The 144,179-nt window shown below is 42.8% G+C and overlaps 1 protein-coding gene across 3 annotated transcripts; it reads left to right on the top strand.

Annotated features, from left to right (window-relative positions):
* The first annotated feature begins 25,488 nt into the window (after window positions 1–25,488).
* On the top strand, window positions 25,489–131,673 carry NKD1 (NKD inhibitor of Wnt signaling pathway 1). 3 transcript variants are annotated; one of them, XM_088471956.1, is made up of 11 exons: window positions 25,489–25,750; window positions 25,968–26,000; window positions 28,422–28,528; window positions 76,142–76,196; window positions 100,562–100,665; window positions 115,431–115,526; window positions 119,118–119,207; window positions 120,223–120,370; window positions 124,115–124,196; window positions 127,552–127,682; window positions 129,568–131,673. In XM_088471956.1, exons 1-11 carry the CDS (start codon window positions 25,726–25,728, stop codon window positions 130,146–130,148), a joined length of 1,452 nt encoding a protein of 483 aa, XP_088328082.1. In that variant the 5' UTR covers window positions 25,489–25,725; the 3' UTR covers window positions 130,149–131,673. The 3 variants fall into 3 exon arrangements, with proteins under 3 accessions (XP_088328082.1, XP_088328083.1, XP_088328084.1); XM_088471957.1 differs by lacking the exon at window positions 28,422–28,528; XM_088471958.1 differs by lacking the exon at window positions 119,118–119,207.
* The last annotated feature ends 12,506 nt before the right edge of the window (window positions 131,674–144,179 follow it).

Here is a 144,179-nt window from a genome sequence, read left to right as displayed (position 1 = left end):
TCGAACTTGCCACACGTGAAGTCAGTTCAGACACTGCCAGCTTGAGTTAGTCATTCCCCTCAACAGGCTTTTGCAGAAGCAGCTGGAGAAAGTGAAGGAGGAGCTAAGACGGAGCGATTCCGCTCGGCATGTGGGACTTGTGGATGAAGCCCTTCATTCGCTTTGCCAGGATTCCAGGGTGGTCAATCTGTTGAAATCAGACCACTACATTTTGGCCACCATGCTCGATCCTAGGTTTAAAGCCTATGTGGTGTCTCTCTTTCCGGCCGACAAAAGCCTGCAGAGGTGCAAAGACCTGCTGGTGAAAACACTGTCAGCTGAAGTGGAACATGACACGTCAACAGCTCCTTCTTCATTTTCTCCCGCAACTGGGGCTGCCAGGAAAAAACTTAGGTATCCTAAGCAACCCGCTGGCGGTGATGCAGGGCAGGCAGGACCAAGTTTGGACATCTGGTCCGGACTGAAGGACCTGGCAACAATTTCTGACATGTCTACTGTCACTGCATATGATACTGTCACCATTGACAGAATGGTGGAGGATTACATTGGTGACAGCATCCAAGTAGGCATGTCAGACAGTCCGTATCTGTACTGGCAGGAAAAAGATGCAATTTGGAGGCCCCTGTACAAACTGGCTCTATTTTACCTGAGTTGCCCCCCCTCCAGTGTGTACTCTGAAAGAGTGTTTAGTGCAGCCGGGAACCTTGTCAGCGAAAGGCGTAGGAGGTTGCTTCCACAAAATGTGGAGAAGATGAATTATCAACTCTTCCAGGGAGACCAGCCTCCAGAACGTACAGAGGGACCTGTGGTGGTGGATTCCAGCGGGGATGAATTAATACTCTGTGAAGATGAGGATGTACACAACACTGAAGAGGGTGCGGAATCGGTGGATGAGGAGGATAAGGACGACATCTTGCCTCCATAGAGCCTGTTTGTGCAGGGACAAATTAATTGCCAGCTTGTTTTGTGGGGTCCCAAACGAACCAATCATTTCAGCCACAGTCGTGTGGCAGACCCTGGCGCTGAAATGATTGGTTTGTTAAAGTGTGCATGTCCAGTTTATACAACATAAGGGTGGGTGGGAGGGCCCAAGGACAATTCCATCTTGCACCTCTTTTTTTTCTTTGCATTATGTACTGTTTGGGGCCTAGTTTTTCAAACTGCCATCCTGTCTGCCACTGCAGTGCCACTCCTAGATGGGCCACGTGTTTGTGCCGCCCACTCGTGTCGCTTAGCATAGCCTTTTGGACATAAAAACACTATTGTGAGGCGTGAGGTGTTCAGAATAGACTGCAAATGAGTGGAAATTAAGGTTATTGAGGTTAATAATAGCATAGGAGCAGAAAAACCAACACATTCTGTGATTTTAGCTGTTTTTATTCTTTTTTTAAAAATAAATACAGATCCAAAACACAAAACCCAAAACACCGAAGGGTGGTTTTGGCAAAACCAATCCAGATCCTAAACACGAAGAAAGATCCAGATCCAAAACCAAAACACAAAACATGAAAAGTGGCCGGTGCACACCCTTAATGCACAGTTTAACAAACCAATTATTTCAGTGACAGGGACTGACAACTGTGGATGAAGCGATTGGTTTGGTTGGGCCCCCACAAAACAAGCTACCAATGGGCAGCTGACATTGCTGGCAATGATCTCTCCATGCACAAACTGGCTTTAACAGAGGCAAGATGATGTAGCCATCATCATCCGATTCCTCACCCTCATCAGTGTGTACATCATCTTCTACCCAGTGGAAACTCAGCATGTAACCCAACACTCAGAGAGAGGAACCTCAGAACAACAACCACTATCGATGGTTGTACAGATAGTATGAGGAGAAGAGAGACTTGGAGACAGGTAGGAGCTGTGATGCTGATATGGGCAATGGCTTCACTTCGCTGTAATACAGTCCAAAGTGTAAACAGGAATGTTCCACTTAAACCTGCAATGAGAAGGCGAGTTGAACTTAAAAGGCTTGGCACTTGAAGCACTGTAATAGTCTCTAGAATAAACAGACTACTGCACAGGCTGGAGCAAGAATGTAGCAAACAGGCTGATCTGGAATGTAAGACACAGGCAATAGATATACAGGTTGGGACAGGAGCTTGTACCAGACTGGGACCAGAGATGAACAGCAGCTTGAACCGGACATGGAGCCTGATTCATTTTGGATCGCAGCTGCTATTATGCATGCAGGCCTGCTGTGAAAATATGCTAATGAATGCAATCGCAAAGCAGTTGCCCAGCCAGCATACAGACAGCCACTACTGCAATCTCACATCCGTAACACCTTGCAGTCCTGCATATACATCGGGAACATTGAGTAACATTGGCTCTCATGCACAATTACAACAGGTCTGACCTTACTCAGAAATTGCTAACCTCGTTGCAGGCAGTAAGTACTCAAGCTGCATATGCCGTCGCAAAGGCTAATTTATGCACGCCCTTGCAATATCGTTCAAATGGACAGGCACACCTGCATTTCTTCTACCACTCCCCCGTCACCACCCCCAAAACGCTGAAGTCTTGTCCCTTGATCTGCGATGGCTTTGTGTCTGTGTAAGTAATCACAGTACGATTGCAATGCTAACTCACGCATGCGCTTGGCGGTACGCACCATCAGCCGATTTGTGTACTCTGTTGCAGTTGCGATCCGTGATGAATCAGAAATGCTCTTGAACCAGCCCTGAACAGTAACTTGATCCGGACTGGGACAGGAGCTTGAACCAGAATGGAATCAGATGAGAACAGTAAGTTGATCTGGACAGGACCCAGAGACTGTGCTCAACTGGACGAGAAGCAGCAACTTGAACATAGGCTGAGAGGTGCTGACTGGCTACAGATAACAGTGCAATGTTGCAAGGTAACTGAAGCAGAGTCAGCAGCAGTGGCTTGCAGGAGACCAGCTTACAGGAGCACAACATCGCCGGACTGGGTATGTACTGTATGACTAAGTCCCAGTTAGTCATACAGTAGATGCTGGGGACTGGGTACTAGATCTATATCCCTCTTTGAGTGTGTAGGCTCCAAGCATCCATCTCTGGTAGTTGGTTTGTACTACGATCAGCGGATTCCAGACGGGCTATTGATTTGCTGTATTACTCACTGCTCTGTACTAGCTCCTATCCCAAGTTAAAGGTTAAAGTGTGAAAGTCTGAAACTAGCTATCCATGGTATGATGTCTAAGCTGCACTATACTTCTCAGAAGGTGAATAAGGACACATCTGTACTAGAGATGTGTGTGGTACACCATGTTTTGGCTTTAGCAAAACCACCCTCAAAGGTATTGATTTGGGATTTCTTTAAAAACTGATAAAAACAGCTAAAATCATGTAACTTGGACCTGTTTTTGTTCCTATAGTATTATTAACATCAATAACATTTATTTCCAGTCAATTTTAACAAGCTCACAGCACCTGAAATCCAGTTTTTAGATTTGAGTTCCGAACTTGGCGAGAAGATCCAAGTCAGGACTCTGGCCCTCATTCAGAGTCGATTGCAAGAAGCGATCGCTCACTCTGAATGAGGGCGGGCACTTCTTGTTTTGAAGTGCTGCCTCCAGGTTACTACCCACAGCTTAGCTTGCGATCAGGGTGATGGTCGTGATGGTCATAACCATCGCGACCATCGGGGCTTACGACCAGACCCTAAGGTTGGGTCTGGGCTCTCGTAAGCCCCAGGGAACTTCCTGCTCTGTTTGAGCAGGCAGTTCCCCACTGACATCATCAACTATGTCAGTGGGACCGCCCCCAAACGGCAAGCGTTCCGACTGGAACGCCTCCGTTTGGCCAGGCCCGCCCCCGGCCCGCCCCCGGCCCGCCCAGCAAATGGGGCGAGCTGTCATTCAACATCGATAGCTCTCCCCGTCTGCTACGAGACCCCTAGCGACGCAGTGCCCGTCGCTAGCCGGGTCTCGCGTATGTGCACGATGGAGCTCCCTCCGTCGTGCGCATGCTTTGTGGGGACCATCGACCCGGTTGCGAGCGCATCGGCGCTTGCGACCGGGTCTGAATGAGACCCTCTTTTCTTCTCAAAACCCTCAATATAAAATACAACATATAAAGTGATAAAATAATGTAAACATTAAAAGATGATAATAATAATCATGAAAAGTCTCTTGTGTGTGCACACATCACTAATGTTGCAATATTGTATTAGATATTTCTAAAGTTGTGATGATTGATTCTGTTCAGAATTTCCACAATGATATCCAAATGGACAGGTTAATTGACAAGCTGATATGTCACAAGGAAATGTATCCAAAGTACTTGCGGTTTATCTGTTTGACAAGTGTAACTTTACACTAATGCAGCGAGTGATAGACCTGGCTTCTCATGTCTCCAAGGCAGTCGCCGGAGCTGGGTTGACGCTGCATCAGCAATTCCTCCATCTCCCGTGCTCACCAGCTGGGCATGCCGTGTATTTCAAACCAGAGCCTAATGAAGAGCCAGCAGGTTGTTTTACAGTACTCACATAGGTGTTGCTGCTTGTTAAATTGTATACCCTCAGGAAGGCTTGTCACAATTGGTTGTGCTAACAATCAGGGGGTCCACTGACGCGTTTTGCCCCTATAGAATGGGGGCTTTTTCAAAGAAAAATAGTCAACTTATTGTGGTAGTAGTCAGATATAAATTTGGCTTGATCATCACTAGCTAGCATGAGCTAAATGTGTGGCTTAAAAAGCCCTCTCATCGCCAGAAGAATAACGACATCCAGACCGTTTATAATGGAGCCAATGTCTGTGACCCAGATATGTGATATAAACTGTTCAAGTGGGTCCTAGAGAGATAGCAAAGTCCTTAGCATGCAAGGGAATAATGCATTGCTGACAGGTGAAAGATGTCTGATCTAGCAATCCACAGAGGTCCGATATTAGGAGGAGTTGCAACAGCTCTAGGTACTCGAGCTCTGAGTGCTGGTGGTATCTGTGAGACTACATTCCGGTGGCGGCAGGGTTCAAGGTGCGCATGCATGGAAACTCTGGAAGAAAATGTCAGCTGATGTGATCCTCAACCCAACGGAATGATAATTTCATGAGAGGTGGACACAGACTCACTGACAGGACGGACAGAAACTCAAGCAGGACTGAAGGATGAGGCATCTATGGACTCCCCTAAGGAGAGTACCCGTCTACCAGAGCAGTGTGCTTGATACCTCCAGAAGACATACTGTACAGGAGACAGTCAGGTCTATTCTAGACTAGTCCCACCTCTCCATCTAGAATTAGTCCCACCCCACCGCTTTCCCAACAGCCTTTGCCCTGCAGTTCCCCAATCTAGAAAACCTCTAAAAAGACATACAATAATTTGTTTTATAACTTTCTGCAGAAATTAACATAGAAAACTAAATTCTATAGAGAGCCTATAACTCTACAAATATTAAAACACATAATAATATAAAAATACATTGTGAGTATGTTACATTTGGAATTGTAGACTTAAATATATTTTTGGATGCCAATAAAGGGGTTCTATAACAAAGCAAAGTAAGGGCCTGAGGGCCTGATTCAGAGTCGGACGCTCTGACCAAAAATGGAGCGGCCTCTTGGATGCTCGCATAGCTGTGGGTTACCACCCACAGCTTATGCGAGCGTCCATGATGATGGTCGCGATGGTCTTGACATCGGGCTTGCGACGAGACCCTGCGGTAGGGTCTCGGTGACCGCAAGCCCTGGAGTGATATTGGCTCTATCAGAGCCAAAATCACTCCCACTGACATCACTAGTGATGTCAGTGGGGCCAGACCCAGACAGTAGGCGTTCCCATGGGAACGCCTCCGTCTGGCAGCCACGCCCCCGGCACGCCCACCAAAGGGGGCGTGCTGTCAATCAACATCGACAGCACGCCCCCTTTGGTGCGAGACCTGGAGCGACGGCTTCCCCGTCGCTCCCCGGGTCTCGCGCATGCGCACGACGGAGCTCCCTCCGTCGTGCGCATGCGCACTAGGGCACCATCGACCCGAGCACTCAGCACTCGCGAGCGGGGCTGAATCAGGCCCACAGTATGGTTTAAATGCATGCGCAATGGCAAACAATCGCTTGATCTGCATCCATAGCTGCACTTGCGATCGGTACTGAATCAGGCCCTAAGATAGCTATCTAATGCAAGTAGGGGCATGCAATAAAATAAATGGAATTGTTTTAAGATATTCTGAAAGTCTTACATACAGTACTTCCATATTCACAGTGGAAAATAAATAACCAAGACTTTAATATCTTACTCAAACGCTCAAAGGGCCTGATTCAGCAAGGAACGCAATTGCTAATATGCACGCAATCAGCCGACTGTTGCGTTCAGTGCATGCGTATGCATTGCAGTGCATGTTGGCGAACTAGACATTGCAATCTAGACTGCGATCGCAGCAGCTATGCAGACCCATCGCAGAGTGATTGACAGGAAGTGCCGTTTGTGGGTGATGAAGGGGAAGTGGTTGGGGAAACTAAGGCATGCCAGTGCGTTTCAACGCCATTGCAGGGGCGTGCATAAATTATCCACTGCAATTCCCTATGCAGCCTGAGGACTCACTGCGTGCGTGGAAGTTAGCAATTATTGTGTAAGGTCAGTGCGTAAGGCTGCGATGGCACTCGATTGTACCGATGGTTTCGCAATCTTGCTAAACATTACGGATGTGTGTAAGGTAAAGTGAGCGTCCTTATGTAGTGCAGTGGTGGCATAGCGATCGCAGTGGATTATCATACTATCGCAGTTGGACTGCTTTCCTTGCTAAATCAGGCCCCAAGTTCGCATTCACTGCTATGTTTTAAAGTTTTTGCAATGTCTAACGACTGAATTATGTGACATGTGGACATACTGTATGCTGCAGGTGTTTATAAGTTTGGTTAGCGAAGATACATTTTGGCGCCCCCCTGGCAGACTTTGCACACGCCGAAGGTGTGTGCACCCGACAAAGGAAAGGGGTGTGGTCTCATGGGAAAAGCCATAATCACGAGCGCCGCCCGGTAATTCCAAACATGCTGGGTACATGTTCAGTGCTCTAGGTGCTGCTGGGAACACCCCCTGTCCCTTTCTGCAGTCAACAGATGCCGCATGCATGCACATGGCATCTATTCACCATTACCCCCCACCCCCATCTGGGACACTTTCTCGCCAAAATGGGGATGATTGGGAGGTATGCTAAAGGTGATTTCTCAAAAGAAAAGGGCGTGGTCACACAATAGTATCCCCAATTCAAACTACACCACACAGTAGCACAATCTGATTCACATTACACCGCACAAGGGGTCTGATTCAGAGCCGCTCTTAAGCGGCCGCTCGTTCGCTCTGAGCGATGTTTGCACAACTGCACATGCGTATGGGTTGTAATGCGCATGCGCAAACCAGTCATTGCGGTCGGAAATCGTGCGCTTGCAAAACAGCGAGGGGCTGCTAATTTGATTGACAGAATGTACCGTTTGTGGGTGGTAACAGGGGAAGGTGCTTGAAAACGGGGGAGTGGAGATCCGAATGCAGGCATGCCTAACGGTCAAAAGGGCATTTAATGGGAGTGCATAATTAGTAAAGGAGCGTCATCGACCACGTCACTTGGTTCTCTTTTAGCCTGAACTGCTCGCAGTGATTGCGGTAGGAAAATCCTACCACAAGCACTGCGAGCAGTTCAGATGCCTTTCGATGTACCCGATTAATCTAATAAATACCGGAGATGATGTGTAGTGCGAACAGCAAAGGGCATCTTTACAAAATAGTGAGCGCATTTTTCGTTCGCTCGCTCAGACATAGTGGCGTCAACAAACCGCCAAGAGCGAGCGCTCAATTTAAATAGCCAGCCCCTTTTTTGGAACGACCGTCCGCAAAGAGCGTCCGGCTCTGAATCAGGCCCTGTTTCCCTGATTCACATTGCACGATACAGTAGTGTCCCTTATTCATGTTCTGACACACAGTAGTGCCCCTTTTACACAATGCCCACATTAGTGCCCCTTATACATAATGCCCACAGTAGTAGTGCCCCTAATACAATGCCCACAGTAGTAGTGCCCTTAATACAATGCCCACAGTAGTAGTGCACTTTATTCAATGCCTAAATCAGTAGTGCCCCTTGCACATAATGCCCACAGCAGTGGTACCCCTTATGGAGTGCCCCCAGTAGTGGTACCCCTTCTGCAATGCCCCCATTAGTAGTGGCCCCTGTAGTAATGCACCCTGTAGTAGTGCCCCTTGCAGTAGTGCCCCCAGTGGAAGTGCCACTGTAATAGTGCCCCCAAAAGTAATGCTCCCTGTATTAGTGCCCCCAGAAGTAGTGCCCTCTGTAGTAAGCCCCCAGTAGTAGTGCCCCCAATAGTAAGGCCCCTGTAATAGTGCCCCCAGTAGTAATGCCCCCTGTAACAGTGCCCCCAGTAGTAATGTCCCTGTAATAATACCCCCAGTAGTAGTGCCCCCAATAGCAATGCCCCTGTAATAATTCCCCCCAGTAGTAGTGCCCCCAGTAGTAATGCCCCCTGTAAAAGTGCCCCCAGTAGTAAGGCCCTTGTAATAGTGCCCCCTGTAAGAGTGCCACACACATACAAAAAAAACCCCACGATACTTACCTTAAGTCCCGATACTGCGTCTGCTGCTCCTTGGAACTATGGGAGAGACATCATGACGTCTCTCCCACAGTGCCCGTGGGGGGTAGCCGGAAGCCGGAGCTCAGGAGTGAGCTCTGGCTGCCGCTGTGGGGAAAGAGCTGGGCACCCGCTGGCTAACAAAATCTCAGCAGGCGCCTGGCAAATGGAGCCTCCCTGTGGCGGCCGGGGGGAAGGAGTGTGGCGGCGCTAGGGACTGAATTGTGGGCCGGTGGTTAATCACAGTGCACTCTGCTGGCTGGCGCTCTACGAGCCTGCGTAGTCGGCTTAACGGGCGGGCGAGCCCTTAGTACCTGCATGGATTCATTTTCTGTTTGTTGTACCTGGGACATTGTAAGAATGCTATATGCAGTATAGTAACTGCTGACGATGGGCCTGATTCAGAGATGGACGCAATGCCGATGTTTACGCAGTTCAGTGACTATCAGTAATTCTGCGCATGCGTCTGAGATACATTGCGCATGCGTCGAGTTGCATTACTGTTGACGGTCGCAGTGAGTATTTATTAGCAAGTGACTGACAGGCAGGGACCCTTTGGGGGAAATAACGGGAGTGGTGATAAAACTGCAGGCGTGCTGCGACTGTTCATGGGGCGTGTCGCAGACTGTGACTATGATCCCATACACATATAATATGGCTCAGGTGTCTCTGGTCCCGTTGCCATTGTGCGCTACCATAAGCTGTGTTTAACTGACAGGGATTGCGTTAAGAGCGGGTCAGAGTACTCACTATTATCTCAACATACCATATATCTATATAAGCTGGACAATATACACTTTAGGGGTATCACATTCCTCCCCGTTAGAATGATGCATGTCCCCATGCATCGGGTTTTCTAACAAATCTGAATCACTATTAGACAAACTCTACCATTGTTTCTTTTGCAACAACATTGGCAACTATAACTCTTAACACAGTATTTACACCTGTAACAATTTAGTCTGATACTTTTAAGCAGCTACTGAGCATACTATTGCCTGCATCTAATGGGTAGAGTTTCCTTTGCGTCTCTTCCCTGACTTGTTGCATGCCTTTTTCAGAATTGCTACCTCTTGGGAACTTATCGTGATGTACTCGCAGTCTGCGCGATGCCACTCTGGGAAGAGATATGTCACTTCTTCTTTAGCTGTGCTTGGAGTGTTGGTAGGGACGTCGGATTCAGATTTCAATATGACTGAGTCCGGGCAATGAAGTTTAGGAGGTTCCAATTCTTTTGCTGTGGCCATGTGGTTCACCCTTTTACTGCCTGTTTCTGGTTCAGCGGCCTTTGAATGTCCCTGATTACAGCAATTTTCCCGAGAATGGATGTCCTCCGCTCTAAATTCGCTCTCGAGTTCTGGAGAAGGTGGTGGCCCAATTACGTTCTGCCGACTCTGAAACACTGCATCACATTTTATCTCTTCGGGCTCTTTTCCATCTTCATGATATCGGTCATTTTGCTGGTAATTACGTGGAGGACATCTTTGATGTGACTGATGCCAATAATGCTTGCAATCGGCTGCATATCTACTACCTTGAACTGGAACACCACCAGGGCCAGTTACATTAGCTGCTCGTAGACCTTTCCTCCCATTCACGACCTCAAACTGAACTATCTCTCCATCTCGCAAACTTCGTTGGTACTTTCTTGGGTTGTTCTTTTTTATAGCAGTGTAATGGACAAACACGTCTTCCCTGGTGTCATCCCGGTTGATGAATCCATAGCCGCGTCGCACATGGAACCATACAACCTTTCCGGACATTCTTCTTGCAATGGCTGATGTAGCGTTTTCTGCAGGTGGAGGGCGCACCAATTTGATTTGGTTCTGTAATATTGAGCCTGGATTCAAATCTCTGGGTTGCCCTTTCCACCATGGACCTATTCCATCCGTCTCTCCTGAGGGCTGGTCCTCGACCCCAGGACTTCTAAGTTTAACGACTCTCTCCAGTTGCAATATCGCTCAATGTGGCCGCTCTGGTTACATCCTCGACAGATGGGTCGTCCTTGTGAATCAAATTTTTCTGTGACTCTCTTCCTATTCCTTTTCGGAGGTTCCCACCAATCATCACTGGCATGCCTTCGATCCGAGTTTCCTCTCCATCCAGAGGAGTCATTAGATCTGTGACAAGAGAATTTATGTATCTCTTTGTGCAGTTCTGTTATTTCCACCGCTAATCTTTCTAGCTGACCTTGTAAAATTTGTATCGAATTAAGGTTGGCCATGGCTGGACGAATGTTGGACTAGTCTCCCGCAGCTTATTCGTCGTCGGATGATAGGACTTGCTCGAATCCTGTTCGTATGATGCCAAAATGTAACACCCCGCTAAGGGTGTTCTATTCTACTAGTGATGTGTTAGGGTGCTTCCTTACCAAATACTCTGTCTCTGGATCACCTTGGAATCTTGCGGAAGGTAATGATTTAGATACAGGCAATAGTGGCAATAGGATGTGATATTTATTCAAACAAGATCAGTTCAAATTAGTGACAACTTTTACATTAGCATTTCAGAAGAACAACTCGATTTTTTTCAGCACACTTTTAAGCAAATAAATTTACACTTGGATCCGCAAATTTTATTGTAACCGGAACACTTGACTTGCGATCCAACTGCAGAGAAGAAGGTTAAAAGCGAACATATATATTACATCACACATATGTATAACAGAACAAATAAAGCATGTTCTACCACATCTACCTGGTGCACCAGGAAAAACACAGAATGCAATAGTCTCGAAGTTTATCACTGCATGCAAATGATTAGCTAGCTACGAGACAGTTTTTATAAACGTTGCCCGGGTTGAAGAAGAATGTTGGGGAATAAGTTGAAATGTACTCTATCTATGCAAGATCCTGCACTGAGGCTTTTTAAACAGGTTACTTGTCTCTGGTAGTAGCGTGCACAATACAACTCTCTATTTCCCTTACTGCACAGTATTAACAACTGGCTTGGATGCAGTGTGTAATATAACAATATTTCCTTACTGAAAGCTGTATGGTAGCTGACTGGGCTCTGTTAAAGTTAGATGTAGAAGAGTTACTTGTACTTCCTCCTGGTTTTGCTCCCTGCGGCTTAGCTGAGAGTATGGCTGCTCCCTTACTTACACAGTGTCTGTTATCTCCTGTCAGCAAATTTAAGAGCTTTAGGGTCCAGAGAATGTACCGATGGGAGTTACCTGACAGCAATGTCTACATCCAAATAGTAAAAGTGTATGCTATATTCTCCCTGCAGGATGGGGAACTCTCACTGTATAGGATACTGCCTTTTACTGCATTCAATACATTTGTCCCATAGGGTTTGCACTAAAGTCACTAGGGGTCCAAGTTGCTTATAGACTGAAAGAACCTCTTCCTCAGCTGGTATGCACTAACTAATACTGGGGCTGTGTTTAACTGACAGGGATTGCGTTAAGAGCGGGTCAGAGTACTCACTGCTCCACCTGTCACCAGCTCTGGTCTGTCCCATCCAGTGGAAGCCGCGCCTCAGCACTTGATACTCTCTGGCCCCAGCCATCAGTCACAAGAAGGGGGAGGATGCAGGGCGGCTCCATTGCTGAAAACCCCTTTCTCCTCTCTGAGTCCCGGCAGCAGCCTCTCAGCTCCCCAGCTGTCAGTCACCTAGAAGGGGCAGGCTTGGAGACATCCCCCTGCTGACGCTGCTTCCTCTCAGGACCCGGCAGACTGGCAGCTTTCTCTCAGCTGAGCTATGATCCAAGCTCTCTCTCTGCCAGCGGCTCCTGCCGACAGTCTCCTCAGGACTCCCAGGTGAGTGCGCAGACTCTGCACCGCTCACCGCTGCCTCAGTACTCCCTTTCGCAGGTAAGCGCAGTGCTTCCCCCGCTGCTCGCTTACCTCAGGCCAACCCCCAGCAGCCCCCGCGGGAAAACTGTTATATTCCAGCGGTCGCGTGCGGGTCCGCTTCCCGCCGACCGCGCGCGCCGCTTCTCTCTACTCAGGTCTCCATAGAGCTCCTTCTCCCCTCTGCGGCGGCGGCATTAACCTGCTCCATGCCGCGCGCCCATCAGTGCACAATAGTTCAGGGAAGGCAGGCTGCTCCAATGTCCTCTCTAGGGAGGGGGGGCGCTGACACATCAAACAACATTTCCTTACTATTTAACGCTGTGTAAATACACAGACTGACAGTCTTTTTAGCTTATTTACTGAGCACCTACAGTACATCAATCAGCACCCTTCTACCACATAATGCAGTGTAAATATATGAATTATTATCTCAACATACCATATATCTATATAAGCTGGACAATATACACTTTAGGGGTATCACATTAGTGTACATCTCTGATTCAAGCCCAAGTGTTACGTTCTGGGTTATTTGTGGACCCGGGGTGGTAGCAGGAGCGATCACAGAAGCAGATTTGTAAATAAAACTAGGATTTTTAATAAGTGCTCGAGTGGACATATAATGTGGCAGTAAATAAAAGTCCAGGAAAATATAAATGTGCACAAGAGTTCTATGGTGGGAGCAAAAGGGTTAATGTCCAGGTAGAAACAATTAGAGCAGTCCAGGTGTGCAGGTAGTGAAACTGAAAATAAACAAGCCAGGTTTTCAGATAGTGAACTGAAGTGCAGGATGTCAGCAGGCTCAGGCACTCAGGTATGGGCAAGGGTGATGGAGGTAGCGGGGTAGTCCAGTGGGAACTAGGAGCTGACAGGCAGACTGGCAGACAGCGGATTCACAGGAACAGGAAAGCACAGAGAACTCCCTCTCAGCTAGGCTGAGATACACGTTGCACTGGCAAAGAAGGAAGGCACTGACCCTTCCTAAATACCCCATGCCGTGCTGTTACTGGCTGGAGGGAACATGTGACTCACCAGGATTGGCCAGCCGCATCACATGGCCAGAAGGCAAGATGGAAGCGCCCATGCCAAACGGAATGGAGACGCCGCCAGGCCTTACCAGCGCAGAGTGACAACAGGCCCGCACAACAACACGTGCAGCCAAAGCCCCCCGCCAGACACCAGCTCTGCCACCAGACAGCCCGTGCCACAATGACCTCACAGGTAACACTCGCCTAGCGTCATGCTGAAATACCCTGGCCGTGACAGTACCCCCCCCCTTTTGGGGTGGCCTCAGGACACTCACCAGGCTTCTCCGGATGGGCAGAATGGAATCTCCTGATGAGCGTGGGAGCGTGGACATCACGAGCATCGGTCCAGCAACGTTCCTCTGGACCGTAACCTTTCCAGTCCAGCAAATACTGTAGATGACCTCTGCGTAGACGAGAGTCCAAGATCTGGGCGACCTCAAACTCAACTCCTCTCTCCGTCTGGACTCGAGGAGAAGCAGGTAGAGCACTATGGAATTTATTCAGGACCAGGGGCTTCAATAAGGAAATATGGAAGGAATTAGGGATTTTTAGGTATGGGGGTAACTGTAGACGATAGGCCACTGGATTAATGACTTCTGTTATGGAGAAGGGACCGATGAAGCGTGGTGCAAATTTCATAGAAGGAACCCTCAGACGAAGATTCCGGGTGGATAACCAGACCTGGTTTCCAACTTGCATGAGTGGAACTATTCTACGCTTCTTATCGGCCTGGGTCTTATAGAGAGAGGATGCCTTCAACAAATCAGACCGTACTTGAGTCCAGATGGCAGCAAAATTCCGCACCATGTCCTCCACGGCCGGAACATCGAAAACAGGCAGGCTTCGGAATTCGGGAACACGAGGATGAAGGCCATATACAACCTGAAATGGCGTTTGGTTAGTTGACGAGTGGTAGGAAGCATTATGTGCAAACTCAGCCCACGGCAGCAAGGCAGCCCAATTGTCCTGGGAAGATGACATAAAAATTCTTAAGAAAGTCTCTAGATCTTGATTAACTCTCTCGGTGGAGCCGTTGCTTTGCGGATGGTAGGCCGTGGAAAAGTTTAACTTCACTTGAAGAACAGAACACAAAGCCCTCCAGAATTTTGCAGTAAACTGCACACCACGGTCAGAGACAATTTCAGCAGGAAGGCCGTGTAGACGAAATATGTGTTGGACAAACAACTGTGCCAGGTCAGGGGCAGAAGGTAACTGCTTCAACGGTATATAGTGGACCATCTTAGAAAATCGGTCTATTACAACCCAGATAGTGTTGAAACCTTGAGAGACTGGCAGGTCTGTGACGAAATCCATGGAGAGATGCGTCCATGGACGTGATGGAGTAGGTAATGGAAGCAATTCCCCAGCTGGAGCTTGTCGTGATGATTTATGCTGGGCACAGGAGGAGCAGGAAGAGATAAACTCCATTATGTCTGCCTTCATAGAAGGCCACCAATAGTGTCTTTTCAGGAACTCCAAGGTCTTCCGAGTGCCTGAGTGCCCTGCGAAGCGAGAGGAATGTGCCCAAGTGAGAAGCTGCTTCCTTAATTCCGGGGCCACAAATGATTTTCCCGTAGGAGGCTGAAGTTGTAATGCGGCGAAAACTCTTGATTCCAAGACAGGGGTATTGCTTTGATTTTCAGATTGATCATCACAGAGGAGAGATCTCGATAGGGCATCAGCCTTCTGATTAAGTGCTCCAGACCGAAAGGTCAGGGTGAACTGAAACCTGGCAAAGAATATTGCCCAGCGGGCCAAACGAGGACTCACACATTGGAGGTTTTTTAGAAATAGGAGATTTCTATGGTCCGTAAATACAGTAAATGGAAACTTGGCGCCTTCTAGCAAATATCTCCATTCTTTCAACGCCAACTTTACAGCTAGTAGTTCTTGCTCACCTATGGCGTAGTTCCTTTCGGCAGGAGAGAATTTTTTAGAAAAGAACCCACACGGATGGACTCGGTTGTCCTCATAACGTTGAGACAAGACTGCTCCCACAGCTTCAGATGATGCATCTACTTCCAACAAAAAAGGCCTGTCCAGATCTGGTTGTCGAAGGACTGGTGCTGAGATGAAGGCCTGTTTTAGAAGATGAAAGGCAGACTCTGCCTCAGGTGACCATTGGGCAGGATTAGCTCCTTTGCGGGTCAAGGCTGTAATGGGAGCCAGCAGTGTAGAAAATCCCTTAATGAAGCGTCTATAATAATTGGCGAAGCCCAACAATCTCTGGATGGCCTTCAGTGTCTGAGGTCGGGTCCAATCCAGAATTGCTTGTACCTTCTTGGGGTCCATTTCTAAACTGGAGCCAGATATTACATAGCCGAGAAAAGGTACACTGGGCACTCCAAAGACGCACTTCTCCAGTTTGCAGTAAAGGTGGTTTTCTCTCAAACGGGTCAGGACCTCCTTAACATGTTCTTGATGTTTAGCCACAGAGGGTGAAAAAATCAGTATGTCATCCAGATAGACAACAACCGAAACATATAACAGATCCCGGAAAATCTCATTAACAAAACTTTGAAAGACAGCAGGGGCGTTACATAATCCAAAAGGCATTACCAAATACTCGAAATGTCCATCTCTGGTATTAAAAGCGGTCTTCCATTCATCGCCAGCTCGGATACGAATGAGGTTGTAAGCCCCTCTTAGATCTAATTTAGAAAAAATGACAGAGCCCTTGACCCTATCAAACAACTCAGTAATCAGGGGAAGAGGGTATCGATTTTTTACAGTAATGTCATTAAGGCCTCGATAATCGATACATGGTCTTAGACCACCGTCCTTCTTGCCAACGAAGAAAAACCCAGCTCCGGCAGGTGAAGTAGAGGGGCGGATGAACCCCTTTGCCAGGTTGTCCCGGATGTACTCGGTCATGGCTTGAGTCTCAGGCAAGGACAGCGGATAGGTACGACCATGAGGTGGCATCTTATCAGGTATCAATTCAATTGGACAGTCCCACTCCCTATGAGGGGGTAAGATATTTGCTTGTTGTTCAGAAAAAACGTCGGCAAACATCTGATATTCCTTGGGAATGGCAGAAGAAACTAATGAAACTGTCTTTCTCACAGGTCGAATTTTTGGAAGACAGGATTTCTGACAGTCCATACCCCATGACAGAATCTGCATAGAACTCCAATCAATCCTGGGATTATGTTTACGTAACCAGGGTAGACCAAGAACAATTTCTTGAGAGGCCTCTGATATCACCAGGAATTTTAAGGACTCAAAATGAAGTGCCCCAATTCGGACCAATACAGGTTGAGTCTCTTTGGTGACTATCCCGTTAGTCAGAGGGCGTCCGTCTATCGAGGTCAGAGAGATAGCATGGTTGAGAGTCAAACAAGGTATCTGAAATTTATCAATGAAACTAGACGTTATGAAATTTCCGGCTGCTCCTGAGTCTATTAGAGCAGTAGCAAAGACAGGTTTGGGTTTAAGATCCAAGGCTAGGGTAATCGTGAAATCTGTAATTTTTGGAGACGGGTTCATAACTCCTAACTTGATGTCTCCAGGGTCAGTTAGGATTTGGCATTTCCCGGTTTACGGGGACAGGAGATCAGCAGGTGACCAGACTCTCCGCAGTACAGACAGAGGTTCTTTTGCATTCTTCTCTGCCGTTCTTCTTTGGAGAGGTGTGTATGATTCACCTGCATAGGCTCCTCTTCAGTGGGAGAAGGAATGGGACGGGTAGAAATGGAGGGGGTAAATGACCTTTGCCGGTCAGTTCTGTTTTTTTCAGCCTGACGTTCCCTGAAGCGTAGGTCAACTTTGATACACAATGAAATCATGTCGTTCAGATTAGTAGGAAGCTCTCGAGTGACTAGATCATCCTTTAGTCGGTCTGACAACCCATGCCAGAAGGCCGAGGTGAGGGCTTCCTCATTCCATTTGAGCTCTGATGCTAAAATTTGAAATTGCACGGCATATTGACTGACAGGACGGACCCCTTGCCTCAGTGTCATGATGTTTGATGATGCTGATACAGTACGCCCAGGTTCATCGAAAATCCTCCTGAAGGATGACACAAAGCCTGCGTAATTATCCAGCAGTGGATCTGAGCGCTCCCAGAGTGGGGAAGCCCATTCCAAGGCCTGGCCGGATAACAGAGAGACTATATAAGCCACTTTAGTTCTTGCAGTTGGAAAGTTGTCAGGCTGCAGGGTAAAATGTATGTCACACTGATTTAGGAATCCTCGGCAGAGTTTAGGATTGCCGTCAAATTTATTTGGTAAAGGAAGACGTAAGCGGGGAGATGATCTGCCTCCTGTATTCCCAGACGCTGATGCGGATGTAGTTGCTGGTATTTCAGGGGAAGAAAAGGAAGTTTGCAAACTATCCTGTCGCTTGGACATCTCTTGCAGAAATTTAGCCATCTGATGCTGCATGTTTTCCAGATTTTCTAATCGACCAGAAATGCACCTGAACAAATCCACTCCTGACTCCTGATCCGTGGCCGGCTCCATGTGGCCAGTGCAAACTGTTACGTTCTGGGTTATTTGTGGACCCGGGGTGGTCTCAGGAGCGATCACAGAAGCAGATTTGTAAATAAAACTAGGATTTTTAATAAGTGCTCGAGTGGACATATAATGTGGCAGTAAATAAAAGTCCAGGAAAATATAAATGTGCACAAGAGTTCTGTGGTGGGAGCAAAAGGGTTAATGTCCAGGTAGAAACAATTAGAGCAGTCCAGGTGTGCAGGTAGTGAAACTGAAAATAAACAAGCCAGGTTTTCAGATAGTGAACTGAAGTGCAGGATGTCAGCAGGCTCAGGCACTCAGGTATGGGCAAGGGTGATGGAGGTAGCGGGGTAGTCCAGTGGGAACTAGGAGCTGACAGGCAGACTGGCAGACAGCGGATTCACAGGAACAGGAAAGCACAGAGAACTCCCTCTCAGCTAGGCTGAGATACACGTTGCACTGGCAAAGAAGGAAGGCACTGACCCTTCCTAAATACCCCATGCCGTGCTGTTACTGGCTGGAGGGAACATGTGACTCACCAGGATTGGCCAGCCGCATCACATGGCCAGAAGGCAAGATGGCAGCGCCCATGCCAAACGGAATGGAGACGCCGCCAGGCCTTACCAGCGCAGAGTGACAACAGGCCCGCACAACAACGCGTGCAGCCAAAGCCCCCCGCCAGACACCAGCTCCGCCACCAGACAGCCCACGCCACAATGACCTCACAGGTAACACTCGCCTAGCGTCATGCTGAAATACCCTGGCCGTGACACCAAGGTGTCAATTCTGCAAAATGTGATGATTATTTGGATCATGAAATAAAATGAAAAGATTGTGGCTGATAGAGGGCCTGATTCACTATGGATCGCTATTCTGCTTATACGCACACAACGCAGTTGCTAATATCAGCGGTGATATGTAAATGTTTGCATTCGCATTGTGATCACAGCCTAACATAAGGATGCCCACTTCCCCTTACTCACATCCGTATACTTTGGCCAACATAGCGAAACAATCGTTAACCACGGACCCATACGCACAGTTAAGGCAGGTCAGATCTCACTCAGGAACTGCTAACTACAGCGCACGCTATGAGGCCTCAGGCCGTGTCTGGTATCGCAGTGGCTGATTTATGCAAGCCCATGCAATGCCGTTGAAACGCACTGGCACGCCACCTGTGTTCACCCGGCCACTCCCCCATCACAACCCGCAAACGGCACTTCCTATCAGTCACTCTGCGATAGCTCTGCGTGGTCACTGCGATCGTAGACCCGATCGCAGCATCTGGTTCGCGCACGCACACTGCGATGCGTATGCATGCGCAGTGCAAAATAGTCATCCGATAACGTGCGTATAAACAACTGCGATCCTTGCTGAATCAGGCCCTGACTGCACAGGCGGCATCTGGTATCGCAGTGGATAATTTATGTACAACCCTGCAACAACGTTGAGACACAATGGCACGCCTGCGTTCGACCGCCCTCCCCCCCCCCCCCCCCGTCACCACCCACAAAGAAATTCTAGAAAATCCGCTCCGACCATTCCCAAGCCGATGGAAATGGGGCAAATCCAAGTATTTTGAATATGATCAACTTTCTGATGGGGATTTCTCCTCAACTTTATCTCCTACTTCTGGGGGTTCCTCATCTCAAAACAAGCTAATTTGTCATATTATCTCGGCCACTTGTCAACTGGTGAACAACTATAGGAGGCCTTTTGCTCAATCGTTACATATAGTCCCCAACATGATCTGGTGCATCTACAAAATGTAATTCATGTCTAGCATCCTTCATAATTATTCTTCAAATTTTTCAAGGTGTGCATTTCATTTTGAAGTCCAGTCATTATTTGCCTCATGTCTCACTTTTTCCCTCTCCAACAGACTTCAATGTGAGCGCGATTGGACCATCTCTTTTTCCCTCCCTGATTCCATATCCCTTTCTTTCCATGACTTTCTCTTTATGACCTGCAGATCACCACTCCATTTCTGCTTCCTCCAAATTTTGCTCACATACCAAAAAGGATCAATAAGTCCCATTATACTTTTCTCTAGCAGGGGAGTCCAAATGCATAACCAGACAGACAACAAACAGACAGATTAATGAACTGGGATGAACTGGGGCTGTAGATCAGCCCTGGCAGTCCACCCTGTGCACACGCCTTAGGCGCGGGCGCTGGGGGCGTGGTTAAGTTTCAAGGGGGCGTGCCATGAGTCACAGGGACCTGGCCTTGCGGCATGACCCCGTCTCTTCCCGGCCGAGCAGAGCACACCGGCCCATTACAGCCTCCACCGCTTCCCTCCCCCTGAACTAATATCATGTATATGGCGACGTGGGGTGGAGAGCGGGGGCATTTCCAACCTCCTCAAGCCGACCCTGAGGCGATCGGCCCTTCTGGCATTTGCCAGAAGTGCCAAATGGGCAATCCGGCCCTGCCAATTAATATCTCTCTAGCTGGGGAGGCTATTATTCTCAGCAAGCTTTGTAAGCCTAATGTTTTGTGTATTTTATCCTCTCTTTCAATAAAGTTTAAAAATAAACACATAAAAAAACATAACTGTGGTCACTGGCTGATTGAATTTACTAATATCATTTCCGAAAATCCTCTAGATTTCAGTGATATTTTGACTAACCTATCTGATGATCTTTCCTGTCCCACGGTAGTGATGGTAGTGCAATTTAATTGATAGAAACCAATTTGTCCAACTTGATTGCTCTATGCATGACTGGGAGTAGAAAACTATATGCACCTTGGCAGACATCAGATTGATTATCATAAAACTCAAATTACTCTACAAACTACAATTATCACTGAGTTTTAAAACAAATACCTGTTGGTGCTAACATAACATTTGAAACCAGTTTTATGAGACATCTGAGTTTACCAATACAGATCTATACTTTAAATGCAAATGAGGACATTTACTAGGTTTGAGAAAAGTATTTTTTATGTAACTTCATAAAATAATAAATCTGTAGAAAGTCTTTGTTAGTGGACTTGGATTTTCTGGTGCAAAATAAATACAGCATGTCTAATTTAAATCCATAATTTAGGTTCATTATTAGCTGCCTTTTTATTCTGCTATTGTAGGTCTAATGTTCTGCATCAAAGGAACTTTTTATTTTGTCCCCGCCGTGTGTTAGCCACAGTTTACACAACTGAGCGTAGTTTAACAGTTCCCTCTCTATTCCTGTTCTCCCTCCTTGCGTTGATCGCCTGCGAGCATTGTTTTAGATGCAGACATACACAACTTATTAGATCCCAACATCAAAGACGATGTCCCACAGTCTGGCTGTCAAAGGCCCCATTGTGTTTCTGTGCGGAAAACGCTGCTGGAAAAAGAAAATAATTCTGTTCAAAGACGCATCCAGAGGCGGCAGGAAGAGGGACTGGTAAGGGGACAGCCGCTGTTAGTATGAGAAAGCATGTACCCCTAAAGTTTTCTGTTACCATGAAGTATGCCTGAGGTGGGGTGTCTCATTTAATATGAGAGAGCATGTACCCCTAAAGTGTTCTATGCTACCATAAAGTATGCATGAGGTGGGGTGCCTCTGTTAGTATGAGAGAACATTTATCCCTAAAGTTTTATGCTACCATGAAGTATGCATAAGGCGGGGTCCCTCTGATAGTATGAGAGAGCATGTACCCTTAAAGATTTCTGTTACCATGAAGTATGCCTGAAGTGGGGTCCCTCTATTAGTATGAGAGAGAATGTACCCCTAAAGTTTTCTGTCACCATGAAGTATGCCTGAGGAGAGGTGCCTTGGTTAGTATGTGGGAGCATGTACCCCTAAAGTATTCTATGCTACCATATAGTATGTCTAAGATGAGGTGACTCTTTTAGTTTGAGGTAGCATGTACCCCTAAAGTGTTCTATGCTACCATGAAGTATGCATGAGATGGGGTGCCTGTTAGTATGATGGAACAGGTACCCCCTAAAGTGTTCTATGCTACAATGAACTATGCATGAGGTGGGGTGCCTCTTTTAGTATAAGGGAGCATGTATGCCTAAAGTGTTCTATGCTACCTCTAAAGTGTTCTATGCTACCATGAAGTATGCATGAGGTGGGGTGTCTCATTTAGTATGAGGGAGCATGGACCCCTAACATAGTATATGCTATCATTAAGTATGCATGAGGTGGGATGCCTGTGTTAGTATGAGGGAGCATGTACCCCTAACATAGTATATGCTATCATTAAGCATGCATGAGGTGGGATGCCTCTGTTAGTATGAGGGAACATGTATCCATAAAGTATTATATGCTATCATAAAGTATGCCTGAGGTGGGGTGTCTCATTTTGTATTAGAGAGCATGTACCCCTAAAGTATTCTCTGTTACCATAAAGTAAGAATGAGGTGGGGTATCTCTTTTAGTATTAGTTAGCATGTACCCATAAAGTGTACTATGCTACCATGAAGTATGCCTGAGGTGGGATGCCTCTTTTAGTATAAGGGAGCATGTACCCCTAAAATATTATATGCCATCATTAAGTATGCATGAGGTGGGGTGTCTCATTTAGTATGAGGGAGCATGTACCCCTAAAGTATTCTATGTTACCATAAAGTATACCTGAGGTAGGGTGTCTCATTTAGTATGAGGAAGCATGTACCCCTAATGTATTCTATGCTACCATGAAGTATGCCTGAGATGATATGACTCATTTAGTATAAGGGAGTATGTACCCCTAAAGTGTTCTATGTTACCATGAAGTATGTCTGAGGTGGGGTGCCTCTTTTAGTATAAAGGGGCATGTACCCCTAACATAGTATATGCTATCATTTAATATGCATGAGGTGGGTTTCTCATTTAGTATGAGGGAGCGTGTACCCCAAAAGTGTTCTATGCTAGCATGAAGTATGCCTGAGGTGGGGTGCCTCTGTTAGTATGTGGGAGCATGTACCCCTAAAAAATGCTATGCTATCATCAAGTATGCATGAGGTGGGGTGTCTCAATTAGTATGAAGGAGCATATACCCCTTAAGTTTTCTATGCTACCATGAAGTATGCATGAGGTGGGGTGCCTCTGTTAGTATGATGGAACAGGTACCCCTAAAGTGTCCTATGCTACCATGAACCATGCATGAGGTGGGATGCCTCTGTTAGTATGAGGGAACATGTATCCATAAAGTATTATATGCTACCATAAAGTATGCCTGAGGAGTGGTGTCTCATTTAGTATGAGGGAGCATGTACCCCTAAAGTATTCTATGTTACCATGAAGTATGAATGAGGTGGGGTGTCTCTTTTAGTATTAGGTAACATGTACCCCTAAAGTGTTCTATGCTACCATGAAGTATGCCTGAGGTGGGTGCCTCATTTAGTATAAGGGAGCATGTACCCCTAAAATATTATATGCTATCATTAAGTATGCATGAGGTGGGTTTATCATGTAGTATGAGGGAGCATGTACCACTAAAGTGTATTAATCTACTATGAAATATACATGAGATGGGGTGTCTAATTTAGTATGACGTAGCATGTACCCCTAAAGTGTTCTATGCTACAATACAGTATACCTGAGATGAGGTGACTCATTTAGTATGAGGGGGCATGTACCCCAAAAGTGTTCTATGCTACCATGAAGTGTGGGGTGCCTCTGTTAGTATTAGGGAGTGTGCACCCTAAATTATTCTGTTACCATGAAGTATGCATGAGGTGCGGTACACCTGTTAGTATGAGGGAGCATATACTGCTTAAGTATTCTATGAAACCTTGAAATTGAAAACATGTTCACAACCTAGCTTTAGAACGCACGGAGACATTTTATTTACACAAGTTGTAAACCAAGACCCGGATTATTAATACTGCTTACAGGACCAGTACTGATCCTCTAGTATGTCTTTATGATTTTATTTGTATGTACCATTTTCTGTTACATATAGCACAGTTTTTTATAAACTGACAATATTTTACCACAAAGTGTATGTAATACAGGGGTCTATTTAATAAACACAAATATGGCTTTTCTCCAACATTTTAGATTTAATACTTTTGTTTTCTCTTAATTTATTTACATGAAAAGTGCCGAGAAATCAATGATTTCTCCACTTTTTAATTTCTCCTGTCACATTCCTGCAGCCCCCATTGTATATAATGGGGGCTATATAGGAACGGTATTTATATAGATGGGAGATGGCGTTATGTGTCTTTTTCATAATTGCAGACCTTTTGGCTGCATCCTCTGGGAGGAGGCAGCCAGGTCAGTAGTGCGGGGGTCGGAGCTCGGCAGGTTAGGGACCCTTTACGACAGGGATGGGGAACCTCAGGCCCGGGGGCCGTATAAGGCCCCCCGAAATCATTTGGTCTGGCCCTCTGAGCATTTTTCATCTAGCCTCACCTGGCTAGCAGGGTGCCTAGAATAGCACCCTGCAGCCAGAATCTATGCAGCAGTGCCGTCTGGAGCATCTTTAGGACCCTTCAGATGGTCACACCGCTGCGCTTACAGCTTCCCGGAGCATCCACAGGATACTCTGGGCATTGCTGTAATCACCGGTGATTGTGACCCGCCCCCGTGGGATGTCACATGGAGGGGGCGTGGCCTCTACCGGGCCCGCAAATAATGTTATCTACATAAAAATGGCCCTCGGCAGAAAAAAGGTTCCCCACCCCTGCATTACAGCAAGGGCTGTCCGGCTCAAAGGAATATAAGGGGAAACGAGACATAACCCCCTCAGCACTCACTAAAGAGGTTATGTTCTCCTTTCAGCATTTAACAAACAGCAGTAAGCTTGTCACTGTACCACTTACACAATCTATAGATGGCGTTGGCGATACAGTCTTCATTGCAGGCAATAGGGACCCAGCTTCAGTGGATGAAAGAGTAATGTGCAGACTGTCCGTTGTGCATGTGCATGGTTGCTGTTAAATCGTTGTTGAATGAGGCCTTAAATATGGAGATAAACCAAAGATATTTTTTGTGTCACTTTGTTTTTTAATTAGACCCCATAGGGGTCTATTCACTAAGCAGTGTTAGGAGACAGAGTGAAAAGTGATCAAAAAGTGATAAGGTGCCAGCCAATCAGCTCCCAACTGTCATTTTTCAAACACAGCCAGTGAGATGACAGTTGGGAGCTGATTGGCTGGCACCTTATCACTTTTCACTCTGTCTCCTAGTCCTAACACTGCTTAGTAAATAGAGTAGACCCCATAGTCTTTGTAACCTTTTCCTTTGAATACAGTAAGTATAATTGGTTACAAAACTTTAACCAAAAGCCTTCCTTAGTGCAGTATAAGTATTGAGGAAGGGACAATTGTGTCAATGTATTTTTTACATTGCTAAATATTTCTTAAACAGCCACCTATTTAATCGAATTATATTTAATGCATATATTTATTTATGTAGTTTCGTGTCATTTATAAACATATATGTCCTAAACTAAGGATAAGGTAAATGATGTAAACTTAAATGCTTTATTTCCAGACATTAGTTAGCTGCACTACCACCATGTCCTGTACAAGCTCCCCAATTCCTTCCTCATCTGGTCACTCTCTCTCCCTCCTTCCAGCACCCCTCAGTTGTTTTTCTCGACCCCACAGCTCCCCTCCCTTCCCACCTCCCCCTTCATTCTCCCCCTCCCCTCTCTGTGTTCTCCCCCCTTCCAGCAGCCCCATAGCTCCTCCTAGCTCTGTGCAGGCTGCCGTGTGTGTCTGCAGAGACTGGGCTGCAGCCGCTGCATCTCTCAGCACAGGATCTGCGCAAATGAGGTGTCACTGCTCCTAGGGGTCTCTGCAAACTGACTCTAGCTTCTGGATTTGGGGGTCTGCACCTATAAACGAAAGAGGGGGATTGGCATTCCTTGTGGGAGCGCACATGGATTGTAACTGCACTGGATTGTACTCTGTATTTGATGTTTAGGATCTGGGAATCTCCTGCTGAGAGATGGGGAAACTTTACTCCAAACACGGTGAGCGATCAGGATTCCTTACTCTATCCATCTAATCAATCTATCTATCTATCTATCTATCTATCTATCTATCTATCTATCTATCTATCTATCTATCTATCTATCTATCTAAACTGTTGCTTCTAGAGTTCTCTTGCAGCCATCTAATCACCTGTTTTTTTTTCCTTTTTTGTTTCCTTCTTCTGCACTTTATGTTGTTGCCCCTTCTGACTGTCAGCTGCAGTGTGCAAGCCCAGAGAGAGCCCTGAAGGTAGGAAATGAAATGCCCCCCGACAGACTTTCTGACTGTGAGCTAGTGGTTTGCCTGCTGCAGTCTCCTGGCCAGCGGTTGTCAGCTGTGTGCTAGAAGTTTGGTGACTGATGTGCCGCGTGTGCTTTTAAGTTGTGGTCCTGGTTGCTCCCAGTATTACAAAACTCCTGGTCATGTAAGGTAATGCATAGTGCAGCCTAGACTGTCTTCCACTTCACTAATCCTTCTCATCATCCATATAAGCATGCAATGAGTAGTTGATTTCAATAGACTGGTTTGGACTGTTTTTGTTTTTTATGAGTAAAGAAAAAATAAAATGTTTCCAGATTGACTCTTAGATGAGAATGATCAATTCTTAGAAAAAGTTTAACCACTTACTGTAGGTCCACAATGGACGAACTTCTGTCTTCATTTTTGTAATCCCACTTTTATGAAGGGAGACAATCTATTGAGGTATTTGCGAGTGGTTTTTGTGTTAGCTATCAGTGCTGAGAAAAGTTTTTGTTGCATGTTATTAAATTTTCCCCATGAGTACTGGTAGTATTGTTACACATTGTCCATGAGATTGGTTGTCCAGGTTTGATGTTCATTTGAACTTTGGTTTGGGAGGTTTGGTTATTGATAACTATTATAATCACACTTTATTCTGTTTTTGCAATAAATAGTTTTGTGTTATGTTTGTGTAAAAGGCTGATCAGGAGCTTTAAAGTGTAAGTTATTATATGGGTTTCAATTTATGGATGTGCTTTAAGTTTGTAGTCTTGTATTGCCCCATGAAAGTTACAAAGCCTTATATCAACTTTGTCCATGACTTTAAAGTGATGGTCTTACATCATAAACTTGGAAAGAAGTTCTGCTCTCAAATTGCCCCCTGTTGTTTAGACATATGCCTGTATTATCAGGGCTTGGCATACAAGCTATGCTCTTTGCTCTTATTTGATGATATGGCCATAGATTGTGTCTTTATGAAGCACAGGTCATAAATTGTTCTCTGGAGATTACCATACTTTAAGATCCCGTCTTGTCACCATTGTGTGTCATAAAACACAGGTTACAGTTTTTTCTGCTCTGCTTCAAGTGTTAAGCTTTGATCACAGATGGTCACTTCCCTGTTTTCAGATCTTTTCACAAATCTTCATCCCATGTTTCTTCCAAAGCTTGGAACAAACATTACCACCCCTGTGTTTTATGAAGCTCTTGTCCCGTATTGTTCAGTATGCAGGATACAGTCTCTGTTTCTAAATCTGTGCCTGTGTTGCAGACTCTTGTGTGAAGACCTTATAGTTTGGTTGCCCCCTGAATTCTTTAATGCATTGGTCCCATACAGAACCGCTGACTCTTTATGACCCTAATAGTTGGGGAATCATGGTCTCACCTTGCCCACATACCTGGACACTGAGTTCTCAAGCTGAGGAATAGGCTGTCTTCATAGCTTGGTGCAATTGTCTTATATATTCAAACTGTGTGTCTGTCGTTGCCAGAAAAACCTAATTTTTATGTAATCTACATTTTATAAGCTCATGGGTCCATTATGTATTGAAATAAGGAGTCAGTGAAGGTCCAGTTTGGTCTTGTTTGTCTTTAAGACCATTTTCATTGGATTATTTCTGAGTTTAGAGTTTACTGCTGAGTTTAGTGGATATGGATCCCATTTACTTTGTTCCTGTATTAGAAACAGAATCTGCATGATGGACTTGTGTTTGCCTGGGTGTGTTTGATCTGCGACTCTGTTCCTTGTCTAATCCCTTCATGTGTCAGTGAACCTGTAAACTGTTTTTTGCCAATGCTTATAGTTTATCTTTGAAATGCAAGCATCCTGTGATCTAGTCTAATGCTCTGGAATGTCTTAGATCACTGATATGGTCAAAGTGTTTTTCCTCAACTCAAAAGAAATTTCTAATTTAATTTTAATTGCATTGTACATGATAAGTCGTACTTGATGACATGCTCGGAGTAGTTTTCAGTGAAGTGCCAGCATAGAAGAGTGTACACTGGGTCACAATGACCTTCAGCAGTGATCCCTTGATGTGATGGTGATTTATGTAGAGCCATATTTTCCTTTTACATTATATTAGAATGTTTGTCGTGTGAATGAACCTGTTGAGTACGCCAGTTTTTGCACATTGATTTCCTTAATTAGCGGGGAACAAAATTATGTACAATTTAGAAACAAGTCAGTCTTATCTAGGAGCCAGGGTGCATTCAGTGACCTCAACAGAAATGACTACCCAGATTTTGGCTACTAGGCTCCGGCTGGGATATGTAGAGTTGTAACCATACTATAGACGTTCCTTGTGAGTGATATGTAAACTGAGGGAAGGACAGTGCTGGACCGTACTGATATAGGGGCTGATAGCTGAGAGTCAGTTGCAGTAGTCTTTGTCTTCTGAAACCTCAGAGCTGTTATGTCTTTTCTTGAAGGTGACAGCTTTGCAGTAAATGCCTGTTTGGCTCGGAAAGGCATTGAGGACTGGATTGCCAAGCAGAAGTCCTCAACTGGCCCCAATCACAAACTTGGGTGCAAAAGGGTAAGTCATCAGCTTACATTTTCATCACATTACATAGAAAATAGAACTGAGAATGGGTCTGTTGCTTATGTTTTTGTACCTTGGTATACATTTTTGTAATGCTGTTCTGCTTAGTGACTGCACACTGGAAAAAGGTTTGAAATACATGGAAACTGATGTGCACAGTAGATGCATTTTAGTGATGCAGTTTTAAGGAGTTTTCATTAGTTGCGTTTCCATCAATACAATCCATCATTCTGGTAGAGCTCTTTAGCGCATGAGACGTAGGTCATGTGCACTCTAAAATCTTATTAAAAACATCCTTATCATATTAAAATGCAATTGTGAGCCTGCACCTATAGGAAACCATTCATCCTATTCTATGTGTTTTTCAGGTGTTAGTACCTGAAAAGTGCATTAACAGCAGATATGTTTGAACAAATGGAAGTATGTGTTTATTTTGCCACATTTAGATTTTACGCTTTTTTTAAAGGTTAATGCTGTATACACACGGTACGGCTTGAACAACCATAGATATCGTTGATAGATTTCCCTCCAACTTTCTGTAGTGCAGGGCAAACGATTTTGGTTGTACACACTGATAGATATCTATGATAGATATTTCAGTGAAGCTATCTTTATACAGGCAAATCTTTACAAAATCGTCCAAGTTGGCCTACATGCATGAAAGACCATAGATATCGTTATCATTCATTCAGGAACGCGCATCGTTGGTTGTTGGTTGATCGTTCACTTCATAATAATGAACGATATGAACGATTTATCGTTGAACGATATATCGTTATCGTTCATATCGTTCAGTTTTATTGTTGCGTGTGTACGCACCTTAACGTTTAGGCTGATTAAGGTTATTGTTTGTTGTTGTAATCAGAAAATTCTGACCATATATGCCCATTAAGTTTCTAAGTGCATTGCCTGAAGTGCTGATTCATTCTGGTGCATTTAATCTGGAATTAAATGGGTTGTATCACATAGATCCACATTTAAAGCACAGTGGCACATTGCCCCATCTTTGTATTCATTGTGAGAGTATGGCTGAGAAGATATCACAGGAGCGCTGGAAATGTCCTTACAGTCAAAGCTCTTGTGGGATGGTTCCATTTAATTTGAAAATGAAAGTTAGTAACAAATGCTTTTTCCAAAATAGCACCTGAAAAGGTAAACACCTGTCTGATGTCAAGGGTCATCTTTTTCACCCATGTCAAATCATTATCCTTTATCATTACCCATGCAAATTAATATTGGTAGGAATATGTTGCACAATGTCTATCTTTATATTACAGCTGAGATTGAGTTTAATCATTTGGTGGTTCCTGCAAGTGATGCCCTGTGATTCCTGCTAGTGATGCCCGTTTGCCCGGGAAGTGATATTTCTCATTTGTGTTAGCAATGTTTGGAGACTGCCGACCTCACAAGATGTGGGTTTTGGCATCATTTCTAAATTTCTGGCTGTACTGCATCTCGCATTAACCTCTTTGCAACCAGTCTGGTCTGCAAAAGTTAGCAGGGCAATGCTCTCCGTGCCTGTATATAAGCAAAGCTTTTTACACAGATGTTTATCACATACTCACTTTCCACAATTTTTCTTTTTTAGAAAGATTTAATCCTGTTTTACCACTTTGTATATGTCTTTCAATACAACTATGTGTCACTCTTCTGCGGGAACCCTCATTTCAGCACACAAGCTTCCTCCATTTATCTGTTTGATTAATGGCAGTTTTTTGAGCTCTTCTGAAACTGGAGAAAGCAGTTTATCTGAGGGCTGCAAAATAGATCAACCCAACAACAAAAGAATTTGCAGGGAGATCATAGAGGTAGGGAAGCTGTTTAAAAATACTTGGTCTTTTTTCCTTTTTGAGTAAAAAACAAAAAGGTGTCAACAGCACCATGACAAGATAAGTATGATTGTTCCACATGGCCAGAGATGAGCACGAAATGCAGCCATCTTGTATATATATATATATATATATATATATATTATATATTATTTTTTCCCGTCTGGTAAAGTAATACTCACACCAATTCCAGATAACTCCCAGGTGCTTCCGATGTGACCCAGCTGCCCAGATTCACTCCTAGCATAGGCCAAAGAACTAGGAAATGACTAGAGCATTTTAACTTGTGTTATTCATACAATAACATCAAAGTCTCTGTGTAGTCAACGCACGTCATTGTCACGCCACGCCTTTTTATTGTCTTGTTAACACACCACTGTAAACGTGCTGAATTTATAACAAGAGGCTTTTCCCTAAGCAACATCCCTATCTGATTGTATTAGGCCTGTTTGCACTAGTGCTAATTGTATGCATTTTACTAGTGTTTTTAACAATAATACAACACGTGTCTATAATTCAAGTTTTTATTCGCTTTTGTTCTTTTCCGAACACATCTTGTTCTATTCACTTCAGTTTACAGCATATAAATGCATTGGAGAAGCTTACAGTGATCTGCAGTGACCTCAAAATGTCAGTAACAAACGTATGTGAAGAACGCCAGACGTGAGTTTTCACTAGTGTTTTTCACAAGTAGAAGCCTGAGTGGGTATGAGGCCTAAATCATGTGACATTCCCTTTATCGTCTGTCTCTGTCACAGTATTGAGAATTTTGGTCAGTGCAAAAGAATGAATTCCTGGCAATTATCTCATCACTGGCTTTTGGTATCTCATCTTTTCAACAAGTTCTTTGTTCTTGTAACACTTTTGTCTCAGAAAACACAGGGCACTTAGAGCTTGGAATTTCTGACTGTAGAAGGATTATAAATGCTTATATTATATTTGGTGCAACTGTTTCTTTATGTTTAAGAGAAGGAGTGTGTGGACAGCTCCTGCAGCAATTCTTCCTTCTTTGAAGTTCTTGGTTCGGAGAATGTTTATAGTATCTTATAAAGGGTTTATTTCTCTTTTTCATTTAGCGAGGAAAATGATTAATGACAATATTGTTCTCCCATAGACTTTAATCACTGCAGTAAAAAGAAAAACATTTCTAAAATCTTGCAAGAGGCAAAAATGTGCCATGTCAGCATGCATACGGTTTAAACGAAAAACATTTCTGCAACAAAGTTTTGTTCCGAATGTAGTTGAACTGCAAAGCCCAGTCTGCCTTTCCAGGGTAACTGTTCACCACTCATTGCTTAGAATGCTGGGAATTGTAGTTTAAGCATAATAGCTAATAGCTATGCATTAGTAGGCTTAACATACTATCCCTTTAAACTGGTACACTTATGAATTAAGGCCCCCATACATCAGAGATTGATTGCAGCAATCGTGCAATTTGCAATCGATTGTGTATAAAAATCTTTCCCTTTTTCAATCTATTGCAGATTGCAGAATTGCCACAATCGATTGAAAAAGGGAAAGATTTTTATACACAATCGATTGCAAATTGCACGATTGCTGCAATCAATCTCTGATGTATGGGGGCCTTTACACAGGTTGTGTGTCCGGCTGACTTCAAGCCTGCATTTCACCTGGTTTTAATCAACCACATAACTTGTGTAATTCATGTGTCCCAGTTTAAAGAGATAGTATGGTAAGCCTATACATTAGGAACAGGTATAGGTGATCATTAATTCCCACCATGACATACGTGTATGACATGATTTTCCAGTGTGATTTTCACGCGTGTCATTTTTCTCAGCCATGCGTGTCAGCATAAGGATTCCCAATGCAAGCAGCTATTCATCAGTGATTTCCTAGCGCTAGCACTTCACTAGGAAACTAGGGTTAGTAAAAACTGAAAAACGAATAAAATAAGTGGGTTAGAGGGTTAAATTAGGGCAATATGAGCAATGAGAAACTTTGCTGATTGGCAAGAGTCTTACAGGATGTTAATTAAAAAAGCAATGTCAACAGTGCATTTACCTGGGAGGACTAAAGGAACAAGAATTACACGTACGTTTGAAAATAGGCTATGCTATTTTGTTTCCAGATCAGGACAAAACAAAGTCCCTGAGTTTTTTTTTCTATTAAAGTACTACTTGACAGGGAAGAGACTGAATTTATAGACAATGTTCCCAGTAGGCTGCCGTAAGGGCTAAAACAGTATTAAGAATGTGAAACACTTGGGATAATTTTAGAACTATCCTTTAGTACTAAACTGAATATTAAAGGTCAAAGATCACATAGTTTGGGACGGTTAATGCTGAGCGTAATAGAATTTAGAGCCTAATTAATGTGTTATGTATGTTTTGTTCCTCCCACCCCTACCCCTTTGCTTGTAGGTGCTTTGTGTAATAAAGCTGGGAGTTCACAGTAACTGACTCTATGAGAATGCATAATGTAATAGCACACCTTTATTGCACTAAATTAAATGATTGCCCACAATGTGCTCACCGCAGGCAAATAAATAGATAACCGCTTGCATTCAAATGCCTGTTTCAGATATGAACTAGCAGAAGTGATTTTTAAAGGGATTAATGATCCCAATGTCTGTTGCATTCTACATTGGTTTTAAAGTAAGAGTCCACAGTAAATGCTTAGATGTGGGCAAGTCATTAGTTATAAGAAATAGAATTACAATTCTCATTCCAGATGTACTGTATGTATTTTTCAGATGCGCTACAAGCATTTGTTAAAATGGGTTGTCATCCAACGGGTGTGTCTGTAAACTTTTGTGTATTCATTACTGCCGACTAACATTGCATATTCTTATTTCCAATTCAACTTATTTAAAAAATAAATACATTATAAACCTGACTTGTACATAACAGTAAAGTAATTATAGGAAATAAGTAATTCAAGAAATTTTACAATGGGTCACAAAGTTGATTTACAGATATGTTATGGTACCCAGCCAAAAAAAACTCGGAATAAAGTAGAGCAATATAATGAACAGCAACAGCAGACCATCCATAAAAAAAAATAAAACAAAAAAATCTGATGCAAAATGATGACACCTGATTTTGTCACTTGGCTTTTACAAAAGCTAGTCAATGTATACCGATGACAGTAATAGGAACGGAAACTTGCCACACCTTCAGAACTACTTAAAATACGAGTAAAACTATTGCTAATGACATAACTTTACTCAGAGGTGCTAAATTACAATAAAACCAATATAGCCAATCAGAAATCTTCTTCCATTGTCTTACTTGCACTACACCTGCATGCCCATTGGTTCATGGGTCACTTATGGCCAAAAAGCCTCCCAATTGCAGCCAGCTGCATGTCACAAAGTTGGATTCCTGCGGGGATGTTGAGTGCTCTCTCTGTCCACTTTGTTTCACTGTCCAAAACTGTGGAAGCGAGCTGTGTCATTTGTTGAACCACTGTGGCGGTTTGGCTAGACCCTAATAAAAACTGGATGATTTCATTGTGTAACTGCTGCTGCTTCATTGCCTCACAGTAGCCTCACTGGGTGCATGTACACTGGGCGAAGTCATAAAGCTTCATCGCCATTGGCTCACGCCATGAAAAAGTATACTCATTTAAACCAAATGTAAGACCCTTATCCACTGGTGCCAAGATACATGCTTTTATTAGCATTTAATTTAAGGCAGAGACCTCAGGATGATCTGGGCACTGCTGGTAGGGAGTGGCTGGCACAGGGCGCAGTAACACCTAGTTACAGCGCTGGCAGCATTAATTGAATAGCTCGTGTTAGAGCTGCAGCCGCGCGGCAAGCCCCGCGCCTAGATGAATCAGCCCTATAGACACACAGCTATAATTGCATCTGAAGGTGCATGTGCTAAGCATTCAAACAATTAGTATATTTCTGACAAATTAATATCTGATTTTATTTATAATTTACTAAGAAAAATCTTTAGTTTTAGAATATTTTTTGATGACTAGAATTCCCGAATAAATCCATTTTGATTACACGATGTAACAAAACAAAAGGTGATAGATGATAAAAAAAGTGATTTTACAGCTTTTTTCTTATATTTATGGATTTCTACATAATGGAAAGCAGGCAGATGCGGTCCCAATATTTAAAAAGGGATTACAATCAAACCACTGAGCATGACAGCAATTATTGGTAAAATATATAATCAAATTGTAGAATAAACTAATAACAGATAGACAACGTGGTTTTTTAAGGGACAAGTCAGTGCCAAACTGATCTGATGTTCTATGAGGACATAACTTCTAATCTGGATCTTGGACAATGGAGTTGATGTGATTCATTTAGACTGTACAAAAGCTGTTGATATTGTTCCACATAGATTGATACTTAAGATAAAAGTACTGGGATAAGGGAACAATATGTACGTGGGTTGGTAACTGCCTGAGGAATAGGAAGCAGATGGAACATACAGTATTCAGTTTGGACTAAACTTTTTAGTGTGGAGAATTGTGGATCTATACTGGTACAAACTATTCTTTTATTGTGTTTGCGACTGATCTTGTGGAATGTATAGGATGCCAAATGGTCATATTTGCATACAACACTAATACTACTTTTACACAGAAAAAATCCTAAAACCCAGCTTTTTTCTGGCATTTGATGCACAGGTTTTTTTTCCGGTCGCAGCCTGTACCCCTTTCACACAGAAAAGCAAATTTCCGGGTCCATATGGACCCAGTAATTTGCGGATCAACCCGGGTATTCCTTCTGTGTGAAAGGGTCAACCCAGGTCACAATTCCTGGGACCGATGTTGATTAGCAAATTACCGTGTCCAAATGCTTGCCCCGGGAATTTGCTTTTCTGTGTGATAGGGCTATAAGCTTTATCAATAGACCCCTTCTACATCATTAAGGCTTATTTTTTAATGGTACATATTGTGGTGATTTAAAGCAGTACTCAGGTGTCCTAACAATACTTTCCAAGAGCACCAGCACTCAGAAAAAGTAACTGGTTCTTACCGAAAATTACAAGTTCATGCAAGATGAGATTTCACTGTTTCTGGAACTATTTATAAAAATGATACCAAACAAAGTGTGCCAGTACTGTGTACCGATGAGTATCGTCAGAAAAGGCCTATGTAAGGATAAGCTTACTGCTAAGGTGGGCTAGAGTCTGCAGGTGTGAAAATTGGGGGGAAAAGCCGGACGAGTAGGGTGCGGTGCTCGCCAAGAAGAGCGGCGTTTACACCCAGTGTTTGACTGTCCAACGTGGTGTACAGCTTACAGGAGAAATTCACCAGTGGACCCCACTGGCTGGGTGTCCAGCTCCCTTCACATTGAATTTTTTTACGTGGTTATATAAAGCCAGATTTGCCCCTGCCAGACATCAATTCCTTTATTTGGAACTGAAATTCATAGGGAAGCCATCACCATTTTCGGTGTAGAATTATACCACTGGTGCGGGTTTTATGCCGATGGTAATCTTTTCATGTATTAGGCAAAATTTTAAAACTCCTCGTTTTTTCTGACATTAGATCTTTAAGCCCATTGGCTCATTTTGCCTGCTAAAAAAAATTATAATGCCGGATAAAGCATGCGTACTTCTGCTGTTTAACTATAAATGCTTGGTCTGTGCATATTTTATATATTTTTTTCAGTATTCTAACATTACCTGCTTTTTTACCAACTTTTGACTTTTCTTGGAATTACTTTATTTATACCCCTTTTCTACTGCCTCAATAACGCGGGTTATTGCCAGGTCAACCTGGGTCACGGCTCTGTGCAAAAGGGTCCTTGACAAAAAACCCTGGTCGACTGACCCGAGAGGCCAACCCCGGTTGCTTCCCGAGTTGAACTACAGTGCAGTGTAAATGGCGCGACCCGGGTCATGCTTCAATCCAGCAGATTGGCTGGCTTCAGCAGCAATTTGAGATGATATCACCTCCAAGCGTCTACTCTAATGCCGGATGACCTGGGTCACGGAAGACTTGGGTCCGGTGTGAACAGCTTGACCCGGGTCTACCCACTGGTGTGAAAGCAGTAGGACCCGGCACCGACCCATATTCAGTTTGTGCTCAGTGTCGCAGGTTTAAGATGGATTTTTGGTGAAAAGGGGTATAAGAATGAAGCTGCCTCTTTGTCCCAGTCTTACCACCCTCCCTCACTTGTAGTTTGTGTTGGTTGGTGACTGTTTGTTGGCTATTTTGCGCCAGGAAAGAACGGCAGCTCAATAGTCTGGATGCAATCATTTAATTTTAGGTGCACTCCCTTCGTTGACTGGTAGTTGGCTGTACCACCCTAACGGGGAGCAGTGGGTAGTCAAGAAGGTTGATTGGATACCCTTTGTTGTGTTATGGCTCTTTTATGTTTCAGTTGTGCACCTTTATTAGATATTTTAAATAAATAGCTAACAGTTTTTCTGCCAAATTTATGTCTCTGCAGCTTTATTTATTATTATTATTATTATTATTATTATTATTATTATTATTATTATTATATTTGTTAAGTGATTTGCACACGTAACACAAGTCATCCAACAGAAGGTTTATTTAGTTAATAGGTAATCTTACATAGAGCAACACTCAAGTGCAGTGCTGTGAATTATGGTGTAGGCTGGCTGACAGTGAAGTGGTTAAACATGTCAATGTTGTTTGTCTACTAATTCCTGGTGGGAATACCCCTTTAAAGGGACTAAATGCTCTTGTGACATAATGAAGGGATTAGTTGCACTGCCAGCAATGTAACAAAGCTGGATTCCAAGGAATTATCTGTGAGTGATACCAGTTGCTTCCATAACCTCAGTTCAGCCACACGTATATAGAGCCCCCTCCCCATAAATTCATTATTTTGGGCCCTGACGTGAAGCAGATGTGTTGGCTGACAGTTTGTTAGGGAACAATCTGGATTTCCAGCTGCTAGAGGCAAAACGGATGTCCAGCTGCCTCAATGTGAGCAGAACACGTAGTCTTCACCTTGATGATACCATATTGTGGACAACTTGGTTCCTAAATTCTGGGGCAGGCCACAAACTTAAAAGCCCCCATACCTCAGCAATTGATTGCAGCAATCTTGAAATTTGCAATCGATTGTGTATAAAAATCTTTCCCTTTTTCAATCGATTGTGCCAATTCTGCAATCTGCAATCGATTGAAAAAGGGAAAGATTTTTATACACAATCGATTGCAAATTGCACGATTGCTGCAATCAATTGCTGATGTATGGGGGCCTTAAGTTCAGTGCAAACTAAATGCATAGTTGCCATCTTTTTAGAAACATGTCTGTGCACCCATTGCTGTTGTTATTTAAGCAATTCACATGCTATATTGTCTTGGTGGGCAATGGGTCACTACAATACCCATCATGCCAGGTTTACAGAACTTGGCTATAATACACTTTTGTGAATATGAAATACTCTTCACCATTAATTATTAACTTAGAACTCCTAGACAATGAGAACAGGTGGTAAGAATGGCCAGGGCCATAACTAGGGGCATGCAAGCCGTGCCACCGCAGAGAGCGCAGAACCCTGTGGGTGGCATCATCGCTGCCCCACTGTGACTGCATCTGGCTAGCAGGGTGCCTGGAATGGCACCCTGCAGTCAGATTCGGAAACCGAGCACTGCTGTTCTTGAGAGCGCTGGTGGCCCCTCCCCCCGGCATGACGTCATGCGCTTTGGGGCATGGCCGGCACAGAAGGAATGACATCTAAAATGCAAACAGTTTAATTTTATTGTGCAGTTGGGAATACTGAGAAACAGGGACATTTCCAGAAGCTATGCTTTAAAACCTGGTATTGACTCTGAAGTACAGTTGAAACGATCGTTGGGCCACTGATAGCTATGTGGTATGTCTGTTCACAAGCCTTGTGAATAAACCTGTGGAATCATCTAAATGTGAGTGCTGTTTTTTTGTTTACTCTGCAGGCGACTAGCTTGCTAAGTGACAGGGTGTTTATATATATATATATATATATATATATATATATATATAATATATATATATTTGTATGTGGTACCTTAAAGAGCCAACTAGATCAGTGATCAGTGCTGGGCTTTTGTTTGCAAATTAGACAGCCATTAACGACTAACTCTAACAAATAAAAAAACTCTACAGTAACTCTATCATGAATTCATTATAAAAAGTGCCCAGGCAGCTTAGAAGCTTATGGTGAGGATTTATATTGATAAAAGACTTTCAGATGAAAAGAGATGCAGATTTGCTGTCATAAAGACTGCTCATGGAAATATCATGTTCTGTATACTGGATAGTGAATTCTGTTGTTAAAATAAATACGAACTCACAGCATGGGTCTTAGCATAAACCTCCCATGTGTTATTTAAAACAAAAACAGCAGATAAGGAAAGAGTAAGGACCAGGAGGAGAATAACTACAGGTATATGACCTGTCTGCAAATGTTGATTTAATAATTTCACATGCCTTATGCCTCACTGAATTGTTCTTAGAGATTTAATTGGCTGCATTTTTAAGGCTTAGCTCACAAAGGGGGAGATGTACTAAGCCGTGGAGAGAAATAAAGTACCAACCAATCAGCTCCTGTCACTGAACAGGCTGTGGGCCCCATTTATCAACGAGCTTTAGCTATTTTAAACTCGTTGCGAATGTTCATTTTAGCTGCATCTATTTATCATTATTGATAGTGCTGTTGTAATGCAGGACTATTCAGTTTTATGTACATTAAAAATTATAGGGTTCTGATATTTAACGCACATTGTCTTATTTTCAATTCTACAGGGTCCAGCTGTGTAAAATAGCGCTCACAAGCGCTGCGATCCCAGTCAAGCAGTCCGACATACGGGTCTATACCCATAATTCCTTGCAGCTGCTCTGTCTCCTGGCAACAGCCTCAAGACAGGAAGAAACCTGATGTCTGAGAATGTAATAGTGTAAAGCCGCGTATCCACTAGATGAAATAATGAACGACTGAACGATAACGGTATCGTTATCGTTCAACCGTTCATTATATCGTCCAGCGGATATGCCATCAACGACCAGCGATGCGCGCTCCCACTGGTCATTGACAACGTCACTCATCGCCCGAACCGTATCGTCAGGTTGTTCAGGTTCGGGGATGAGGGAGGGTGCCGGCACTGAACGATATCGTGATCCTGGATATCGTAACGATATCCTGTCATTAAGGACATTGAGCACACCACTGCCGGGGACACACTACACAATATCGCACATGGAGCCAATCGTATAGTGGATATGCGCCTTAATTCCGGGCGCCCAGTCAGATACACTGCCCATGTGCCGGGGAGCCGGACACATGGTGCATGCGCCAAAATCAGAAACAAAAGACACGGCTTCATTCATCAGCGCAGCTAGGAAATGAGAAAGAGAGATACCAGGGTGATTTTCACTACGGCGAGCTGGCGAGCGGGTCATTGATGAATTCAGGTAAAAAAAAAAAAGCCTGTGGCGAGCGGTGACGCTAAATAACAAAACTTGTTGATAAATGGCCCCATAATTCTGTAACATACACATGTTGCAATTGTTCAACTGGTTTTACTTGTCAATGCGAGCATTGACTGGGCATTTTTTTAGAAGCGTGTACTATTTTACTTTCCAAAACATTATGCTAAATATGGCAACTCCAAGACATGACCTCTGGTAACATTATCACATGACATGACTTGTGGGTATCCCAGCAAAACAAAATGATGCTCTGATGAGTAACTAGTTTGCAAATAAGTGTACTTTATATTTACTTTTGTAAAGTGTTTTGCTAAAAAATTTTTAATGCTAACAATATTTGAGTTTTGTTGTCCCCCCCCCCAAATAATAAATAAATAAAACATAAAATAGGTTTCCCATCTGGCAGCAAAGGGGTTAGTTCTGCAGCTGAAACACATAAACAGACTGGGAAGGAAGTAGCTGAATAAATACAGACTCCTATGGTGCTTTGAGGTGGTAGCCAATAAAGACTTGGAGGAGGACTAAAGTGCGCGGACAATCAGTCGTCTCTTTTAGGCGCAGCCTTTCATGTGAGGTTGTTAGCAGTTTTGGTGGGGGTCGGGCCTTCACCTCTGTGGTCTCCTTCATGTTAGAAAAATAACATCAGTGGCTCCTGGTGAAGCCTTTGCACTGTAAAAATAAATAAGAGCTCCATTTTGTTTGCTTTTATTTTTAAAAGGGCATGCCAGTCTTTCTATGACCCTTCCTTGAATTCCATGTTCAACTACTGAAAAATTCAGGGATAAATCAACATGAATGATGTAAATAGCTGAAACAGTGCTATTATACCATGGAGATTCTGAATGTAAAAAGCAAAGGATTCTGGGGTAGATTTATCAAATCTGGATGAGAGATAAACTACCGACCAATCAGCTTCTGTCATTTTTCTAGCACAGCCTATAAAATGACAGTTAGAAGGAGATTGGTTGTTACTTTCTCCACTTTATCTCACGCCACTGGGGTCTATTCATGAAGTTGTGAAAAGTCCTATTTAACTGAAAACAGTGCTTTTCACTGCTTCGCTCGAATAATGGAGGGGCTTACCGCTCCGTGCCTGGATCACTTCCCCATCCAGTAGTATGGGGAGAGCGATTCATAGAAAAACGGAAAGCTCAGCTCTCTGTTCCTCTGCAGTGTACAGATTCGCCATCTACAGCAATCTGTACTGCGAGACGAAAGCAGCAGGGAAACAGAATACTTCCCTGCTCTCTGCCCGGCACCCGATGCTGGCTCTGCCCCCTTTCCTAGACGTAGTGATCTGCTGGTCACAGATTAATAGGATTTGTATCTCAGTTTCCTCACAAATATTAATTTGCATACTATAGTTAACTTTAATGTATCATATATATTTATATCATATGGGGAGAGATAAAGTGTCCAGAGATAAAGTACCAACCAATCAGCTCCTACAATAACTATTTTAAAAATGACAGGAGCTGGTTGGTTGGTACTTTATCTCCATCCACTTTATCTCTCTCCAATGCTTAGTACATAGACCCCTTTGTTACAGACATGACGGTTCTAGATTCCATTCTTTTTCTTTTGAAATTTAGTAGTAGATTTACTAAAACTTCTAAAAAGGAAAACTAAGTAACCGACCAATCAGATTTTAGCTATCGATAATGCTAGAACCGGTTTTATTGCTATGGGCACCTTCTCCATTTTCCCTTTTAAGAGGTTTTAATACATTTACCCCTAAAGCTGACTTATTTGTAAGTGATCCAAATATTTGAGCTAGAACTACTACATATTAATCAGTGTACCTCAGTTATTGCTGCCACTGCATGTGCTAGGAGACATTGCAGAGATCTGGTTCATTTGGCAAAAAAAAAGCCAGCTCTATAGCATGGGATCTGCACAGGAAGCTGAAACTATCAGTATGTTAGGAGAACTGAAAGGTGACATTCATGGAAGGGAGGACTTCAATTGTATTGTAAGAAGGACCTTTTGTATGAGCTATAGGAGCTGATTTAGAGATGCAGCAGCTCCCACAGCTGCATCTGTTGGCGGTCGCCCATCTGCTTCTTTCTCCTACAAAGTCCTTCCCTGGTGTCCATCCATGCATCTGAATGTGCAAGAACTGAGGCGCCCACTTTCAGCGTCTGTACACATAGTAATAGCGATTGGTGCGTCCATAGGCTCCACCATTGGTCGCCCCATGGAAACTTGCACCAGTCCTATGGCAGGTGCGGTTTCTCCATCCGTGTATGGCCTCCTATTGTGCAATTGAGCGTCTGTGTAAGCAATCACTGTCACCGACACTCCCTTGACACTCCAATAACACTCCCATAGGACAGATCATCTCCATATCTGCACAAAGATGTCCAGGAATACCTACAACATTTACACTTCTCCCTGCGAGTGCCTGGAATTAGTACTACGAGCCTGCACAGACACAATCATGTGCGATCTGACTTCGACGCATGCGCAGTAGCAAACAAACCGCTCCACTACGTCTGACATTGGCAGTGCATGCACATCTGAATCAGGCTCATAGACAGAAACTCAGCTACCAATGTGTCACTGCGCTTCTGCGAGAGCTGGAGTAGGTTGTTAAAGAGATGTAATTACTGGTCCATTTTCTGACACAATCACATTATTAAATAATCATTCATTAGGTTTGGAAGGCAGGATTTAAGTAAGGACTTGGGTAAGTGTAAACTGGCCCTGATCCCACCTTTACTTGAAACCCTATCTGTAGTCTTAACTATAACAAATGTCTAGTGCAGGGGTCCCCGTGGCCCGCCGATAGTTAGTGTAGTACACAATAACAAACACCGCTGCCGGGTAGTACACTCCTACTACCCGGTGGCGGTGTGTTTGTTATAGCAGCCAATGGGAGTCAGACAGACTTTCATTTGCTGCTGCACCCACTTCCGGAGCCAGGCTGGAGATCACTCATGAGCTCCACCTTCTGGCTCCCGCAGTGGCTGACGTCTCTCCCATGGTGCAAAGTTGGCCGGGAGGACGGAGGAACGGACAGCAGCAGGTGCGGGGATTCAGGTAAGTGTTTTTTAATATTTGTGTCTTTGTCCTATATATGTAAGGAGCACTGCATAGGGGTGGGGGCACTGCATAGGGGGGACCACTACTGGGGGCACTGCATAGTGGGGACTACTACTGGGGGCACTGCATGGGAGGACTACTACTGGGGCACTGCATGGGTGGACTACTACTGGGGGCACTGTATATGGGGGACTACTAATAGGGTCACTGCATAGGTGGGACTACTACTGGGGGCATTAAATAAGGGGGACTACTTGGGGCACTGCATAGGGGGGACTACTACTGGGGGCACTGTATAAGGGGCACTACTTGGGGCACTGCAGAGGAGAGGCAGTTATGGGACATAATTGTTTGAGGATGGGGGCAACTATCTGACATAATTAATGGAGGAGGAGGGTCAGTTATAGGGCATAATTATAATTGTGGGAGGAGGGGACCGTTCTGGGACCTCATTAAAATCATAGAAGGGGGAAGTTGTGAGACATAATTGTTTGAGGAGGGGGTAGAGTCTAAATACCGCAGTATAGCTTAGTGGCCTCGGGCTTTGTTTAATTTTTTTATGTAGCCCACACTGTCTTAAAGGTTGAAGACCCCTAGTCTAGTGTAATGGAGTGAATACTTTTTGAGAGATTTAAATTTGTACTTTTAATTATCTTCTGTCAAGTTAGATGATCTGGTTACACATCTATAGCTTTTGTCAAAATAAGATGTCCAACCAAAATGTTTATCTTGCAGATGAACCTTCTGCCCTAGACGAACCATGGTGGTCCTATGTCTTGGACTCCTGTAGTTCCAAACTAAATGATGTAGATGACTGTAAAGTCACTACTGTATTACTAGCATCCATGGTATGTAAATACAGTTGCATAGCTCCCAACTTTGTAGTTTGAGGTATCATCTTCAAACACGCACTGGGCATGGTCAATGGTAACAAGGGTCTATCCAGCACTTTGCCTTTGAATGACATGTACATCTGGCAGGACAAAGCTGAGCAGAACTGTTCTGTCTAAGTCAGGATAGTTGGAATTTATGCAGTCGATTGGAGTCACTTAGCGTCATCAAGACGTTACATTGAGAAGACTACTCATTGACTTTTCATAGAAAAATGTGTCAGCCCCAGAGAAGTGACTGTTACCAGCAAATGTGAGTTTCTGTGGAGCTGTGGTAGTCTTCCACATACTGTAGGAGCCTCTTAGTATTGCTAGTTGGGAGCATCAGAATCTTAAAAATTAAAATTTGGGGTGGATTTCTCATTTAGTGGATTTCTAGTCCAGTTCCCCTTACATGTTTAGCTTCCAGGTTTCTTTCAAGAAAAAAAATAACTCTCTTCATTGTTTTTGGACAAAGTTATCTGAGATATGTGAGTACTGGGGACAAGCACATTATTGAAGTCTTTTTATAATGTCACAGAGGGTCCAAAAGGATTTGAACTTCTTGTTCCTTAGATCTCTGCTAGAAATGTGGAAAGACTTTTAAAATCCTGGCATCGAACTCTGCCAAATTCTTCTGAGCTCCGCCGTGAATCCTAGCCATATAAAATACTTGTTTTCTTAGCCCGTCTCATTACACAGACGTCAAAAAATGCAGCGTCCTGGATGGAGATCCTCTTTATTTCCCTTGTTCAGAGGAGAGAAAGCTAATCTTTTCTTTTCTTTTTTCTGGTTCTCCCTTTGACGTCTATTGTGTTTTAGGAAAAACATCCAGGCCACTCTTATAAAGACAAACCCCACTCACAAAGGCTGCTCTGTTAAACATCTTTTAAAGTTCATTTTGATTGGATTGAGAAGTTTTTGGCATACAAGAGCAAAGAGATTGTAAAAAAGTATTTTGTAATCGTTTAGATTTGATCATATCTACACCGATTCTTTGACCTAACACCAATGTTTTTATCCAATACTTGCTATTAATTTGATACTTATGCCGATTACCTGTCACTTAAGGGTATATTTACTAAATTGCAGTTTTTTTTAGAAGTGGAGATGTTGACCATTGCAACCAATCAGATTCTAACTATTATCTTCTAGAAGGTGCTAGATAAATGATAAGTAGAATATGATTAGTTGCTATGGGCAACAACTCAACTTTAATAAACCCGCACCTTAGTAAATATACCCCTTAGAGTAAATGAAGGTGAAGGATATCCTTGTTTATGAGTGGGATTATCAGATTCCTATACTTGCTAATGTGAAAACAGTCTATTCTACTCACTTATTGCATTTGCCAATATAATACAATATACCAGGAGATTACATAATACAAAATTCAGATCTTAACCATGACTTTATAGAGAAGCAGTACCAAGTGGGGTCAAAGAGCAGACTAATGTGATGATCTAAAAGCACAGCAGTCATTGTCCGTTGTCGTAACCATATGAAATATAATGAATGGCTGCTAATTGATTCCTGTCAATATTAGTAAAAGACATTGGGCCTGATTCTGAGGTGGACGCAATACCAAACATTTACGGAGTTGATTGATTATTTTTATACTGCACGTGCGTTTGAGTCGCACTGCGTATGTGCCTGGATGGAATACCGATGGCAGTCTCCATGAGGACTTGGACAGACAGCGTTTGTGGAAGGTAACTATTTGTGTCTTTGTACACAAGTGGTGGATCAGAGATGCAGAACCGCTGCATACGGAATCGCATTCTTGAAGGGATTTACGTGCACCCCAGAATCAGGCCCACTCTGATATTGCTGGGAATCAGTTATGACAGTGATCATGCTTAAATCAAATCAGAAGATGTCTGCCCTTGGTATGTGTGTGGAAAGCGTGAAGGTAGTTATGGTACAGTAAAAGCAAATAAATTACTTGTCGTTTATATATTTATATTGGAGAAAGAATGTCTGACCTTCTGTAATACTTGCCACACACATGCAGGGAGGCTTAAATCCCTATGCTGGGGCAGTTTTGGAGATTAATGTAAATTTAAGGATGTTCTGGGTCCCTGTTGCGTTTGCTGTGTTTGACAGTATAGTTATCCTATACTAACTGGTGTAGGTGGAGTTTGGGGTGGGGATTAAAGTTGGCACCATGGTTGAGGCTGACTTTTCCACCCTCCCACATTTCTTGTGTTGTCTAGGGATGTCCATCAGTGTGGCGTCCATCAATAGTTAACATTGATGGTGATGGTGACACAAACCATCGATGGCCGGTAACTATTCAGTGCCAGCCAGTGACATTCGGTGAGGTCACACATAGTGATGGGTCTGAGTGCTGGAAGCCTGTCTCACCCCCTATTCACTGTAACTCTTCCCTCACTATACTAAGCTTCAGTGTCCATTGATTCTCTTACCTGCATCACTATGTCTTCTCTTGCTGCTGCTGACTGATCTCCGATCTTTAAACACTGCAGTGCACTTTCTGTTCAGAAGACACATCCAAGGTGTCCATCAGTGCTCAAGGCAGACCCCCCATACTCAGAGAAATGCCTCTCTTAGCTCTTTTTCTGTGCAGCTTATTGGCTGCGGTGTGGCCCCGCTATCAGCTCTGCAAGCAGTGAGGCCAAGTTGTTGTGTAAGAGACGTGGGCGGCGCAGGGCTGCTAGCTGACAACCTAGCAGCCCTCTGCAGAAGCAGCCCTGAAAATGACTGGATAAAAAAAAAAAAATCAGACCTACAGCTACCATCTGATTCTCTGCCATCAATGGTAAAAACATTCAACATCGACCATAAAGCATCAATGATTTTGAATCATCGATGGTCAATGGCCATCCCTAGTGTTATCACCTTCATAAAGTCTGTGTTTTGGTGAGAAAGAACAATAGTTCAGTTGACATGTTGCTGCCATTTGTTTGTTGAGTACACAGATTATGCTGATTTCTCCCTACTGAGGTTAGCGCCGCCACCACTCTGCCAGATGGGCCTGATGTGTCATTGGAATGGTAGTTAACTTGAGTTGCATTGAGGCCGGTACACACTAGACGATGTTTAGTGTGCCCGACCTAAACAGCGACGGGACCCGGCGGGGGAGCCAGCATTAGCAAGTGCATGCAATAGTGCATTCGGCAGCATGGCCCCCGCTAACAATATCACCCGTCGGCGGGAACGTGCTTCGTCAGCTACATAGTGGGTACATACTAGATGATATACCTGATATGTCGCTCCAATCCGTTGGATCGGACGACATATTGTCTAGTGTGTACCCGGCTTTAGCCAAGTGGCGTTACTAATAGCTGCCCATACTTTTGTTTGCCACAATACTAGTGTAAGATTTTGGGGACTATTTATCAACGAGTTTGTTTAAGCCAATCAGCTCCCAACTATCATTTTTCAAACAAATGACAGGAGCACCATTATCATACGCAGTGAGCTTTAAAACTCGTTGTATATTCTAAAACTAGTTGATAAATGGGCCCCTTTAAATGAATACAGACCAAATGTTATGGCAAATTATGTCTCATCATGTCTATTAGTATTATGTTTGGTTATTATTTTTCTTGCTTGGAGGTCACACTCTGTCTCCATGGTGTTTATTTGTGCTGATCACTGAATGGTTTTATCTTTGCCGTTCACAGGTCTAGTCTTACAGCAAACAAGCCTAAACCTTAAATCAAGTCGAGAAAATGCTTTGGTCAGCTAATGTCTGCACCGCCATTAGCCAACCCATTTTTTTTTTGCCCCACATGTGGAGCAACTATAATTTCCTTTGTTATTGTTTCATATCTAACAAGGTCAGTAGGTTAAATGGGCTTTAGAATCCCCGCACTTGTACCTGTGTCTTTACAGGAATAGTTATGATTATGGAACATGTGTCCATATGTGTTTTCTTTATGACTATGAAAATCCAAATCAACATCATAGATTTCCTTGGCCTGGTTTCAATAGATGATTTTCAGTTTGGGGTCTCTTTACCATCATAAATCCTTCATGAGTAAAGGACTAGACCTTGAGTTTGCAGGACACCCTGGATATGTGTGTCATCCTTTGAAATGTAATAGGAACCTGATGTCTGTTCATTCGATATCAGGAATCCAATAGATCAGACAGTGTTTTGTCAACATGACTGCCTGCGAGCTGCCTATAGGGAATTGTAAAGCTTGTTTAATTTAATTTCAAATAATTGTTTCCTGCATTCTTAATAAAATATTAAAGGGAGAAAAATAATATAGCACTTCAGAGCATTTTAAAATCGTTTCCAGGGACAATTTACTGCTGAGCTGTTGCATTTACGCATATGTTGTGCAATTCCGTCTCAGAGGACATTAAACCATCTAATTCTTCACCATTTCCCATTTACTGAGTTTAAATATAACATGTCTTTTTTATATAATTTTCTCCCCCTCAATAAATATTAACGAAAGCACTACAGAATTATAATAACTGTAAGTGGTCAGTAGTTACGTATGTGTGCGCCCCCTACAGCCCATTGCACATATTGCATCAAGTAATTCTGATGTGACTTCTTGCCTGCACATATTTGAAAGCTTGGGCATGTTATTCCTTTTTAATATGCCTTTCACTTACATGCATGTTTACATAAGTGACTGTATACAATGACACGCATAAATTCTTACAAAAAAGTCCTATTGAAATATATGTGCTGCTAGCCATCTGGAGGTTAAATATATTAACTAGTCATTTACCTACTTTATATTTCTGTTTAAGTAAGTAGCATAAAATAAACCGCCATGCACTTTTGGAGATCAATATTCATAGAATGTAGTTCCAGTCAATAAATAGACAGTAAAAATGTTGACAATGTAACAGGTGGTTAGGGTTAGGCACCAGGAGGGAGGGTTAGGGTTAGGCACTTACCCCGATGGTTAGGGTTAGGCACCAGGAGGGATGGTTAGGGTTAGGCACTTACCCCGATGGTTAGGGTTAGGCACCAGGATTGAGGGTTAGGGTTAGGCACCAAGGGGAGATTTAGATTAGGGTTAAAAAAAAAAAAATGGGACAACCATTTTTGTGTCGACCTTTTGACACCTCCATGTCGACCATTACTTTGTCAACCTTTTGTCCCTGTCAACCTATTGCCGGTCTAAGATCTGTTGTCTATCTAGATGTTGTCTAGCTAATTACTGTCTATCTTTTTTACCAAACCCTCATAGAATAATCCAAATAAACAATTATATGTGTGTGTGTTTGTATATATATATATATATATATATATATATATACACGCTCTTTTTACTTTCTATCCTTTATAAAGAAGAGTTTATATTGAACTTTGATGTATGAATGGGCAAAATTACTTTTGATATAATATATATTATTTTATAATTTCCATGTATTCTATCTTCTAGCCCAGGGGTCTTCAACCTTGGCCCTCCAGCTGCTGTGGAACTACACATCCTAGCATGCACTGCCATAGTTTTAGCATGTTGTTATATCAAAAAGGTGACAGTGCATGCTGGGATATGTAGTTCCACAGCAGCTGGAGGGCCAAGGTTGAAGACCCCTGCTCTAGCCCCTTTGTATCAGGGGCCTATGTGTCAAGCTGTTTTTTTTTTTTTTTTACATAAAATGATGTAGTAACTGCAGTTTCTGCATAATTGTATGTATTGTTCCTATTTACCAATGGCACAATGCAGGAGATTTGATAGAAATCTCCGGTACAGTGTACTTCAGATCGCAGTCCCCATTATTATCAATGGGCACTACAATCTGACCCTTATGTACCAAACTCCAAACTGCTTTATGGAGGCTTAGGAGCAGAAGAGAGAGCTTTTGATCTCTCTCTCGCAGCCTGCGGCCAGCTCCGGAAGCTGACACTGTGCCCATGCGCAGTGTCAGCTTCCACATGAGAAGTCTTGGATATAACTGGCAGGAACAGCAGTTACCTCAACTGCTGTTCCTGCGAGTTCCCCTTAGTACAATTTAATTCAAAATGAAAATATCCCCTGCGATATGAATCCTTAATAATAGCGGCAGTTCCGCAATTATTAATACATAGACCCCTTGATCTCTAACCAAGATAGTCCATAAAAAAATACTATCTCTATACTCAGCAAGAGGTGTCTTTTGTTTGAACACCTACTTTTTTTGCTACATGAATGGCTCTATTGTAATGTACTAAAATCATCTTATTTTCCATTGGCAGTTGAACAAAGAATTTAATTATGTAGGATTTATGCCTTTCATTTTTTCTGGCTTGTGGCGTGAGTTCCTGACATAGAACTGCAGACGGATGTTGCTGTTCTGGGTGGGGGCTTTAATTAATATCTGTTTCATTATTTTTTTTTTTTAATCACAATATAATCATTTAATTGTTTATGTGCCTTGTGCACCTTAAAAGACAACTCTGTTCATGATAATATTATTTTCAAAGCCGTGTATTTCATCATCAGGATTTCTTGGTTCTGTTTCCGGCCACTAAATGTGTTTAAAACAGCATTATTAGATGTTTCTTTCAACTATAAGGAAGCAGAAAAATGAATAAAAATCAATGTATACACATACACTCTTTACATGCACAATATCAATACGTGCTCTTCACTGTTGACATAATGAAATATTATTCTTGCTACAAATGGGAGTGGATTGTAATTTGTAATGTTAGCTTTTCAGACTACAGTTTACTTTTACAAATTGATGCAACCAGGATGTTATATACCAAATTAAACATAAAATACATGAGAACCTGGGCTGGTGTATTTTAAAGCAGTTTCCCCATTTCTAATGAACCTCTCTAATCACATACAGGTTGAGTCTCCCATATCAAAAATGCTTGGGACCAGGGGTATTTTGGATAACGGAATATTACGTATTTTGGAATATTTGCATATCGTAATGAAATATCTTGGGAATAGGACTCACATATACACACAGAATGCATTTATGTGTTATATACACCTTATACACACAGCCTGCAGGTAATTTTATACAATATTTTCAATAATTTTGTGGCTCAAGCAAAGTTTGTGTACAGAAATTAATTTATGTTTCATATACACCTTATACACACAGCCTGAAGGTACTATTATACAATATTTTTAATAATGTGTGCCATAGACAAAGTTTGTGTACATTGAACCATCAAAAATCAAAGATTTCATTATCTCAATCATGCCAAAATAATTCCGTATTTCGGAATAGTTGGATATGGGAGACTCAACCTGTATTGTAAAAGTTCTATACCACCCATGTCCACAATGGAGTTTATATAGGGGAAAATGTACTAAGCTTTGGAGAGAGATAAAGGGATCTATTTACTAAGCCTTGGATGGAGACAAGGTGAACAGCGATAAAGAACCAGCCCATCAGCTCCTAACTGCCATGTCACAGGCTGTGTTTGAAAAAAGACACTTACCAAAAGGCCGCTCCATACAGTATGTCTGGCCTGCAGACAGCATAACGGGTTGGTCTGTTGGTCGTACACACCGAGCAAGATATATCACAGCTACCGTGCTGCACGACCGACAGACAGCGAGCAAGGTGTCGGCCACAGGGACTAACAGCAGGTTACGCTAGAACAGAAATAAATTTAATGTCAACCATAAAAACCAACAGCAAATTATATATTGTTTATAGAGCACCCACATATTCTGTGGTGCCTACAACATCCTTCCTTCTGCTACTTACTAACAGTTTGTAAACTCCTTATTAAGGCCTTGGCCTTAATAAAACTTTGTTATTCTCAGCTCTGGATAATGTACTGTGAGTTGTCATATACACTTAAAAGAAATAATAATCATTTTGGGATTGTTACCGATTTGTAACATAAATATTCTGTTTTATTAATAATAATAATAATAATAATAATAATAATAATTATAATATGTATGCTCCCCTAGATGCAATAATGTGTTTTAACTACATTAGAATAAGGCAGTCCCCTGCTTTATTTATTTATTTTCATGACTTGTGATGTTTTGGGTGAAATCGGAGAAGCATTGAAAACAGGTCTGGTTGTTTGTAGGAGCCCAAACCGCCTTACCAATACTTGGAGTCATTATACAGAAAAGATTTGGAAACCTGGGAAAATAATAATAATAATAAAATAATAATAATTTTATTTATATAGCGCTTTTCTCCTAAAGGACAAAATACAAAACAAGCTTAACAAGGGACATTAGTGAATTGCTTGGGTGAATAGGTGAGTCTTGAGTCTATTTTTGAAGGATTCTAGAGTGGAGGCCTCTCGAACTGTGCGGGGAAGTGAGTTCCATAAGGTCAGAGCCACAAAGCTGAAATAACTGTAAGTGTGACATACATTATTATCACCAAAACCATATTACCATAAATCAGCAACCTCTGTATATCTAGGCCGGCGCTCTCCTAATATAGAAAGACAAACCAGCTCTGTAGGGCTTCCTCACCTGCCACAATTCACACGGAATAATGTTTCATCAGAGGTGATGAGGATCAGGAGGGGAAGGACATTTCAGGAGGCCATGACTTGTGCGGTGAACTGAACAGGACTGCAAGCACGCAGCTGTTCTCAATTCACTGCCCGAGGCCTCTTCAGTAGGAGAAGTTCAAAGAAAGGCACATTTCCTGTCCGTATGACATCTCTGGTTTCCTAGCCATGTGCACTCACTTGGCCACTGTGGAATGTGCGTTTTTATTAATATATTAGGGGGAAAACCATTGTGCACTTGGTCTGGTGATTTGATCTACAGCAACAGATGTAATGTTTGTCCTGCCTGACTTTGATTCAACACTGTCAGGCTTATTTAATAACACGGTTCTAATTCAACTAATTCAATCTAATGCCATCAGTTTGTATGAGTTGCAGCATAAATAAGCCCTGTGTTAGACTGCATAAATTCAGTGCAGAGAGTAGAGAAATGAAGATCCTGGACTATACATACATGTGAGGATATTTCTATTTACTATACATACATGTGAGGATATTCCTATTTACTATACATACATGTGACGATAGTCCTATTTACTATACATACATGTGAGGGTATTTCTATTTACAAACATGAGGATATTCTATTTACTAATAGATATATTCTTATGTATTGATCTATTTATATTGCACACACATATTAAGCAGAACTTTGCAGCATACTTACCAACTTTTATTATCTGCCTCCCGGGAGATGCCCAGAGAGCAGACACAGCTGGCCACTTTGGGGGGCGGGGCCGGTTTACTATGTCATTATGCCCCACCCCCGTAACAGCAAACTGCAGCAAATCGCTGAAGGGCGAGGAGAGGGCAGGGCTAAATTATGCCACCATTTAAACCCGCCCCTCCATATGGAGCCGTGATTCATTGAAAATATGCCTTGATTCTCAGCAATTATCTTCAAATCCTGCTCACTTCACTAGGAAGTTGACAGGCTGCGGGAGATCCGGATACTCTTCTGAGGGTGCAAGTGGCTCCCGAAAATTCAGGAGCCAGTATGTAAGTATGCCCTGCAGAGCATATTTCAGTCATTCACACCAGTCCCCCTGCCCCTGAGGAGCTTACAATCTATATTGTTTATCATATAGACAAACAGACACACAAGGGTTAATTTTTTTGTCAGAAGCCAATTAATCTACTATTATGCTTTGTAATGGGAGGAAACCCACACAAATTCAGGGCAAATATGGGGAAACAGGGAAACTTGTGTACGGGGAAACTTGAGTACGGGGAAAGTTGTGTATGGGGAAACCCACACAAATACGAGGAGAACATACAATATCCACACAGATATTGCCTTGGTCAGGATCTAAACTCATGATATCAGAGCTATCAGGTAGTAATGCTTTACAACTACATTACCGTATAGTTTTTGGTAATTTTCACCTCAAATGCTTTGGTCCTTCATTTCACCTCAAATGCCTAGAGCATACTTACCGTCATTCTGGCTGCCAGGTTGGTGCAGCAGGGAGGGTGGGGTCGGCTTAAGTAGGCAGAGCAGGAACGTGCCAGCGCGATTGCGTCATCACGGCCCTGCCTCCCGCTTTGTAATGCCGATATTGCCAGCATTGTAAAGCTGGGAGCCGGCGGCCATCCCGGGGGACTTGCCTACTCTTGCGGGGTGCCGGGAGCGCACCAGATTTTCGGGAGGCTCCCGGCAGTCCCAGTAGAGCATGCAAGTATGGCCTAGAGCCAGGTAGCCAGTGTACCTAGAAAATTATTGCTGTAATTATTGCTGTCATTTGTAAATCTTTTTTTGTCATTTAAATCATTGGTAAATAGTGCATGCCTTGGTTCAAGTGGTGTCAGAACGATGCTATGTTAAGGGGGTAACATAAAATTGTTCCGATGTCTGTTTCCCATCCCTCCCTCTCACTTACCTGAGCAGTGGCCACGGACGGTCATGGGCTGTGCTTATAGCAGTAGGCTACATAGCCCTTGCACCGCACGGAGGAGGAGGTGTCATTTACAGTGTTTTAACTTAAAGACCGCACATTACACCTCCATGCGGAGCAGGGCTCGTGCAGCTTATTGCTATAAAGCACAGACCCTGACCGTCTGCGGATGACGCTCCTTTCACATGTTTGGGGCCCCCCATCCCGACAACGATGCTTGCTTCCTTAAAAGATCCTTTTCACTACTTATTTTGTCCTCTCAGCTATAGGAAAGTTGCTAATACAGTGACACCTGAGTGGACAGGTGCCTCGGCCTAGCAGTTAGGTCCTGCAGACCACAAACTTGACAAGTTTTAAAAGTGTCCAGACACCATGTATACAGTAAAATGATATTTACCCTGCTGCATTCCGGTAACTCTCAATAATGGGGTAAGAATTTACACTGTGACATTTCTCTCTGGAAATCAGTGACAGTTGGCGACTGACAGTTTTTTTTTTGTCAAAGTATCGTACATTAAAATTCTTGTAATGTTTGCAAATCCTATTAAGTTGATTGTAAGGAAATCTGGAATTAATATGAGGGAAATAGGGCTTCTCGCTGGGTCCCTGGTGTCTGTGTGGAATGTGACACAGAGAGAACACCCAGGTTCCCACTTCCTCCTTAACTTTATTGCAGAAAGTCGCTTCTCAGCTTTTCTCCAGCTGTTCCGTTTCAAACTAGACGTTCTCCCGAAGTTCAGCTTTTCTCTAAGGGTAAAACATAGTTTGATTTTTAAATCTCAATAATTACATATTACCTGGAAGTGAAGGATTTATCTTTTGTAAATACTAAGATTTTGTCATATGCCTAATCATACTAAAGAAAAAACTAAAATCATACTAAAAAGAGAATGATCATATTGTTAGTAGGATATGCACATGTACTGCATAGTGGGGTGGTAATGTTGTGGTGCTAGTTGTGTGTAAACAGATTTGTGAAAAAAACATTCTGGAATGCTGGCGGTCGCAGCCCCTTACATGCCCCTAAATGGCCGCAATAATACTGTGGCTTAGGAGGCACTATCACCGTTGTTGCAGACGCTGATTGGCACATGTGCAGTACAGATCCTGCGTGATTAGGTACCATCGGCGTTCTACACAAACCATCGGGTTCGCGTACAATTCTGAATCAGGCCTTAAAAGTGGGTACTGACCTGAAAGGTATATCTGCAGATCGAGTGATCTGCAGATATATCTTTAGATGATGGTCGTTCATATATACTAAACAGCCATCATCTATCCGCTGGCGTCGGGTCCTGCTAGCAGGGAAGCGGGGCCGCCCCTGCCGCTGTGTTTGTACGGCCGGTCTGTAGACATCTGTCCATCGGCTGTGCAGCACAGCCAATGCGATATGTCTGTGAACGACGCGGTCCACAGTCATATCGTCTGTACACACTGGTCGACAGCCAGCAGATATATTGGTCGATCAATTGATCGGCCAGTGTGTACCCAGCATAACTGTGCACATTTGTTGTTGTAATGCAATAAATAAAAAATCCTGCCTGCATTGCATGTAGCAAACAAATACTGCCAGCCTCATTATTACATAGTTGAACTTGGATGTGTCCCTTATTACTCGTACCGTGTATGGGCATGATATCGGACAGAGGGATTGATTCAGACCGGCTCACTAGATGCGTTTGCATGCAGCCGTCAGCTGCCAAAGTATGCAAATCTGGCGATCGCACGGCAAGGCATTATCAAGCCCACTATGTCTTGGCGTGCGATCGCGGTGTGTATTTAGACACCCACCAGCCTGTCTTAAGATGCCCACTGATACATGTCATCTCCAGGAAGTGTATGCAACCATCGGTAACATTGAGTACCATCGGAAGCGAACGCAGCACTTGTGGTTGACCATACCCTACCGCAAGCACTGCAAGTGCTTCATTGTGTAATTCAACCATGTGACATGTACTGTGATGCTGCATCTTAATTATGCACACCTCTGAAACGGCGTTAAGATGCTCAGACACGCCTGCGTTCGCACCACCACACCTCCAATTTCAACGACCTTCCCCTGTCACCTCCCATAAACGGCTTGTCTTGTCACTCATTCTGGCGAGCTAGCTATGCGCAGCGAGCGAACGCTTCCCGATCACATGGACTAGTTTGAGCACGCGCACTGCGATGCATGCACACATTGCGAAACATCGGCAGCTACGAGCGACGGCAGCCTAGCGTGCGTGTTTGAATCGGGCCCAGAGCTCACACCCGTGGGGTCGTACATCGCACCCCCAGATCTTACTGCAGGCTCAGTTGATCTGGGGTTGCGATGTGTGATTCCCATGCAGCGCTATGCGGGTGGGGGAATGGGACGGGTGGGCGGCATATAGGACAGTCGGCCACCTGATCGCATCAGGTGTGGGGACTGCCCGATATGTCGGACCACAGATCCCCCGTCGCATCGCACGGTGCATATTGCACCGTGTATGGCCGGCTTTACTCATTGAGTCTGGTAATCTGCTTCAATAAAAATCATGGCTAATAAATTGTTCATAGTAATAAGTTTATTTTTTGTTCCCTTGACATGAACAATCTGCTGTTTTCACTTGCATAGTTCAATCCTGCAATGCAATATGTTTTAAAAACAGTAATTCTGTTCTGCATAACTATTCTTCAACAATCACAGCTTCAAACCCTGTAACCTAAGTATTAAGAACCTCAGTAATCATTTACATACAGTATAAATTTGTGGCAGTTACTGGTAGCCCTTACAACCTTCCACCACATTCTCTTGAAGTGCATTGCATTACTGTCTTTTCTGGTGGCAACTCAGTATGATATAGGAGCTATATTGCATTTATTAGAATTTTTCCACCACTTTGCACAGAGAAAGTTTATAGTCAGGCTGAGTACTTAAGTCATATGCAGTGCTCCAGACACAAACTCAAATAAACAATCTTTAGTTTTTGAACTCACATATGCAGCTCTGTTTTAGTAGTCCACATGTTAACTAGGGGTGCAATTGTGTGAACAAGCAGCATTATTTTTAGAAGATGGCCTGGTTCCATCCTGTGCAAAGGCATGCTCCTATATACCATATTCTACTGTTGGTATTTGTAGTTTGTACAAGAGTTCCATTTGACATGTTTGAATGCAGCACTTGTGTTTTTTTATTATTATTATTATTAATATATTATAATTTTTTTTATTTATTATCATTAGCAATCATATAATGGCCCCCTGATGAAGTCTATATGCTAGATGAAACACATTGTTGTATGCTGGGAATCCTCCCTGGCTTCTTCAGGTGTATATATTGTGATAGAAGCACTGGAGAAGTGTGGAATGGCTTCTATATTTGTCCCAGATTCCTGTCTTATGTCTTTTAAAACCCACAGGAGAAGTCTTTTAGAAAAGCAGACTAGTAATGTCGGCTTCTGTGAAATGCCGGAATGGGTCCTTGGGGTGTGGATGTGAGGAGAGGGAGGGCTCCATCCACAGGCCACTCCAGGTCTTGGGCCTTTCAGCCTTGTAGCAGGCTCATCAGGGCTCGCACCTGGAAGTGGCAAATATATGCTGGGTCTAGTTAGGGCTGAGTGTCTCATACCTGGGAGAGCAGGCCTGCAGGTTAGCTTGCTCTGAGACACTGCTGGCTACAAATCAGAAGGTACTGTGGATGGAGTTTTATTTAGTGTTCCGTTGGTGAGGGAACTTGATGTCTAGTTAGTGCCCAGCCAAAGACTTGTGTCCTGTTTCTACGGCTGCTGTGTGTGTAAAGAGGGAGTCCATCTACCCCAGGTGAGGGACCCCTATCCCGACTGTGTCACATTATATTGTGTTGCAAAATCAGATAAAGGAGTGCCGTCTCCTGGGATAAACGGCAGCACCGTGCACGCAGCAGCCAATGAATAGAACACCAGTCCAGGACCTTAGTACAAGTATCTGCAGCTAATTTTATTTGAGAGCACAAAAATAAATAAAAGATAAAAGTAAATCCAAGCCTCTCTGGCTCTAGCTAACATACAATTCCCTCTCTCGACATGAATCAAGTGTCCAAGTCACAAAACAGCATTTAGCACAGTACTTACAATCACAAGCAATGGTCTATCTCTGTCTATGCAAGCCTTAACCTGCTCCCTGTGTAGTGAGAGACAAACTGGAGAAACTGACCCATATTTTATCAGCCTCTCACAGGTGGTCTGGCAAAGAACCTGGGGCATATACATCTACATATTTCCACTTTAGAACTTCCCCAATGCTTTTGTCTTTATGCTTATGTTTATATAATGATATGTCCTAAGAACTAGAAGGTGAGGAACTAAAACTGAGCACACAATATGCGACATATCGTACATACCACCGATGAACGATATATCGCAAAGTGCATCAGCTCGTGTGTACAGCTATGTCTGAGAAATACGTTGTTCACAGACATATCATGTCGGCTGTGCACCACGGCATCTGCCTGTGTGTAGGGGCGACCCGCCATCTGATCCATATGCTGGCTACAGAAATCAAGATAATGTCGTCCCTACCGGTTCCTACCTTAGGCGGCAGATCGGTAAGTGTGTATGCACAATTAATTTGTGCAGAACACTTACCAAATCTTTAGATCAGTCAGCCCATCAGGGCATTATGCTACAAACACTTTCTACCCTGGCCAGCAATTCTGCCCTGAGTACACACTAGTTCACCCACCCACATACTTACAACGGCATTCCCCATAAGTGTCATAGAAAGATTAATACTGTAGCCTACCTATCCTTACATCTAGGGTTATAGGATCAGTATTTTCATCTCAACTTGCAAAAGCAGATGACAATAGAAATGTGACGAGAAGCCCTCTCCGCCACCTCCTACGCACACCATATGATGCTTATTGTTTGCACAAATCTGCTGGAGGGGAAAATATCCTGACTGTCATTCACAAAGTGGAGTTCTTAGCTGTCTCACTGACACACACCTGCCACATTAGTGTGGACCCACACGAGTTGGACAGTGAACACACAGTCTTGATAGCTGTCCAGAGTCTGATAGCAAAATATTCTCTGGGACAGAGGCCAGTAATTGTTGGCTTTGGATCAGTAGGATCTGTCGTTGTGTTTGTGGATTGCTGGTATGTGGAGTTAGATCTTCATACCATGTCCCCGTTACTGACACCCAGATTTAGAGATTAGTGCTTTATCAATATGTCATCAGCTCTTTTTTCCCCTTTTGTATCTTCTTTTTACTAGCCCTTGTGTTGTTGTTTTGTTTTATTTGTATTTATTTTGAATTCATGGAGATAATTATTTATGTGAGTTAAGCTGCCCACCCACTAGGCGATGCGGGGGACGACGGCACAATTACGACGCCATCGTCTCCCGCGGGGTGAAGTGCATACACTGAACGTTCAGTGTATGCAGATCAATCATCCCCGAACATGGTCGTCAGGTTGACCGTCATGTTCGGGCGATGATTGATGTGAGAAACGACCAGCGGGCGCGCGCATCACTGGTCGTTTTTAACCTTTTACTGCCCGATTGGCGGGCGATTACCAAGCGATGGAGCGATAACGACCGTCGTTATCACTCCATCGCTAGGTTTAATCGCCTAGTGGATGGGCAGCATTAATGTAACTTCTGATATAACTGAGTTTCACATTCATCACTTTTATGGGGTCAATCTTATTAGGTGCGAATTGCGTGGTGCGAGTTGCTATTTTCTCTTCGAATTCGCACAGCAAATTCATTTTGCAATCCAATTAGCAACTTGCACTGAACCAGTGAGACTGAATTTGCATTTTTCCATTCACACCTCCCTGAGGGTGAGAGATGGAAAGGAAAATCTTTATTTAAAGGTTAAAATGTCAGGACACTGTGCTGAACCCATTGGACACCCCCCTAATGACTAATTAGGCAATTGGAAGTTTCCAATTAGTTCAATAATTGCTCGTCATTTTGGGTGGTAAAAAAAAGTCCTCAAATTAATCCCAAATCAACTTTTTCATTAGTTTAGGCACCCAAAATTTTATTTCAATATTTTTTATTTCAAAATATTTGTTTGTTTGTTTTTTACATTTTTTTAATATTATTTTTTAAGGTGCCCTCGAAGTACCCCAATATCACCTTTTTTTCCTACTTTTTTTTTACATTTTTCGTAATTTGTTTCAGATTAAACAAAAAAAGTTGTTTTTTTTTTAATTATTTTTTGCATAAAAAAAGCACAAATCAGCCATTTGACACCATTTAAAAACCTACAGTACCTTGCTAATTCGCAAAAACAGCCTTCTATACGGTCCTGCTAATTAAATTATCATTTTAGGGAGTCCAGGATGGTGTCCCCACTTTTTATGCACTTCTCTCACATCTCATTTGGCAGTCAATTTGCACCCCCTCCGCTGCGAGTACCGTAATTAGGCATTTTTAATTGGATTGGAGAGTTGGGAAGCCAATGGACGGAATCCCGACTGCCGGCTTCCCGACTGTCTAATTCCGGCAAGGGTTAAATGACAGGCGTCGACATCCCGACGCCTGTCATTTTAACTACGCCGGGAGCCCGACACCCCCGGCTTACCGATCGAAGGTTAGGGCTCCCGTGGGGGAATTAGGGTTAGGTACCCCTCCCCCCCGGATGTTAGGGTTTGGTTAGGGGAAGGGGGGGTAGGGTTAGGCACCCACGGGGGGGAGGTTAGGTGGTTAGAGGGGGGATTAGGGTTAGGCACTTGGGGGGAAGGCTAGGGTTAGGCATCCCTAAGGGAGGGTTATGGGGTAGAATAGGAAATACTTACCTTGGACGATCAGGAATTTCACCCCTGCCGGTCAGCCGCTGTCGGGATTTGAACCACCGGCCATCATACCGAACCCAGAGAGTTCTCGGGAGCGCGTGTTAGTGCAAAGTCTGCGAGTTTCAAGAAACAAACTCGCTACTCACAATTCGCAGCTAATATAATTGACCCCTATGTGTCTTTCTTCATGATTACCACAATGCTCTTCTATACCCTCTATTTAGGTTGTATAGAGTTGATACAGAGGCACAATTAAAACCTATACAGTATGTTGATGCTAATTTGATTGCCGTTGTCTATTCTTACTGGTGTATTGTTTACATTCTCCTTCTCTGATTCAGGTTGGCTCCAAACTAGCCCACTTCAAACAGTTACATGCGGATATATCTGAATATATATATATATATATATATATCATATCATATCTCTCTCTCTATGTATATATATATATATATATATATATATATATACAGTGGATATCGGGACCGGCACTCTCTGTAATTAATGTAGCCACCGGGGTGCTAAAAGATCCAAACGGCAGCACTCCACGGATTTTAAATCAATGATGAGTCTTTATCAGTAAAACTATATATATATATATATATATATATATATATATAGCGTTCCCGCTAGGCTGTTTTAGTGGGGCAGGGTGCAAAAAGCTCCCTGCCCTCACAGCCTGCGGGTGCCGTCTTCACCCGCGGGTCCCAGTGTCTCGCGGGTGGGGAAATGTGCGGTGACACGGTCTATTCTCCATGTCGGCAGCGCTTGGGGGGCTGCCCGGCGTGTCCGTAAATGCCGGGCACGCCCCCAAGAGTGATGAAAAGGGGACGCGTCTTTTAGACACGCCCCCTTTTCAATGACCACGTCCCCTTTTCGGGAGCGCGCGCTCTTTATGCGCACGCATGGAAGTGCCCTCTCTAGCTCCGGCGCCCTGTCTGCCGCCGGAGCTAGAGTGAACACTATATATATATATATATGTATATGAAATACAATAGTTGCTGTCACCTAAAAACTCAGTGGGGGTGATTAAATTGTTTTTATAGCGGCTCTGGTGTAATGAGCGCCAGGTGATGCAATTCTATTGTTGCTCCATTCGGATGCGTTTAGCCACGGGAGCACAAATTTCTGCTTGTACCCTCCTCAGATGGTGAGCAGAATGGGTCGTTCTGAAGAGCTCAGGGACATTCAACATGGTACAGTACTGTCACAGGGTGCCACATCACCAACATGTAATTTCTGCATATTCATGGCCTGCATTGATCAAATGTAGGGTCTGATACTGTGAACCTACAGCAACAGCACAGTCGTGAACAGGGCCGTGGCTAGGGATGTGCGAGTAGTACCAACACACAGGGCTCTGTGGGCAGGGGTTAAAGTGGCCCGGAATGGGGCGGAACTGCGTTCCGTCACTTCTATTTGGAGATGGAACCAGTTCCGCCTCCTCCGGGCGCAGGGCTCCTTTCCCGCAGTGGAGGTCGGAGGCTGGACCTCACTACTGAAAAGACCGCTATTCACAGGTCCGCGAGGAGGGGGCGGGCATAAATTACACGTTTCGCATCAATTTAGCCCTGTCCCCTCCCAACGGACCCGTGAATTCCTAGGAAAATCTCCCCATCCTGCCCACTTCACTAGGAAGTGAGCAGGATGCGCAAGATCTGTCTACACTTTCGGGGGTGCGGGAAGCTGCCATAAAAATCGGGAGCCTCCCACAAATTCCAAGAGCGTAGTCAAGTATGCAGTAATGCTCTTGTAGCTGATTGGATGCAATTCCCCACATAATGTACCAATAGTGATCCTTCCCAGAATATGTCAGATGCTGTGAAGCACTGCGACACCTTGTAAATCAACTTTTATAATAATAATGTTTATCAACGCATGTAATTAGCATAAGTGAGTGTAAGGCCTAACGTGTATTTATTGCTCAATATTGACCCTTTGTGCATATGATTATTTCCTCCCAAGTTAGAAGCTGCGTATTGAATTCTAAATTCCATCCTATGAAATTTTTTTTTTTTACATATTTTAGTTACAAAGTCTTTTTCGTCTAAATAAGAAGGAAATGTTTTTCTTTATGTTATATGTACCTATGCTTTATTTTAGTAATCGCTTACAGTGACAGACTAACAGCTGCCAGAATTCTGAAAGTTGTAGTTCTGTAACAGAGAAAAAATACAGCTTAAGTCTTTGTTATATCTCTTGTGTATTATGTTTAGTTTGTGGTTGAAGTTATTGCATCATTTCAGATCTCACTTACATGACATAACATAACATGTCAATGATCAAAAAAGTATAATGAATTCAAAGTATTTCTCATACATCTTTATTTTTGAATGTTATATTGTATTTATAGTAAGCTCATGATGAGTTGTATGTGTTTACTTGGACTTGGCAGAAGGTCCCTATTTGAAGTTTACTTGAAAGCCCTTTCCCTACACAAGTCTAGAGTCTACAGATTACTTACGGAAACTGCTCTCACACCTGTTCCCACATACAATATTTCCCATATGGACCTACCACATTAGTACTACAGAACACTTCTGTTGCTTCTCTTCAGACAATGTTCGTCCCATGTAAAAATGTATAATAAGCGCATCATCCGAATGTTCATTTCATGGACTCAAATTCTCCAGCCATTCTCATCTTTGTATCTGTCCATCTGTTGTTGCCTTTTTTGTCTATCATAGCGTTTGCCCCAAACGTCTTTTGTTTGGATTGAATTAATCATAATGAAGCAGTGTTATTCAAGTGGTCTACTAAATGCAAGCAGCTACCAGTTTCCCTCATGTGTACTTATTATCCAAGTGTGTGCGTATATTATATATGTATATAAGTATTAGTTTACATTAGTCCATGTGTGCCATCTGTTATGCTTCTTCCATATTATATTTTCTCTCAATCCCTCATTCCGTCCTTCATTACCTGACATGGCGTCGCATACAATATCGTCCGTTTGGCCGTGCAGCACAGCCAACTGGACGATATTGCATGCGACCACGGGAGCATGCAGATAGTCCGTACACACTGGACGATTAGGCCAGGGGGAGAGTTCTCATGCATCTTGACGTGCACTACCGTTTAGGAGCCCAGGAGTATAACCTGGAGTTTTCTGTAGATAATTTATTCTACCAGCTGCAAGAATATAGTTTGGAGGCTAGAGCAGTTATCCAATTGGCAAAACTCCTACTTTTTTAGTATTCATTTTCTTTCTTCATTTTACATATCAGACTTTATAGCAGTTTTATAATACATAGGTCCATGTCAAAAAAACAAAAACAAAAGAAAACTTTGTAAATCATATTACTTATTTGACATGCTATGGATAATCAGGGGGAGGTACTGTGAGGTAGTTTGCAGACATTTAGGGACAACATTAAAACTGTGAAAACCTCTTTGTGCAGTTGCTGAATTGAAGTTGTGTTTATAAGATGTGTGGTGATCACTTAATGGGGCTTTATTAAGGGAAACACAAAGCAAACAGAAGTGCCTTCTTCCTTTGATCAGCGGAGTAGCCTATCCAGCAATTTTGGAAGCCTAAGACAATTCTTTCTTTCATCTGCCTGGCTAACTGCTGCCCTGCTGATTACAAACACAGATGCCAGTATGGAGGAGGATGGGAAAGGAAGAGAGTGGGAGGACAAAGGAATGTGGAACAGGAGGGAGGAATTGAAGAAGGGGGTATAATATATTTATTGTCTTTAAATGTACAGTTCTACTTTTTCTATCATGATTTGTCACAGCAGGAAAGTTCTCATCAAATGTAAAAGCACGCTTGGTGATCTGGAGGAGCCGTCTCATTGTAAACATTAGTTTGGCACTTTCGTAGAATCCTCTCATTAATTTTAGAATAGTAAACTTATAATAAATTACGAAACCTTGCTATAATCTAAGTGTATACTGCGAAGATTTGAATTTTACACATTATGTAAATCTGAATAAAAAACTCTTACTTGTGGCTTCTCTAGGACTTCATCTGAGCAGTCTCTAGACCTGAGAGCCGTCTGAGCTCTGAGAAATGGTGCATTTTGTTAGGAATCTAATTACTTTCTGATTCCGCTTTGTTTTTATGACTTTGATTGTACTGTGGGTAATTGCAATTTACTGCATTTCAACCACCATTTTTAAATACAAAGAAACATTACCAAAAATATTATACCAGCTGAAAAATAATGTAAGACGGTGTGTTTTAGTGTGACGTAGCACATTGCAGAGGTGTAAGGGCTGCATTTAATTAAAATAGCGGAAGTGTGCCATAAGGAAGGTGCCTCATAACACTGCCCCGATTCATAAACTGCGACACATCTGTGCCAAAAAATCACTATATGCCACACAAATTCATAATTATGCTGCACATCAATGCCTCCAATACATAATATGCCACATATTTTTGCCCTAATACATAATATACCACACAGCTGTTCCCTATATGTATTGTATGCTACACAGCTGTGCCTCCAATTCATAGATATGCCACACCATTTCCCCAATACATATACCACACAGCTGTGCCTCCAATTCATAGATGTGCCACACAATTTCCCCAATACATATACCACACAGCTGTGCCTCCAATTCATAGATATGCCACACCATTTCCCCAATACATATACCACACAGCTGTGCCTCCAATTCATAGATGTGCCACACAATTTCCCCAATACATATACCACACAGCTGTGCCTCCAATTCATAGATATGCCACACAGATGTGCCCCTAATACATTACGCCATACATCAGTCCCTCAAATTCTTTATATGCCACACAGCTGTGCTCCCAATGCATTATGCTACACATAAGTGCCCCAATACAAATTTATGCCGCACATTTGTGCCCCAAATTCTTTATATGCCATACACCTGTGCCCACAATTCCTTATACACACATCTGTGCCCCAATACATACGTATTTATGCGACACATCTGTGCCCTAATAACCACTCCACAATACACACTCACCCTGCCAGAACTCATTAACCTACGCACACACACTGCCAGCATTCATTAACACACACACACGCATTGCCAGCACTCATTAATCCACACACTCACCCTGCCAGCACTCATTACACCACCCACACACTCACACTGTCAGCACGCATTAATCCCCCCATACACACACTCATCCTGCCAGCACCTATTAACCCCTCTGCCACCACAAACACACTAATCCTGTCAGCGCTCACACACACATAAGGGCGGCCACCACTGATGCTGACCCTACCACATGTGATCTTACTGACAGGTGAGAGTGCGGTGGCGGGGACAAGGGGAGTTCCGAGGCTTGCCACCTAGGCAAATTTGACCCTGGTCATCAGTAGTCCCATCCAGGTACTTGTCAGGCTGTGCCTGTGGAATGTGTCCCCTATGTCCCCCCTATGGGTGGTACTGTGTACCATTGTAAGGGTAAAGATGTTATACAGCTGCTGGCTGCTATGTAGGTAGTGACGGCCCCAGCCACTGACTCTCAGCATGCAGCGGCTTCCAGCACCAGCCAGATCATCTCTGTCTTATCTAGGGTGCGGGCTACTCTTTGCCAGGCTGGGAGTGAGGCCAGGGGACAGGAGCTGCCAGCCTGGCTGCGTAACCGTGGCAGCACAGCCTATGAAGCTAGCCCAGAGAGCAGGGGAAAGCAGAGACTGCCTCTGGTAAAGACCACAATTGCCACTAGCATCATGTAGATGAAGGATGTCTACTTCAGAGACATCCTTCATTCTTGTGGTAGGTAGAGGAGTGGCCAGCGCTCTAGGCAGCTGCTTCATAGTTGCCCCGGCCCTGCTTACACCATACCCAAATGTTTCTTTATAAGTCTGTATACTTGGAAACCCTTTCTTATCCAATGTTTTAGGAGATGTGTGACACAGTGGTTAGCATTGCTGCCTTACAACACTTGGACCATGGGCTTTTTTCCTGACCAGGGCTCTATATATATATATATATATATATATATATATATACATATATATATATATAATATATATATGTCCGACATTCGTACCTTCACCCCGTGTTTGTCTGTTTTTGCTCTAGAGTCCTAAAACATACTGGTAGATGAATGCTATTGTGTGAGCAGGTGATGATCGTGATTTATTATAATTTATTTGTAAAGGGGAATAAAAACAGACAAGTTACCATAATTACTGATTAATACAAACAAGAAATCAATTTCACTTAGATACAAAATGACAAAGTACAATTTGCTTGAGTTTACAATCTACAGATGTGTCCTCATACATCTAGCCACAATTCGCCATGCAGCACAACTTGCCTGGCGTGAGCAGCCAGGAACCATGCTACTTTTTAGGAAAAAAGATGACCGGTGCTAGCAGAGTCTCACGGGAGCTGGCACGCCAAGAGGGGCTAAGCACGACTGCAGCAAGATGTGTAAGGACACATCTGTATAGGGGATATGGGTGGATACAATAGGGAGAAGAGGACAGAGTAGAGGTGAGAAGAAACTGCAGAGTTTAGAGGAGGGATCACAAGCTAGAATGAAAGGTTTAAACCACTTAACTGGCGCATTGGCATGGGCAGTGTCCGCAGCCAGATGGGCTTTCTCCTTCACGTCCCCCAGCGTTTAAAGAGAAAATCTGTTCTGCACATGTGCAAAAGGGATTTCTTCCTGCTCATCCAGTCCACGTTGTGATGTAGCAGTCTGTGACCGTCAATATCACATGCTGAATTAGCAATGACGTATCTATAATGGGTGCAGGGTGTGCAGTGGACAAAGGTCCAGGGCGGCCCACACCTCACACTCTGCATCTATATATAGTTATATTTATCTCTCCGAAGTCTCCGGAGTGCTGCTATGCAGCGCCAGGACAATGCTGCAGAGCAGCAAAAAATTGCGGCGGCCACTTTCCCGGTGACTCGCGCATACGTAGTAGACATGTCCCCGAGAATAAGGGGCAGGCGACATTTTCCGGAGATCTGCGCATGCGCAGTAGATTCTAGCACCAACCCAAAATCTAAGGGCCTAATTCAGCATCAGCTGACCCATTTTGCGTCAGCTGATGGAGATTTCCTGGGCTCTTCCTCGCAGCTGCGACGGCCGGCTGCGTGACCCCGTGGGTCACCTTAGCCGGCCGATGGTCCGCAGAGTATCCGATGCTGCATTGGACAACGCAGCTCGGATACTTATTGCAGCCTCCTGCTGCATTACCATATCTGCACAGACGGAATAACTAAAGGTGCATACACATGGTCAGATATGTTAGATGAACGACTGGACGATTGAACGATTTTTTACTGTATTATAATGAATGGAAATCATCAAAAACTGACTGCAAACACATCAGATGTCAGATATCATTATCTGACAAACGGGAACGCGCATCGTTCATCGTTCATTGTTGCCCACATGTCAGATTTTTCTTTCAGATATGAACGATTGAACGATTTTTAAAATCGTTATTGTTCAGATCTGAAGAAAAATCTGACTGTGTGTTTGCTTGCCGGCAGCTTAGCTATTCCATCTGAAGCTGAATCAGAGTCTGCACACAGGCCCTCCCCTCTCTTAAAACTCCCCTCTGAATTAGCACCTCAGATGCAAGGGGCATTCTGGAGAGTTGCTGGTTGCTAGTCAATCCCTTGATATATAAGATACACAAATTAATTTTTAAATATATGTTCTTAAATTAATTACATTTCTAAAATCTACAATTTTTGATGACCTTTTAAAAAAAATCAGTTAAGTGGTTAAGGGCATGTTTGAAGGCTGGGAGGCTGGATGAAAGTCTGATGGAGCATGGGAGGGCAGATACACTTAAGTATGAGGTTATGCACATTGTGGGTAATTACAGGATGGAAAACAACTCTTATTTTTGCTCATACATCTATGGGGTGTGAAAAAAAACAAGCGTGGTTATCTTTTTCGGCAGCTGCGGCTCATTCCCTCTTACCTGAGGGGGGCTATCATTGTACTGGTCTAGCCATCCGGGTCTCGGCGCCTGCGCAATGGAAATTCCAGGTGTCGGGACCGTGCATGCGCATAACACCAGCTTCTAGGTACTGCATTGACTGCAGCCCCTAGAAGCCGTGTAGATCTGCCTGAAAGGTAGGGCGGCTTCTCGGGGTGCTAAACACAGCCCGGACTGGCAGTCTCAGGGGGAGGAGACACCTCCCCCCTAGGGCTTCCTGTCATGTGCATCATGGACTGCAACTGGCTCACTGACATGGCAGATTTTACTGGGGGGGGGGGCTGCAGCCACACAGCCCCTAGGTACATTCTGCCACTGCTGTTCGGACAGCCCTCATTATTATAGGGTGGCTAATGAGTCTCTCCCTATACTCCACTGGGACAGAGATTGGTGTCAATGAGTAAACATTTTTTGTTAAGTGCCGCAAAAATGTTGGCGCTCTGTAGGTTAATAATGTGGCACACATGCTTTATCGGGCCGCTATCTAGTGGAATCGAATCAAAGACCGTTTGCTGTACACAGACTCTACAAGGCCCTTGTATTTTTACCCCAGCTAAATGAGTGTACTGAACAGATTTTGTATTAAGACTTCCTATGGCGTATAATACCAATCCTGTTACAAATAAAATCCCTAGGAGTCACTTTATTTGGCTGAAAGGGAGAAAAACAAAAGCTGGCTTTCTGCGCAAACCCATTGAAGTGTTGTGTTATGAGTTCCCATTGAATTATTTTCACAATCACTTGAGAGTTAAGGGGTTTGTGGTCCCTTTAATGTTTATTTTAATGGGTAAGGTTGTGCAGATTAACGAACATTGAGATTTCACACCTGATTTTTTAATGTGATTGCCGCAGATGTTTGAAAAGACATCAATCCCGGGCAGATGATCAGTGTTGAAGAATTTAATTAGTTACAGATTACTAATTGGTTACTAAACACAAAATACTTTAATCTTCAAGACTGTTTCATTTAAGAAGGGAAATGGTCTCTTTTTTTTTTTTTTTAAGATTTGTAGGCATGCTGTGCATATAAACAGCTTTCTCTAACTTATAACATGTTGATAATAATTAAACCAGTACTTCATTAATAATTAAATCCATACTATAAGCCGTATTCAATTTGAGCGGACCCGCAATACTTTTTCGCCTCCCGGACTTTTCGCCTACATTGCGTGTTTCGCAGGCGGAAAAGTATTGCGCGCGTGCCCGCTTATCCCTGTATTCAATTTGAAAGTAGGCGAAAATGGGACCCGGCGAAACTTAAACAAGTGGAAAGTACTGTCAGATTTGGGGAAATCAGCCTGACATTCTCCAAAAGATGGTACCTCCTGATTTGGCTTGCTGAAGGTATTTGGTGTTTTTAAAGGGGCTCAATAGCTGCTAAACAGCGTTTTTCTATACGTGATGCAGAATAGTATTCTGGAGCTTTTTTTGCAAAAAATAACTTATCCCAGCAAATTTGGGGTACTTAAAAATGGGGGCCAGCATATTTTAAAGTTGCTAAAGCTAAGTTTAAAAAACGTGAAAAATCCACCTGCCACAAACCCCTGCAATGAAAAAAACACCTGGGGCATACTTGGGGACCCTACCAGAGTCAAGTTCACTAGTTTTTAACTTTGTCCCTCAACATTTTATTTTTTCGCCCCCAAATTCAAAGTGATTTTTTTTGGGGTGTCCTTAAGTGTTTTTTATTTTTTTTGACACAGTTTACCTTTGGGGGACTGTCTGAAGGCTGCACGGGGGTTCCCGCAATGTTGCACCCCAAAACCCCAATTCTGCACTTTTTTTCCGCCTGCTATGGAAAATCTTTCAAATTGAATAAGGCGATACTTTTCCGCCTAGCGAAATGACGTCATCTGCAAAAAGTTTCCGACAAAAACAGGCGAAAGCGGCTTTTCGCCTCAAATTGAATACGGGCCTATGTTACAGTATTCATATTGCTATAAGGGAAAATATCATATTTTGTGTAAGCGTTAATAAGATTACTTAGTTGGCTATGTATGTTGATTTGTGTGCGCTAATTGCCCAATATGCAAAGCATGCCATAAATGGCATTAAAACCATCCAGCAGTTGCCCACTTAGATATATGAATATTCTGTACGATTGTAAATTTCTAAACTTCCCTTTATTTATTTTTTTATTCTGCTGGTGTTACATCAGTCTATCTTGTGTCAGGTGCACAGATTTATGCTGTACAAAAGTTTGTGTCTGCAGCACCTTCCATTTCTATCAACCATCCATAGCTGCAGGCGGCATGGAGTGTTTGTGGCTATTCCACAGCCCGCACACTGCAGTGACCGAAGTCACACTTCCTCTTCAGCTCCTCTGTTCCCTAGTCCTACTTAATATATTTCACCACTGGCTAGCTGAGTGACTGATTAAAAGGTCGACGGAAAGTTGCAGCCGCTACTGCAAATTTATGCTATTGCCACAGCCGATGTGCTATCTACAGAGACACCTGTAGATAGCGCATCGGCTGTGGCATTAGCATAAATTTGCAGTAGTGGCTGCAACTTTCGATTGTGTGACTTATTGTGCACCACAGCAGATTAGAGTCGCAGCTGGTGCACAATAAGTTACACTATCGGTCGGACATCGACCACACCATCGGACTCCTGAGCAACTTAATGATTGCTCAGAATGTCTGACAGAATATGGCTGCCGGTGTCAGCGGAGCTGTGTATTTCGACGCGGTTCCTGACGCCGACACACCCGACACCCAAACATCCGACCCCCCGACACTACCCATGAATGCATAATGACATTGCATGGATCTACATGCAATTCTGTACTGCGCCCCCTGGCAGTAACCATTGGGACTCATCTCGTCTCGGACGCATGCGGAGATGTAGAACATCGAGTGCTTGCTCCAGTTATTCTACATCCAGCCATTTCTGAATCACTCCCTGACTTTGGTTAAACTCCGTCAATCACTACTTGTTTTACTTCATTACTAATATACTTTTCTGGTTAAGGTGGGCCTAGTTGGATATCATATTGCCATCATTATCCAGACCATTGGTGCACTTTTCCTGTTCACTTCAACAGCAATCAGTCACTTCCACAATTAGTGCAGCTTATATATGCAATACAGACTGATGGGCTGTGGCAAAACGGTGTCTTGCTTTGAGCATAATTATTATACATTAGTTACAGACCACATCTAGCATTACTGGCTCAATCAGTGAGCACTCGTACACTCTGGTACCTAATATACTGTATTGCATCGTAACCCAGTAATACAGTATGAAGTACCTCTGTAATTTACTAACATCTTTGAAAAGAGGACCCCCTACCGAAGTATTAAGCAGCCTTTGGTGATCGAATAGTGCTTCAGTTAAAGTGAGTTTTATACCGATTTCTGTACTGTGTTGATGCAGTACATCTGAAGACAACTTCTGTTGCCAAGCCACAAGGTAAGTATTCATAATGCCATCCTGGGGAAAGTAATATTCCTTTACCACTTTTCATACATTTTTATGGCGTGTGACTGACACATGCAAATTTATTACAACTTAAACCTTAGGGTGCATATACACGTAATGATTTTTTGAACGATTAAACTATAACGACGTCGTTATCGTTCAATCGTTAAAAAAATCATTCAGTTTCTGTGTTATAATGATGAACGATTATCGTTAATGTGCGTTCCTGTTTGTAGTTCATTCTGACTGACCAACTGGACGATTTTCATTGAGGGAAGTTACAAAAATCGTTTGTAGTTCAAAAAATCGTTCTTTAGACTTTAAAAAATCTGACAGATAATCTGACAGAAAATCGTTCCTAAAATCGTTGGTAACAAAATCGTTGTGTGTGTATGCCTCTTTAGCAATTACATTACTTATTACCCCACTTACATATAACTCTTGTGCACGACTGCTCAAGTGAGGTACATCACCCTAGTCCCTTCTTAAGGTTGATGTTTGACCACTTTTGTGGTGATTGAGTGTTTGTAGACAGTGCTGTAATGTAAAGTTGTGTTAACACGTCACCCACAGTTGCCCCAGGGAACAGTCTGCATTAAACTAATGCAAGTACAACATCAAGACTTGGCTATTTGCATGTCTGTGCCCAGGGCTCTAAACACAACACGGTCAAGGGCTCTGTGGACTTGTTGTCACCATGTGATTTACAGGTATATTTTAATGAGGAGGTGATTAGGATTTTTACTGTGAATTCATTTACTTTTCATCTTTATTATTATGCATTATATTTCTCATTTTATTGTATTGATTATTGTATTGTCATAGCCACAGGGCATGTTTGACGGTTTTTCCCATCAGGTGAGAACCTTGTCAGATTGCACTATCCTAGGGGAGGCAGTGGTTCTCACCCCCTAATCCTAAACCTGTCTCTCCCCATCAACCGGTTGCTGACTGCACAAGGTAGCATGGTGACTGGCAGGACAGGAGAGGGAGTGACAGTGTATAAGTACCTCCTTGGGCAGCAGAAAGGGATAGTGCCTCTAGGGGTCTATCACACCAAAATGTATCTATGAAATATATGGCCATTCTTACTACTTGTACACTTTGGACAGCAATAATAATAGACCACGGTCCACACTAATAAACATAAGTGTGATTAAAATGAAGGTCACTCACTTTGTTAGAATGTTTAAAATCATTTTCTTTTAATGCTTTTTAAATTAAAGGAAAAAAATGCCTGAACCAAATTATAGTTAGTCTCCTAGATTATACATCTGCTGGATTTCAAACTCCCTCCCCCACACCTCCTTCTAAACCAATTAAGAAATTCTTTTAGAGCCAGGAAGTTTGTTATAAGTCTGGGCTTTAAGGCTGCAGCGCTAGAACAGGGGGAGAGAGCGGGATACAGGCGAGTTGCTTTGGTATTAGGACAGTAACATTCTTTGGATCCTAAGTATTTTTTAATTACCGTTAAATTGTAATGTTGATGTTTGTAGGAAGAGCCATACAGGACTGTTGCCTGATTATAGAAGTCTGCAGAGCAACCCTTCCTAAACGCAAAGGGGTTAAAAAGAGAAGGAAAGAATTTTTACAATAACTTGGCATGGTAATAGAAACCAGGTTTATGCTACACTGCTATGGATAAAAATTATTTCCTTCCCCCGAGTTTGAAAGATCCCATTTAGGGAAGTTTTCCTGCATTCATCTTGGCTACATAGGAGATTTTTGCTTGATGTGGTACCCAACCTTGGTGATACCTTAGAACATACAACGCTGTCAGAGGTGATGTTATTAGGTTCTGACACAGAAAATAAGTGATATACAGTTATTATTAGTGGATATGGAATTATTCTAATGCATTAGAGCCTGCATATGAGTATCATGCATTTTTACGTGGCCAACGACCTGTGATGCGCGGGCACGTATGGACGATAATGATATCGTCCATCGCCCGTGCATGCAAGCCAACCTGGTCAATATCGACCAGGTTACTATAGGGACCCACGATCGTTGATTGCGGGTCGTTTGGCCATCGTTGGAGGGTACATGGTGTGCTGGATGTTCGATATCGAACATTCAGCACACCCGGGAGATCGTACAACGATATCGTTGTCGATCGGCCCGTGTGTATGCACCATTACGCTGATTCCAATGTTTAGTTTTGAACTAATAATACACTGTATTTCCTTATAGTTCCTTCACTCCTAGCAACAATGAAATAAAATGTATTTATTAATATTTTTAAAACAAGGCTGTTTAAAACAACTCAACGATTTTCATTAAGTTAATATGCAAAAATCGTTTGTAGTTCATAAAAATCGTTCATTACATTTAAATGAACATAGTAAATGAACAACTTTAGTAAACGATTTTAGTTCATTTTTTCAAGGTAGAAAATCGTTTACTAAAATCGTTCATTAACTCAATCGTTGTGTGTGTAGGCAGTTTAAGACATAAGTATAGTGATTGGATTAAATACTCATACATAATGGTACATAATACAGCACATCTGCGAGATAGTGACTGAGCAGGTTACCAAATGAAGGGCATATTTACTTAAATTCAGTATATACTATGGTGAAAGTATAATTATGTGTGTGTACGTATAATCTACTAAGAACAAATAATAACAATAACGCTATCTGTTGCTATGTACTTCTGTCTACAGACATCATAACTTCAACAAATATGATATCTATTATTCAAATTCACGTTTAACACAATGGGCCAGATTTTGACATTTTACTTGCCTCATTGTATTGCTAACGTTTTATCCCTCCCCTAAGAGTTCATATTATTGACGGATGTTTTTCTTCTTTTTTTAAAAAACGCCATAAACGTTTCCCCCCCTCACTCTGTCTACAGAAGCTTGGAAAGTTAGACTACTCATTTTCCAAGCCTTTACCGGGCGGGCGTGTTAGGAAAACATGGACATAGGTGTTTAATGTTTATGAGTGTATTTTTCTCTAGAATTCAGTTTAAATGAATGCAGGGGCATTTTAAAAGCACGCCTTTCAAAGCTCTTGCTATACACTCTTTAAAAATTAAGAGTCCGGGTGTACGCTTATAGACAGTTTTTTTTCTGACATAGTATTTAAATTCTTCAAATGCTGGGTTACATTTTCCCCGTATTTATCTATTCAGTGGAACTACTACGAAATTGTCATGTCTTGACTGAGGAGATAGCTCTTGACAGATGTAGCCTGTCAGCTCTGTTGTAAGATAAGTAACATTTTTAGAAACCTAACATTGACTTTCAAAACGCCTTTAGTCATGGGTCAGTTTTTCCAAATTGCTATTATGTACTATTATTATTATTATGTTTTATATAGTAATGTATTATATATATACATAATAACATATATATTTTTTTTTGACATGAATGTCATATTGAGGTGGCATTTTACACAAAAGTGTAGGAATGTAGTATTTGAAATATCTCCAATAAATTGGTGAGTTCCAGATCACATAATATATAGATTAGTTTTATTAGCACAGATGTCCTTCAACTCAGGATGACCAATCAACTTTCATCGGATTACTGGTATTACCAGTTAAATAATGCAAGCAAATGGGTAGTTGCTATGTATCGCTGAACATGTCTATGCTATATACACCATATTATTACATAAAGCTGGGTGCACACTAGGTCGACGATTGGTAAGTGTATACACACTTACTAATTTGTCTGCCCGATGTGCCGGGCTTGACAGCTGAAATGGTCGGGCTTTATGATTGACAGCCCAGTTGAGCTGTCAATCATTTCCGGGTCCCGCAGCATGTGTACTGGCGATCAGCCTGTCACCCATACACACCAGCAGTGTCGTTCACAGACATATCCGCTGTACACATCCGGCGATGCACTATAGATATATCGCCCTGGCGATATATCTATCAGTGTGTATCCAGTTTAAGCCTTTCCCATTTTCTGATATTTATAAGTTTGTTTTCCCATTTGCCATGAGCTCTCAGTATTTGCCTATGCCTGACCTATGTTTTTGCTATTTTAAACATTGTACACACTTTTTATATATTATATAATTTCCTGTTTTGGCAGGACCCGTCAGGCGATATTTGTAAAGATATCGGAGAGGAACATTTTCGCCTGGAAGGTAAGCAGTTCTGTGTAACGCTTTGTTGCAGAATTTTGCTAATCCTTTTGTATATTAGTTGGTCTAACTGTAGATTCGGTGCTCGTGTCATCTGCTGTATTGTTTTGTTGTTTGAATTTTTTTGAATCTTGAAAATGAATCTAAATTTGCTCTTCCCTATAAACTGTAGGTAACAGTTAAGTATGCGATTTGTTTATAAAGCTTGTTAAAAATCCTGTGCGTACAGGTGCTTTGAAAGTATAACCATCCCTTATCTTTTTTTTACAGAGTCAGAGGCTCAGTTAATGTGTTTCTTATCTAAAGTTTGTGTGATGAGACTTTGATGAAAAAAAACTGAATGTAAGGCTCTAGCGCGCATAAAGAGTAAATTATTGCATTGTGATTCAGTTATTCTTTGTTGTCTATTAAAGTGGTTGATTTATGTCTTTTACACTGATCAATAGTATGTGCTGTATATAACATATGGCTTTCCAGCTATTGAAGTATGGTACATTTTTCCTGCCTTTTCATAGAGAAAGAAGGAGGTAGTAGATTAACATGAGAGTAAATGAACTTTTTTCCAAATTGTTTTTATGTATCGTCATCCATTCTACTTTGAAAAACATGAAATACCAAATATGGTATATATCAGATTTTTCTCTTTTTTGACCACTTGCTATTCAACGTCATGTTTTATCTGATTGTCTATTTTAGTTTCCCTCATTTGTTCCCTATATACAGAACAAAATGCATGATTGTTTAAATTGATGACATGGTTGAAGGAATATTATCACAAGCAACATATTGTAGTAAGATAAACGGGCAAACGCAGGATTTTTACAGGGGTGTTTCCACACACATTATATACATGCACATACATATATATATATATATATATATATATATATACACACACACATATGTACACACACATACATACACATATATACGTGTATGCACTAAGGGTGTGCACCGGCCACTTTTCGTGTTTTGGTTTTGGATCTGGATCTTTCTTCGTGTTTTGGATCTGGATTGGTTTTGCAAAAACCACCCTTCCGTGTTTTGGGTTCTGGGTTTTGTGTTTTGGATCTGTATTTTTTTTTAAAAAAGCATAAAAACAGCTAAAATCACAGAATTTGTGTGTTTTTCTGCTCCTATGCTATTATTAACCTCAATAACCTTAATTTCCACTCATTTCCAGTCTATTCTGAACACCTCACACCTCACAATAGTGTTTTTATGTCCAAAAGGTTGCACCGAGGTAGCTGGATGACTATGCTAAGAGATACGAGTGGGCGGCACAAACACGGGTCCATCTAGGAGTGACACTGCAGTAGCAGACAGGATGGCAGTTTGAAAAACTAGGCCCCAAACAGTACATGATTCAAAGAAAAAAAAAGAGGTGCAAGATGGAATTGTCCTTGGGCCCTCCCAACCACCCTTATGTTGTATAAACAGGACATGCACACTTTAACAAACCAAACATTTCAGCGCCAGGGTCTGCCACACGACTGTGGCTGAAATTATTGTTTCGTTTGGGCCCCCACAAAACAAGCTGGCAATTAATCTGTCCCTGCACAAACAGGCTCTACGGAGGCAAGATGTCGTCCTCATCCTCCTCATCCACCGATTCCTCACCCTCTTCAGTGTTGTGTACATCCTCATCCTCACAGAGTATTAATTCTTCCCCGGTGGAATCCACAACCACAGGTCCCTCTGTACGTTCTGGAGGCTGGTCTCCCTGGAAGAGTTGATAATTCATTTTATGAAAATCATCTTCTCCACATTTTGTGGAAGCAACCTCCTACGCCTTTCGCTGACAAGGTTCCCGGCTGCACTAAACACTCTTTCGGAGTACACACTGGAAGGGGGCAACTCAGGTAAAATAGAGCCAGTTTGTTCAGGGACCTCCAAATTGCCTCTTTTTCCTGCCAGTACAGGTACGGACTGTCTGACATGCCTACTTGGATGCTGTCACCGATGTAATCCTTTAACAGACAGACGCATGCTTGTCGCTGCTGCTTTGAGGATGCAGGTGCGGCTACAGCCCACACAATTCACAAAGACAGAAAAAAAAGAATTTTTTATTTTTTGTGGAGCGCACTTTGAGGGTTACACCACCCTTTAACAGACAGACGCACGCTTGTCGCTGCTGCTTTGAGGATGCAGGTGAGGCTACTGCGCATACATTTCACACACAAACCCAGAAAAAAAGAAGATTATTTTATTTTGTTGGAGCGCACTTTGGGGGTAACACCACCCTTTAACAGACAGACGCACGCTTGTCGCTGCTGCTTTGAGGATGCTGGTACTGCTACAGCCCACACAATTCACAAAGACAGAAAATAAAAGAATTTTTTATTTTTTGTGGAGCGCACTTTGACGGTTACACCACCCTTTAACAGACAGACGCACGCTTGTCGCTGCTGCTTTGAGGATGCAGGTGCGACTACTGCGCATACATTTCACAAACAAACCCAGAAAAAAAGATTATTTTATTTTGTTGGAGCGCACTTTGGGGGTAACACCACCCTTTAACAGACAGACGCACGCTTGTCGCTGCTGCTTTGAGGACAGTATCATATGCAGTGACAGTAGACTTGTCAGAAATTGTTGGCACGTCCTTCAGTCCGGACCAGATGTCCAAACCGGCCCTTGACTTATGACACAGGCGCACGCTTGGCGCTGCTACTGTGTTGATGCATGTGCGGCTACATCGCACACAAGTCGCAAACAGAACAAAAAATGTTTTTTATTTTTTGGAGCACTTTGGGGGTTACATCACCCTTTAACAGACTTATGGGACACAGGCGCACGCTTGGCGCTGCTCCTTTGTTGATGCACGTGCAGCTACAGTGCACACAATTCACAAAGACAGAAAAAAAAGAATTTTTTATTGTTTGTGGAGCGCACTTTGAGGGTTACACCACCCTTTAACAGACAGACGCACGCTTGTCGCTGCTGCTTTGAGGATGCAGGTGCGGCTACAGCCCACACAATTCACAAAGACAGAGAAAAAAATTTTTTTTTTTATTGTTTGTGGAGCGCACTTTGAGGGTTACACCACCCTTTAACAGACAGACGCACGCTTGTCACTGCTGCTTTGAGGATGCAGGTGCGGCTACAGCCCACACAATTCACAAAGACAGAAAAAAAAAGAATAATTTTTCTATTGTTTGTGGAGTGCACTTTGAGGGTTACACCACCCTTTAACAGACAGACGCACGCTTGTCGCTGCTGCTTTAAGGATGCAGGTGCGGCTACAGCCCACACTTTTCACAAAGACAGAAAAAAAAAGAAGAATTTTTTTATTGTTTGTGGAGCGCACTTTGAGGGTTACACCACCCTTTAACAGACAGACGCACGCTTGTCGCTGCTGCTTTAAGGATGCAGGTGCGGCTACAGCCCACACATTTCACAAAGACAGAAAAAAAAAGAAGAATTTTTTTATTGTTTGTGGAGCGCACTTTGAGGGTTACACCACCCTTTAACAGACAGACGCACGCTTGTCGCTGCTGCTTTAAGGATGCAGGTGCGGCTACAGCCCACACATTTCACAAAGACAGAAAAAAAAAGAAGAATTTTTTTATTGTTTGTGGAGCGCACTTTGAGGGTTACACCACCCTTTAACAGACAGACGCACGCTTGTCACTGCTGCTTTGAGGATGCAGGTGCGGCTACAGCCCACACAATTCACAAAGACAGAAAAAAAAAGAATAATTTTTCTATTGTTTGTGGAGTGCACTTTGAGGGTTACACCACCCTTTAACAGACAGACGCACGCTTGTCGCTGCTGCTTTAAGGATGCAGGTGCGGCTACAGCCCACACTTTTCACAAAGACAGAAAAAAAAAGAAGAATTTTTTTATTGTTTGTGGAGCGCACTTTGAGGGTTACACCACCCTTTAACAGACAGACGCACGCTTGTCGCTGCTGCTTTAAGGATGCAGGTGCGGCTACAGCCCACACATTTCACAAAGACAGAAAAAAAAAGAAGATTTTTTTTATTGTTTGTGGAGCGCACTTTGAGGGTTACACCACCCTTTAACAGACAGACGCACGCTTGTCGCTGCTGCTTTAAGGATGCAGGTGCGGCTACAGCCCACACATTTCACAAAGACAGAAAAAAAAAGAAGAATTTTTTTATTGTTTGTGGAGCGCACTTTGAGGGTTACACCACCCTTTAACAGACAGACGCACGCTTGTCGCTGCTGCTTTAAGGATGCAGGTGCGGCTACAGCCCACACATTTCACAAAGACAGAAAAAAAAGAAGAATTTTTTTATTGTTTGTGGAGCGCACTTTGAGGGTTACACCACCCTTAAACAGACAGACGCACGCTTGTCGCTGCTGCTTTAAGGATGCAGGTGCGGCTACAGCCCACACATTTCACAAATACAGAAAAAAAAATTTTTTTTATTGTTTGTGGAGTGCACTTTGAGGGTTACACCACCCTTTAACAGACAGACGCACGCTTGTCGCTGCTGCTTTGAGGATGCAGGTGGAATCTAGATGGGATTTGGAACCGGGGGCACACTACCTCCATCAATTGTCTAAATCCCACTGCACTAATGGCGGATACCGGACGCACGTCTAACACCAACATAGCAGTCAAGGCCTCAGTTATACATTTTGCTTCAGGATGACTGCTGTCGTACTTCATCCTCCTCGCTAGGGACTGTTGGAGGGTCAATTGTTTAGTAAAAGTAGTGGTGTTCCTACTTCCTCTCTGGGATGATGAACAACTCCCAGCAGCAGCAACAGCACTAGGAGGAAGTGGTTCTTGATCTTTCCGTATTTTATTTTTATCGGAGAAAGTTTGGTCCTCCATTTATGTTATATTGATATATACGTGCAGCTAAGGCGCACACAAACGCAGAAAATATTTTTTTATTTTTGCTGGAGAGTAGTGCACTTTGTGGGTTACACCACCCTTTAAGAAATGGGCCAGCCGGCCCTTTACTTATGGGACACAGGCGCACGCTTGGCGCTGCTCCTTTGTTGATGCACGTGCAGCCACAGTGCACACAATTCACAAACACAGAAAAATGTTTTTTATTTTGTTTGGAGTGCCCTTTGGGGGTTACAGCACCCTTTAGCGGTCAATCCAGCCGGCCCTTTTTTTATGGGACACAGGCGCATGCTTGGCACTACTTTGTTGATGCACGTGCGGCTACTGCGCACACAATTCACAAACACAAAAATATATATTTTTTTATTTTGTTTGGAGTGCCCTTTGGAGGTTACAGCACCCTTTAACGGACAAGCCAGCCGGCCTTTTACTTATGGGACACAGGCGCACGCTTGGCACTACTTTGTTGATGCACGTGCGGCTACTGCGCACACAATTCACAAACACAAAAAAATATATTTTTTTATTTTGTTTGGAGTGCCCTTTGGGTGTTACAGCACCCTTTAGCGGTCAATCCAGCCGGCCCTTTATTTATGGGACACAGGCGCACGCTTGGCACTACTTTGTTGATGCACGTGCGGCTACTGCGCACACAATTCACAAACACAAAAAAAAATTTTTTTTTATTTTGTTTGGAGTGCCCATTGGGTGTTACAGCACCCTTTAGCGGTCAATCCAGCCGGCCCTTTACTTATGGGACACAGGCGCACGCTTGGCGCTGCTCCTTTGTTGATGCACGTGCAGCCACAGTGCACACAATTCGCAAACACAGAAAAGATATTTTTTTTTTAGCACTTGGGGAGAGCACCCCTGGCGGATAGAGCACCCCCTGGACAACACTACAGCACCCCTTTAGGACTGGGACACTGCACAGGACTTTGGAGTGGACACAGCCCCTATGGACAACTGACTGCACAGCACAGTCCAGCCAGCCCCTATGGACTTTGAAGTAGTGGACACAGCCCCTATGGATAACAGCAGCGCAGCACAGCACAACACTACACTGCACTACACTACAACACTACACTACACTACACAGCCCAGCCAGCCCTAACTCCCACCCTCCCTCTTCACTGTCCACAGCCGAGTGAGAAAATGGCGCCGACGCGGGTACCTTATATAGGATCCAAAACCCGCGAGACCCGGAAGGCGGGATGATGACGTTTTGCCTCGATTTCAGATCCGAGTCAGGCGGGAAAAGTGGAGCCTGACTCGGATCGGCCTCGGATCGGGGGGGTTCGGATTTCAGAAATCCGAACCCGCTCACCCCTAGTATGCACTCACTACATATGTCACACATACATTACACACAACTTACCTTGCAACAGCTGCGGGTTCAGGACCTGGCAGGGAGGCACCATGTTATCAGACCCCTCCCCTTAGTGGTAAAATGCAGTGATTCGCGGGTCAATCAGAAGTGGACGGAGCCAAAATATGCAATTCTAATAGAATCGTGTTATATTGGCTCTGCCTCCTGGCTATTAGCCCGCAAATCGCTGCATTTTGCCACGAGGGAGCGGGGTTTAAGGACATGATGCCTGCTCTCGAGGCTGTCAGGAGGGGTTTCTGGGTACTCAGAAACCCCCCCTGCGTGTGTTACTGATAAACAAGTCAAACTACTTAAGGTGTTTCATTCTGCTTTTTTTAAGTACTAGTAAATACAAGCAAAAAACAGTGAAATGCATATGTCAAACACAAACTTTTATCATGTATTTGCTACTAGCGCTTTTACAGTTTTGAGACAGTTATAGGCCACTGTAGGCTTCTTCAATGCGTTTAGATTATGACAAACGCATCAATGGAATAAGAAGTTTTTAGAGAAAAGTACTGTATGTGATTTTAGTGTCATTGATAACTAAAAATCTAGTAAAATGCGTGGCTTTAAAACTTGTGGGCACAAGTCCTTGCTTTGCTCATGATTGGTCCTTTTGATACAGGTAAACAAAATATAAAACAAGTGCAAACATTACAGTTAAAAAAAAAAACTTCCTTGTACAAACCAGTATCTGTGCAAATTACAGCATCACAAAATACACACCTGGAACCTAGGTTTTTTATATTGGGAATGCTGGTGCCATCTGTTTTTTTTTTTAGTACATTTTATACAGTGAAGTTGATGTTTGAGAAAAGGGGCAAAATTTACTAAGCGGCGGGTTCTTAACCCCGGTAGTTTGGTGGCGGTTTTGCTATCCGCAGATTTACTGAGGCCAAACCCGCTGCAAAACCACTGCAAAACAAATTGTAGAATAGAATAGAACAGGGCTGTCATTTATAAACCGCCTCCAAAGCACCACCAAACCCCTGGGGTCTAGAACCCACCGTCAAACCGCCACCAAACCGCCGTGGTTTAGAACCCGCCACTTAGTACATTTTGCCAATGGCTCAATGTACAACCTGCTTAAATAACCTTGAAAAATAATAATTTTAATATCTTTGCAACTATAAACTTTCATATAATAATATATTTTACTCTTCTGTGCTGATCATTCAGATTTGTATATGTAGAAAAGCCAATATACAGCTAAAACCAATTATAGCATGCCATTTCCAATTTTTTTATGAACGTATGGTCTGCCTACACACATCAGAATATAGCTACTGATTTTATACAGACCAAGCACCAAGGCTGCAAACAATCCAGATTAGTTTGTATGCAAAATAAAGGTTTGAGCAATGTGATCTGAGAGATCATTCAGGAGATAGAGCATGCATGATTAATTGTGGAGTTCTTGCACATTTGGACGTCTAGACCACACACACATGCGCAAACACATACCTTGAAAAGATAAAAGGTATTTTACATGTCAGAGATTATTGTGCTGATCTCTTAAGCCTACACACCAATTGATCTTCATAATCATGTTATTTTTTTGTGGACAACCCACTGTCTGACCTTAAATCACCCACAGAAATGGCATCCCCTAATGCTGGGTACACACTATACAGATATATCTGCAGATGATGGCAGTTCATACACACGAAACGGCCATCATCTGCTTCTGACCACAGGTCCCGGCGGTCGGGGGTTGTGTACCGCCTCCCTCCTCGAGCTGCCGCTGTATTTGTACGGGCGGTCTGCAGACCGCCTGTACACACTTGACGATGGACAGATGTGTGCAGACATATCTGTCCATCGGCTGTGCAGCACAGCCAATGCGATATGTCTGTCAACACCGTCGTTCACAGACATATTGCCTATACACACTGGCCGACGGCCAGCAGATATATCGGCTGATGAATTAATCGGCCAATATATCGGCCAGTGTGTACCCAGCATAAGATACCTTAATGTTAAATTGTTGATTGTACGCTGTATCTATAAGTTATACATGCTGTTTCTATGCTGTACTATTTTCTTTTTTTTACCAGTTGAAATGTATTTTTTTTTCCTACCATTTGTATTGCTGTAATCTGTTAACTGCGCTTAAGTGGCGGCCCACTGACATACTTCCCACATGTTGTTATATTAAACCTATGTTCCCGTTCTCATATGAGGATTTGACTTGTTATACACAAAAGAATATGTTATCTAGAATACTTAAAGCTTAGGGTTGTCATAATGATTTTTTCTGTAATTTGGAACAGAATAACTCAGATACTTTATTTATTAACAGTTATATAGCATGAGCATATTACCCAGTCCATTACAGAAAATATGCTGTCATTCACATCTGTCCCTGCCCCAGTGGAGCTTGCACAGACAGACACGCACACATTAATATATTTTGTCAAAAGCCAGTTTACCTACCAGCAGAGCCAAATTAATATCAGGACAGCTCGGGTGGATCCTTCACCCATAGCTAAATCCCAGCTTGGGTGGCACTGTGGTATACGTGAACAGGGGTATTTGTGTGAACTGGGGGCACTACAGTGTGTTTAACACATTTGTGATTCTGGGAGTATTTACACCTTGTAATTTTCAATAACATTACCTGCCTATCTTATTGGTAGGGGCCCTGCAAGCCTTTATCCGACCTTGGAAACTGGAGCACCTGCTAATCATTATGCCACTCTACTGCCTAAATATATTATTTTACATTTAAAAATGACTGCTGTATTTCCCCACCCTGTCCCTAGTATTAACCCCTCATTAAATTCCAAAATTTCTCATACATTGATCAAAAGTAAAAAAACAAATTCAGCACGAAACGCGTCAACACTTTATTCAGGAAGTGGGAGGTGCCAGGCGGACGTGGTAGCAGCACCCGAGATTTGGGTGCCAATAGGCAAGTATGTCCCGCTGTAACATTCTGCCATGATTTGCCAAAATAAGGTAATGGCGTCACAACAGAAATCCCAAGAAGAAGAACGTACATATTTCCAGATAACCCAGGCCTTCATCAGACTACTATTGGTAATTGGAGGGTATAAATAGATAATTAACATTTTGTATAGATTAAGTGATGGCTTTGAAATTTGCTTTTTCTTTATATAAAATGTAATATGGCGATTATTACAAAATGAAATGGCTTATGCAATATCAGTTATAGAATTATCAATACAGAACAATAGGTTTAAAGAATAAATAATAAATCGATCGGAAAAAAACAGATTCGAAAACATTCATCTATGTTTGCTACAAAAATACAAACTAAAAGCTGGTACTGATTCTTCGTTATATAGAGTAGAGTTGGATGCAAATGCAATTTGTGTCTCTTTTCCCCTCACAAATTGTTCTGCTGCTTCTATTTCTTTTCATGCAGACTGAGGCACATTTTGCACTTACAACCTTTTATGACGAGGGGTATTGAATGGGGCTGGAGTGTAAGCCAACCCATAGTACAGTCTAAGCGTGTTCGCTTAAAATGTGTCCCATGATGACCACAAGGTACCACAAGGACACACACACACATGTGCCTGCTTGGAGGAAGATCTCTTGCAGGTGCTTGACCTCTGGTGCAAAACGAGCTTTTTTTTGGGACACATTTTGTACTTCTGTTTTAGACCCAGATTGCGTCTAACTCACATAAACTTCTATTTATGATCTGTCATTACGATAGGTCTAGCATACCCTTATACTACTTTCCTCAGCATTTCCCCACATTTATCAAATATTAGGAACCAGTGAAAAAGCCAGGAACCAGTAGTTTTGTAATTGGAAAATGTGCAAACCAAAAACATTTTTCAATGGCCGGCATAAACATCATACCTAACAATGACCAGCAAATGATTGCCGGAATCATAATATATTATGCAAATCAAATGACTTGGAAATAATTACACATAAGCCATATATTTATGAACCACCCCAAAAAAAGGATTGCACACCAACCTATACCATGAAAAAACTGCTACACAATCCTGCAGAGCACAGAGCTTGATGTTGTTTTCCTGTGATTTTATGTTTTTGTTACAAAAATACTTGTATTTGGTGACACTTGGAGCTACTCCACTCGTTATTTAGAATTCTATACCATAGCTAGCATCAGTGTCATTCCCTCTTGGGGTACTGGGAGAGTCCCTCGATGAAGACATAACTAGTTGTTTCCCAGTTGTGAAACTCATGCACATGTGTCATGAGCATATAAATAAGGATTACCTATGACTTTCCCAATCTTGTCTGCTCACCCCAAAATACCAAGTGAGTGCACTGGTCTCATAACGTCTGGCCCTAACTATTTAGGGTGGTTGGGATCATTGGGTGGTTGACTCATGTGTAAAATATGTCACTGCTCCTAGTCTTGTCTGGTCTTGTCGTGGGACTATTTACAGTAGGGGTGAGCGGGTTCGGATTTCTGAAATCCGAACCCCCCCGAGCCCCCCCGATCCGAGTCCGATCCGAGTCAGGCTCGACTTTTCCCGCCTGACTCGGATCTGAAATCGAGGCAAAACGTCATCATCCCGCCTTCCGAGTCTCGCGGGTTTTGGATCCTATATAAGGTACCCGCGTCGGCGCCATTTTCTCACTCGGCTGTGGACAGTGAAGAGGGAGGGTGGGAGTTAGGGCTGTGTAGTGTAGTGTAGTGTAGTGCTGCTGTTGTCCACTACTTCAAAGTCCATAGGGGCTGGCTGTGTTGTGCTGCTGTTGTTAATAGGGGCTGTGTCCACTACTTCAAAGTCCATAGGGGCTGGCTGGACTGTGTTGTGCAGTCAGTTCTCCATAGGGGCTGTGTCCACTCCAAAGTCCTGTGCAGTGTCCCAGTCCTAAAGGAGTGCTGTAGTGTTGTCCAGGGGGTGCTCTGTCCATCAGGGGTGCTCCCCCCAAGTGCTAAAAAAATAATATATTTTCTGTGTTTGTGAATTGTGTGCGCAGTAGCCGCACGTGCATCAACAAAGTAGTGCCAAGCGTGCGCCTGTGTCATAAGTAAAGGGCCGGCTGGCTTGACCGTTAAAGGGTGCTGTAACCCCCGAAAGTACACTCCAGTCCAAACCAAAAAAAAATTATTTTCTGTGTTTGTGAATTGTGTGCGCAGTAGCCGCACGTGCATCAACAAAGTAGTGCCAAGCGTGCGCCTGTGTCATAAGTAAAGGGCCGGCTGGCTTGACTGTTAAGGGTGCTGTAACCCCCGAAAGTACACTCCAGTCCAAACCAAAAAAAAAATTATTTTCTGTGTTTGTGAATTGTGTGCGCAGTAGCCGCACGTGCATCAACAAAGTAGTGCCAAGCGTGCGCCTGTGTCATAAGTAAAGGGCCGGCTGGCTTGACCGTTAAGGGTGCTGTAACCCCCGAAAGTACACTCCAGTCCAAACCAAAAAAAAAATTATTTTCTGTGTTTGTGAATTGTGTGCGCAGTAGCCGCACGTGCATCAACAAAGTAGTGCCAAGCGTGCACCTGTGTCATAAGTAAAGGGCCGGCTGGCTTGACCGTTAAGGGTGCTGTAACCCCCGAAAGTACACTCCAGTCCAAACCAAAAAAAAAATTATTTTCTGTGTTTGTGAATTGTGTGCGCAGTAGCCGCACGTGCATCAACAAAGTAGTGCCAAGCGTGCGCCTGTGTCATAAGTAAAGGGCCGGCTGGCTTGACCATTAAAGGGTGCTGTAACCCCCAAAGTACACTCCAGTCCAAACCAAAAAAAAAATTATTTTCTGTGTTTGTGAATTGTGTGCGCAGTAGCCGCACGTGCATCAACAAAGTAGTGCCAAGCGTGCGCCTGTGTCATAAGTAAAGGGCCGGCTGGCTTGACCGTTAAAGGGTGCTGTAACCCCCAAAGTACACTCCAGTCCGAACCAAAAAAAATAATATTTTCTGTGTTTGTGAATTGTGTGCGCAGTAGCCGCACGTGCATCAACAAAGTAGTGCCAAGCATGCGCCTGTGTCATAAGTAAAGGGCCAGCTGGCTTGACCGTTAAAGGGTGCTGTAACCCCCAAAGTACACTCCAAACCAAAAAAAAAAATATTTTCTGTGTTTGTGACTTGTGTGCACTGTGGCTGCATGTGCATCAACAAAGGAGCAGCGCCAAGCGTGCGCCTGTGTCCCATAAGTAAAGAGCCGGCTGGCTCATTTTTTAAAGGGTGGTGTAACCCACAAAGTGCACTACTCTCCAGCAAAAATAAAAAAATATTTTCTGTGTTTGTGTGCGCTTTAGCCGCACGTATATATCAATATAACATAAATGGAGGACCAAACTTTCTCCGATAAAAATAAAATAGGGAAAGATCAAGAACCACTTCCTCCTAGTGCTATTGCTGCTGCTGGGAGTTGTTCATCATCCCAGAGAGGAAGTAGGAACATCACTACTTTTACTAAACAATTGACCCTCCAACAGTCCCTAGCGATGAGGATGAAGTACGACAGCAGTCATCCTGAAGCAAAATGTATAACTGAGGCCTTGACTGCTATGTTGGTGTTAGACGTGCGTCCGGTATCCGCCATTAGTGCAGTGGGATTTAGACAATTGATGGAGGTAGTGTGTCCCCGGTTCCAAATCCCGTTTAGATTCCACCTGCATCCTCAAAGCAGCAGCGACAAGCGTGCATCTGTCTGTTAAAGGGTGGTGACACCCTCAAAGTGTGCTACACAAACAATAAAAATATTGTTCTTTTTTTTTCGGTCTTTGTGAAATGTGTGGGCTGTAGCCGCACCTGCATCCTGAAAGCAGCAGCGACAAGCGTGCGTCTGTCTGTTAAAGGGTGGTGACACCCTCAAAGTGTGCTACACAAACAATTAAAATATTGTTCTTTTTTTTTCTGTCTTTGTGAAATGTGTGGGCTGTAGCCGCACCTGCATCCTTAAAGCAGCAGCGACAAGCGTGTGTCTGTCTGTTAAAGGGTGGTGACACCGTCAAAGTGTGCTACACAAACAATAAAAATATTGTTCTATTTTTTTCTGTCTTTGTGAATTGTGTGGGCTGTAGCCGCACTTGCATCCTCAAAGCAGCAGCGACATGCGTGCGTCTGTCTGTTAAAGGGTGGTGACACCCTCAAAGTGTGCTACACAAACAATAAAAATATTGTTCTTTTTTTTTCTGTCTTTGTGAATTGTGTGGGCTGTAGCCGCACTTGCATCCTCAAAGCAGCAGCGACAAGCGTGCGTCTGTCTGTTAAAGGGTGGTGACACCCTCAAAGTGTGCTACACAAACAATAAAAATATTGTTCTTTTTTTTCTGTCTTTGTGAATTGTGTGGGCTGTAGCAGCACTTGCATCCTCAAAGCAGCAGCGACAAGCGTGCGTCTGTCTGTTAAAGGGTGGTGTAACTCTCAAAGTGCTCCAAAAAATAAAAAACTATTTTTTTAATGTGCTTGTGACTTGTGTGCGATGTAGCCGCACTTGCATCCTCAAAGCAGCAGCGACAAGCGTGCATCTGTCTGTTAAAGGGTGGTGACACCCTCAAAGTGTGCTACACAAACAATAAAAATATTCTTCTTCTTTTTTCTGTCTTTGTGAATTGTGTGGGCTGTAGCCGCACCTGCATCCTTAAAGCAGCAGCGACAAGCGTGCGTCTGTCTGTTAAAGGGTGGTGACACCCTCAAAGTGTGCTACACAAACAATTAAAATATTGTTCTTTTTTTTCGGTCTTTGTGAAATGTGTGGGATGTAGCCGCACCTGCATCCTTAAAGCAGCAGCGACAAGCGTGCGTCTGTCTGTTAAAGGGTGGTGACACCCTCAAAGTGTGCTACACAAACAATAAAAATATTCTTCTTCTTTTTTCTGTCTTTGTGAATTGTGTGGGCTGTAGCCGCACTTGCATCCTCAATTCAGCAGCGACAAGCGTGCGTCTGTCTGTTAAAGGGTGGTGTAACCCTCAAAGTGCGCTCCACAAACAATAAAAATATTCTTTTTTTTTTTCTGTCTTTGTGAATTGTGTGGGCTGTAGCCGCACTTGCATCCTCAAAGCAGCAGCGACAAGCGTGCGTCTGTCTGTTAAAGGATTACATCGGTGACAGCATCCAAGTAGGCATGTCAGACAGTCCGTACCTGTACTGGCAGGAAAAAGAAGCAATTTGGAGGTCCCTGTACAAACTGGCTCTATTTTACCTGAGTTGCCCCCCCTCCAGTGTGTACTCCGAAAGAGTGTTTAGTGCAGCCGGGAACCTTGTCAGCGAAAGGCGTAGGAGGTTGCTTCCACAAAATGTGGAGAAGATGATGTTCATAAAATGAATTATCAACTCTTCCAGGGAGACCAGCCTCCAGAACGTACAGAGGGACCTGTGGTTCCAGCGGGGACGAATTAATACTCTGTGAGGATGAGGATGTACACACTGAAGAGGGTGAGGAATGGTGGATGATGAGGTTGAGGATGACATCTTGCCTCCGTAGAGCCAGTTTGTGCAGGGACAGATTAATTGCCAGCTTGTTTTGTGGGGGCCCAAACAAACCAATCATTTCAGCCACAGTTGTGTGGCAGACCCTGGCGCTGAAATGATTGGTTTGTTAAAGTGTGCATGTCCTGTTTATACAACATAAGGGTGGGTGGGAGGGCCCAAGGACAATTCCATCTTGCACCTCTTTTTTTTCTTTGCATTATGTACTGTTTGGGGCCTAGTTTTTCAAACTGCCATCCTGTCTGCCACTGCAGTTTCACGCCTAGATGGGTCACGTGTTTGTGAGGTTAATAATAGCATAGGAGCAGAAAAACCTACAAATTCTGTGACTTTAGCTGTTTTTATGCTTTTTTTCAAAAAGATACAGATCCAAAACACAAAACCCAGAACCCAAAACACGGAAGGGTGGTTTTGGCAAAACCAATCCAGATCCAAAACACGAAGAAAGATCCAGATCCAAAACCAAAACACAAAACACGAAAAGTGGCCGGTGCACACCCCTAATTTACAGTGTTAGACTGCCTAGTAAGTACATAGGGTATATTGTGATGTATGCAGTATGTGTCTACTCTTTAATGGCTGATCTGTCATATTACAGTAAACGTAGTCTCAAAAGAGTGACATGATTGCTAGTCCTGGAAATGATGACAAATAACTATTATGTATATGGTAATAAATGGACTCGTGTTCATATAAGCATACAATGACATCAATAAAACAAAGTTGAATATTTTAACATTGTATAAACAAAATTCTAATAAAAGTTTGCAGATGACACTGAGGGGGGGAGGGTAAATTTACTAATGGTGCATACACACGGAACGACCGTCAGCGATAACTATATCCCTGAACGATCTCCCAGGTGTGCTGGATGATCGATATCGATCATCTAGCACACCAATGACGGCCAGCGACCCGTCCGTATAGTAACCTGGTCGATATCGACCAGGTTGGCCTGCATGCACGGTCGATGGACGATATCTTTATCGTCCATACGTGCCCGTGCACCGCAGGTCGCTGGTGGGTTGGAGGCACCGAAAAATGCACGATGTGAATGATAACGATATGATTGATATCGTTATCATTCATATCGTGCATTTTAATCATACTATGTGTACGGACCATAAGCTTTCAGAAGTGGAGTTGTTGCCCATAGCAACCAATCAGATTCTAGCTATTATCTTCTAGAAGGTGCTAGTTAAATGTTAAGTAGAATCTGATTGGTTGCTATGAGCAACATCTCCACTTCTAAAAACTCTTAACTTTAGTAAATATACCCCTGGGAGTCACACTGTAGCTTTTCCTGTTTAAGGACTATTTGAACATATTTACAGTATAGCACAGCGTTCTAACTTGCTTGTATTTACCCATGATCAGATATTTGCTTTAGGTTAGTTACCACAGTTAAAAAAATAAAAAAGGATCTGTTTCCTTCAGATAATTCAAAACCTCTAATGCGATTTTTCAGAGTTATCTAACATAATAAGTTATTTTGTTAAAGAGAATGCAAGTTCTAAAAGGACCAACAGCCCGAAAACCCAAAATTGACTTATACAAAATATAGTTATTACTAATTTACAAAAATGCATACATAATATTTTCAGGAGTTCACAAGAATGGACGATATGTACTATTCAGTCATAGCTGACACTGCTATATTCTCCTATCTACCGCAAACTAGCAGTCAGTAATCCAACTGAAGGACACTAGTCAGCCTTTTTTGGCCTCATTTTGCAGACAATGGGAATAGTAACTTCTTAGCAGATGTACTGTACATACCCTAGCAAACATCTGTTTGCATACTAGGGGAACTGGAGAAGTTGCCCATAACATCCAATCATTTACAGGCTGTGGTAGAAATGTGACAGTTGGTTGCTATGAGCAATTTCTCCACATTATCTCTCTCCAAAATTTGATAAATCTCCCCCTAGGACCTTTACATATATACAGTATATTTTGGAATATTATGAGTTTTTTTTATATACAATAAATTAAGTTATTTTTTTCTCATTTGACCATTACAAAAAATCTAAACTCTGCCTAACAGAGGGCTCCATTGCTAACCATTAGATTTGTTTGTTTCATGCTAGCCCGTAAGTCACATTAAAATATGCAGCGTTGGTGGATTCCTCAAAAAAATTTCACATCCTCACTGATCAAAAGCGAATCTTGCTGCTATTTGTACATAGAATCCAGTCTAAAGCTGATAAGATCCCTCATCTTTTTATAGCTGGTGAAGGAGAAAGTGCTTTGATGTTTTCAGGGAGGGGTAGAGGGGGGTAAGATTTTCCATACGGGTGTTTGGCTAACACAACAAACATTGTTTAAAAATGTAACTTTGCTTAATTAATTAGCGATTCTGTTTAATACCCGTCTGATCTCCGTCCAACAAGGTATTTTGAGCCTTGAGAAAAGAACTTCAAAGTGCTGTTTAAGATGGTCTGAACAGGGGTGTTAACCTCTTCATTGCTGGAAGAGTGCCAACATCCGTACCAGGCTAACAATTAGACTGCGACTTCTTTGTGGCATGAGATTATTGTACTTTGTAAGCCACAGAAGATTTTGGAAAAATTCGAAATTAGCAGCATCTTTGAGGGGATAATTATATTTTATTTTACTTGAATAACAATATATGTTTTTCCTATAGCTGTTTTTTATTAAATACGTAATTGCTATGCACAGCTGCATGCTTAGTACATATATAGTGCACAGATGGGCTTGGTGGAAAGGTCTTCATTAACATCTTGATTTCATCCCACTTTTCTTACATGAATGCAGCGCTGTGCATGTTGTATGTGTGAAATGCGTTGGTGTGTTTATGAAGTTCTATTGCAAAGCCTATACAAAGCCACCCCGGGAAATACAGATTAGAAGATACTGAAAATGTAAAAGCAATACAAAACAGTAGCCTTGTCCATCATACCGTATACTTATTGTAGAATATAAATTTGCATACTAATAGAAGCATACTACATTTGTGTGTGTGTGTGTGTGTGTGTGTGTGTGTGTGTGTGTGTGTGTGTGTGTGTGTGTGTGTGTGTGTGTGTGTGTGTGACATGTATACTGTGCAAAATTGTAGCATGTAAATCTGCAATTGACAAAATGTAAGTCTTGATGTACACTGTGATAGTGTCTATTCTACTGTGCTTTACATATTTGACATCTTCCATCCAAAATCCTTAACTTGTATCTGAAGTGATTCTAATAGAGAATATAGTACAGTTTCAGGCTAAAAAGGGGTTGAGACATGCAGGGCCCCAGGCTAATATGGTATAGGAATATGAAAGAGAATAATATGTATGTATGATGTACTGGCACTAGGTGCCCGTGACATGTTCTGGAAGGCTGCAGTTTTTAAAGGCTCTTTGCGATGTCAAAAGTCCTTGCAGTAATCAGCAGATGTATGGTGGTCCTTACAGGATGTGACAGGAGAAGGAGATTAAAGACATTATTAGGCTCAAGAGTTTGTAGGGCATCACTAGTCTCTCCCAAGAGCATAATAGTTCAATGAGATTCAGGCTATGCCTAGCTCCTGATGATAGGAGAATGTTCTGTTATATATATATAAATATATATATATATATATATATATATCAATGTATTTTAAATAATTCTACATAAGTTTATAAAAACCAGATGTGTCCACATACATCTTACCTCCATGCGCTACAAGTCGTGTTAAACATAACACATGAGCGCCGTGCAACTCGGTAGTGCCAATCATCTTTTCATGTGACTGTTTATCTTCAAATGCGGCTTTTTCACAAAGTGATGCAAATAGAATGCACAAACAGCATCTGCTGATTAAAATGATATGCGGCATGCCCAGTGGCGGAACTTCTGAGTGGTGGGCCCAGGTGCAAAAATTAGCTTTGGGCTCCCCTCCTCCGCCCTACTCAAGTTCAAAGTGCAGTGGGTGACAGGGAGAGGTGGAGGGTGACAGGGAGAGAGCAAGAGGTAGACAAAGAGAGGCCAGAAGGTGACAAGGAGAGGGTGACAGGGAGAAGCAGTGGGTGACAGGGAGAGATAACATGCAGTGGGTGACAGGGAGAGATAGTATGCAGTGGGTGACAGGGAGAGATAACATGCAGTGGGTGACAGGGAGAGGGAAGAGGCAGTGGGTGAGAGGGTGACAGGGAGAAGCAGTGGGTGACAGGGAGAGAAAACAGGCAGTGGGTGACAGGGAGAGGGAAGTGGCAGTGGGTGAGAGGGGAGAAGTGACAGGGAGAAGCAGTGGGTGACAGGGAGAGGGAAGAGGCAGTGGGTGAGAGGGGAGAGGGTGACAGGGAGAGATAACAGGCAGTGGGTGACAGGGAGAGATAACAGGCAGTGGGTAACAGGGAGAGATAACAGGCAGTGGGTGCAGGGCCGGATTTACCATTAACCAACCTAGGCACCCGCCTAGGGCCCGTCGGGTTTCAAGGGGCTCGTTGCCAGGCCCCCTACCTTTCGAAATCCAGCCCTGGAGTGATCTTTGTTCGAAGTTGAACTGCTGCTGCTGGTACACAAAGCAGGATCAGCATCATGGTCCAGGGCCCTGCCCCTAGCCAGCCCCTTCTAACCAATCCCCAAGCAACCTACAGTGCTGCAGCCAGCCCTCCCCCACAGTGTGACAAGCAGCCTCCTCATCCCTCCCTCTCTCCCCTCCCAGGATAGCGAATAGCCCTTCCGCCCCCCCCACCCCTCCATAGTATAGGAGGCAGCCTTCCCCTGCCCCCTCCCTCCCCCCCGCAGCATAGCGAGCAGCCTTCTGCCCCCCCCTCCGTAGTATAGGAAGCCTTACGCCGTCCCTCCCCAACAAGATAGTGAGCAGCCCCCCCCCCTTCGCAGTACAGCAAGCAGCCTTCCGCCCCCGCCCCCTCTGCAGTATAGGAAGCAGCTTTTCCCCCTCCTCACTGCAGCCTTACACCACCCCTTCCCCCTCCCCCTGCAGTATAGCAAGCAGCCTCTCCCCCCTTGGCAGTATAGCAGGCAACCTTCTGCCGCGTCCCCCCCCCCCCTGCAGCATAGCAAGCAGCTTTCCCCTCCTCCGCAGTATGAAATGCAGCCTTCCGCCGCTCCTCCCTGCAGTGTAGCAGACAACCACCTCCGACATCGATCACCTAGCTGGGTAAGTTTAACTGACATTTTTTTTGTAGGGTGTAAAATAGCCCAGCTCTCTTTACCTGTGTGTGTGTATATATATATATATATATATATATATATATATATATATAGACAAAAAGGGGGTGAAGGAGCGGCGCCTTCAGTGTGACAACTTTTATAGCAGGGATATTAGGACCAAGTCCATGTGGTCCAAGCACACAGTCTATCCTTGTAGTGTCTTCGTGTAAATCCCACGATGTAAATCTAAAAAAAAACAGAAAAATAAAACAAACATAGTGTAGTCTGTAATAATATAATATAAATATACGTTCAGAAAGTGCTATCGTGCAAAAGTGGTGACATATAAACAGTAGCCGTGTGTTAGAAACACTCCACTCATGTGCATACAACAAAGCTCCAGCACCCCGAGTATATATAAAAAATAGCCTTGTACCAGCTGTTAACTTGTCTCATGTCAAGGTAATAGGTATCTTTCTTTTGGTCCTTTTCTAGGTCCAGGAACTAGGTCCAAATGCATATGCAAACATAGAGAAAAAAAAAAAGGACTCCAATAGTGTAATAAGTTTAACACATACACTTTAATGGATCCACTCCTGAGGAAGTCCTATTGCTGTATCCACTCCTGAGGAAGTCCCCAGAGACCACAGAGGGACGAAACGCGTTGAGCAGCACTTAGTAGGACCTCCTGCTACACTTCCACACTGTTGGACAGATAAGCCCTTTTAATCTTGCTATATTGTACGAGTCTTTTTTGTTGTTGTCTCCATTAAAGTGTATGTGTTAAACTTATTACACTATTGGAGTCCTTTTTTTTTTCTCTATGTTTGCATATGCATTTGGACCTAGTTCCTGGACCTAGAAAAGGACCAAAAGAAAGATACCTATTACCTTGACATGAGACAAGTTAACAGCTGGTACAAGGCTATTTTTTATATATACTCGGGGTGCTGGAGCTTTGTTGTATGCACATGAGTGGAGTGTTTCTAACACACGGCTACTGTTTATATGTCACCACTTTTGCACGATAGCACTTTCTGAACGTATATTTATATTATATTATTGCAGACTACACTATGTTTGTTTTATTTTTCTGTTTTTTTTTAGATTTACATCGTGGGATTTACACGAAGACACTACAAGGATAGACTGTGTGCTTGGACCACATGGACTTGGTCCTAATATCCCTGCTATAAAAGTTGTCACACTGAAGGCGCCGCTCCTTCACCCCCTTTTTGTCTACATTATCTAAGTGATTTTTCTGAATAGATCACATATTGGAAAGTGCGGCAGCCACCGTAAATAGGGAGTGTGTTTGAGATATCCCATGTGGTTTTATTTTTTCACTATTTTTATTTCACATGTATTGTTTATGAGCTTTTGTGCGCCACTTATACCACTTTATATCATATATATATATATATATACACACGCACACATACTATATAATAAAAATATATATATATTTATTATATAGTACGTGTGTGTGTGTATATATACATATACTGTATATATTGTATGTGTGTGTGTGTGTATATATATATATCTATATTCACTGAGTCTACCTCTGTTCTTTCCGCTTTTCCTTCTCTCACCATGTTTTTCCCCTTTTCCTTCTCCCTTTGTTTGACCCTCATTTATCACGTCTACCTGTTTGATCCCCCATTTCTCCCGTCTACCTCTGTTTGACCCCATTTCTCCCGTCTACCTCTGTTTGCCCCCCATCTGTGTCATATTTGATGTTTTCTACCTGCTCTCGTGTGTATTTGATTATTACAGCAATAATTGCCTGTATTACAGTAGTGTCACTGGAGCACGTTAAATACACATATATATATATATATATATATATATATATATATATGATGTGTGTATATAATGTGATGTGTGTATCTTGGTCCAACGACGCCTACTGTAATATATGCACAGGATTGTTTGAGGGTGGGGGGGCGCCAAACCGTTAAATTGCCTAGGGCCCCATGAGGTCTAAATGCGGCTATGAGTGGGTGACAGGGAGAGATAACAGGCAGTGGGTGACAGGGAGAGGGAAGAGGCAGTGGGTGAGAGGGGAGAAGTGACAGGGAGAAGCAGTGGGTGACAGGGAGAGATAACAGGCAGTGGGTGACAGGGAGAGGGAAAAGTCAGTGGGTGAGAGGGGAGAGGTGACACGGAGAAGCAGTGGGTGACAGAGAGGGGAGACGGTGACAGGGAGAGTTGACAGGCAATGGGTGACTGGGAAAGGGGATAGGCAGTGGGTGACAGGGAGAGAGTGATAGTGAGATGTGACAGGGAAAAACAGTGGGTGAGAGGGAGAAGTGACAGGGAGAGGAATGGGCAGTGGGTGACAGGGAGAGGGTGATAGGAAGAGGTGACAGGCTGTGGGTGACAGAGAGAGGCAATGGGTGAGAGGGAGAGGTGACAGGGAGAATGAGGGGCAGTGAGTGACAAGGAGAGGGTGATAGGGAGAGGGTGACAGGGAGAGGGGAGAGGCAGTGGGTGACAGGTAGAGGGTAATATGAAGAGGGGACAGGCAGTGGGTGACAGGGAGATGCAGTGGATGCCTGACACATTATGTCACACTGTAGTACCCACACATGCCACCCTTAGTGTCCACACATTATGCTACACTGTAGTGCCCCCACATTATACCACACTGTAGTGCCAACACATTATGCCATACTGTAGTGCCCACACATTATGGCACCTGTAGTGCCCACACATTATGCCACACTGTAGTGCCCACACATTATGGCACCTGTAGTGCCAACACATTATGCCACATCTAGTGCCCACACATGATGCTACACTGTAGTCCCCACACATTTTGCCACCTGTAGTACCCACACATTATGCTACACTGTAGTGCCCCCACATTATGCCACACTGTAGTGCCCACACATTATGGCACCTGTAGTGCCCACACATTATGCCACACTGTAGTGCCCACACATTATGGCACCTGTAGTGCCAACACATTATGCCACATCTAGTGCCCACACATTTTGCCACCTGTAGTACCCACACATTATGCTACACTGTAGTGCCCCCACATTATGCCACCTGTAGTGCCCACACATTATGCTACACTGTAGTGCCCACACATTATTCCACCTGTAGTGCTCACACATTATGCCAATTGTAGTGCCCACACATTATGACACCTGTAGTGCCCACACATTATGCTATCACTGTAGTGCCCACACAATATGCCACCTGTAATACCCACGCAGTGTACTCACCAGCAGCATCCTCAGGCAGCCGGTAGAGCAGCAGTCACAGCCTCACAATGAGTCACTTCCATGAGCCTGCTCTACTGCTAAACTCCAGGTCAGAGGAGCATGTGATGGGCTTCTCCAATCAGAGCTCAGCACATGCTCCTCTAACCCCACTGCAGAGACTGCTGGGGTATATTACCCAGTAGTATGCTGCAGTGCTGAGCCTGATTGCACTGTGCCTTGGTCCTCTCTGTGTGTAGCTGCCGGCCGGCTCAACTACAGACGGCGCAGGGGAGTGTGGACCCCTATATCACGGTGGGCCTCGGTGCAGTGCACCGGCTGCACTACCGGTAGTTCCGCACCTGATCATGCCTACATTCTGTGTGCTACTGCCGGTGCATCTGCATGTGAAATGCTACGTTATAGTGTTAGTTGATAGAAGGGCTGTTAAATGCGCAATAAACTAAGGTGTATGTGGACACATCTGTAATCAGCAAATTGCTGCTACCTAAGAAAAAAAGTTCTACTGCTGTGTTAAAGGGCAAAAAGTTGGAAGAAGCTTTTAAACACTAAGGGGTAAATTTACTAAAGTGAGAGTTTTTAGAAGTGAGTTTTAGAAGAGATGTTGGCCATAGCAACCAATCAGATTCTAGCTATTATCTTCTAGACGGTGCTAGTTAAATGTTAAGTAAAATCTGATTGGTTGCTATGGGCAACATCTCTTCTAAAACTCACTTCTAAAAACTCTCACTTTAGTAAATTTACCCCTAAAAGTCAGGTCAAACAAAATTACTATTTAGTACCAATAACTGAAAAGAAAGGTCAGAAGTATGACAAGGTTCAGAATAAGCGTTTGGCAAAGTCAAAGTACCAAGAGGGTGAGATACATAAGTACCTGTGCTCGAAGGGGACCTGGGAGTTGCAGGAAGACACAGCCATGTTGTCAAAATGTATAGAGAGCTGTGGAATTTACAAAGGGAATAGCCCCCCTTCCCCCCACACACGCTTGACCATACCCCTTAGTGCCAGGGACCAACTCATCTCCTGGTTGCCCTGGGCACAGAAGGGTAATGGGCAGCAAAGTGATGATACACAATGCTTTCCCTGGATAGCATGTCAAGTATTCTGTCTTTCATCCGCAAATAAATTATCTAAGGGTATGAGAAATATAAACGGATGTACATTCAACTGAGGTGAAGATGAACTGTGTAGTATCATGGCATTATAGTCTGTTCTGTTACTGACCTGGAAAAACCACAGACTGTTCTGTGAAAAGATGTGCATACAGTGTGGCATAGGCAAGAATGGTTTGTACCCACAGGTTCCCATGACATAAATGCAGCACTGGGTATGACTAGTTGATAGGTTAAAATGTATTTTCTGTCATATGTGACTATACCTACAAATAAGCACTTTAGCATTGCCATAACTTGCTATCTATAATTTTTTTAGTTGCTCTCCCGGCTGAGAAAAGTGAGGGTCTCTTCACCTTTGAGGACAAGAAAGCAGGGGATAAAGACACAGATGGACGTGCCAAGAAACAACTGAAATTTGAAGTATGTTTATTTAGTTTATTCAAATGGATTCAAATGATGGGCCTGATAAAGCAGCATATGCAGTTGCAATCGCAGGTGTGTAAATATGCTAATGACTGCCGCTGCTCAACCAGCATACAGACGCCCACTGCAACTTTCTCATATCCGTCCAACCCCGCACTCCTGCGTATACATCGGTACCATCGACGCACATCGGCCAGTCATGCAGCATTTACACCAGGTCTGACCAGCCGCAGAAACTGCAAGTCCCATCACACGCAGTGAGTACTCACGCTGCGTATGCAATCGCAGTGGCTAATTTATGCACGCCCAAGCAACAGCGTTCAAACAAACAGACACGCCTGCGTTTCTCCGACCACTCCCCCGTCACCACCAACAAACGCTCACAGCATGTCACTCACTCTGCGATGGATTCCTCGGTGCGTGCGTAGTCGCACTGCGATTGCAGCGCACGCACAGTGCGGCTTATATGCATGCGTAATGGCTAACAATCGCTCGATCTGCGCATGTAGTTGCATTTGCGAACGCTGCTGAATCAGGCCCTATGTTTGATTCTTTACATTAAAATGTTCTTTATATTCATTGTTTTGAGCTTAGGGTAATTATACGAACTCCTGGGGAGACGGTCTCTGGAGAGAGCAGAAATACCATATGTCTGTAGGTCAGCGCACCTACTGTACATATTTTTAGTAGCTACTTCATTCTGAAAATGTATTTACTGTTCCTGTTTATATATCTGAACACTGGGGGAGTTTTTTCAGGATACTTATATATATTTTCTTTTTAGCAGAGAGGTATTTTTAAAAGCCATATAGGTTTCTAGGTGTATTTATATAAATAGGAAGACACCTTTCTATCTACCTGTCTGTAATGGAGTGTAATGTGTGATCATTTTGGCTTAAAACCCACTGCCATTTTACTATTTACTTACATTTCTAAAGTTAGTATTTGATACTTGTTTTCACTAGCGGCTTTGTGTTTCCTGTAGACTTCGCTTTGCATGTGCGCAGGGGTGTCGGAACAATTTTATGTTGGGGGGGGTGACATAAAATTGTTCTGGCGCCCCCTCCTCTCCTTCCTTCTCCCCCTTCCCTTCCCTGACTCTCTCTTACCTGTGCCGCTGAGCGGTGGCCGCGGGCAGTCAGACTCAGGCCAGAGCTGTGCTTTATAGTAATAGGCTGCACGGCCCCTGCACTGCACAGAGGAGGAAGTGTAATGTGCGGTGGTTTAACTTAAAAAACGCACATTACACCTCCTCCTCCATGTGGCACAGGGGCCCTGCAGCCTATTGCTATACTGCACAGCTCCTGACCGGCTGCTCCTTTAACATGTTTGGGGGGGGCAGGCTGCCTCCTTGCCCCCCTCCATTCTGACACCCATGCATGTGCGTGATATGAAAGCACGTAATGAAAGTAGTAGAATAGCTGTAGAGAAAATAGGAAGGAAAAAGCGCTTGGGGTAATAATTGATGTTCAAAAATTGCACTCTTTGTGGACCAAATAAAATTCAGCAATTTAATGATAATAATTGTACATAAAATACATGAAAGCACTACAAGCAGGTACTCCAATGGAAAATCAGGAACAATGGGACCAATGGCCCTAATTCAGACCCACTCGCAAGCGGGCGCACGTACGTTAGGCGTACGTACAAAAATATTTAAATTCAATGGCTCGCTCGTATTTTCGTTCGCATCTAAAATTCCTCCCTAAACTCTGACGACCCCTCCTCTAACTAACGAGCGTACGAAATAGCGAGCGTACATCCCCGAAATGGCTTGAAAGGAACGCACGCACACGTATAAACAGGAAGTGGCCTTGTCAGATGTCGATTACCTGCTCCTTTATTCTGCCTACCTCCATCAATCGTATCATGCCAATCAATGTATCAATTAGCTTAATTGTTTGTTTTTTTTCAACACAATGCAAGAAACTTTACTCTTGTCCATGTTTGTGTTTACCCGCAGAATACGTACGGATGAAACATTCGCTTTTATTGTTCAAAAAACATGTGAACCACAATTAAACAATTGTACTATTGCTGTGTATCCCCGCATATTTCCCTGGGTTCATTTCTTTATTTAAATTTGCTTACGCATGTCAGTGCATCAAGCCTATCCTAACTCTCAAGAGATTTCTGGCCCTGTCGAACACATGACTCATACACTAACCAATAAAATTGCTCCTGTTAATTTCCAAAATACATTAGCCAATCAGAAAATTTTTACACACTTTATCAAAAATGATTTTTAAGAAAAACACCATTGCCATCATGAGAGCCTCCGCATTCACCAGGCGTGAGCTGCTGGTGCTTACGGAGGTCATGGATCGCCGGATCACCAGCCAGCCTCAACCCATGACCAACCGGCAGAAGCGCTCCGCGTATGCGGAGGTACGGTCCCGCCTGCGGTCCTTCGGCTCACGCCGCAACATCGGGCAGCTGGAGCGCAGGTGGTCCGACCTGCAACGGCGAACGCCCCGCTTGCTGGCATGCTTTCGCATGCAGATCCTGGCAAGTAAGTGTTATGTATTGTGGTTTTAATGTTTGTGTTTGTGGGGCAAACTGCGTGTGCATGTTTTCCTGTCTGTTCTATTTATTATTTGTACTCATATCTGCGTCTGCATGTTTCCCTGTCTGTTCTATTTATTATTTGTACTCATATCTGCGTGTGCATGTTTTCCTGTCTGTTCTATTTATTATTTGTACTCATATCTGCGTCTGCATGTTTTCCTGTCTGTTCTATTTATTATTTGTACTCATATCTGCGTCTGCATGTTTTCCTGTCTGTTCTATTTATTATTTGTACTCATATCTGCGTCTGCATGTTTTCCTGTCTGTTCTATTTATTATTTGTACTCATATCTGCGTCTGCATGTTTTCCTGTCTGTTCTATTTATTATTTGTACTCATATCTGCGTCTGCATGTTTTCCTGTCTGTTCTATTTATTATTTGTACTCATATCTGCGTCTGCATGTTTTCCTGTCTGTTCTATTTATTATTTGTACTCATATCTGCGTCTGCATGTTTTCCTGTCTGTTCTATTTATTATTTGTACTCATATCTGCGTCTGCATGTTTTCCTGTCTGTTCTATTTATTATTTGTACTCATATCTGCGTCTGCATGTTTTCCTGTCTGTTCTATTTATTATTTGTACTCATATCTGCGTCTGCATGTTTTCCTGTCTGTTCTATTTATTATTGGTACTCATATCTGCGTCTGCATGTTTCCCCTCTTTTTCTGATTTTTTAATTCTACTGCTATTTTTTGGGGTTTTATTTTTTATTATTTTTTTTTTGTTTGTTTGGTTGCCCGGATTTGTCCATAAACTAAACGCAATTTCTTTGACATATTTTAGGGGGACAGCCAAGACTCCGCCGTCAACGTCCGTCCAGACGGCGTTCCCGCCCACTCTCCCCAACCCCCAGCCAACACTCCACCCCAAATCTTTCCCCTATTCCCCACTCCTCCCCATCCTTCCCAGACCCTCTCCCGGAAATGTCGGGCCTCCTTCCCCTCCGTCCCACTTCCCCCTCTCCTCCACCCACCCCTCTTCCAATTACCCCCTCCCCGGAGTCCAGCATAACTCCGCCCCATTCTTTGGGGAATGACGGATCCTCCGAGGAGGATCATGGAGGTTTGGCCGGAGCTCCCGATTTGTCTCCCGGTATGTTTTTTTAATTTTTTTTTTAAAGCACAAACTCTTTGTATGTAATCATGTGTCGTGCCTTTCTTCGTGTTTTTGTGGCTTGACTTTTGTTGATTGTGAAGGTTTGCCTTTACCTCTTCCTGGTGATTTAAGCATACACATATCATACCTGTGGGAATTTGTACCTAGGCCTTGTATTTTTGCCAGCCCACCCTTTTTATTTCTGTTTTTGGGTTTAGGAGTGATTTGGTTTTTTTTTTATGTTTTTCTGTGGATTCCCTATTGTTGTATTAACCCACACACTTTTCTCACCCACAGAGGAACAGAGGCGTCGGCAAGAGGTGGCGGATGTTGTGGGGCAGATGCGCCACCATGTAATCGGCCTTCTGGTGGCCCTCGACCGGCTGTCTGGCCTCCTTCGGCATTAGATTTTTTTTTTTTGTTCTATTTTCCAAATAAATTTATTAAGACAAATATACGTTGTGGCTCATTTTTAAAAACCAAAACCAAGATAGTTTAGCCTGACATAAGTTCCTGCAAGGATTTCCCTTTTTTAAAAGTTAGATTGTGTTTTGTCTTTGTATGTCAAACAGACACCAGAAACACATAACAGTAACAATGTCATTTCCCTTTTTGGGTGTAGTGTCAATTACAGATTTCTACATTTTCCAGGTTCCTACTTGGTGCGCAAGCTGCTTAGGCCAATCTTACAAATCCCAAGGTTGGGCCAGGCTTCCTTTTGGTGTGGATTGGGAAGCTGAAAACATATTTCAGTTTTGCTCAACTGGCGTCAGTACTGGTTTACCCCTTAGTCAAATGTAACTTGTGTTAACCTGGTTACACTTGCTGTTAACGTCCCAAAAAAGGAAGACCATTTCACTCTTCAAACATTTATTCACAACATAACAGAGAAAACAAAGTGGTCACTCCCAAAAAAAATACACAGTGATAAATTCAAATACAACACATACCAAGAAATAATTAAATAAAAACACAAAATCAAGAACTGGTTGACGAAGGACCATGCCAACATGATTCCACAAACATGGCGTTGCGATATGGGTTCAAGAATATATGCCCAAAAGGACCAGATCCAGGTTTGGTAAGGGTAGCAGGAAGTAGTGAGCGTTGGAGTGCCAAAGATTATGTGAACAAACAGAAGATGGTGAGAAAATTAAAAATAAATTAGATGTTCGCCAAAAAACACAAACACATTAGGTATAAACACTGGAGTTTTGTTCAAACTTACCTAAAAAATCTGGCCACCACATCATCGCGTATGGCCCCCCCACATACTGACCTTCGACCAACCTCGGGGGGGCCATCCTCAGGTAAGGCATCCTCTGGCTGCATTGGGACACCACTCCTTATGGCAATGTTGTGAAATATCCCACACAGGACCACAATTTTCGACACCATATCCGGCACATACATGAGCTCGCCACCAGAGCGGTGGAGGCATCTGAATCGGCCTTTTAAAAGGCCGATACAGCGCTCCACCACTTGCCTGGTGGCTGTAAGTGCGGAATTATACGCACTTTGTGGCCCTGGTGTGGGAGCCAAATAAGGAGTGAGCAGCCAGGACATGCAAGGGTATCCACTGTCTCCTGTGAACAAAAATAGACCACATCAGGAACACTGTGTATCAAGCTTAACATTGTTATGTACTAAAGGTCTCCACTTACCCAGAAGCCACGCATCACCAGCTTGTAGGTTGGTTAATTTCTGCCATATCCCTGATTGCCGGATGACGAAGGAGTCATGAGCACTTCCGGGTAATTTAGCATTCAGGGACAGGATCTGGAGGGAGGCATCACATACCACCATTACATTCAGGGAGTGATAGTGTTTCCTGTTTCTAAATATTGCCTCCAGCCGTGCTGGAGGCTGAAGTGGTATGTGAGTACCATCCACAACCCCTATGATGTGTGGGAAGCCAGCTATTTGGTAAAAATTGGCCTTGGCCACACTAAGGGCACCCATATCCAAAGGCATTTTAATAAAATGATGGAGGTGCTTGAAAAGTGCCTCCATCACTGCCCTCAGGATCCTGGAAAAGGAGGATTGGGAGATGCCCGCCACTATTCCCACCGTTGTTTGAAATGATCCTGAGGCACAGAAATGTAACACCGCCATAAATTGCGTCAGTGGTGGTATTGCTGTTGGACTGTCAATTTGCCGCTCAAGATCACTTTCTATTAATGAGAGAGTGTCTATGATGATGTTGGGAGGTAGACGGTAGCATCTTAAAACCTCATCATCGGGCATTCCAAAAAGGGTGACACGTGTTCGAAATATCTGGGGCCTTGCATGCCTACGATGCCTACGCCTGGGACGAGTTTGAGGTTGGTCGTCTTCCGGGAGCAGGGCCAGAACAATTCGCCCCAGATCTACCTGAAATTCAAAGTTTACAATGTAAGGCTTTTGACCCACCCCAAAAGTAAGAAAAAACAACTTAGCTTTCTGATACCATCCATAGCTGCTTACATGCCGGGGTATTGTCATGATACGTATAAACTGTAAAAAAGCCAACAATGAGACTTCAAAAATTTAGAGGGTGTTTTTTTTGTTTAAAAATTGTTGCAAGCCAACACAGAAAATAGCGGAAAAACACATTTGGCCATCGATGAAAACGACATTGCACACCGTACGTCAAATAGGGTTCAAATGGACCCAAAAAAGGGAAAAGGGAAAAGCAAAACTGGATTATATGATGAATAAGCCGTCAAAAATGCGGTAATTAATTCGCAAATGCAAGTCGCTACACCAACAGTCAAAAATGCGGTAATTAATTCGCAAATGCAAGTCGCTACACCAACAGTCAAAAATGCGGTAATTAATTCGCAAATGCAAGTCACTACACCAACAGTCAAAAATGCGGTAATTAATTCGTAAATGCAAGTCAATACACCAACAGTCAAAAATGCGGTAATTAATTCGCAAATGCAAGTCACTACACCAACAGTCAAAAATGCGGTAATTAATTTGCAAATGCAAGTCACTACACCAACAGTCAAAAATGCGGTAATTAATTCGCAAATGCAAGTCACTACACCAACAGTCAAAAATGCGGTAATTAATTCGTAAATGCAAGTCAATACACCAACAGTCAAAAATGCGGTAATTAATTCGCAAATGCAAGTCAATACACCAACAGTCAAAAATGCGGTAATTAATTCGCAAATGCAAGTCACTACACCAACAGTCAAAAATGCGGTAATTAATTCGCAAATGCAAGTCACTACACCAACAGTCAAAAATGCGGTAATTAATTCGCAAATGCAAGACAAAAAATGGACTTACCCAACTCGAATATATAAGATTTCCACAAAAAACTTCTTTGGGTCCGAAAACAAAAAAAAACTAAAAAAGAAGAAATGAGTGTTAAACAAATTAACGAACCACAAAACAGAAGAATACACCAATTGGGCACAAATTTGAATGCACAAAACTTACCAAATCAGGAAAGGATGTTGAAAAAATGAAAAAAATGCGAACGGAAAAACCAAAGAAATGTAGCAAAAACAAACAAAAAAACAACTCTGCCAAATCCTCCAAACGCAAACAACCAAATCCAAACCACTTAACCGACAACACTCCAACAACCCCACCTCGAATCCACACACACCAAGCCATAAATAGTGTTTATTTTCCCGCACAAATTAAGGATGAATCATAGGGACGCACAATCAATGATGCGGCCGCAAACTAAGGACGCATGTATAAATACGTCACGAAATCACATAGAATTTCTGGATGATTTCATGCTGGAAGCAGAGACATGGCTTCAAACCAGGGAAACAATGGTCAAAATTGCGGCGGTAAGGCCTTCATGCATTTTGTGTCAATGATTCTTTTAAAACATAATATTGTGCAAGTTGTGAAGTGGCTAAATCTGCATATTTACCCAAATAGGTGAGGAGGATGACATGGAAGAGACTGCTGGCCCCAGTCAACCCGCCAAAGCTGCCAAAAAAAAAAGGCAGCCACATTTCACAAGCAAGGAGATGGAGGTTTTGATCCAGAAGTGCGTTGACATCCTGCCCCAGGCAGCCAGGAATATGAGCCAAAGCCAGAAGTGGAGAATGTGGGAGGAGGTCGCCGTTGCTGTCAATAGGGTGGGTGATTATGTCCGTCTAGCCCGGGATGTCAAACGGCGGTAAGTAAACACTTTCCCATCCTATAAACAAACCCCATTGTAAAAAAAAGGATAATGGTTCCAAATTCATTCCACAGATGGGCAGACTTCAAATATCGTCTCAAACAAAAACTTGCCGACAGGGCTAGGCATGCAAGGGGGACAGGTGGGGGTCCCACCCCTGTGTCATTGGAGTTGACAGACTTAGAAGAGATGGCACAGGGGTGTGTGCAGGCTGTGGAGGTGTTTGGCGTGTCCAACATGGATACGGACATGCCAGACTTTGCGGCTCCTCATGTTGGCCAAGGTAAGTCTTGTGATGTCACCAACTCAGAAATGCTATTGTGCCAATATGTAGATTCTAATGTGAGTCTTTTCTCCAATTTCCTAACAGAGACAGAGGCGGATGAGTCTGCTCCAGAGGGGAGCCTTGGCCGCAGAATTTCTGCTGGCTCTGCAGGGGAGGAACCAGTACATCCGGCTGAGGACCCTGCAGAAGCCAGTCCAGGGCGTGCCCCCTCGCAGGCAGTGGGCCTCCTCACAGAACTCAATTTTAAATCGGATTGCCATACGGAGATTCTGCAGAGGATGGACGCCAGTCTGATACGGGTGGCTGAGGCCCTGGAGCAAAATGCTGCGGCCAACGTGACCATTGGTCAGGCCCTGGCGGAAAATACCAGGGCCAACATCCGCATCGCCGATGCCCTGGAGCAGCTCGTTCGCCAGCACATGGTGGAGCCGACCTCCCTTCCTGCCGGAACATCCGGATCCTCCACCTCTGGCACAACATCAGCCAATCCTCCAAATGTGCCTAGCCCTGTGCCTAGTCCAGAGGCCACAACATCTGCCTCTGGACAGGCCAGCCCGATGGCATCCCGGACCCGGTCTGGCGCCCACCCTCACCCAGCCAAACGGGCGAGAAAACGGTGACAGCAATGGCGACTTTTCCCACACTCCTTCTGTGCTTGGCTCATATTCCTTTCTGGTCAAAACTTCCCTCTCCTCTCCTGAAATGTTTTTAAATTTTGTATTTACGCTTATGTTAGTAGTTATGTTATATTTTTTTTTGGATCAAATATCTTGGCCACAAAAAAAGGCAATACAATATTAGGCCAATTTGTTTGTGTGTAAACAATAAATTAAAAACAAAACACTGACATTGTATTGTGACATTATTGTACAAATGGGTTACATTTAATCCTGGCCTTAAACGCAAAAACTGACCCTCTTTAAAAAAAAAAAAGGCCTCTTTAAGGAACGTTTAAAAAATCACATAGCGATGCAAATTCCACAGTAAACCAAAAAAAAGGGGAGCTAATTAAAAGATGATGACATTATTGTTACAATAGGCCATAACCACCAAATTGTGGCCAAAATAAAACCCCAAAAATGTACGCTAATTGATTGTGTAATCATGACATTAGCAGCTCTGATTTCCACCTGCGTACGCTTTTGTGCTATCCCAATAAACTGCTTTCCAAACACATACCAAGCCGGATTTCAATCCAACACTAATTACTTTACTGACCAGCCGCGATTAATCGCTGCACCATCGTGGAGTCCCGGGACGGAGGAGAAGGCCATCGCCAATGTGGTCGAGTAATCCTGACCCTAAGCTGTGCGAGCATTTTGAAGGGAAAGCGGATGTTTCAGTGACGTATGAGACGGTCCGAACACATTTGACGTTCGCATCTGCTAATGTATGTACGCCCCAAAAACGCCTCGCCACGCCTGCGTTTTTTCATCTCCACCCCCGTCAACACCCAAAAACGCCCTGTTCTGTCAATCACATTTGACATGTCACTTCCTGTACGCTATTTTAGGAACGAGAGAAAAAAAGCTCGCAATCTGCCGTACGCACATGCGCAGTGTAACACCGACGCATGCGCGGTTAGTCAACATCGGAACGCAACGAGCGTACTGTTGTTAACGTGCGGCTCTGAATGAGGGCCAATGTCTTTATCTGACGTTATTCACCGTATCAAATGGAATATATGAATTTATATGAATTTATTAACAATTTAGATAAAATCCTTGGATTAGGCCATAATGGATGGATGGATGGATGGATGGATGGATGGATGGATGGATGGATGGATGGATGGGATGTTGTTACCAGAAAGTAGCCAGGAGGAGACCCATAGGTAAAGATGTCCTTCGCTTTATAATGAGGCTCCTGATGATTTCCTGGACAGATGATACTGGATGTAAAGTCCCAAAAGCATCTAGTGGGCACTCGAGTGTCAGCAGTTCCACTTCCCTGTGGTTAATCCACAGCTTCATCAGATTAAGCACAGGGATTGATATACACTATGGACTAATCCAAGTCTTTTTTCTGAAGAGTAATTTCTTTATTCATCCCAAGACAGTGGCTTGTTATGTAGGATGCAGATTAGCATGTTAGTTTGCTGTGAAAAAGTATAATTTTTTTTATTCAAGGGGTCCTTGGATGACATTTTTAACTGGATTCAAATGGAATCTATTGTTTCTTTTGACCTCACTCACTATGTTATGCTGGGCATACACAGCCAGATAAAATGTCTGTCAGACCGACAGACATTTTATCTGGCCAGCTGCCAGCCGCAGATGTCGCCGGCATACACTGTGAGAGAAATCTCACAGTGTATAGCCCGACATCCGCGCTCCGGCCCCGGGGGAGGAGACATTTCCCTGTTCCTTCCGTAGGAAGGAACACAGGAAATGTCTATCTGTCGGCCGCGCTGGGCATACACTGCCCGATGCGGCCGACAGTTACTGGGTAAATATCGCATCGGACGGGCATGCTGGCCAATCCAGCATGCCCGACCGAGCAATATTTAACCCTCGGTCGCCCGCACACACGCTACAATTATGGGGGCGATCCGCCGATATCAGGCGGATCGCCCCGATAATTGTAGTTTGTATGGCCAGCATTACTAATGTTCAGGAGTGTTGTGTAGATGCTGTTTGCTGACTGATGCCTGCTCTATGCAATGCATTTAAAACCAGTTATTAACATTGTGATCAGTGGCGTGACCTCCAATGACCTCTCCAATGCAATTAAAACAACCACATTTCACATTTGACATTGCGAGTTCACTGGTAATTAAGATTGAACTTTCTCTTTTGAACACAAATCAAAAGTCAATGGGTCCTAAGCAAGGCCGGCCCTAGCCCAAATTTTTTGATAAGCGAGTATTTTTTTGGTGCCCCCCTATGCAGTGCCCCTTTTACAGTGCCCTCGGTAGTGGTCCCCCCAGTGCAGTGCCCCTTGTGCCCCCAGTAGTAAGCCCCTTATATAGTGCCCCAGTAGTACTCCCCCCCCATGCAGTGCCCCCAGTAGTTGTACCCCCCTATGCAGTGCCCATTATATAGTGCCCCTAGTAATAGTCCCCCCTCTTGTAGTGCCCCCAGTAGTAGCCCCCAGTAGTATTCCCCCCTTGTAGTGCCCCCAGTAGTAATCCCCCCTTGTAGTGCCCCCAGTAGTATTCCCCCCCTTGTAGTGCCCCCAGTAGTATTCCCCCCCCTTGTAGTGCCCCCAGTAGAATTCCCCCTGTAGTGCCCCCAGTAGTATCCCCCCCTTGTAGTGCCTCCAGTAGTATTCCCCCCCCCGTAGTGCTCCCAGTAGTCCTCTCCCTTGTAGTGCCCCCAGTAGTATTCCCCCCCTGTAGTGCTCCCAGTAGTCTCCCCCCTTGTAGTGCCCCCAGTAGTAATCAACCTCCCCCCGCAGTAGAGACATAATGAAAAAAAAAACACTTACCTGACACCCGCTCCTGCTCCCGCTGCCGAGATCAGCTCCTCCGTCCGCCGCTTTGCATTATGGGAGTGACACGTCATGGGAGTGACGCGTCACTCCCATTACCCACTGCGGGAGCCGGAAGATGTCCGGCTCTGGCAGTGGGAGCAGCAGCCGAACACACAGCCCAAACACACAGCCGCCGGCACCGGCAGCTGTGTGTTTGCTTTAGCTGCTGATGAGAGTCAGACAGACTCTCATCAGCTGCTAAAGCAAACACACAGCTGCCAGGCCGGCGACTGTGTGTCTGTGCTGTGTAGCGCTGACCGAACTCCGTCCGGTCAGCGCTACACACGCGGTACAGCTGTGTCACAGAGACACAGTCTGCACCGCGGCCCGCATGGTACGCAGCTGAGGCGCCCTTCACTATGTGGCGCCTTACGCAGCTGCGTACCATGCGTAACGGGAGAACCAGCCCTGGTCCTAAGCAGCGGCGGCTCTAGAGGTGGGGCTGCAGTGCAGTCCATAATTGAAATAGAGGAGCCGCACCAACTGCCTCCACAAACACTGCCAAGCATCGCCGGCCTGGACTCACTGGCATTTGGTGTGGCTCCCTTATTTGAATTTTGGACTGCGCTGCAGCCCTGCTCCTGGAGCCACCCCTGGTCCTAAGCCTACCTGCCACTCAGCTCAATCTGTTTTGCAAAGTGCTAAAACATTGTTTAGAAGAAAGTAATAAACCTGACCCTAATCCTGGCTGCAGTGTAAGGGGGTCATTCAGACCCGCTCGCGAGCGGCAGGACGCTTGCAAGCGGGTCGATGTTCCCCACTGCACATGTGCACGACGGAGGGAACTCCGTCGTGCGCATGCGCGAGACTCGGCGAGCGACGGGCTCACCATCGCTCCGGGTCTCGCAGCAAAGGGGGCGTGCTGTCGATGTTGATTGACAGCACGCCCCCTTTGGTGGGCATGCCGGGGGCGTGCCTGCCAGACGGAGGCGTTCCCATGGGAACGCCTACCGTCTCAAGCCGGCCCCACTGACATCACTAGTGATGTCAGTGGGATTGATTTTGGCTCTGATAGAGCCAAAATCACTACAGGGCTTGCGGCAGCGAGACCCTACCGCAGGGTCTCCGTCGCAAGCCCGATGGTCGCGATGGTCAAGACCATCGCGACCATCATCATGGACGCTCACATAAGCTGTGGGTGGTAACCCACAGCTATGCGAGCGTCCATGAGGACGCTCCAAAAAAAGGTAGGAGGGCCCTGATTCAGAGCGAGCGCTCTGGTCAGAGCGTTCAGCTCTGAATCAGGCCCTAAGTTCTTTCTGAATGAACGGAATGTGGGCAGGACGGCTGACCGGGTGAGTAGTAAAGAATTCTGACCAATATCTCTTAGTCTTTACTAGGGATGGCCTTCGACCAACAATGGTTTACAACCATCTATGGTCTGATACAGATGGCATATTATTTATTTTGTTATCACTGGAAGTTCCCGTAAGTTGAACTTCAGTGGCAGATATCCAATGGCAGCCACAGTCAGACTGCACATGTGCACCCTGGGACCATCAATGGTTTTCACCTGTTGGTCTAAAACCATAGACCATTAATTGTCAATTAACCCGTCAATGACCATCCCTTCTTTACACAGACTTGATACATGTTAGCTGAAATTACTAGGTCACAAGTACTAGGTACAAGTAGGTTAGAGACAACTGTTTTCTACCAGGAAGCAGCAGAAACAATTAATACATGCAATCTTATTTTCAGTTAGGGGACACAAATTAAAATATGTGCAGAATTACCTTTAAAGGAAATGTAAACCTGTATAATTGTAAAGTAAGGTGTGGGTGTACTGTATTTAGATATTTGATGTACACCAAAAGTATTGATTATATCACAGACATCACATTAATGCTTATGGTGTTCCCCTGATAGTTTTAAAGCATAGCTTTTTTCTTTATCTCTGATCCAGACCTCCGCTTGCTTCTGCGTTACCTTCTCATAGGGAATCAGCCTACTTGCTAGTACCATGTAATGTGAGACTGGTACCATTTGCAATATCTCAGGCTCGCTTATTACAGTCAGGAGTCTTTGAACTCAGTAGGGGACACAGACTCTTTAGAACTGCCAGAGGGAATGGATTTCAGTCAGCAAATCTAGCAGGTAACTGGGCTGCACACAACCCAGGGCTATTTTCAGCAGTTTACTTTGCTGGTTTCAACTTGATGTATTTTAAGCAGCCATTCACTGTCTCTCCGTGATTCAGAACAATATAAGGAAGGAGTTATCAGGTCAATGTCCCCGATCTGTTATGTGAATTGTGAATGCATGTATAGGGTCATTCTGTAGGAAAAGGTTTTCTGTGGTGATTCTTATACGCCTGTGTGTCTGACATTGCCTTACTCTATTTCACAGTTATACATGGTTCTAAACTGAGTGCAATATACAGTGACCTGTCCCAGGTTTTAAATATTCAGCTCAAGACAGTCAGCCGCACTAATATACAGAATTAGCAACTGCACAGACACAGATAAGTGTCTGAAAAAATGTCTTCCTTGTTAGTAAATTTAATCCAAGAGCTGACTGACCATACTCAGTATCCTGCGGAGGTGGCTCCTTTGTTAGTCACCGAAAATATAATGCTTTACTCTAGCTCTTGGGATAAATTTACTCTTAATCCTTATCTGTGTTATGGTTTCTGATTTAATAGAAGTAAGAATTGCAGGACAATAAAATAACATAAACAATAAACCAAATTTGCAGAATTGGTAACCCTTGTGTTCTGATAGACCATATCAGCAGCAGCTGTGTCAAACAATTAAATCTAGCTCCTCTGTTCATTTCTATAGATTTAATTAAATTCAATATTTTTTTTAATCATTTCTTTATTCATCAGAGCAAAAACATAGTACATCACTTCTCAAAATAGAATTGGTAATCGTATTACAGTAATAGTAGGTAACTAACAATAACAATCCAATAAAGGAACCGCATAATGTTCATTACAGGAGTGTATTTATAGCAAGATCAATATACATTATATAGTCCCCCCCACACATGGCTGGCAAATTCAATATTATTTTAATAGAATTTAGTCTAATGCATGACTTATAGCATACTGTACATGTAACCCACTTTATTTTTAGTTGATGCACATATATAAAATAAATACAACAGTCCTTATTGAATAGTAGCAGATTGTGGGACATTTGATAAATATTTGGAAACCTGTATTTTGAACTGAGTACATTGTACTTTTAGGAACTTCAGTGTGATGTTTCTGTGGAAGAAGATAACCGGCAAGAATGGACGTTCACGTTGTATGATTTTGACAACAGTGGAAGAGTCACAAGAGAGGTACTTAATATTTGTGTTTCTTTGTTAAATAAAATCAGATTGAACAACTCATGTCCTACATGTTATACTTGGAATGTGCCAGTCTTAGGCATTTTTTTGGAAAATTTGTCTCTTGATTATATTATACCTTTAAATATGTAGTGGCAAAGTCCAGTCACACAGCAGGACCTTTCACCAAAAGAGGAGCCCGGTGTGTATAATAGAGTCCAGGTTCCTGTATTCCACTGTCGCTAAAGGGCAAAGTAAAACAACACCCTGCTGCCAGGAGAAGCTCACAGTAGGTCCTTAGTGGGCACCCAGCTTCTTGATTCAGCATCCTCTTAAGTCATGACCTTGCATTTGCTGGTGATGGGGGCCGATCCAAGGTGCTGAAGTCCCCTGCTATGGTACTGGTGCTGACTGATGCATACAGTAGGTCTCCTGATAACTAACTGGGGTAGCTTTGACACTTCCAGACCTTTAAGGAAAATTACAACCAGTTGGGTAGATACATCATTTTTTAATCCTTTTTTTCTTTTTTGGTGCATGTTAAGGAACGTGACTTGTTAGCCACATCGTGTCTGCATGGGCAACTTAATCGCAAGACACCACAAACTTTCTTCCTTTGGAATGTCTCATGGGAATGAAATAGCATTGTAGCACTTAATCTCTGACTACCAGATTTCCCCATTAATTACTGCACATAAGTTGCACAATAAGCAGAACTTAGACAGGTGACTTTGAGTTGATAGACCAGTGTTTTCCAACTCTAGTCCACCGGGAACCCTAAAGCTGCCCATCCACTACTAGATGCTGGGACGACGGCACGATTATGACATAATGATCTTGCCGTCGTCCCCCTAGGGGTGAAGTGCATACACTGAACGCTCAGACGTTCAGTGTATGCAGATCAATCATCCCCGAACATGGCAACCTGACGGCAGTCGTCAGGTTGACCGTCATGTTCGGGCTATGATAGATGTTAATAACGACCAGAGGGCATGCACATCGCTGGTCGTTTTTAACATTTTACTGCCCGATTTGCGGGTGATTACGAAGCGATTGAGCGATAACGACAGTAGTCATTGCTCAATCGCTAGGTTTAATCGCCTAGTGGAAGGGCAGCATTACAGTTCGTGTTTTTCAGGTTTCCTTTCAGAATCACAAGTGAAGTAATTTAGTAATAAATACACTTGTGCTGAAGCACGGAGTATGGAAAACATGCACTGTTAGCATTCTCTGAGAACTGGAGTTGAGAAACACTGTGATAGATGTATGATGGTACGCTGTGTTAACGTGCCTGCACACTATGTAATATCGTGAGCAATTTCCCTTGAACCCTCCCCGGCACCCCGGAACACGATGTGCAGCAAAAGCTGCACCATGCGTCACAAGATCTATCGTGCACGATCTAAAGATTTGCCAATCTTTAGATCGTACAGATAGCAGACAGATTCTTGCATGGATCAGGGATATCCCTGATGCATGCATCTGTCTGTAAAAAAATAAACACAGATGCACAGACTGGATCAGTGAGACCCATCCGTGCTGCTGTGTTTAAAAAATAAAACCTGTGTATATAAAAAAAAAAAAAACGTTGTGGCCGTTGCTGCTTCTACTTAAGTACGGGGGACCCCTACGTCGTTTGTCCCCTGTATTTTGCACAACCAGCACTGGGTCACTAAAGCCCGGGGTAGGTTGCTCTTTTGGGGGGGGGCCCGCTGTTTGTTTTTTCAAAGGTTTATTAATTTTTATTAGACACAGATGCACAGACGGAGATCCGTCCATGCATCTGTGTCTTCATACTTGCAGCATGGAACTCCTTGTTCCATGCCTGCAAGCCTTGTAGCCGAATGACATATCGTACAGCAGCAGGCATGATCTGAAGATGCGATGTACAACTCGCGGGGACACTCACGATTAGGACATATTTTATACAATCTCTCGTACCGATGCATCGGAATCGGGCGGATCGGGTAAAATATCGCCTAGTTTGTAGGCACCGTTTAGGCAGACAGGGAAGACTGATGTGTGTATCAGGTTAGCACAATGGCAGAGTGGTTAGCATTGCAGCCTTACTGGGGTCATGGGGCCCTATCTGTGTGGAGCTTGTATATTCTCCAAAAATTTTTTATCTTCCTCCCACTATTCCAAAAAACAAACTGGTAGGTTAATTGGCACTGGCACCATAATGTGCATGTGTGTCCCTAATATTTATGTGATAGGGAACATAGATTGTAAACTCCACTGGGACAGGGACTGATGTCAATGAGCAAATCTCTGTAAAGCACTGCAGAATATGTATGCACTATATAAATAACTAAGAATCTATATAATAAAATCAACTGCTGATGAAAAATGATGTAGAAATATTGGCATGTGTCAGTGATGTTCCTTCCAGAGAGTTCCAGCATAACGGACACCTACAGTCTCCAAACACTTCTGTTATTTCCCATACTTACTCATCGTATAACACCTCATGATGCTCCTGACAATCAATCAATAACAACATCACACCATTATCCACAACCAAAATTGTATAAAAGTACAGAAAAAAGGAAAATGTCACACATGGGCGCACGGGGCACACACAGAGGAGAAAAAGTGAGGACATCCCAAAAAAATACAATTGTAAAGATAAAATATAAAAATATAATACTAAGGAAAATCTATAAAATTAAGTGCTGATAAATATTATGTCATTATGTTGGTGTGTATGTGTACACATCGGAACTACTGCCGAGACTTATTATAAAACAAACACTCATAAACTGAGCACTCAACTACCCTGCCCCTGTTTCATCCCTAAACAATAGCCCTCCTTTATGTTTAAAAAAAGAATCCAGGCACGCAAGCATGCAAATTAGGTCTGCTATGCACACATCACGGGCCAACTCTTTGTCTATTCAGCGAAATAACTGAAGACGGGCCCATGGAGGTGGAGGTTCTGAAGTCTAAAGAAAAGTGAGTTATACCCCTTCAGACATACGACCCGGGAAATTTCCTGCTCAGATTCCTTAATACTTATCCAGTATATGTGATCACACAATTATTAAAACATTTTTTTTACCACAATTAATTTTTAAATATGTATAGTTTGCTCTGTGGACATGTACTTTCCCACATGTCTGTAATACTGTCATTAAGACAGACATATCTAGCACTTCTGTATAGCATGTAAGTAAATGTTGGTATGCCATCATCATGCTTCAAGTTAATTTGGATTTTTATTTATTTTACTTTTATTAAAAAACTAAAAGAAAAAACAGTTGTAGTATGAAAAAATAATAATAATTCCCGCGAGATTAAAAACTGGAGATAAAATGTTCATATGCAAGAATCCAGCCCTGTACTGGTCCTGACCCTAAACTGTGCCCCATTCATGTTAATCCCTCTGGCCTGTGTAGTATTCTTTGGGAAATCTCTGTATATGAAATCCTTCAATCTGGTAATGACACATTCTGTGACTCTACTGCCAAGTGAGCGTAGGGAACACCCTGGTTCTAATAGCTTTGATTCGTTCACTGTCTTTGTATGTGAGTTAAGATAATGCCATTGCTCTAATACTCCTGTTAAAAATAATTAGCTAATAGAGTTTTCCTCCTTTGACAGTTCAATGTATTTTGCTATCAAGGTCTTTTTCCACATCTGACAGGCGGCCCCGTAATTATCTTTGTAGAGAAAATGGCTAATCAGATTCTGGTAATTGAACTAATGTTATGTCATTTGTGAAGTGTTATAGACGTGTTTGAGGTTTTAAAGACCCAGATCGCCCTCTTCTGCTGGCTTTTCATGTCTTTCGTGCCATGAAATATTTTACTTGTCCCTTTGACAGCAAATGAATCAGAATTACGGTACCTTTCGTAATAGTGGGTATAACTTCCCTTACGTTTTATCAAGTACAGAATTAAACTTCTCTTCTTGGACAAAAAAGTGGTTTTACGATACCCTACAGCTGTGTACCCTAACAGTCCAGGTTTTAAGTATATCCATGCTTGTGCACAGATGGCATAATCAAACTGACTGAGTTACTAATTACATAGTCTGTGCTTAAACATGGATATCTTTAAAACCTGCACTGTTATGGTCATTTTAGGACAAAGTTTGAGAAACACAACCCTACAATACCATCCTTTCTGAAATTCACAATTATTAATTCAACAACGGGTTGTAAAATCTTTGTTAAGGTGCCCACACACTGGACGACTCGCAAAAGATGCACTGTCATCAACAAATTTCCTTGAACTCCGCGGGCAACTCAACGGCACTCCTGGGCAGACGATATCTTGCTAAACTGTACAATGTGATTAACGACCTATCGAGCATCCTTAACGATTTCCAGTTCATCGTTAAGGAGATTGGCAGATCTTACCTACTGTAGGTAAGACTGGAAGGTACAACAAACGACCCGCGGGACCGCGCATCGGATCGTTATCGTTCCTGGAAGCTGCACAATTTGCACATTTTTAAACGATGTATCGTTCCGATGCGTAGTTTTTGTGCAAATCGTGCCTAAAATCTTCCAGTGTGTGGGCACTTTTAATGATATCACCTACTTACACAGGTGCCACAACCTGGGCAAAAGGGAAATGTGTGTAATGCTACCAGTACTTTCTGGGCATAGCCAACATTAAGTTGTTATTGATGAACATTCTGTTGTTGTTTAAGAAGCTGTAAACCACTCGAGTGTACTAACTGTTATCTTGTTTTTCTCCAGGACATTACAAGTTTGCTGCATACAATATATGAAGTATTTGATGCATCAGTCAATCATTCTTCTAGCTCCAGTAAAACCCTTAGGGTCAAGCTATCCGTGGCTCCAGATGCCACACTGAAGAAGAGGACAATGTTACTGAAGCATGCAGGTATTACAAATCATCTACATTGTTTTTTTTGTTTTATTTGAACTCAGAGATTGGGAATGTAATCAGAATACTGATAGAATGACATACAAGTGTAATACATGTAGAAATAAATGTAATAAGCACATTGCATTTTGCCCCAATTTGCGATTAAGTGCTTTATTCAATTAGAAGCGAAAAGCCGAGATCCGTGAAAAAGTATCGACAATTGCGACTTTTCCCCAGGCGAAAACTTATCTCCGTTTTCAATTCCATCCGCTTTTCGCGTACGCGGAAAGTCAATGCAATGTAAAAAAGATTCGCCTCTGAGTAGCAGGAGAAAAGAAGTGCAAGATTTCTGTTTTGGGGTGCATAGGTGGGGAAACCTCTCAGCACCCTTGGGACAGCCCCCCAATGGACAACTGTTTAAAATAATTCCTAAAAAAAAATTTAGAACACCCCAAAAAAGTACTTTGAATTTTGGGTCAAAAAAGCCCAAAGTGGGGGGAAAAGTTCACAAACAAGCGAAATAAGGTTCTGGGGGTGCTCTAAGAAGGGGTCAAGGGTTTTTGGGATTGCAGGTGCTTTTATTGTGGTGGAAATTCGCAATTATTAAAACGGCACTTTAGAGATATTAAAATATGCTAGCACCCATTTTCAGGTACCCCAAATTTGACAGAACTACTTATTTTCTCCAAAAAATACTGCTTTATGCTACTCTTCACCACTTGTGCAAAGACGCGAATAAGTGGCAATTGTGCGAACAGTAGTATTAGGGCTAATCGGGCACTACTTCATTGATCCCCAATGTTTCTGCATTTTTTGGAGGGGGATCAGGCTCATTTCCCTGATTCTGACACCACTTTTCGCCTGTTCTGACATCGCTTGTCGCCGTTTTCGTGTCTTCTGGAATTGAATAGGGCAATTTGCCGGTACGCGCATGATAAGTTTCCGCGGCTAAAACACGCAATGTAGGGGAAAAGTCCGGCAGGCGGAACTTTATTACGTACAATAAAAACTAATTGAATACTGGCCTTAGTCTTCATTCCAATTCAAATAGTTGTGAGGTGAGACAGTCAGAACAAATAAAGGAAAATTACAACATTTATAGTAGTTCTCTGCTGATTGTAATGGAAGACATCAATGTTCTTCTTATTAATGAAACAGTAGATATTATGGGTGAATAACCTCACTAGAATTCAATGGGTGGGCCCAGTAGTTGATTTCAGGGGTTATGCCCTTTGGTGTATTGGAAGTATTTTTAATTTGAAGCTTAATTTCATTTGGAAGTTTATGTTTGCAACTTTCCTAAAACTGAAGGGGACCCCTCCTCTATTTGCTTTGTAAAGGGTTGTTTCCACTCAGTCCATTTTTAATAGATATGCTAAAATTTATTTTTTTAAAAGCTGATAGTTAGGTGGGTGTTGGGCAGCCATGCCTGCAGGATGTGTTTCTTTGTTGCTGCTGGGATTGTGAGTAGTTTCCTTAAATCTAAATGTGGTGTTATGTAGAGTTATAGATTACAGAACGGCCTATTCTGGAGACAGTGGGACCAAATTTTAATTTGTATCCAGATTTTCATATAAAGGGGCAGTCCCATAAACAGTGGTAAAGGTTTGTGTTAGGATTACCCCATTTAGGGCAATGGGGGGTGCTACTCATTCTGATGTAGATGGGCCATAGTTATTTCCTGTAATATAGATTAACCAGCATTTCTGGAGGAATATCTTATGCTAATGAAGAAAATATGTTTAATTTGCTGTCCGGCACGAATTGTTACTTTGCGACAAGGGCTAATATAAATTACTTCTGAATGATTGCAGAACTACGGGATGTAGTCAGGAAACCGACGGTCAAAATCTCGACCGCCGGCTTCCTGACTGTTAAATACCGGAATGGGACTAATGATAGGTGTCTAAATCCCTACACCTATCCACCTGCCTAAAACCCGACGCCCGGCATACCGAACAAAGGTAATTCAGGCGTCAAGACCGGACAGCCGCGGGGAGGGAAGGTTAGGTTTCAGGGCTCCCGGGGGGACTTTGGGGTAGGCACCCCTCCCCCGGGAGGGTTAGGCTTAGGCTAGGGGAAGGGGGGGTCAGGGTCAGGCACCCCCCCGGGAGGGTTAGGCTTAGGCTAGGGGAAGGGGGGGGTTAGGGTTAGGCACCCCCCGGGAGGGTTAGGTTTAGGGTGTGGGGTGGAGGGGTTAGGTTTAGGCACCCGTGGGGGGAGGTTAGGGTTAGGCACTAGGGGGGTGGTTAGGGTTAGGCACCAGGGGTGAGGTTAGAATTAGGCACCCCTAAGGGAGGGTTAGGGGGGGGGAAGAGGTAGAGATAGTATACTGACGGGCGCTGTCGGGATCTTCACCCATCGGGCTACCGGTGTCGGAAATTTGACCGCCGGACTAACATCCGGCTGTCATTCATATCACACCCCAGAACTACTGTATCTTGCTGATATAAAATTTTTGTTGGTATGCAAAATACATTTTCTAAAATCATCATTTTAGAAAGGAATATTTTGAGTAATCATAGGGTCAGATTCAATTTAACCCCGAAATGTATTATCAGCCCTGAGCTATTCAATCAAGGATCACTACCCCATGCGTTAAGCCCCAGAGGGTGCACTTAACACCGATTTTTCCTTGCACTCTTAGGAACTGTGAGGAAAAATTTGTGTTAAATGCACCTTCTGGAATTTAACGCGCAGGGTTACCCATAGATTCCAGCACTTAATGCAGAATCTTTGGGTTAACGCGAGTTACCCACAGGTTCACAGCGCAGGGAAATTGACTAATAATTGAATAGCTCCAGGCATTATACCCGGAGTTTTACCCGCACGGTAAACACCGTAGGTAATTGAATCTGCCTCAAAAAGAAAAAGTTGCAGGTGTTGCCAGGATTCAAACTTTAGAGCTGACCTTTTTGTGTTGATTTTGTAGCGGTCATGAATGTTTTTAGGTAATTATATTGTTATGAAGCCATTTACATGTCTTGGAACTAGCAACTGCGTCAATAAGTGGTTATCCACCTTCAGATGACATCCCTCCTGCAAATTTTAATAAATAGATTCAGTTTTTGCCCTTTTCAGACTTAGTTTACTCTACTTTCTCTGACATAAGATTGCACACAGATAAGGAAAATAGCTAAGGGTGTATACACACCAGGACGATATCGGCACGTTTTGGCTGATATGGCCAAATTGGAACGACAAATCGTGCATATCGTGCAGTGTGTATGCCCGATTTGCGCACTCCCGCGGTCGCATGCGATATCGTGTGATTGGCCATGCTGCACGGCCAATCACACGATATCGCATGTGAGGCTGTACATATTAATGAAGGGCGGAACAGTGATCTTTCATTAAATCTTTTAAGTGTGTAACGGCAATCATGCGATGTCCAGGGTGAAGGCAAATCGCCCTGAACATAGGCACAATTGCCGGTCGTTTAGGTGTGTACCCACCTTAACATAGCACATAATGTAGCCAGAAATATTAAGCAATGAATTTAGTAAAAATTGCAGCAGAGCATGTACAAGCCAAAAAAATAAACGTCATCTGAAGGTGGATAATCCATTTAACAACCAAACCTCTCCTATCCAACACTACCCCTATTGTATTTCCGTCTATAATAAGAGAGGATTATATTGTGAGTCATTGTTGGAATTGTTGGCTACCTGTATAGCTACATTCTAGGAAGGTTGCCTGCCACACTTGAGTGGTGTGGGTGTCTGTCAGTCTAATGACTGTCAGTTTGTTTACTTACAGAGCTACAGAGTGGGAGACATCGGAGCGAGAGTAAGGTCAACGACGATTTGCGGAACTCTGAAAAGAAACGAGGGTCCTCAAGGTACATTCTATTAGCTGCAATGTCCGCATACTTTCATGCTGGTCAGAAAAAAATAAATCCATATTAGTTAATTAGTTAAAGGAAGCAGGACAGGTCCTCTATGGACTGCTACAATTATTATTGTGCCTGTATAGAAATGAAAGATTTTGCTACGTAGATTTAATGCATAAAATCTGTAATGGTGAATTGAGAATGAAAGTGAATGTCCCAAATTCCTCCCGGACTATTTATGTTGGCAGCAGCTGATCTGTACTCTCCTTCCCAGTGCCTTGTTGTCTAACATTCCAAGCATGGCTGCAGCTCTTGTGTCTGCGCTGGGTCTCCGAGTGGAGAGACTCTGGCGCTGACTTAGTCCTCTCTCTATGATAAAGAACATCTTGCAGCCTCCAGAATCTTGAATTTACAGTTCTGGGATTTACAGAGTTCAGTATATTTGGAGGGTGAAGTCAGACAGCTGAAAAGATAAAAGGGATTGTTATGTCTGAGAGCTAAAAATGTGACTCTGAGATAAGGAGACACAATGGGGACATTATATAGATCAGTTTAGAAACATTCCCTGACAAATCCAGGTAAATTAAATCATAATTATATGGGATTATAGTAAGAATAATCACAAAACTTGCAACCCACTATTGATGGACGTGTTGAATGCATTTCATGGCTCTTCTTCATTGCTATCACCTCTATCCCCACAAGTTAGACCATATCTGCTTACTAGGGAAGCCAATCCCGCCTCATTTTTTCAATCCCGGAATTCGGACTGGAAATAATCTCAGTCCCGGGATTCCCGGGATTAATTTGATGTTATTTTATTCCTGTAATTTGGGGGCTGGGGGCCATGAATGTTTTATTTTTCCGGTGAGTCTGTGCTTCTGGCCAAAAAGCACAGGCCCACAGGACAAAAACTAAAACTTTCAGGGCCCCCAGCCCCACACAGGAATAAAATAACTTCCATGGCACCCAGCCAGCTGCGCAGCAAGACCACTGACATCACATGCAGCCGCTCAGCTACACAGCCTGCCTGCCAGGCCAGGCCAGCACACTCTCACCCAAGTGCTCAGCGCTGCCCGGCTAAACTGCCCATTTGCAGTTCTATGTCGGAAATCTGTCCGGGAACCCACTGATCCCGGGATTGCCCTCCCTACTACTTACTTTCCCAGGATGTCCGGTTGTCTCCTCTTGGAGAACAAGCTACTCTCCTGCATCCTGCCCTCTCACAGTGAAGTTGCAGGGATGGGGGGTGATGACATGATTCTTGGCTAATTGTGCCTCCAGTGCTCTGGCCCTTCTGTGAGAGAGATTTCTTTTCCTCCTTCCTTACCCCAGACTTTTACTTTGGTGATATGTAATCCCTAATGACATGACACCACAATTTTACCTCAACCACTCAGTTAGCAGTGACTTGAAGTATAAGGGCTTGGGGGTGATTCCATGATAATACAAATCACACTCCATGAGAAGTAGGCAGCTTGCATAATATACTAGAATTTGGAAACTGAGAACCGGTCAAACTCCCAAATTTGGTAGTATCCAGGAGTCTACTGGATTAGAGTGGACAGATGTGCCCTGATGATCAACAACACAACTATTCTGTTGTGTCCCGAACCTCTCTGAGTTGGGCAGAGTAAGCTGCTGAAAATAACGCAATGCTATAAATGAGAGCTAGCTCAAATGTAGATTGCTGCTGTTATCCAATCAGGAGCCAGCTTCCATTGCTAGCAGTGTGTCTGATTTAAACGCCATCAGATGCACTACTCTGCCTCCACTCCTCCTACCCACAGGCAGCTGCAGCTCCGGATCAACAGAATAGTTGTAGTGGTGATGATTCCTGGGGGCAGAACACAACCTAAGTAAAAGTCTGGGGTAAGAAAGGGAAAAAACATCTATAATTTTGCAAAACACATGGAAAACACATTACACATTTACAGCAGTGTATGAGCAGTACATAAGAAAATTACATGAACACTAAAACAAATTTCTTTTAATTGTCCTATTTCTGTTCTGTTGATTTTTAAATACGACTTTGTGGATTTATAATGCATGTCAGTATTTTTTTCCTCTTGATGCAAATCCAAAGGGAGATCATGATTAATTCATGCCTACGATTTGCATTGCATAGACTATACAGTATATCTTACATTTTAAATATATCTATACAGTATGGGGTCTATTCATGAAGCAGTGAAGTGTCCTGTTTAGCAGAAAACAAGGCACTTCTCTGCTTGGTGTGTCCCAGAGGAGAGTGCTGCTCGTGAAGCTTTTGACTTCTCCGGCGGGACACCTGCTTAGTGACGGGATCGCACCACCATACATATGTATAGTGATTGTGATTAATAATGGATTGTGTGCATCCTCTGTATTATCTCCTGAATGGGGGAGGCAATCGGAATACTTGCCTGTTCTCGAGGACGTACTCCGTTGTAACTCTGTCTCTTGCAATCCCATTAGCCTTTGCGGACACATGCGCAGTATACAATTTAATACAGTGCATGTGCATAGATTTGAATGGGAAAAAAAACGGTAAGTCTGCGGAGAAGACCACAATGCAGCTGATGCATATTCTGCTTTGCATCGCATCACTGCAGTGCCTATATGAATCGCTCCTTATCTAAACTATAAATCGCATTGAACAGATGCGATCTATAGTGAAAACTAACATATCTTTACCGCAGAGTTTCATGAATAGACCCCAATATCTTAAGTCCTAATTTATATTTTCTATACGTTTACATAATCAAATAAAACTAGTTTGTTTGTAAAACTTCTGTCCCTAAAGTTTAAACATTCTCTGGATCAGGGGTATGCAGCGTGTGGCACTGCAGTTGCTGTGGAACTATACATCCCAGCATGCCCTGCCACAGTTTTGCTGTTAAACCTGTGGAAGTGCATGATGGGATGTGTAGTTCTTCAGCAGCTGGAGTGCCGATCGTTGCCTAACCCTGTTCTAGATTACAGCAATCTCTAGTGCGTTCTGGAGTTATAACTATGCGTCTTTTTATTACACCGGGTTTTAGACTAGTTTCAGTCCATATGGAAATCTATGCTGTCACAGTTGCTGCAGCATTCTATACAACAGGAGTCTCTCCGTATGGAGATTTAAAAAATAATAATCAGAAACCATACAGCCATACATTTCTCTGATCAGGCTTTCAGATACTGCAAATGATATTCTAATCAGGTCTAGGGTCAAATTCTGTGTTTAAGATGAAGTAAAAAAAAAAGAGATGATCAGACAGCAAAATGCAGAAAAATCCTCCGGCTTGTAAAAAAAAAGTGTATGCAGATGCTTTAATCTGTTTATAGATGTTATGCGAGTGGTTCCCAGATGTATCCTGTTCTTTGTTATCTCCTGCAGACATAACCCAGCTGAAAATGAAACAGAACAGACAGAATGTCTCCGGCAGTGCGTGGATGAGAACATTGAGCGGAGAAACCACTACTTGGATCTTGCAGGAATAGAAAACTACACATCAAGGTTTGGGCCAGGTACGTGTTACTGAGAGTTTCGTTCTGGAAAATAGGCTACAGGAAAGCTAAAATGTAGTTTATCTGAAAGCCTGGATTGGCTGTGTTTTTATGTGAAATGAAACCCTTCACTGGGGAAAACTCCTTTTTACAGTAGTAACAAGAGAGTTTAGGGAGAAATGTCCTAAAGCAAGGGCTTGTTAAACCGCCGGCTTTGAGCAATTTCCTGAGTTGTTTTAAAACAGTCAGATTTACTAAAGACCAAACCGCCAAGAAACCACCAAGTCAGACATCGAATTTCCAACTTTGTTATGTGTTGGAAATACAAATCATTAAATTTAATTGTTAAACTTATATACCAGAAATTTATCAAACCGCTGTAAATTCCACTATAAACCTCATAGGAAAGAAAATTACGGTTGTCAGACGAGATAGCTCAAACCACATTCTGATTGATCTTGCCTGCCAGAATGCTAAAATAAAATAAAAAAATAAATGCATTAAAAAATGGAAATAAAAACTCCTTCAATTTCTCTAAATAGTAGTGCCCCACTCATGAAATTAATGATAGTGCCCCATTCATAAAGTAAAGAAATATTAGTGCCCCATTCATGAAATATATTGATTATTGTACCATCATACAAAAAAAGCAATATTTTGTCTGTAGTGAATAATATATACCTAAAATCTTCTATTCTTGACCTAAGTCATGTGAAAAGTTAAAAACCCACATAGACTTAACGGATTGCCCTCAAGGAGCTTCCATCACCAACTGAGTTAATGCCGGATAAACCCACCAATCTCAAGATCTCCTACATTTAAGGGATTCAATAACTTTTTTTGCAGAAGTGTCAGAGCATTATATTACAATAACTCATTTTAGCGGGAGCAGCCATGCTGCTTCTGATCATTATGTATAATTAAATATCAGTTTTAGTTTCTATTTTAACTGTGCCCTCTATAAGCCATATTAATAACTTTTATAAGGCATCCCTGGTGCATCTCTCTTTATATTCAACTACTAGTAGTTTTTGACCCATCTTGTAACAGGTCCGTTCCCTGCTCCCTTCCCGCTATACTTACCCTTGTAGCTGGCAAAGTGGTCATCCTCTCCTCTCCTGATGATCTGTCCCTTCTCCGACACTGTGGTGGAAACCGTTGCGTGGTAAATGCCCAGCTCTCTCTACATATGTCGGAGACAGGACAGATCACCATCATTATTATATAGATATGAGATCTAAAATAGTCTAAATAAACATTTATTTAATAACATTTATATAGCGTAATATAGAGTAATAGGAATTTGATACATAGGAATAATTGCTACATATTGCATAAAGTGTTTAGTGGGCTGTATGAACCAGTCATATAGGCTTGTTGGCAGACATTTTGGCCTTGGGTCTGAGGGTTGTTTAAGTATGGAAAAAGACATGTAAATTTTGTTTGAACTGTGTAGAAGGGAGATAATTAGGGAGTGCATTCCACAGATTGGGTTCAGCCCCCCAAAAAAACCTCCTGTAATGAATGGGAGCAGTTAATGAGTCTGGTTGAGAGATGCAGATCTTGGGCAGAGCAGAGGGTTTGAGCTGGGAATTTTTTTGAGCAAGAAAATAAATGAATGTTGTGGAAAAAGAGCATGTGAGGGATTTGCCAAGCATGGTACTGTATGAAGGCCATAGTGAACACTTGGTACAAAGACATGAACATCATCATGTCTTTTTTATGTCTTTGTATGTTAGTAGAAGTATTTTGATTGAACTGGTAAAATAAATGTAGCCCAAGCAAGAAATAACTTATGCAGTGTTACATATGTATAATTTATACCCATTTTCTGGAAATAATATTGTCCTCACTACAAAATTGTTTGTTTACTATAAAAGTTAAGTAAAATTAGCTTTTTTCTCAGGATCTCCTGCCACAGTTGAAAAACCAGATTCACAGACCAGAGTTTCTAATCAGATGAGATCTCGTTCCCATGAACCAGAAACCCTCCATCTTCACCAGAGGAGGTCACAAGCTTTGGATCCTGGACATTTCAGTATACTAGACCCTTCTCATCCAAAGATGGTAGAACTTCAACAAAGGCAACGAGGTCAAGAATCCAACAGACATTCTGTGAGAAGTCCAAAAGCTGCAAATAAAAATGCAACCACACCGGTTACTCAGCCAGGAAGGACAACGAGGAGCAAACCCAACCATGCTGTGTCAATTCCTTTGACTTCCCCAACTGCAGTTATGGGCCAGAGCTACCCCTATCACCCTTTACCACCTCAGCAACCTCACAGAAAGAGTAAGCAGAAAGCCAAGGAAGGCCACCAGATGTGCAAATCCTTCCAGTCTCCTGTTAACGTAGTGGAAAAAGAGCATGTGAGGGATTTGCCAAGCATGGTACTGTATGAAGGCCATAGTGGACACTTGGTACAAAGACATGAACATCATCATCACCACGAGCATCACCACCACTATCACCATTTCTACCAAACATAAATGAGGACCACCTATTCCAATTCTTTGAGAACAGGCCATAATTTGGAAGTCCATTTTGAAAAGGAAATGTTGTCAGTAATAAATCAAATTGATTGATTATTACATTTATTGACATGTCGTGGAACAGCAGAGTGGACCCAAACATCTATTTCTGCCTACAGTTAAATAGATATGGAACTTCAAATTAAAAATCACGAGCACTTCATTTAAGCTGGAACTATGGATGGAGTGTTGTTTATACATCCAATAGACTTATTGCACACAAGCCTTTAACAGAGAAATAATCTGAACTGTTTCATACACCAGATAAAAGAAATACTAACAGAGAAAACCCACAAACAGCACACTACCTCTAGTATTATTCTTACTTTGTGTTCATACTTAAGGCGAGTAGGCTTAATATATGTGCGTATATCGTACTATAAATAAATGTATGTATGTACATACGTATATATATATATATGTTTTAGTTTGCCTAATGCCCGTCTTTATGAACACAAGAAGAAAGTTGCCAACATAATATATACTTAGCTTAACAAGTTCTTTCTTACTCTTATAATATTTATATGTGAGGTATTTTAAGTTGTCATTTTTATCACAGGGAGGCTATTGACAGTTGAAGCAATCTTACCATTAATACAAAACTACTGGCTTTATTTACTAAGCACAGGTTTTTGTAAGCCGCTGCCTCCTGGTGGGTTGCTGGTGAAAATTTAAAACGGCGTGCTTTCCACTGACTGAGTGTGCCGTTTTAAGTTTTCACCAGCAACCCGCCGGGAAGCAAGCCGCTGCTTCATAAATAAAGCCCCACGTGTAAAATTAAAGGCCTATATCACAGTCCATTACTGCTAGAGGTGCCTTATACAACCACAAGGCTTAATTAATACAAACAGCTTCCATAACAATCAGTTAGATATTCGAACACTGTCGTCTAATCGCATCCGCTGTCTTGTTGGCTGCTTTGAATTACAGTACATGTTTGCACTGTTTTGTTCAAGGTTTTGTTGGACAGGTGATTATAAATGAGGTAAATTATCCACATCTTACAAGATCTCCTCATACTTCATATATGCGTTACAGTTTCCAAGTTCAAAGACATCACTTTAACTCCTGACCTACATATTTCTCCTGATCTAGGTTTTTTATTTTGTTACTTTAAAAGTTGGCAAGTATATAGTATAAATATATAAATATATATAAATATATTATCTGTACACTCAGGTACATTTTTTGCGTTAAAACAAATCTGTGGTTTGGGTATTTGTAGCATTCTGTTCCTTTTTTTTTTATTATTATAATTATTTTATTTCAGAGTTTTTATGTATTATAACAGAATCTTGTGTTCAGGGTCAAATTCCCATTTTTTTCTTAAAAAAAGAAAAGAAAAAACTGAATTGTGAAGGAGTGTATTTAAGTTTTTTAATTTGTTTTTATGTTTAACATAATAAAAATATACCAGATATTAGGGTTGTACTTGTCATGTAGGGTTATTGTCTCCCATACAGGAATAGCTAGCTTATGGAAATAACTGTGGAGACAGCCATTTTGTAGACTGGACCAATATTACTGAGAATGAGGCACTTTCTCCCTTTAACGTTTGGTCATTTCTGCCAGCACCTGTCCCATTCACTGCTTTCCAGTGCTTCACCTATCTGGTGTTTCATATCCAGCCTCATACAGGCCTGAAGATCTTAATTGATGAATGCCGACTCTGGTTGCTTGGATATAGAAAGTGTACACAAAGCTCTCACCTATGTGTATCCTATTCGGATGATCTAGCAAATGAAAAAAGGTGTATTATGTATGCAAAAAGAAGGATTCTGCATATAGAATGTATAGAATCAGAGAAACTCCTGTGTTCAAATGATATGTATTTACACAACCAATGAGGGGAGACTACAAACAAATCAGTAGTGTAATTTGAAAAGCACAGTGAAGCAGTGTGCTGGTATCTGTCTCACATATGGCAATGTGCATAGTGTACCCCAAAGCCATGCTATAGGATATCTTGTCGGTTCCTATCACATCAAGACAGTCAAATATAGAGCGTTGAAATCTTAGTATGCAAACACATATGTTGACCACCATTATGTGCAATGTAATACAGTTATAGAAAATAAATAAACATCCTTGGCAAAAAAGTACTCCCTAAAAGAGCCGACTCATCTCCCAGGCCACCATTGGCGTGGCCCATAAGGCACACCTACCACCCTATTTATTTGTACTCTTTATTTGGAGCATTGTGTCTCCCATTTCTTCAATAAATATTTACATTTTTGTAATTGATAAAATATTGAGGCATTCTTCCTTTACTCATACACTTAGTATTTTTGTTATATATTAGCATCATGATAGTGGGATAGATCATCCAAATAGGATACACATAGGTGAGCGCTTTGTGTACACTTTCTATATCCATTTGTTTTCCTAACAGAGAATTTGGGCTTCTCTTGCACCTAGCAGCTCCCGACACTGGACATTGATATATCCGCGCGCATATCACATAGAATCTTTTAGACTCTGGTTGCATGCCAGGATTTATCTGTATGTAATTTCTCTGTAAGATGATGATGTACATTCCCTTCTGAACAAAGGCTGAGTTGTTTCATTTCACGAGAAAATGTCTCTCATACAACGGTGGTTTAAGAGGGAAGAGGACCCATTTACATGCCCCCTTCACTCCAGCTGCGCAGTAGACTGGCTTTGTTCCAGAGTATACTGCGCATGGGATAGGCTGAGTGTACTGTACCTCGCCGGAGGGGTAAGTAATGATGAATACCACTGGCATGTTCGTTTGTATCACTACAATTCTAAACAAAATATGCCGCTGGTAATAAGGTTCATTAATAAATGGGACCCTTTGTATCCACCCCGGCTCTTGGTGCCCATGCAAAGAAGTCATTCACAAGTCATTTAATAGTTTACAAATTATTATGGTTTCTGACTCTCTGGGCCATATTCACTTTGGAGCGAAATGTCGGAATCGGTGATAATTTATCACCGATGACGTCATTTTCACCTATTTCAATTATCCCCGTATTCAATTTCAAAGACTTTTCGCAGGTTCGAAAAGTCTTTGAAAAAACGGTGATAATTTCACCACTGAAGTAGGTGTCAAAAAAGAGTGCAGAATTGGGGTTTAGGGGTGCAGGCACCCCTGGGAATGTCATCTAAAAATAAAGTGTCAAAAAAAAATTAAAAATCAGGACACCCCAAAAAATTTACTATAATTTTGGGGTTAAAAAAAAAAAATAGGGAACACACTTCTAAAATAGCTCAATTAAATTCAGAGGGGTCCCCAAGTATGCTTCAGGTGTTTTCTTCATTGCGCAGAGTAGTGGCAGGTGCATTTTTGCAGAATTTTTAAAATGAACTTTAGGGACTTAAAAATATGCTTACCCCCATTTTAATGTACCCCAAATTTGATAGGAATAACTATTTTTTTTTTCTTTTAAATCTAAGTGTTATTCTTCATCACTTCTTCACAAGCACAAAACACCTGCCGCAGCTATTTGACAACACGACTTCCCTTCAACAGCCAAAACGGGGGTACCCACAGTGCTCCCCCATGACTGGACATCTTTATGGGGGTCCCAGGGACAATTCCAGAAAATTCCCATTTTTTGCCGAAACTTACCTTTCCACCGGCTCCCGTTTTCGCACATTCCTAATTGAATACGGGGATAAAGTGGACACGCGCCCGATACTTTATCTGTCTTTATGTGTTTAATAGATAATCTTATAGAGAGGTCCTTATATTATGTTTTAAAGGACCACTAAACCCCAAAACTGACATTTTAAGATATATATCATGAAGGTAAAATAAATGTGTTAAGAGTTAACCTGACATTCTACTATGTTTATTGCAGACAGCTGAAGCTCCCTGACATCTGTAGGACAAAGTACTGATGGGATATGATCTGCTGAAAAAGCAGAGAATGCAGTCTGCCAGTTCACACTGAGGCCCTGATTCAGAGCCGGACGCTCTGACAGAGCGCTCGCTGTGAATCAGGGCGTCTTTTTTTTTTTCATGGAGCGGCCTCCTGGCCGCTCGCATTGTTGTGGGTTGCCACCCATCGGGCTTGCGACGAGACCTTTGTGGTAGGGTCTCGTGGCCGCAAGCCCCAGAGAGCTTTCGGCTCAAACAGCCGAAAGCTCTCCCACTGACATTACTTGTGATGTCAGTGGGGCCACCCCCAAACGGTAGGCGTTCTCATGGGAACACCTCCATCTGGGCAGCCACCCCTCCGGCCCACCCACCAAAGGGGACGTGCTGTCACTCAACATCGATAGCATGCCCCCTTTGGTGCGAGACCCGGAGCTACGGATTGCCCGTCGCTATCCGGGTCTTGCGCATGCGCACGACGGGGCCGCCTCCGTCATGCGCTCTGGGCCACCATCGGCCCGGTTGCGAGCGCTCAGCTCTTGCGACCGGGTCTGAATCAGGCCCTGTGTTCTTTCAGCAGAACTAGTGTTCCTAGCTGTCAATCACTGCCTGCATGTTTAGGTAGAGAAGTACCTCCCTCCTTACATCCAGGGTTGGACTGGCCCACAGGGGTATAGGGGAATTTCCCGGTGGGCCCCACTATCCCAGGGCCCCACCCCTTCCTCTAGGTGTCAGGTTTCAGACTGTGCACTCAAATTATACATTGTTACTCTATTTGAAGTTCAGTTACCTGTTGGAGCAGGACCACAAATAAACTTGAGTGCTTGATGCGCTTCTATAAAACTACACCAAGATTCGCCTAATTGTTAACCAAGTGGCTGTAGTGGCTGACCGCACCCCCTCTGGTGGCTGACCACACCCCTTAAACATGGCCCCTATCACTGCATAACCCCAGTGGGTCCTTCATGGCCCAGTCCGACACTGCTTACATCACACCTCTCTGTTGTCCTGAGCATTTAGGGCATAGGAACAAGGGGGTAAACCAGTGGTTCGGAAGCACTAGACCACAGGTTCTCAAACTCGGTCCTCAGGACCCCAAACAGTGCATGTTTTGCAGGTCTCCTCTCATAATTACTAGTGAAATAGTTAGCTGCACCTGTGGATCTTTTAAAACGTGTCAGTGAGTAATGAATATACCTGTGCACCTGCTGGGAGCCCTGGAAAACGTTAACTGTGTGGGGTCCTGAGGACCGAGTTTGAGAACCACTGCACTAGACACGTCCCAGTGATACATGACCATGGCCTCTTAACATGCACATGCCTTATACATTTCCCACTATAACAAGTTGGGAGGTATATAACATGGCAACCTGCTGTTATAGACCACATAATAGACAGCTAAATATAAACACTCCATTCATTTCTTGTTATTAAGCTCCATTATAGACAACATTTGATATATTTTATAGTCAAATACTGGTTTTGTTAAATCTTTAACTGCATCAGTGCAATCGAACATGTATATCGCATGTGCGCTATTTCAGTGGGAATATTGTTTGGGTTGCTAAAAAGTTTTAAGGTTATATTTACTAAAGGTCGATTTTAATAGATTTTGATTAATTTAAAAGCAATCAACATCGATGTTGTGCTGCTGGGGCTAAAGCACACATTTGCAAAAAAAATAAAATCATTTTTTATTTATTTTTGAGTATAAGTAGATGTGTGAGTTAACCCCAAAAACACAACATCGATGTTAATCAATTTTAAATCGATTAAAATTGACCTTTATTAAATATAACCCTTATAGTGCAAAGATTAAAAGATTAAAAAACAAGTAGTTCCCAACAGTGGCCACATGATATAACCATTTTTACCTTACATCAAATTCCAGCTAACAGTACTTAATGTCCATTTCATATAATTTAAAATTTTAAATTGTATTTAAAGTAATGTATTTGGATTCTGAAGCATTAAAACACATCTAATATGTATACCTTTACTGCTCTAGGTGCGTCTATTGGGAAATCGGGAGGACTGTGGGGTCTATTTACTAAGCTTTAGATGGAGATAAAGTACCTACCAACCAGCTCCTGTCATTTCTCAAACACAGCCTGTAACATGGCAGTTAGGAGCTGATTGGCTGGTACTTTTTCTCAGTTCATTTTATCTCTATCCAAGGCTTAGTAAATAGACACCTGTATCTGTTATGGAGGTTGTAGCAAGTTTATGGCTGAATAAGCAATTATCTGTTAGGTTTGTGCAAGTTTGTTACTAATATAGATGGAAGGTGGTAATGGCTGAAATGCTTGGAGAAATATCTGAGGATGCAATCAATGTCTGTCATGTGGTTATTACTAACTGTATAAAGAGTAAGTTAAACTGGCAAATTGTTGGGCTAAAAAGTGTATGATGGGAAATTACACAATCATAGGAGGAATTCAGTTCTCGGCAATGGGTCGGCACAATGTTCGGCTCCGCACAGCCCCAGAGAATTATAGTAGCCCAACATCAATAATTTTCCCATGCACTTCTATGGGCTGTGAGTCGAAATTGTTGATGTTGGTCCCCCCTAAGTGATGGCGTTCTGGCTGTCCCAGCGGCACTTTGCAGACGTTACTAAAAATTAAATCCCCCTATACATTTTTGGTGCGGTTTCCCAAGTAAAGAGGAAAGCTTTGTGTTTTGTTGACTAGTAAATGTACTATAGGAATCATTCTCTTGCGCCCTATAAATCCTTTTTAAGGCCCCTTAATTAAGATCTGATCACCTTTCTGTTATTATTCTTCATGTCTAATTTGTCCCTGTTTTCAAGTGGGCAGAGACAGTACAATCTGTAGCCAATCAACTTATCAGAATGTTCACAGTAGAAGATAAGTACGCTGAGCTTCTGACATGTCCACGCAGGCAATTGAGGATGGGGCTGCATGTGAAAGGAGCAGTATCAAAGGAGGAGGAGGCGGAGGGTAATAGAATCAATCAACAGGCAGGGCGAGGCAGTAGTAAGAGCCCCAACAGCAAAGAGCAATATGTTGCGTCCATCAAACTGATGTGGGAATATTGTGGTGGCAAACGTGATTATATATAAAAAGTTAATACGTTTTGAACATCCAACTTATTAAAGTGTTTCATAAGAAAAAGCTGTAACTGATAAAGAAACTGATGGAATAAAATACCTTGATATAAAGAGAACATCATAAAGGTCACTTTTAAGGACTGCAACGTGAGAGGCGGAGCTTGCCAACTGGGGGTGTGGTCTTTGTTAAAGAGAACCTTGGCGAGGTTTGGAGAAGTTATGGGGAGTATCAGGGATGTGGCCTAATAGACCTCCTTTTAATATACAGGTTGAGTCTCCCATATCCAAATATTCCGAAATACAGATATTTTTTAGCTTGACTGAGATAATGAAACCTTTGATTTTTGATGGTTCAATGTACACAAACTTTGTCTAAGGCACAAATTATAAAAAATATTATATAAAATTAACTTCAGGCTTTATGTATAGGGTGTATAAGAAACAAAACTGAATTTTATGTATGTACACATACTTTGTTTGAGCCACAAAATTATTGAAAATATTGTATAAAATGACCTGCAGGCTGTGTGTATAAGGTGTATATAGAACATAAATGCATTCTGTGTGTATATTTGGGTCCCATTCCCAAGATATTTCATTATGGTATGCAATTATTCCAAAATACGGAATATTCCGTTATCCAAAATACCCCTGGTCCCAAGCATTTTGGATATCGCAGACTCAACCTGTAATTTCTTTCCATTGATAAACAAAGCTATTGTATGATTTACTTTCATTTTAAGAATGGATGAATAATACTGTAAATGTACTGTGATTCAAATCGGATTCTCTACCCAAATATTGCTGGATATTGTCATCATATCAGCTCCTGCTTCTATATTTCAGAAAAATACCTCAGAATAGTGTTAACTCATAAGCTTATCATTACGGTGCAATTATTTGTTGCATCAAAAATGTTTGATAAAATCAATCGCAATGGGGATATCCACCTAATGGGGTCTTAGGGGTAGATGTACTAAGCCATAGAGAGAGACAATGTGGAGAGAGATAAAATACCAACCAATCAGGTCTTAACTGTCATTTTTCAAACACAGCCTGTAACATGACAGTTAGGAGCGGATTGGTTGGCATTCTGGGCCTGATTCATTACGGATCGCAATTGCGTTTAATAGCGATTGCACACTGAGTCTCACTGCAATAGTATGATAATCCATTGCAATCGCTATGCCGCCGCAGCACAACATAAGGACACCCACTTTACCTCACACACATCCATAATCCTTAGCAAGACTGCGAAACCATTGGTAAAATTGAGTACCATCGCAGCCTCACGCGCAAGCTCTGAACGCACTCAGGAATTGCTAACTTCATTGCACGCTATGAGTACTCATGCTGCGTATGGCATCGCAGTGGATAATTTATACACGCCCATGCAACGGCAGTCAAACGCACTGGAACGCCCACATTTCATCGACCACCCCCTCTGTCATCTCCCACAAATGGCTCTTCCTGTTAATCACTCTGCGATGGGTCTGCGTAGTCACTGTGATCGTGGTTCCAATCGCAGTGGCCAGATTGCGCACTCGCAGAACGCAACAATCGGCCGATTACTTGCGTAATCGCAGTGGCGATCGGTAATGAATCAGGTCCTCTATCTCCGTCCACTTTATCTCTCTCCAAGTCTTAGTACATCTCCCCCCAATTGAGCACTCTATAAACTGTTATAGATGTACAGTACTTTGAATTATCTACCTTGCTGCTGCTATAAATTATAAACAAATTGCATTTGCCAGCTATATTTTAATGTTTACTCTAAGTAAGTAATGGTGCCCATAAATGCTGCAATTCTGATAACATTGTATCTTTTTTTAGACCAAATTGCAAATCGTTGCATGTATCTGAACAAATGGCCGCCGCTCTATCATGGTGACCCCCCAACTGCACTAATTGTGTTGTGTGAATGGTTGGATATTCCTAAATAGGGTCACATTCACTGAATTATTCTATTCTTCCTTCAGTGTCCTTTGTTTCTCATTTTAGAGCTACCAGGTCTTATTAAGGTGTTAATGAGGCTATAGAACCTACGGACAGTCAATGATGAACCAATATTCATGAAGATGATAGTTGATGTGATAGTATTGAGGCATATGTATGTGTGTATTACTAAGGATTAATCAGAATTGTTAGTAAATTAGCAGTAGGTGATGTGTCACTAAAGAGGCTGTGTCTACGAACATTTTAAATAAAAACAATTTGTGCTAGAATATCATAAAGGTTACTATTATACCAAACACTAGTGATTTATACCTACTGTTTGGACTCCTGTAGCCAGAGACTCTGACTTTCATCATTTTGTATATTTGAGCTGTGTTCCCAGAATATATATATATATATATATATATATATATATATATATATATATATATATATATATATATACATATATATTCTTGTTGGATGCCATGTTGTTGTAGGCACTTTGTACTATGTTTGTCAGAGGGTGGAGTTTAATAACAAGCTAACAAGTTTTGCTTCTAGAGGAACAGTGACACAATAACAACTCACATGATTATATTATATATAAGATTTATGTTATTACTTCTACAATCTGACAGGTCCTCTTTAAATGTGCTTACTTCTCTTCTTAACAGCCCCACATAACTGCATATTGTGTATTTTGCTTCTGTTCTAAGTCATAAAGAGGGCCGTCAAACATATCTGGCAGGCCCTTTCGGTAAAGGGGCAAGGACACAGATTTATATAGAAAATATTGATATCCTCCACCTCCGTGGCTGACCCGGGGCAATCAGTCATATTTAATTTTGCAAGTCTTTTTCATTGCACTAGGGGGTAAATTTACTAAAGTGAGAGTTTTTAGAAGTGAGTTTTAAAAGTGATGTTGCCCATAGCAAAAAAATCAGACTCTACTTAACATTTAACTAGCACCTTCTAGAAGATAATAGGTAGAATCTAATTGGTTGCTATGGGCAACATAACTTTTAAAACTCACTTCTAAAAACTCTCACTTTAGTAAATTTACCCCTAGGTGTTAGTTCCTAAATTACTTTTTTATGGCAAGTGTAACATTTAAAACATGAGATTATCCTGATATTTCATTTTATAGCTGTTTAAATTACAAATTATTATTATTATATGAGTGGATAAAATAAAGAGCGATAATCAAACATAAGAACCAATGGGATCTTCCAGTGAAGGGGAAACGTGCGCACAAATGCATATAAAATGTACCATGTACCTATATGATCTATAGAATGCTAGGTACCAATCAGTGTTTTTAGGCCCTGCAGTAACCTGGCCCAAGTGTCCTACCTTGATTTAAAGCATATTATGCATTTACTGTGACAAAACTATTTGTGCCATAATAACATAAGTAACAAAGGGAATATATTACAATTCAGAAATGCTGTGTCATAGTTTTCTTCACAATGTATTGTCTGTAATTTCTCAAATTAAAAGGATTTTATGCTGAAAATAGCTTCATTTGATGATGTGGTTTGTGTGTCTCAGTCTGCACTTCCAAGTCTAGATAATGGAAATACATTATGACTGTATTATACATGATAACGTAACCACTAGGTGGCAGTGCTCTGGTGTTGTTTATGTACGGTAGTTTATTTTATTCCTAACAACAAACTCTAGCAGCTTCCACTGTTGCTGATATTTATTGCAACATAAAACTACATCAGTGTTTGCTGTAAGTTTTGTCATATGAGTGGCAGTAAATCGTACTTGCTGACCTTTTAGCTGCCCCCTCTGGAAGGGGGCAACCGAGTCGGTACAGCAGTTGGTGGGGCTGGGGGCGTGGTGACCAATCATGTCATTGTAGCCCCGCCCCTGATATACAATTCTACGATTACAGCATTGTAAAGTGTGGGGAGGGGGGGTGGAGCCGTGATGATGTGATTCAATGTGAATTGTGTCATCGGCCGCCAGTGCCGCACACATCACTCGGGAGGTGGGTACCTGCGGACAGTGACTCCAGCCTCCGGGATACTTGTCCACCATTCCGAGCAACAATTTTCTGGAGCCTCCCGGCCGTTCATTTTGAAAGTATGATGGAAAATATGATGGAAAATATAAACACAACCAGATATGAGAAGCTCAACATAGAATGTGTTTGAATTATGTGTAAAGGCTTGTTCCTAACACTTAACATTTTTTAGAAGTTACATCAAACGCATGAAATGGAGTTGAACTTTTTATTTGCATAAACCAATGTAGGTTTCTGGGATATCTTACAGCATTTCCTCAAATAATGAATAATTATCACTGCATATGCAATGTATAGGATTAGGCCAAAGGAATTTACCTACCAATGCAAAAATTCCAGTACTCAGACCACATTTGTATAGGAAGCCCATGACTTTGACCACAGGCGCTAGAGAGGATGCAGTTATGAGACCAGTGGCCGCAATGCCGCTGGTCTCAATACTGATGCTGGAAGCCCAACAGGGACTTAAGATAGGGGTCGAAATACAGATGCCTATCTTAATCCCGATGCCGGAATACAGGAAGATAACAGCCCGAACGAAGGTAAGCCGGAGAGCCCTTAGTGTGAGCCGCAGGGGGGGTAGATTTAGGTAGGATAGCGGGGTTAGCGTTAGGCACCCCTAGGGGGGAGGGTTACGGTCAGGCACCACTAGGGGATGTTAGGATTAGGCACTAAGGGGGGAGAGTTAGGTTTAGGCACAAAAGGAGGAAACAGGTTTAGGCACTAACAGGGAGGGTTAGGGTGCAGGATATAGAGGGTTAGGGTTAGACTACCAAAAGGGAGGGTTAGGGGGAGAAGGGGGGAAGGTAAGTAAACTTACCCGACCCCTGTCGGGATACCAAACATTGGGATGCCACTGTCACTATTTTGACAGGAGGCATCCCGACAGCTGGCATTACATACTGATTCCCGCTAGAGATGTCAAGTCAAAAATTACCAAATTGCCCAAACTGCTCACTTAGGGGCCATATTGCATTGGACATAATTTGCACTTAAATGTTAATTTTAAATTCAGTCCAAAATAAAAGTGCATTTTTGCGCCACAAGAAGAAACACCCAGCTCTTCATGGTGGTATATTGCCTTTTCAGACATGGCAGCCGATTATCATCATCATTTCATAATTTGCACTCACAAATTGCCCTGTGCCTGTGTTCTAGTCTTCATAGGTCGGATTAGCGCCAACATGCCCATATTGCAATCTATCTACTAATTATCTAATACACCTCTTCATTGTACAGAGCTGAAAGTGGTCATAAGTGTAAGATGCAATTGAGTCTTCATATAGCCACAAATGGATGTAATATTTTGTACACATGCGCAGAAGTAAAATCGTATTTTACATAGCGAAATGCTCTTTATGTCCAACTCAACATGCCCCCTTATTGTATAGGAGCTGCGAGGAGAATTCTGCATTTAATTCACCCTCTGGGGCTTACAGTATGGGGTAACCCATAGATTCCGGGCACTTAACCAGGGAATCTATGTGTTAGCGCACGTTAACCGCAGGTTTACCGTGCATGAAAAAACCCAAATAATACTCTGTTAAACCCCAAGCTTTAGCCGCGCAGTAAACACAGGGCTAATTATCTTCTCTGAGACTAACATACAGGAGACCCCATCCAGATACAGTCAACCATTCGTGTTTTATTAATGTAAGCAAGCATTATACATGACAAATAGGGCTCCTAGACTGCTATTTGTTTTATATCTGGTGTGATCACTTTTAAGTGTCTACGGTAACTTATTCTGCATATCAAGATACATTAAGGGTCAGTATTCTAGTAAATTAGGCATTTTCAGTTGCACAAACTAGTGCCCCTTTCACATCTCAAACCCGGGTCCGACCAGGGATATTGCACCGGGTCAAACCCTTTCACACTGCACTTTCGACCTGGGTTATTCCCGGGTTGGCCCTTTTCCAAAATCCATAGATGTCATTTTAAATGGACTTTTAAGCTCAGAAAGATGAGGTGTCAGAATGGAACAAAAGGAGAGGGGTGGGGACAGCTCACAGCATTGCAGCAATCATGGCTGACAGAGCACAAGGTTGGAGCCCTAACTTCATGATAGTTTCTTCTATACTCCTGCTAGATTCAGCCAGTGCATTGCAGCAATCATGGCTGACAGAGCACAAGGTTGGAGCCCTAACTTCATGATAGTTTCTTCTATACTCCTGCTAGATTCAGCCAGTGAGAATTATTTTAACTTCTCACATTCTGTACTATACTGTACAACTATTTTAGGAGGAGGAGGATCTCACAGTATTTGGCTGACAGGGATATTATTCGTTGACATCTGCGCAGGAGGCGTACCCTGATAGCATCTTCTCAGAATCTCCTTCACCTCATCAGGACTCCAATTTGCCATGGTGCTGAAAATCTGAGAGCTCACTCTTTCCCTGTGTAGTGTGCTGGCAGGGCTCAGGCTGCTGACATCATCAAGGCATACAAAAAGCAGCCAATCAGCACTTTTCCCTGAGTCCCACGTTGAATAACCCGGGTCAGACACTTTTAAGTGCACATAGACCGGAGTCCAACCCGTGTTTAAAATTGCTTATAACCCGGTTTGAAATGCCGGGTTGCTCGACCTGGGTTATTCCAAAGTGGTGCTTTTAGACTGCACATCGACCCGGGTCGAGCCGCCTCAACACAGCAATAACCCTGTTGATGTTGGAGATGTGAAAGGGGCATTATTGTACTTGGAAGGTCAGGACTCATGGGAACCTAACGTACATAGTCCTTATTTAAAAAAATCTATTGATTTATACTTACTGTTAGGTTTATTTTTATATTACTTTTCATTTTTAAGCCATTATTTCTATTAAGGTTGGGTTACTTTTTTTGTGAAAAATTATGCATTTCGGTTTTCTAGTATTACGTAAACTTTCATTTCTGATAAGTGAGAAACCCAAATTTACCATTGAATAATTTAATTTAAAATCTATGTATCAATACTGTACTTTTTGTTTTATATAGCAATTAAATACAGAGTTACATATGCCAAATTGTGAAGAAGAAATTTTTTTTTATACAATTAACATAAAAAATTTTAAAATATTTTGACAGTGTAATAATTGTATTCCACACACCGTGTTAAAC

This window comes from Taudactylus pleione, unplaced genomic scaffold, assembly GCF_031769625.1.
Source record: "Taudactylus pleione unplaced genomic scaffold, aTauple2 ptg000117l, whole genome shotgun sequence".
NCBI lineage: Eukaryota > Metazoa > Chordata > Amphibia > Anura > Myobatrachidae > Taudactylus > Taudactylus pleione.
Note: the sequence above shows the minus strand (reverse complement) of the source record. Positions and strands in the feature narration are given on the sequence as shown.

Bases quoted from the DNA above. Each gene is read 5' to 3' on its own strand.
- NKD1 (XM_088471956.1), top strand. From the start codon at position 25,726: ATGGGGAAACTTTACTCCAAACACG. The intron at 120,371-124,114 runs GTATTACAAATC...GTTTACTTACAG, and splicing joins AATGTTACTGAAGCATGCAG to AGCTACAGAGTGGGAGACAT. The intron at 124,197-127,551 runs GTACATTCTATT...TATCTCCTGCAG, and splicing joins AAGAAACGAGGGTCCTCAAG to ACATAACCCAGCTGAAAATG.